Source organism: Jaculus jaculus, chromosome 1 (assembly GCF_020740685.1).
Source record: "Jaculus jaculus isolate mJacJac1 chromosome 1, mJacJac1.mat.Y.cur, whole genome shotgun sequence".
NCBI lineage: Eukaryota > Metazoa > Chordata > Mammalia > Rodentia > Dipodidae > Jaculus > Jaculus jaculus.
Window position 1 is genome coordinate 259,239,014 of NC_059102.1, and position 130,032 is coordinate 259,369,045.

The 130,032-nt window shown below is 47.2% G+C and overlaps 2 protein-coding genes and 1 non-coding gene across 8 annotated transcripts; 1 reads left to right on the forward strand and 2 right to left on the reverse strand.

Moving 5' to 3' along the window:
* The first annotated feature begins 10,103 nt into the window (after positions 1–10,103).
* On the forward strand, positions 10,104–51,802 carry Eif2d (eukaryotic translation initiation factor 2D). 4 transcript variants are annotated; one of them, XR_006636787.1, is made up of 17 exons: positions 10,104–10,286; positions 11,423–11,613; positions 13,917–14,000; positions 14,456–14,546; positions 15,741–15,848; positions 18,501–18,742; positions 19,176–19,293; positions 20,555–20,600; positions 21,264–21,367; positions 21,485–21,634; positions 21,996–22,085; positions 23,523–23,618; positions 30,773–30,893; positions 34,508–34,682; positions 36,410–36,448; positions 36,736–36,857; positions 42,186–43,955. XR_006636787.1 is itself a non-coding variant. In XM_045147400.1 (16 exons), exons 1-15 carry the CDS (start codon positions 10,231–10,233, stop codon positions 48,600–48,602), a joined length of 1,779 nt encoding a protein of 592 aa, XP_045003335.1. In that variant the 5' UTR covers positions 10,104–10,230; the 3' UTR covers position 48,603; positions 49,864–51,802. The 4 variants fall into 4 exon arrangements, 3 of the variants coding, with proteins under 3 accessions (XP_045003335.1, XP_045003329.1, XP_004663578.2); XM_045147400.1 differs by lacking the exons at positions 36,410–36,448; positions 36,736–36,857; positions 42,186–43,955 and adding exons at positions 48,496–48,603; positions 49,864–51,802; XM_045147394.1 differs by lacking the exon at positions 42,186–43,955 and having other exon boundaries at positions 36,736–36,909.
* On the reverse strand, positions 39,750–39,878 carry LOC123457883. Its single transcript, XR_006635241.1, has one exon. It is a non-coding gene; the product is annotated as a small nucleolar RNA SNORA33 (small nucleolar RNA).
* Rassf5 (Ras association domain family member 5) lies at positions 41,873–120,255 on the reverse strand. 3 transcript variants are annotated; one of them, XR_006636788.1, is made up of 7 exons: positions 119,811–120,255; positions 86,075–86,196; positions 47,610–47,720; positions 46,258–46,555; positions 45,559–45,674; positions 43,409–44,149; positions 41,873–42,931 (listed from the first exon to the last, which is right to left on the reverse strand). XR_006636788.1 is itself a non-coding variant. In XM_045147415.1 (6 exons), exons 1-6 carry the CDS (start codon positions 120,253–120,255, stop codon positions 43,997–43,999), a joined length of 1,245 nt encoding a protein of 414 aa, XP_045003350.1. In that variant the 3' UTR covers positions 41,873–43,996. The 3 variants fall into 3 exon arrangements, 2 of the variants coding, with proteins under 2 accessions (XP_045003350.1, XP_004663580.1); XM_045147415.1 differs by having other exon boundaries at positions 41,873–44,149; XM_004663523.2 differs by lacking the exons at positions 86,075–86,196; positions 119,811–120,255 and adding an exon at positions 68,430–68,591 and having other exon boundaries at positions 41,873–44,149.
* Positions 120,256–130,032: the final 9,777 nt, after the last annotated feature.

Consider the following 130,032-nt stretch of genomic DNA (forward strand, 5'->3'; position numbering starts at 1 on the left):
CCTGTTGGAGGGTGCCCTTAATCAATATAAAGTGACCTTCCTTATCTTTCTTGACTAACGTTGGACTAAAGTCTACCTTGTCTGATATTAGGATAGCAACCCCTGCTTGTTTTCTAGGCCCATTTGCTTGAAACACTGTCTTCCAAACTTTCACCCTAAAATAGTGTCCATCCTTTGTAGAAAGGTGAGTTTCTTGGAGACAACAAATTGTAGGATCCCGCTTTTTAACCCAGTCTGCAAACCTATGTCTTTTTGTTGGGGCATTGAGGCCATTGATATTAAGAGATATTATTGAAAGGTGTGTGTTTATGTTTGCCTTTTTTTTTTTTGTAGTTCTGGTTCTACCTTTGCTCTCTTGTGTTAACTAGTCTTTGAGTATTGTTTGTTTTCTCCAGGTTCCTTATATCTGTGCTTTTCCTTCTATAGAACTGGTTTTGTCTTCAAATACTTTTCTGTAGAACTGGTTTTGTCTTCAAATACTCCTTTAGCCTGCTTTTGTCATGGAATGTCCTTATTTCTCTGTCTATTTGAATGGATAGCTTTGCAGGATAAAGTAACCTTGGTTGACAGTTGTTATCTTTCAGAACTTGGAATACATCACTCTAAACCCTTCTGGCTTTTAAAGTTTGTGTTGAATAATCTGCTGTAATCCTGATGGACTTGCCTTTGTAGGTAACTTGATTTTTCTCTCTAACTGCTTTCAATATTTTTTCTTTGGTGTGTGTGTTTGGAAGTTTGCTTATAATATGGCGAGAAGAGGTTCTTTCCAGGTTTTGTCTGGCTGGGGTTCTAAAGGCTTCCTGTATCTGTGTTGGCACCTCTTTCCCAATTTGGGGGAAGTTTTCTTCTATGATTTTGTTAAAGATGCCTACTATGCCTTTGGAGTGAAATTCTTCTCCTTCTACTAGGCCCTGAATTCTTATGTTTGATCTTTTCATATTGTCCAAAATATCTTGAAATTCCCATTCATACTTTTCTATTAGTTTGTCTTTCTCTTTGTTGGACTGTATTAGATCTGCCACCAGGTCTTCTAGCTTAGATATTCTGTCCTCTCCTTCATCCATTCTACTGGTGAGATTTTCTACAGAGTTTTTTATTTCATTAACTGTGTTCTTCATTGCTAGTAATTCTGACTGGTTTTTCTTTATTATTTCTATTTCCTTATTTATGTTTTGTATTGCCTTCTTTATTTCACTAAATTGGTGTCCTGTGTCTTCTTTGATTCCTTTGATTTCTTCTTTGACTTCTTTGAACATATTTATAATCATTCTTTTGAAATCTTTCTCAGGCATTTCCTCTAACTTGTTCTCACTGGAGGTCATTTCTGATGCATTAATACTTTATGGTGAATTTATATTGTCTTGCTTTTTAGTGTTTCTTGTGTTATAATGTATATATTTTTGCATCTTGGATTAAGTTAATGCTTGGATTTTCTAGCTATCTGGGTATTCTTAGCTGTATCAATTGATCTGATATTATCTATCTTTAGGGTGGGAGCTTAAGGTGTTAAGTGTGGCTCTTAAGACTCTCAGAGTATCTACAAGGGTGTTCCTAGGGTTGGGTTTGCCTGCTATGGGAGTATTCAAATAGGCTGAGTGGAACAAAATACAGATAGAGTCTAAAATATAACTAAACAATGTACACATTCAGTGAAAAACAGTACCGAGTATTTATGCAAGAGTAGGCATCATAACAACCAGATCTTCTATTAACAAAGAGGTTAAGATTTCTGGTCTGTTGAGCGTTCCAAGTCAACTGTGACCAAGTGAGACCCTTCCCTGGTGCAATCCCAGTTACCTTTTTGGATGATTTTGGTCTTGGTTATGTGTCCCTCTTTGGTGCCCTGTGGGTTCAAGTAGGCTGGCTGGATCGCTGGGCCGCTGTTCTGTTTTCTGGAGCTGGGCACTGGCTTTTCCTGTGGGGCAAGCCAAGCCTGGCAGTTGTGGCCCCACAGACCTGGCACCGCCACTGCTGAAGCTGCTGCTGCTGGGTCCGCTGCTGCTATAGCTGCCACTGCCACTGCTGGATCCGCCGCTGCCAGAGCTGCTGCTGCTGCTGCTGCTGCTGCTGCTGGAGGCGGCACTGCCAATGCTGGAGCCGGAGCCAGAGCCAGAGCCACCGCTTCCGCTGCCACTGCCGCTGCTGGAGCAGCCACTGCTGGATCCGAAGCCAGCACTGCCAGGGTTGCTTAGGCCTGCCTGTGTGGGCTCTGGATACTTGGATCTCTCCTACTTCTCTGCTGCCATTTTAATTCCTTATACACCTCACTTTTTAGTAAAAGTGTGTATTTTGCTGGGTATTCTTTGGCTTTTTCTCCCCTGCTGCTTTGGTGTGGTTTCTAAGCCATCATCTTAACCGGAAGTCTTGATTTTCTCAATTTTTAAGGAAGTGTTATAGTTTATAATTTCTAGTTAGGTCTACAGTCGGTTTTTACTTTTTTACAAGCAGAGAGAGATAGAAGAGAGACAGACAGACAGACAGAATGGCTGCACCAAGGCCTCTAGTTGCTGAAAATGAACTCCAGATGCATGTACCATCAAGTGCATCTGACTTATATGGGTCCTGGGGAATCCATCCTGGATCCTTAGGCTTCGCAGGCAAGTGCCTTAACCACTAAGTCATCTCTCCAGCCCTACAGTCTGTTTTAAAGTTGTATTTACATACAGTTAAGGTAGCAATCAAAATTTATTTTCTTGGGCTGGAGAGATAGCTTAGCACTTAAGGTGCATGCCTATGAAACCTAAGAACTCAGGTTTGATTCTTCAGGGCCCACATAAGCCAGATGCAGATGGTAGCACATGCATCTGGAGTTTATTTGCAGTGGCTGGAGGCCCTGGAATGCCCATTCTCATTCTCTCCCTCTCTGTGACTCTGATAAATAAATAAAAATAAAATCTTAAAAAAATATTTTCTTGGGCTGGAGAGATGGCTTAGCAATTAAGGCACATGTCTGTGAAGCCTAGGGACCCTGGTTTGATTCTCCAGGTCCCACATAAGCCAGATGCACATGGTAGTGCCTGTGTCTGCAGTTAGCTTGCAGTGGCTGGAAGCCCTGGCATGCACATTCTCTCTATCTCTCTTTCCCTCTCTCTAATAAATAAATAAAAATAAATCTTAAAAAATAATTTATTAAAAATAATTTTCTTGCATATTAAAATCATTGTTCTATATTAATGTGCCATGGTCACCCAAAGTCCACAGTTTTGGGTATGCTAGGTATTGTATATTCCATGTGTTTAAACAAATATACTGTATGGTATTATGCAGAATTTCCCTCCTCTAAAGAGCCTCTGTACGGGCTGGAGAGATGGCTTAGCGGTTAAGCGCTTGCCTGTGAAGCCTAAGGACCCCGGTTCGAGGCTCGCTTCCCCAGGTCCCACATTAGCCAGATGCACAAGGGGGCGCACGCGTCTGGAGTTCGTTTGCAGAGGCTGGAAGCCCTGGCGCGCCCATTCTCTCTCTCTCTCCCTCTATCTCTTTCTCTCTCTGTCTGTCACTCTCAAATAAATAAATAAATAAATAATAAAAAAATTAAAAAAAAAAAAGAGCCTCTGTGCTCTCCCTATTCATCCTTCCTTCCTTTTTTTTTTTTTTCCCAAGGTAGGATCTCACTCTAGCTCCGGCTGACCTGGAATTCACTATGTTGTCTCAGGGTGGCCTCAAACTCATGGTGATCTTCCTACCTTTGCCTTCCAGGGCTGGGATTAAAGATGTGTACCACCATACCTGGCTGTTGCTGCTGCTGCTGCTTCTTTTTTTTAATATGCTTTTATTCATTTGAGACAGAGAGAAAGAGGCCAGTAGAGAATGGGTGCACCAGAGCATCCAGCCACTGCAAATTAACTCTTTTTTATTTTTTAATTTTTTTCTTTTTTTATTAACAACTCCCATGTTTATAAAAAATATCCCATGGTAACACCCTCCCTCCCCCCGCAAATGAACTCTTGATTCATATGTGTTCTTATGCATTTGGCTTATGTGGGTCCTGGGGAGTTGAACCTGGGTCCTTTGGTGTTGCAGGCAAACGCCTTAACTGCTAAATCATCTCTCCAGCCCCATCCTTCCTTTTTATTTTTTGACAACCACTCTTCTTTTTATGGTCGCCATTGTTTTTTTTCCAAGATGTCTTATAGTTGGAATCATTGCTTGCATTCAATAGTCATGATCCTTTCGCACAGGCCTAAAAGCAACAGGCCAGGTAACTGTGGACCAAAAGTTCTGAAACTGAGCCAAAATAAACCTTTTCTACTATAAGCTTGTTGATGTTTTTTTTTTTGGTTTTTCAAGGTAAGATCTTACTCTGTGAATTCCAGGTCAGCCTGGAATTCATTATATAGTCCCAGGCTGTCCTCAAACATATGGCGATCCTCCTATCTGTGCCTCCCACATGCTGGGATTAAAGACATGCACCACTACACCCACTTTTTCTCAGGTTTTTTTTTTTTGTTTTTTTTTTTTGCCACAGCAATGACAAGATAACTAATATATTCATTCACCTACGGAAGAGCATCTTGGTTACTTTCAAGTTTTTCAAAAAATATTTTACTTATTTATTTATTTTAGAGAGAGAAAAAAAGTGGCAGAGAGAGAAAGAAAGAGAGAGAATGGGCATGCCAGGTCCTTCAGCCACTGCAAACAAACTTCAGACCCATGTGCCACCTTATGCATCTGACTTTATATGGGTATTGGGGAATCAAACCTGGGTCCTTTAGCTTTGCCAGCAAGCACTTTAACCACTAAGCCATCTTTCCAGCCCACTTTCAAGTTTTGTCTATTCTGCATAAAGCTACTATACACAACTGTGTGCAGGCTTTTGTAGGAACACAAGCTTCAATTCATATGGGTAAATACCAAGGAGTGTGATTACTTGGTCATATGGTAAGAGCATATTTAGTTTTGTGGTATATATCTTTTTAGAAAATGTATCAGATGGCTCAATGGATGTGCTCACAGCTAAAGCTGGAATACCTATCTTTATTTTTGTAAACTGTGGGCAGCCAGGCTGCCCACTTTTTCTTTTTAATATTTTATTTATTTATTTATTTTAGTTTAGTTTTTTTGTTTTTCAAAGCAGGGTCTCACTCTGGCTCAGGCTGACCTGTAATTCACTATGTAGTCTCAGGGTGGCCTCGAACTCTCTGCGATCCTCCTACCTTTGCCTCCCGGAGTGCTGGGATTAAAGGCATGTGCCACCACACCCAGCTTTTATTTATTTATTTATTTGGCAGAGAAAGAGGAATTTAGAGAGAGAGAATGAAGCAAAGAGAGAGAGAAGGAGAGAGAGAATGGGATTGCCAGGGCCTCCAGCCATTGCAAATGAACTCTAGATGCACGTATCTGGCTAATGTAGGTCCTGGGGAATTGAACCTGAGTCCTTTGGCTTTGTAGGCAAACGCCTTAACGGCTAAGCCATCCCTCCCGCCCTGAAGTACCTATCTTTAATCCACAAACTCCATGGAAGAAGCTGGAAGCTGTGGCAGGTTTCTGTATCCCAGCATGCTGATGCTGGTGGCCATCGATATAGGAGGCGGAGGCAGGAGAATTTCCTGAAAGCTCACAGTGAGCACAGCAAAGACCAGTAGTGGAGGAGAACCTTGAGCAAGAAACCCTGCCTCAGATGAAGTAGACAGGCAAGAGATAACCCAAAAGTTGTCCTGTGACTTCCACATATGTGCCATGCCATGTGTATGTAGGCACTCAAACACACACACATGAACATGTACACACACATAATTTTTTAAAAGAATATTTAGCTGAACATGGTGGTACACACCTTTAATACCAGCACTTGGGCAGCCGAGGCAGGAAGATTGCTGTGAACTCAAGACCAACCTGAGACTACATAGTGAATTCCAGATCAGCCTGGACAAGACCTAAACCCTACCTTGAAAAACCAACCAACCAAACAAGCTATATATTTCTATCTAGGATTGCTTTTTTTGTTTTCTTTTCTTTTCTTGAACTACAGAAAATAAGTTTATCTGTGTAATTATTTATGAGAAAGAGGCAAATAGAGAATGGGCACACGAGGCCCTATAGCCACTGCAAATGAACTCCAGATGCAAGTGCCACCTCGTACATCTGGCTTACATGGGTACTGGGGAATCAAACCTGGGTCCTTAGGCTTTGCAGGCAAGCAACTTAACCACTGAGCCATCTCTCCAGCCCTGAGATTACTTTTTATGAATGTACGTGATAACTACATGCTCCCCCCCAAACGGCAAGGTATCTGTGCTGACACTTACTGCATCTATCTTTTCCCAGTGGTTAGAAAGTTAGAAAGCATTTACAGACTGAATAATGCAAGGTAATTAAGAACCTGGACAAGTTCATTAATCTATGTGTGTTCCAGATCCCTCACTTCACTGAGGGGATGACAATAACTGCCCACAGCATTGCTGTGAGGAGGTTAGGAAGCATGGGAGTGTTCAGAAAACTAAAGAACCTTGTCCCTTGACTCAGTGACAAAAGCATGGCAAGTCTTTCTCAATTTTCCTCTCTCATTGGCCGACCTCTAGCACAGGCTGACTTGAAACTCACTCTGTAGTCGAGGCTGGCCTTAAACCTCGTACCTCAGCTTTCTGAGCTTTGATATTCTAGGTGTGAGCAGTATGCCTGGCTTGATGACTATTTCCTGAAGGTTTTTTTTTTTTTTTTTTTTTTCCTCCAGTGTTGGGCATTGAATCCAGGCCTTCATGTGCTAGGCAGATACTCTACTACTACACCTCCAGCCCCATGACAACTCTTTCTGAAGCTATGAAAACCCTTGGTCATCCTAAGAACCAGCAGGGTCCACCAGAGGATTCTCACAGGATAGGCCCAACTGCACTGTAAGCATCAGTGGTGGTGTTTGCAGAGGGCTGGGGAAGGTGGGTTTCAGTAGAAGTGATGGTCAAGGCGGCTAATGAAGGAGTAAATAGCTGGGAGTGCACAGCCTGGGCACCTTGTGGTCCCATTGATTTCAAGAAGACATGCAGGCCACTGTCAGACTGAACTCATGAGGCAGAGAGGGCTTGTAACCAATTCACTGTCATAGCTCCAGAGCCTGAGCAGTAAATGTCCAGTAGGCTTCACTGAATGAAACCAGTGAACTTCCCTTCTTTGGGATTTATTGGAAAAGGGAAGGAGAGAACAGATAAAGAAAAGGGAATCTCTCTTCTGGACTATCCTTGCTTCAAAATACTTCATACTCTTATAAAGAATTTACTTTATGGGGCTGGAGAGATGGTTTAGCGGTTAAGCGCTTGCCTGTGAAGCCGAAGGACCCCAGTTCGAGGCTCAATTCCCCAGGACCCGCGTTAGCCAGATGCACAAGGGGGCTCACGCATCTGGAGTTCGTTTGCAGGGGCTGGAGGCCCTGGTGTGCCCATTCTCTCTCTCTCATCTGTCTCTTTCTCTCTCTCTGTCTGTTGCTCTCAAATAAATAAATTAAAATGAACAAAAAAAATTTTTTAAAGAATTTACCTTATAGCCATGTTCCTGCCAGGTATAATTAGTGAAAATGATTCCTCCTCACCCCCAGTAAATGACAGCTTTCAATGGACCTTGTTGTTGTAAACCTGTAATCCCAGCTACTCTAGTGGCAGAAGCAGGATCACAAATTCAAAGCCTGTGTAGGCTAGAGAATGAGTTCAAGGTCAGACTGGGCAACTTAGTGACACTCTCAAAACAAACAATAAAGAAGTCCAGATGTCACTTTAAAGCGGGAGAGTAAAACCAATCTTGAGATCACAAGAAAACAGCTTTATTAACGAGCTAAGACTCAAGCACAGTAACCTTCCAAGAATTTAAGCCCTCATTCAAGGTTTTACCCACCTTTTTTTTTTTTTTTGTTTTTTGTTTTTTCGAGGCAGGGTCCCACTCTAGCCCAGGCTGACCTGGAATTCACTATGGAGTCTCAAGGTGGCCTCGAACTCACAGCGATCCTCCTACCTCTGCCTCCCGAGGGCTGAGATTAAAGGCGTGCGCCACCACGCCCGGCTTACCCACCTTTTATAGTGAACAACGTACAGTAATGCTGGACACATAATGATTGGTCACTTCTGTCTCTAGGCTAACCAGAGGGGCATTCAGGCTTGAGGAAGCTGAAGCAGCAGCAGATGTTTGTTGTTTCCTTTCCTTCAGTTTCTGCTTGCCATCCTGGCCCTTTGGGCTCCAAGGTTGCTTACATAACACACAGGCACGCAACTGTTTTCTCTGTTCTGTGAAGGCCCTTACCACTTTCCCTCTCCCTTACCACAACCAGAGAAAGGGTCAGAGCCTATACCCTGGCAGCCCTAACATATTAGGCCATTTGTCTTCAATAAGCTGATTAACAGAGTCAAATAAGAGACTGGAGAGATGGCTCAGTGTTAAAAGACACTTGCTTGCAAAGCCTGTGACCCAGGTTCAATTCCCCAGTACCCACATAAAGCCAGATGTACAAAGTGGTGTGTGCATCTGGATTATGTTTGCAGTGGTAAGAAGCTCTGGAATGCTCATATTTTCTCTCTCTCTGCTCACAATTAAATATCTTTTTTTAAAAAGAGCCAAGTTAGTAGTAAAATGTAGGAAAAGAGATTCATTCAATATGGTCACACTGGGAAGAAAACTTTTTGTTTGGGCAAATGGACACCCAGATCTGAAGTTTTTGTTTATTTTTATTTATTATTTATTTTTAATTTTTTTGTTCATTTTTATTTATTTATTTATTTGAGAGAGAGAGAAAGAGAGAGAGAATGGGCGTGTCAGGGCCTCCAGCCACTGCAAACGAACTCCAGACACATGTGCCCCCCTTGACATCAGGCTAATGTGGGTCCTGGGGAGTCGAGCCTCAAACCCGGGTCCTTAGGCTTCACAGGCAAGTGCTTAATGGCTAAGCCATCTCTCCAGCCCTTTTTTTTTTTTTTTTTTTTTTTTTTGAGGTAAGATCTCACTGTAGTCCAAGCTGACCTGGAATTCACTATGTAGTCTCAGGGTGGCCTTGAACTCATGGTGATCCTCGTATCTCTGCCTCCCGAGTGCTGGAGTAAAGGCGTGTGCCACCATGCCCGGCCTCAGATCTGAAGTTTTTAAAAAAGTATTTTATTTGTATATTTACTTATCTGAGTAAAAGAGAGAATGAGGCAGAGATAGATAGATAGAGAGAGAGAGAGAGAGAGAGAGAGAGAGAGAGAGAGAATATGAGTGTGCCAGGGCCTCCAGCTATAGCAAATGAACTCCAGACACATGGGCCACCCTATGCCCTATGTGGGTACTAGGGAATCGAACCTGGGTCGTTAGGCTTTACAGGCAAGTGTCCCAACTGCTGAGCCATCTCTCTAGTCCCAGATCTTATATAAAAATTTATATAAAAACTTAATAGTTGCCAGGGCCTCACGTGTTTAAATCCTTGCTTCCAGAGTACACAGTTGTCTGCTATCTATGCCACTGCCAAAAGCAAGCCAGTGGGTGGAGAGTGGATTCCTTATTGCTGTTATTGTCACCAGTGTAAATTAAGTATCTGGAAGAGATCTTACCTGAAGCCTTTTACTTCCAATACAATACAAAGATATGAATAAACAAATGCCTTTACTGTCGGGTTCTAGGTTCACAAGAGAAGCACAAAGTTTTCTTGAGTTTAAATCATAGGACGAGAGAAGCAGCTTAACCAGAGAGGGCCGGAGTCAGAGCGAGGCTTTTAAGGGAAGAAAAGGAGGAAAACTGCCCTGTGAGGAAGGGGTCTTAGGTGACGTGCAGAGGGTTGGGGGCTGGGTAAAGGTGGCATTCTCTCGGCCCAGAGACTGGGTAGAGAGGGTGCCTCGATTGCTGTAACTGGGGTTGGTTCCAGGATCCCAGACCGAGTGGAGGCACGGCCAGGTGGGGGAGGAGGGAGAGAGCTCTGGGGTTTACATTCGTGAAAAGCATTCATTATATTATGAAAAGCAAGTTCAGCACAGGATGAATGCGGTTCATTCTGCGGAAGTGTGCCCATCTGGGCGCGCTGGGAGCCGGCGGTTTCCACCACGGGGGAGCAGCGCGGCGTTCACTCGGCGGGGCCCGCCGCCCGCTTCCATCCCCGCCCTGGCCGCTAGGGGCGGCCGCGGACGCTGAGTGCCTCCGCTCCGGTTTCCGGCCGGGTCGTTTTTGGCGCCGGCTCGTCAACATGGCTGCGCCCTAGACCTGCGGCCCCGGAGCCGCCGCGCCTTCGGTTTCCAGACGCTCCGTGGCTTCTGTGCTCGCTTGCCTTCGCCCCCGGGCACACCAGCAGACATGTTCGCCAGGGCCTTTCGGGTCAAGTCCAACACGGCCATCAAGGGGTCGGACAGGTGAGGGAGAAAAGGTGCCCGCTCCGCCTCACGCGGCCTTCAGATAGCTAGGGGTGCCCGGGCGAGAGGACTCCGAGGAACCAGAGGGAGGTTTCCTGCCGTTTGAGGACCTGATTGCAGAGGGGACCCCTTTTAGCTTCCAGACGATTTTTTTCCCGTTTTTTTGAGTTAGGGTCTGACTGTAGCCCAGGCTGACCTGGAATTCACTATGTAGTCTCAGGGTGGCCTCGAACTCACTGCAGCCTTCCTACCTCCGACTTCCGAATGCTGGGATTAAAGGCGTGCGCCACCATGCCCCGCCTGCAGTCGATCTTTAGACCAAAAAATATAATTCAGCTGGGCATGGTGGGCGTACGCCTTTAATCCCAGCACCCGGGAGGCAGAAATAGGAGGATCGCTGTGAGTTAGGGGCTACCCAGAAACTACATAGTAAATTTCAGGATAGCCCTGACTAGAGCAAGACCCTACCTTGAACGCCCCCCCCGCAAAAGAAATATATAATTAATTAGCATTTACTGACCACACAATATTTAGATGTGGAGGATGCAAAAAAAAAAAAAAAATGAAGGAATACAGGCACCTGTCCTCTACAGAGTTTAGAACCTCTTGTGAAAAATCAGACCAGGTATCGAGAGCCAAACGCTAGGGGGAAAGTGTTTAGTGAATATTCCTAGAGGGAGAGACAGCTGTAGTGTGAGGTGGGCAGGGATTGGTACCTGTGGAAAGATGGAATGTATCTGTTCAGTTTTGCAGATACAGCTATGCCCTCAGTCTTGGATAGGTGTCTTTCTTGGCGCCGTGGTATACTGTTTAGTCATAAATTGACAGATTTTGCTAAAGATTATGAGAAAGGCATGGACCTGAGGGCTAGGCATATAGTCACAATGGTTGGATTTACTGTGTCAGGCTAACTTTGATTGTTCACTGGGTATCTGTGTTCCTCTCTGTAAAATGGGAAGACATTCCCAGGAGTTTGTGAAAATAGATGAGACACTGGATGAGAAAGAAAAGAATTTTGGAAGATTGAAGATAGCCTTTTCTTGGCCTTCATGACCTTACAGTGAGCCACTCAGAATTTGTGTATTTGTTAAAAGTCCATCTAGGTAGTGTTCATGGTGCTGGTGTACTTTCTGCAGGCGAAAGCTTCGGGCTGATGTGACAGCTGCTTTCCCCATGCTTGGAGCAGACCAGGTCTCTGAGTTGATTCCTGGGAAGGAGGAGCTCAACATTGTGAAGTTGTATGCCCACAAAGGGGACACAGTGACTGTGTACATGAGTGGTGGTAACCCTATCCTATTTGAACTGGAGAAAAGTCTGTGTCCCACAGGTATGGCAACAGAATGGCAATCGTCAGTACCACAGTCCTGGCCTAACACCTGTTTCTTTCTCTTTTCCCCTCCCTCATTAACTTGCCTCTTATAGATAAAATAAGCACAAAGTTTCCCAATATTATCCCTAATGATCTTTGCAGATCTAGTGCTCCTAGAGTTGGGTCTTTGAAGAGCAGAAATTGCTATGGTGAGGGTGTGGAGGAAAGAACCCACACAGGGAGATGGATGGTTAAAAAGGGAAGTTCTGAGATAAAAGGGCAATGCTGAGTGGGTTAACCAGGGCTTGAGCAGAGGTAAAATGATCTGTAAAACTCTTTCCTTAAGATACTCAAGAGTGCTGGGAAAGCTAAGTTTATGAAGCTACCTACTAAGCTAGGTCAGTGATGTGCGTCATTTGGGATCCTTCACACAGATGTTTTTCTTAGGTTCTGATTTGTTGTCTTAAGTATTAGTTGCTTCTAGTTGCTGGGACAGAATACCTGCCAGTAATTTACAGGAGAAAGAGTTTTTTAGTCTATAGTTCCCTGTATTAGTCCATCATGATGGGTGATGGGAAACACCTGGGCTTGAAGCAGAGCTGGTCCCATTCAGCCCATAGTGAGGAAGCAGAGAGCAGTGAATGCCTTTTTTTTTTTTTAAGGTAAGGTGTCACTCTAGTTCATGCTGACCTGGCCTTGAATTCACAGCAGTCCTCCACGTGCTGGGATTAAAGGTTTGTGCCACCATGCACTAACCCCCAGCACACACACTCACACTCTCTCTCTCTCTCTCTCTTTTTTTTTTTTTTATTTGAGGTAGGGCCTCACTCTAGCCCAGGCTAACCTAGAATTCACTATGTAGTCTCAGGGTGGCCTCAAACTCATGGCTGTGCCTCCTGAGTGCTGGGATTAAAGGCATGTGCTACTAAGCCTGGCTTTCAGCTTTCTTTTTCTTTTTTTTTGTTTTTTTTGAGGTAAGGTCTCTTTCTAGCTCAGGCTGACCTGGAATTCACTATGCGCTATGTAGTCTCAGGGTGGCCTTGAACTCTTGGTGATCCTCCTACTTCTGCCTCCTGAGTGCTGGGATTAAAGGCGTGCACCACCACGCCCAGCTCCACCTGTCTTGATTCAGTCTAGGACCCTACCTGTGAAATGGTGCTAAATACAGTTAAAGGTGGGGTTTCTCACCTTCATTAACCTAATCAAAATAGTCCCTCCCAGGCATGCCCAGAGGCTAACCTAATTTAAGTAATCTCTGGTGTTTCTAGGTCCTTTCAAATGGACACTGTAAACCATTACATTAAGATTTTGTTTTCTTTGTCACAAATCTCAGTGACTCTTTTTTTATTCTGTAGATAAGAGATACCTACTTAATCCCTTGTAGCTTTTCTGCTGAAGCTGGCTGCAGCAGGGCAGAGGGTCTTGTTAGGCCACTCTTAACCCTCCCCCAGCACACTGCTGCACTTGAAAACCAGACCTTTTATTATTATTTTTTTGTTGTTGTTGTTGTTTTGAGGTAGGGTCTCACTTTGACCCAGACTGACCTGGAATTCACTATGTAGTCTCTCAGGATGGCCTTGAACTCACGGCGATCCTCCTTCCTCTGCCTCCCGAGTGCTGGGATTGAAGGCGTGTGCCACCACACCCGGCTGAAAACCAGACTTTTTTTGGTGTGTTTCAAGGTAGGGTCTTGGTTTAGCCCAGGCTTTATAGTCTAACAGTCTTAATGTTGATCACTAAGAAAACAGTAAAAATGATAAACATGAGAAAGTTTTAAGATTTCTGATTGGCTGGCTCCCTGTTTGTAGGTTATCTGCTTTGGAAATCACAAATGGACACATCATTGGTCCTCTGCCCCAACTTCTAATCTACTGTGGCCATTTTCTGATGGAGCAACAGCTGCCTCCAAGTCTCAAGTGACACCTGGTCTCTAATCTCTGCTTTCATAGTGCAGGAAATCTCTGGGAAGCCTCTTGTAAACTTCTCTGCAGCCTTGACCTGAGAGTTCCTTTCCCTCCCCACCTTGATTTTTTAAAAACATTGTATTTATTTATTAAAGAGAGAATGGGTGCACCAGGTCCTCTAGCCACTGCAGACAAACTCCAGACACCTGTCATCTTGTGCATCTGGCTTATGTGGGTACTGGGGAATTGAACTTGGGTCCTTAGGCTTTGCAAGCAAATACCTTAACTGCTAAGCCATCTCTCCAGCCCTCCACCTTGAGTTTTAATTAGAATGAGCATAGTGTTGGCCCTTGCCAGTTCCTTAGAAGACTGACTTTTTGGTAATAAGTGTTTTCTGGTGTCTTTCTTTTTGTCCAGTGTACACACTGTGGTCCTATCCTGACCTTCTACCCACCTTTACAACATGGCCTCTGGTGCACGAGAAACTGGTAGGGGGAGCAGGTAAGAGGTTGTTCTATACTGCCGCTATTGCCTGACGTCTTCTCAGTCGTCATGGGCTCCCTTAATACATTTACTCATTTCCTGTGTTCATATGGTGGCATAATGGGGTCCCCTTCCCTGTGTGTTACACCTCCCACTTAGCTGGTTCCACAAGGTTTCTGCACCTCTCTGACACTGTCATAAGCCTTTTATAAGTGTTGTAAAGGCACTGTGTGAACTGTCACATTTAAATCAATAAGTGAGTTAGGGAAGCAGCATAAATAGACATTTAGTAGTGTCTCTCCTGTTTTTACCCTACAAAGGATGCTCAAGTCACCATTTTAATTTTTTGTAATGAATAACTGTTGACACCTGATCACTCTTTGTTGCTGTTATCATTGACGGGTAAATGATGAATAAAACATAAAGATGAAGTGGAGGTATAAAGTAAGCTGTGGTGCTTTTGTTTGCTACAGACTTGATGCTGCCAGGACTAGTGGTGCCCCCTGCTGGTCTGCCTCAGGTACAGAAAGGTGACCTCTGTGCCATTGCCTTGGTGGGGAACAGGTACTGTCAGGCCCTGTGCCTTGTGGGGGGCAGAGCAACATAGGTAAAAGGGAGGTGGAGAAAAATGACAACTTCCAAAGCATATGGATGAAGGATTACAAGTAAAAACAGGTTCTAGAAGAAGCAGACAGTGGGCTGCTGGGAGAATGGTGGTGATCCTGTGGAGTGTCCACGAGGGAATTTGCTGTTGCTGCTGCTTTTTGTTTGCTTGTTTTTCGAGGTAGAGTCTCACTGTAGCCCAGACTAACCTGGAATTTGCTATGTAGTCTCAGGGTGGCCTCGAACTCATAGTGATCCTCTTACCTCTGCCTCCTGAGTGCTGGGATTAAATTAAAGGCATGCGATGCCACACCTGGTGGATGTAGTTTTTAAAACCTTAATTTTTTTTTTAAAAAATAGATTTACAGAAGAATGCCAAAGATAATGAGAGAGTTATGATATATTCCAAAATTACCTGGCTTTCTCTAAGGGTAACATCTTACATAGCCCAGTATAGTCATTACAGCTAAGGGCTCAAAACAGGGACAAGGATGTGAATAAAGCTAAAACCTTTATTTGTACTTCCCCAGTTTTTGCATGAGTGTCTTTTCCTTTCAAAGATCCAGTCTAGACCCATATTGCATTCAGTTGTCATTTCTTCAATTTTCCTTCTTTTTGACATTCTCTCGGCTTCTCTTTATCTTCCACCATCTTCATACTATGTCATCCTTCATATTTATTTTTAATATTTGACTAGACTTACTGAAGTATAGTTTATATACATACAGTTTGCCTGCTTTAAATGCATACTTGGGTGGCTTGTAGGTTATTTTATTTATTTATTTGAGAGAGAAAGAGGCAGAGAAAGAATAGGTGCACCAGGCCACTGCAAATGAACTCCAGATGCATACGCCCCCTTTTGGGTCCTGGAGAATCAAATAGAGATCCTTTGGCTTTGCAGGCAGATGCCTTAACCACTAAGCCATCTCTCCAGCCCAGCTTGTAAGATATTTATAGAATTACTGAACCATCATTCTGTTGCTTCTTTTTGGATCCAGGGCCTCAAGTATGCGAGGCAAGTACACTACCGCTGAGCTGCACTCCAAATCTCTGCCACTTCCTTTTTAAAAAAATAAATTAAGAGTAATTGTATGAACAGTTCTGAAAAAAAAAAAAAAGACTTTACCTGACCCTTACCTCTGGACTCTTTTCTAGAGCCCCCATAGCCATTGGAGTGGCCGCCATGTCCACGGATGAGATGTTGGCTTCAGGCCTGAGGGGAAGGGGCTTCTCTGTGCTTCACACGTACCAGGACTACTTGTGGTAGGTACAGTGTTTCTTCTGTTCGTAGGGACTGGGGATGGTTAGAGGGTACATAACATAAGGCCTAGGATTCAGAAGTTCTAGGTCCTAGGCAAGTTCTTTGCCAAAGGTGGGGAGAATATATATATATTTTTTTCTTTTGCACATAAGAAATTGGAGAGACGTTGTTATTATTTTTTTTTTTTGTTTGAGGCAGGATCTCACTCTAGCCCAGGCTGACCTGGAACCCACAGCAATCCTCCTACCTCAGCTTCCTCAGTGCTGTTATTAAAGGCGTGAGCCACTGTTTCCAGCTAACTGTGATTATTTTCTAGGTAAATGTTAGACTCCTAGATCTGGAAAACCTTGGGAATTGTGCACTCTGCCTTTTGCTATGGTGATGTTCATAGAGCTCTGGTCAGCTTAACCTTATCTGCTGTTCACATTTTAGGTACCATCTGGTTCAGGGACAAGTGCTTCTGAGTCCAGATGATTGTCAGACACCAGGACAATAAATGTTTATTTTCAAGTTGTTTCAGTATTATGTCTAGGGTGTCCTCCTCATTGTGGAAGTAACACATGTTGGCTGTAAGAGTCCATTTCCAGAGCCATGCCTCAGTTCCTTTTCTGGATATTGTCATTTTGCCAGTGTAGTTAGTGTTTGTGCTTTTTTTGAATTTTTTAAAATTTGTTGTTTTTTTCAAGGTATGGTCTTGCTCTGACCCAGGCTGACCAGAATCTCAACTATGTAGTCTCAGGGTAGCCTCAAACTCACAGTGATCCTCCTATCTCTATCTCCCAAGTGCTGGGATTAAAGGCGTGTTTCACCGTGCCCAGCTTTCTCCCCCTTTCTCCTCACTTATTTATATTTATATATATATAAAAGAGAGAGAGAGAGACTGGGTACGCCAGGACCTCTAGCCACTGCAGATGAACTCCAGATGCATGCACCACTATGTGCATCTGGCTTACGTGGGTTCTGGGGAGTTGAACCTGGGTCCTTAGGCTTTGGAGGCAAGCTCCTTAGCCGCTAAGCCATCTCTCCAGCCCTATTTTTTTTTTTTATTGTTGTTTGTTTGTTTTTTCCTGGACATGGGAGTTAAGATAGGGTCTTAATAAGCTGGCCTAGAACTCAAGATTTTCCTGCCTGAGCCTCTTGAGTGCTGGGATTGTAGAAGTGTGCTACAAAGCATGGCTCTGTGTAGCTAGTCTCTGTCAAGTGTTGGTTTGGATTCATCTTTGTGTTTTTAGTCCAGTCACAGGTTATTATTGATTTCTACAAGTGATGGCCCATGCTACCTTTACTGGAAGTACAACTTTATTAGCCTGTTTTTTCAGCAGATGTTAGAGTACAGATGACTGATGTTCTCCTTGTATTTGGTTTTATTTCAAAATTTTTATTTGTGGTGTGTGTGTGTGTGTGTGTGTGTGTGTGTGTGTGTGTGTACGTACACTGGGCTTCTTGAAGCTGCAAACACCAGACACACCACCCTTTGCATCTTGTTTCCATGGGTGTCTTGGGAATTGAACCCAGGAAGACAGGTTTTGCAAACAAGTGCCTTTAATTAAGCCATTTTCCCAGCCCTACACCTTGTTTTCCAGTTCTCAGTCTGGGCAGCAATAATCAAGGTCATGTCTTCAGTTGTTTTATCAGCAGCTGCTCTTCTCTCCTTCCACTTAAAAAATAAGTTCTTGTTCTGTACCTGATATGAATAGCCTAAACAATTAAACATAGTAGTAGCCTTACCACAGCTGTTAGTTAACTTCATCTTGATTTACATAATCTTGGCTAAGCTAAAGCTCTGACTTCTGTGCATGCTCTGCTGTGTGGCATCATGTTTTTCCTGTCTTCATAGGGTTGAGGAATAAACCATGGTAATCTTGACTCTGCACATTAGATTGCATTTGCTTTAACACAGAAGCCTCTGTTGTGCAGTCCCTGTGTAGTCCAGGTATTTGGATTTTGCTTCATAGGCTGAGCCCTTGGCTTGTATTTGACCAGACTGGTATAATAGATGGATTTATAATCTTAGTTATTTTGTTTTCTCTCCATTTCTGTTTTTGAGACAGAGTCTTATGAAACTCATGCTACCCTTAAACACACTATATGGCCAGGGATGCTTGAACCCCTGATCCTCCTGCTTTCCAAGTGCTGGGATTACAGGCATGTGCCATCATACCTGGCTCTTAATCATGTAATCTAATTCCAATTAACTGCCCTTTCCCCCGACTCCTTTAAATTTGGTATTGGTGATTGAACCAGGGCCTTGTGCCTTCTAGCAAGCATTCTGCCCCTGAAGTATACTCCCAGCTCTTTTTTTGTTTATTTGAGGCAAGGTCTTGCTGTGTAGCACAGGCTGGCCTCATATTTGCCTTTTCTTTAATTTTTCTCTTTCTCAAGTTGTCTACTAGTAAATGAGTAATCATTTCCTTGTAGCAGGAAGGGAGCAAGCATCAGTCCCCATTTTAGAGACATTGAAAAAGAGGCATGAGGCTTTTCTGGGCCCAGAAGGAATTAAAATAGAATTGAGATACATGTATAGTGCTCTGCCATCTTGGATGTTCCTGGCTGTTGGCTCTTGCAAGCTTTGAGCTTCTGAATGCCTCTTCCCTGGCCAGGGTGGGCAAGGGTGGTGGCTGCTGCTTGGTGCTTCTGACATCAGATCTTTCCAGGCAATCTGGAGACAAGTCCTCCCCGCCTGCCATTGCTCCACTGGCCGTGGATCCTACAGATCTCAGTGAAGAAAAGGTGGACCTCACCCTCCAGGGAGACCTGAGGAACCTGGCCCTAGAGGGAGAAGAGGAGAATGGGAGGGCTCATCGGGCCTGCGGGGAGCAATCCCTCCCGGAAGCTTCTGAAGATACCACCTCTAGGACCCTAAACCAGGAGTCCTCGGACAGCAAGCCCCTTCAGGGTATGCCTCTGGAAGTACACTATCTCCCCTCCCTCCCTTTCACTCTAGAGTGGCATTGATGCTCTGGGAGAGGGGCCAGAGCCCTTATATTCAGTGAAGGCTATGATCTTTCCCGTGTACATCGTATCTCCCCAGGTGCCCACCTGGCTTATACTTGGACCCTAGTCCAGCTACAGGGACCCTTAGGGCTTCTTCTGGTTTTGACTTCTCGGGGTGAATGATCCTGGCTTGCTGGGACTTGGTGGCTTTCCCCTTTTTGTGGGGTCAACCCTATGTACAGGCTCAATGCAGAAGAGTCTGGGCGCTTTGGTACTGGGTTCTGTCTGAGCTGAGGTGGTAAAATGGGGAGGGAACTGGCCAGGGTCGGCTTATTACACAGCATCAGGCACTCTGCAGGCCTGAGAAAGGATGTGTTTCTTATTTTCTCTTGTAGAACAAATGGATGAACTGTTACAGCAGTGCTTTTTGCATGCTTTGAAGAGCCGCGTCAAGAAGGCCGACCTCCCTTTGCTCACCAGCACTCTCTTTGGCAGCCACATGTTCTCCTGCTGGTATGGAAGCATTGTCCTGGGCAGGCCACAGACCAGACAGGGGTAATGGGAACCGGTTGAGTGACATTCTGTGGGAAGGGCAGAGCACAAAATTGCTCTGGCAGGTGAACTAAGTTCTGTGTTTTAAAAACTTAAACTTTAGCAAGTGAAAGGATGCTGAGGTTAATTCCCAAGCTAGTCTGAGTGCTGCCTCTGCTGCAGTGGTTCTGAGTCAGACAGCTTGTCCTGGGCTAGCAGAGTCTCTAGGAAAGCCTCTTTGTCAAACAGGTTCTTCTGGAGGGTTCCACCCCTCCCACTTGGAAGAAGGTGGTGGATCCATTTAAGTTGTATCAGGAGGAAGAGTGGGTGTGAGGCCCACCCACTGAAAGCACAGCCACTGGGAGAGGAGAACTTGCACGTGGCTGGAACTTTGGCTTTCAGCAGTCATCTGGCTCCGCTGCTAGCTCCGTAGGCTAGTTTATCAAGGCACACTCCAGCCAGTTACTGGGGGTTTTCTGAGCCCTGGTTTCCAATACTTCTAAGTTCACCTTGAAGAGGAACTTTGGAGGCTAACCAAGGTTTTTGGTATGAGAGTAACCTAAAGCTGTATTATCTAATTATAGTAGCCACATGTGACTAATTAAATATAAATTATTTGAGCATAAATAACGTGTAAAATTAGGTCCCTGGTCACAGTAGGAACATTTTTCTTTTTTATTTATTTATTTGTTTTGGTGTAGAGTGCATGCATGTTTGTATGTGTATGTGCCTACAGGTGCATGTGACCTCCAGAAGTTGACATCAAGTGTCTCCCGCCATCACTGTCCATTTTATTTACTGTGACAGGGTCTCTCACTTGAGCCAGCTCCCTGATTCAGCTGGTCTACCTAGCCAACTTGCACTGGGGTCTCCCTATCCCTGCCTCCTAAGTGCTAGGAGTAGAGGTGGGCTGTCATGCCCACTCAGCATGGTGGGAGTCAGACCGCTGGTCTTCCGGCTTGTGTGGCAAGTGCTTTATCCACTGAGCCATCACCCCAGCACTCTTACAGCCATGTGGATGGCTAGTGGCTACCATATTGGACACCATACATACTTCCCATCTTCATGAAAATGCTCTTGGGTAGTCTATCCCTTTCTGATGCCACAAGGGCAGAGAATTATAGAATAGTGGATCTCTGAATATGGAGGAGGACAACTGAGAAAAAGGCTGTATTCCCTGCTGGGCAAGTATGACCACTTCCTGCTTTGTTAGTTTAACTTGTCTTTTTCCATCTGCTATCAGCCCTGAAGGAAAACAACTGGATATAAAGAAGTCAAGCTACAAAAAGGTAAGAGCAAATTCCTTCTTTGCCTACCCACACAGAGCTGCAGAGAGGCACATGTGACATGAGCTGGATAGACATAGAATGACTTGTCTGTGGGGCTCATTCTAGAACTAAGTCTTTTTATTTTGGGTATAAGGAGAAATAATAAAACTTGGGGCTATAGAGATGGTCCAGCAGTTAAGGCACTTGCCTGCAAAGCCTAAGGACCCAGGTTTGATTCCCCAGTACCCATGTAAGCCAGATGCACAAGGTGGTGCATATATCTGAAGTTTGTTTGCAGTGGCTGGAGACTCTGGCACACCCATTCTCTCCCTCCTTCCCTCCCCCTCTCTCTCTGCCTTTAATAAATAAATAAAATTATATGCATATATAATTTTATATATATATATGTATGTTAAAGAAATAAAACTCCTTGGGCCACAGCACCCACTCCTCTCATCTCTTGGCCCCTTCCTATCTGATTAGAGTATTGACAGGCGTCACCAGCTAGTCTCTATCAACTTCTTATTCTCCCACTTGCAGATGGGGGCCTCTCAGTTTCTAGTCCGATGAGGGCAGGAACTGGGATATGGCCCCTGTTTCCACCTTACACCAGTCCTGACACTCCTGGTGCTCAGAGTGTGTGGAGTCAGTGGCGTCCCCTGTATGAGCTTCTCTTTCCCCCAGCTCTCCAAGTTCCTACAGCACATGCAAAAGGAGCAGATTATCGAAGTTAAGGAGCTGAGCAAAGGGGTGGAGAGCATTGTGGCTGTGGACTGGAGGCACCCAAAGTAAGTGTGGGGCCTGATCCCTGCAGCTCTGCTGGCCTCTGGATACCTGAGCCACAGATTGGGGACTGCTGAGGCATTAGTATACATGTGTTTTTTCTTTCCTTCTACGGGGTTTAGGATCACAACTTTCATCATCCCTGAGTCCTCGCTGACCTCCAAGACTGTCCAGGAGGATAGTAGAGAACAGCCCTATCATCCTCCAGACATAAAACCCCTCTACTGTATCCCAGCCAGCATGACCCAGCTTTTCCAGGGCTCTGGTCACAAGTGAGTTTTGGGGCAGCAGTCCTCTGCCTGCATGAGGCCCCAGCCTACATTTTCCTCTCTTTCAGCTTGATTGTGTTCTATGACTGGCAAAACCTACTCTACCTCGTCTCTCTTTCTCCAAAATTAAACTTCAAGCCTTCTTCCCTGGGGATGGTTTTCTGACCTAGGTGAATGAAAGAGGTGGCCTCTCCTTTTTTTAACCTGTAGCTATGCTTCACATAGTTCTGCTTGCCTTTGTCACGTAAAGAGAAAACAGCACTTGAAAGCAGGAATGTGTCCTGCTGAGTGGGAAGGGGCCTGATATTTGCAGTTTGTCCCCTGGCATAACTTGAAATAAGCATGGCCGCTTCTCCTCTCCTAGGAAAGGAAGCACCCTTGAGGGCAGTGAAGTCCGAAAGATCATCATTGACTACGCCAAGAGAAACAACCTGGTTGATGCCATCAACAAAAAGTGAGTAGTTGCTGAAGTCTGTCTTGTGTGCTCTGGGTTTCTAGCGGACAAACCATTCAAGGGTAGGAAGGGTCTCTGGGATGGAAAACAGACCATCACAGCAACTTAGAAACAAATACTTCTGGGCTGTGGACATCTTGGGCTATTGGAGAGAATGTTCCAATCTGTAAATGTTATCAGTGCAGACCACAGGTTCAGTAAAGTATCTCATGTATGTCCATCACTGACCCTCAAATGATGAGGGCTATTGTCAGGAATAAAATGCAAACTTGAAAAAAATTTAGCCAATGGCACTGTGGCTTCTTGGTATTATTTTCTTTAAAAGATTATTTTCTTAGTTAAGTAGATACAAATGCTATACTACCAGGTAAAGAAAGTATAATTAAACATTTTTTTTTTCTTTATTTGTAAGCAGAGAGAGAGAGAGAATATGAATGAATGAAAATGGGCATGCCCGGGCCTCTAGCCACTGTAGACAAACTCCAGAGCATGCATTTACACTGTTTATCTGGTTGTATGTGAGTACTAGGGAATTGAACCCAGGTAGTTAGGTTTTGCAGGCAAGTACCTTAACTGCTGAGCCATCTCTTCAGCCCCCCCCCCTTTTTTTACTTAAGTTAGTCTCATAATAAAAAACTGAGATCTGCAGCCTAGTCTAGTACCCTGTTTGTTTTTTAACATTTAAATTTATTTTATTTTTAAAAAAATTATTTTAGAGAGAGCAACAGAGGGGGAAGAGAGAGAGAGGGAAAGGGAGGGAGAGAGGGAGAGAATGGGTATGGGCATGCCAGGGCCTTCAGCCACTGCAAATAAAGTCCAGATGCATGCATCATCTTGTGCATCTGGCTTACATGGGTCCTGGGGAATCGAACCTGTGTCCTTTGGCTTTGCAGGAACTGCCTTAACTTGTAAGCCATCTCTCCAGCCCATATTTATTTATTTTAAATTATTTATTTGTAGTACAGGTAATAGAACCTTGGGCTTCCTGAAAGGTATTTACTCCTGATCTATGTCCCTAACCCCAAATTATTACTTTAATTATATAAGTCTGGGGTACTACATAATAACTCAATCCATATATACATGTATAATGATCAAATCAGAGTAGGCAGCATTTACAGCCCCACTTTCCACCATCCTTCCTTGCTACCCTACTGTGGAATTAATCCTAGAAAGCTATGGTCACATGGTTAGTAGCAGAGCTGAGCCAAGAATCCTGGTCTTGGGATTTATTTCATTCCACATTTTCCTCTACCCCTGCTTCTCTGTGAAAAGTACACTTGCCTCTCTCATCATTGGTGTGCACTGTCTGGTGGCCACCGGTCCCACAGCTGGTGAGCTTGGGTAACTACAAAGGATGCACAGGAGATGGAACCGGAGAAGCCTTGGGTTGGAAGGATGGTCTTGAGTTTATTTACTGCCTCTTTTTTCCCTCAGTCTGGTGAATTTGGATCCCATCTTATGTGACTGCATCTTAGAGAAACATGAACATCATGTAGTCATGAAGCTCCCATGGGACAGTCTCCTGACCAGGTAACAGGGATTGGCAGTGGTCCCTCTGCAATGTTCCTGCTTCCCTTTCCGTTAATATAAACCACAGTGAACCTCAGGATTGTCACTGTCTTAGTCTGTCACAAGTTTTCCATAAGTTATACCTTGTCAGTCTATGGGAACACGGGCTTGAATAATTTGGATATTGAGTTTTTGTGACAATTTCAGCAGTTATGACATAAGAGAGCTTGATTTTTATTTTAATTTTAAGTTGTGTGTGTGTGTGTGTGGTTGCTGGGAATTGAACCTAAGGCTTCGTGCATACCAGGCAAGTCCTCTACCATGGAGCTCTATATTCACAGCCCCTAAAATAATAACCACCAAGTTTTGTTTTTTTTTTTTTTTTTTTTTTTTTTGAGACAAGGTTTTATGAGCCCCAGCAGGTCTGCGACTCCCTATTTAGCTGAGGATGACATTAAACTCCTGATCTTCTTATCTCTACCTCCTATGTATACCTGGCTTCATGCATGCTGGGCAAATGCTCTCTCCACTGAGCTGCACCCCCAGCCCAAGAGAACTTGAAAGAAAGAAATTAGAAGTAAGAACTTTGGGGCTGGAGAGATGGTCTAGTGGTTAAGGCACTTGTCTATGAAGCTTAAGGACCCAGGTTCAGTTCCCCACCATCCATGTAAGCCAGTTGTACAAGGTGGTGCATGTGTCTGGAGTTTGTTTGCAATGCTGGAGGCCCTAGTATGCTCATTCCCTATCTGTCTCTTTCTCTCAAATAATTAAGTAAATAAAATTTCAAAAAGAAAAAAGAAATATGAACTTCACTGAGTCAATAGCTCAGTGGGTAAATGTTGGCTGTGCAAGCGTGAGGACCTGGGTGTGGATCCCTAGCCCTTGTGCAAGACGCTGGGTGGATGTAGTGACCCGCCCATAACCTCAGTGTTTGGGAGGTAGAGACAGAATCCCTGGGACAAGCTGGCCAGCTGGACTAGATGAATTGGCAAGCCCTCAGTTCAAGTGAGAGACTGCATCTGAATGACTAAGGAGAGTGACTGAGGAAAACACTTACCATCAACCTCTGGTCTCCACTCATATGCCCATTCATGTGCATGCATTCCTGCACATAGCTGCAGCCACACCCAAACACACACATACGTATTCCGTAGGAAAACATTTCGACAACAGAACCATTTAAGGCTGGTGGTCTTCAAGTCTGCAAAGGAAAGATTCTCTTTGTTGTGTTTTTGATAATTCTCTCTACATATCATTCTGATCATATGCATCCCCCTTTCCTTCCCTTACTTCAGCTCCTGCTGAACCCCTTTTTCTTCCAGCCATTTACCAGTAACTACCCCACAGTATCCCCTCATCAACTATTCACTGCCATTAGCTCCTCAGGGAGGGGTGGAACCTCATGAGCCTGCCTCTGCCCCTGATGGAATGTTGACTGGCCCTATCCCCGGGTAGGTCTTGTGCGGGGGTGGGCGGGGGGGAACCACAGTTGCTGTGAGTTCATGAGTATAGTGGCTATGTCATGTGCGGATGACAGAGTTTTACAGCACTCCTGTTTCCAGCTGTTATATTCTTTCTGTCCATGATATTTCTTCAGCCCAGGAGGCGATGATGCAAGTGTCTTATATAGGACTGAGTACTCAACAGTTCTTATTTTCAGCACTTTAACCAGTTAGGAGTATTTGCATTAACTGCTTCCCACTGCAAGGGAAAAAAAAAGTTTTTCTGACCAAGGCAGAGAGTAGCACTAATCTGTGAATGTAAGTATAAATATTCAGGAGGCAGTTTCAGAACATAACCATTTAACAAAACAACATTAGTAGTTCCCCCCTGCCCTAGGGCTTCTGGCCTCCCAGCCATGGGCTCTTGACCTGGTTTACAATACCAAGTGTAAACTCCCTCTTGTGGAGTGGGCTGCCAATCTTGTCTGAGCACATTTGGTTACCCCCATAAAGGCAGGCCACTATTAAACCAGTAGGCACATGTTGCCTAGCAGATCAGTATTGTATGCAGGATCATTTTTCTCCCCCAGAAGTCTGCATAGTACCTTCTGGCCACTATGAAAACTAGCCATCAGGATGCAAGCTGCTAGCTCGGTTATAGCTCGATTCTCCCACTATCCGTCCTGTAACCAAAGGGTATGGTATGGTCAAGTAACAGGCGTCTTGCCATTCAGTTCTGCTGAGCAACCAAGAGCAAGGGCAATATCCAGTTTTGTTTGGGGTCCTCTGGGGTTCTTTGACCAACAACAAGAAAGATACAACTTTGCATTGATATTTTCATTTAATAACTCATGACTTCTGGGAGCAGCATTATCCATCCATGTTTATGCTCAGTTGCTTTTTTCTTTCTTTCTTTCTTTTTTTTTTTTTTTTTTTTTGTTTTTCTGAGGTAAGATTTTGCTCTAGCCCATACTGTTCTGGAATTCATTATGTAGTCTCAGGGTGGCCTTGAATTTATGGTGATTCTGCCTCCTGAGTGCTGGAATTAAAAGCTTGCACCACCATTCCCAGCTTTTTTTATTGACAACTTCCATAATTGTAGACACTATTCCATGGTAATTCTATCCCTCCCCCACCTTCCCCTTTGAAACTCCACTCTCCATCATATCTCCTCTCCATCTCAATCAGTCTCTCTTTTATTTTGATATCATGATCTTTTCCTCCTTTTATGATGGTCTTGTGTAGGTAGTGTCAGGCACTGTGAAGTCATGGATATTCAGGCCATTTTTTTGTCTTGATGAGCACGTTGTAAGGAGTCCTACCCTTCCTTGGCTCTTACATTCTTCCCATCACCTCTTCTGCAATGGGCCCGAGCCTTGGAAGATGTGATAGAGATATTTCGATGCTGAGAACTCCTGTCACTTCTTTTCAGTACCATGATGCCTTCTGAGTCATCCCAAGGTCACTACCATCTGAAAAGAGAAGGTTCTCTAACCAAAAGTGAGAGTAGCATTAATATACGGATATGAACATTAAGAGAAGTGCTTACTGGGCAGTTTGGTGAGCATAGTATATACATTTAGCCATATACCAGCAGATGTTAAACCCCTAGGGCTCATGACTACCCCTGTTGTAGGTTTTCAGTATCAGAGATGTATTCCCTCCCATGGAGCAGGCCTCCAGACCAGTTAGAGAGTAGTTGGTTTCCCCCATTTACAGATGTGCTACTATTGCACCTGTAGGCTCATTTGGCCTAGCTGGCCAAATTTAAGGCTTGCATTGTCCACTGTGTCTTCACTGGTGATTTCTCTCTTTCCCATTGAGCTGCATGCAGCATAGCTTTTTCCAGCTTTCTGTCAGCTAGTCTACATGGAGGAGGTTTTCAGCTCAGCTCCAGCAGGATTTCTCAGTGACCTTGCAGTCCAAGTATGTGGAGTCTTCAGTAGTAGGGTCTTACCATCTGTTCTTGGTGGGAAACCAAGGGCCTCAGCAATGGCCTGTAATGTTTTGGGCATATCAGGGACCTCCCTGGCCAAAAACTCACTGGAAGATATCCCATCCCTGACACTGAAAATTTTCTCGTAACGATCTATGGTTTCTGAGTGTCCAGCTTATTTTTAAAATTATAATTTTATTTAGTAGAAATTTTTTTTTTGCTTATGTGTATGTGGGTGTAATGTGGTATGTATGGTGTATGCATGCATATGTATGTGCTCATGTGATAACCCGATGCAGTTACTTGCGGGGTGTACTCACGAGAGCAGAACCTCTGGTGTCCCACTCCATCACTCTTCTACCTGTTCTTTTTTTATTGTGTTAAATACTTCATTGACTTATTGATTTGCAAAGAGAAAACAAGGGAGGGGGATATAGAAAGTATGGGCACACCAAGACCTCTTGCCACTGCTCATGAATTCTAGATGCATGCACCACTTTGTACATCTGGTTTTATGTGGGCACTAGGTAATAGAACCTGGGCCGCCATGCTTTGCAAGCAAGTACCTTAACCACTAAGACATCTGCCCAGCCCCTGTCTGTTCTAATTTGAACTGGAGTTTCTTACTGATCCTGGAACTTACTGTTTTTATTGTTTTTCCCTTTAAACTTATTTGCAAGGAGAGAGAGAGAGAATGAGAATGGGCATGCCAGGGCCTCTAACCACTGCAGACAAACTCCAGACGCAAATGCCACTTTGTGTATCTGGCTTACAAGGGTACTGAAATCCAGCCTGGGTCTTTTGACTTTGCAGACAAGCACCTTAACTGCTAAGCCATTGCTCTAGCCCTGTGTGTATGTGTGTGTGTGTCTGTTTTAAATATTTATTTATTTGACAGAGAAAGAAGGAGAGAGAGAGAGTAGGTGTGCCAGGGTTTCCAGCTACTGTAAACGAACTTCAGATGCTTACGCCCCCTTGTGCATCTGGCTAACGTGTGTCCTGGGGAATTGAACCTGGGTCCTTTGGTTTTGCAGGCAAATACTTAACCATTAAGCCATCCCTCCAGCTCCCCCCCTTTTTTTGTATTTTGGTTTTTCATGGTAGGGTCTTACTCTAGCCCAGGCTGACCTAGAATTCACTATGTAGTGGCTGGGTGGCCTCGAACTCATGGCGATTCTCCTACCTCTGCCTCCTGAGTGCTGGGATCAAAGGCTTGCACCACAATGCCCCGCTGTTTTTAATTTCTTTTAATCATTTTATTTATTTGAGACAGAGGGACTGAGGGAGAGAGAGAGAGAGAGAGAATGGGTGCAACAGGGCTGCTAGCCACTGTAAACGTATTCTAGATGCATGCACCATGATGTGCATCTGGCTAATATGGGACCTGGAGAATTGAACCTGGCTCCTTAGGCTTCGCAGGCAAGCACCTTAACTGCTAAGCCATCTCTCCAGCCCTGTTTTTAATTTTTTTTTTTTTTTTCCGAGGTAGGTCTCACTGTAGCTCAGGCTGACCTGAAATTCACTATGTAGTCTCAGTATGGCCTTGAACTCACGGCTATCCTCCTACCTCTGCCTCCCAAGTTCTGGGATTAAAGGCAAGCACCACCATGCCCAGCTCCTGTTTTTAATTTTTAAATGAACTATGGGGCTAGGGTTACAGATGTGCTTGGTCATGCGCAGTTGTTTATGTGGTTCCTGGGGATCAAACTTGAGATCTTTCTCAGGCTTGTTCAGGCCTTCGTGCTTGCACAGGAAGTGCTCTTAACAGCTGAGCCATCTCTCTAGCTTAGTAAAGATTTTTGAGCCATTAGCTGCAAATAATTTATATTAAGAGTCAGCAAAACATAGTTCATGGGCCAACTCTGGTCTGCCCTCTGTTTATGTAAGTAGTTTTATTGGAACATGGCCATATCTAGTTATGGTTTGCCCCTGGGATTATTTGTGCTATGATGGCAGAGTTGAGTTTTCTTAATGCTATTTAAAAAATTATTAGCCTAAATTTTTATATATAATGGGTTTCATAAGACATTTTTGGTTTTGTTTTGTTTTTGTTTTTGGAGGTGGGGTCTCACTCTCTCTAGCTTAAGCTGATCTGGAATTCACTATGTAGTCTCAGGGTGGCCTTGACCTTGTACTCATGGTGATCCTCCTACTTCTGCCTCCTGAGTGCTGGGATTAAAGGCGTGTGCCATACCTCCAGCTCCCCCCCTTTTTTTGTATTTTGGTTTTTCAAGGTAGGGTCTTACTCTAGCCCAGGCTGACCTAGAATTCACTATGTAGTGGCAGGGTGGCCTCGAACTCCCCCCCTTGGCTCATATGACATTTTTGTACATTTATATAGTTTATTTATTTTGATCATATTCATCCCTATTACTCTCTTATCTCCCTCCCACTCATCCCTTTCCTCTTCCCAAATAGTCCTTATTGTACTTTCATGTTGTGTGTAAACCCAGGGAGCTTAATAAGAATTAGCTTACATGAGCATGGGTGAGGGATTATTTTCTAGAGCATAGGCAGCCTACCAATGACTGTACCACTGAGAACAATGCCTCCCCTCCCCCAGCAACCATTATCTGTCAGTAACTCCTCAGGAAGGGGTGGGGCCTCATGAGCCCCTCTGCCATCTGTTGGTGGGCCCAATATTGTGCAAGTCTCACACAGGTAACCCTAGCTGCTGTGAGTTTGGAGGGCAACAAGCATGTTATTCCTATAACATAGCATACAGCCAACACTTCACCCCTTCCTCTGGCTCTCATAGTCTTTCCACCCCCTCTTTTGAGGTGTTGCTTGAGCTTTGGAGGGGGTGATACAGATACTTAGAGAATTCAGTAATTGTTTCAGCACTTTGATCAGTTATGACTTTCTGCAGTAGCCCTTGTTAATTGACTAAAGCTGACAGCAAGACTCATCTACGGACATAGACACCAATATTTAGAAGGTAGTTTGATGGGCACAACATGTCAATTTAGCAGAACAACAGTAGTAGGCTCCCCACAAGGGTCTATGTCACAGGCTTTTGGCCAGGTTTGCAGTACCAGGCATGGAATCCTGCCTATGGAGTAGGCCTCAAATCCAACCAGAGAATAGTTAGTTATTCCCGTAACAGTCATGCCACCAGTGAGCACATCTTGCCTGGATGGTCAGTAGTATAGCCTTGTTTTTTTTGAGACAAGATCTCACTATGTACCCATACTTCAGGCTGGCTATGAGCTTATAGTCCTGGTGTGTCTGCCTCCTGAGCACTGGGAGTGTAGTACCTGGCAGGAATCACCATAGAGTTGAATAGTTGTTACAGACAACTACTGTTACAGTGACTGAAACCTACAGTATTTACTGAGCCTTTTTAGAAAAAGCTTTCCAATCCTAGTATACTTTTCCAGGAGGAAAAGTAGAAATTCTGTCTAGTAAAGGTGTTCTGTAAAAGAAGCATTACTGAAACATGTCAGAAATGTGAAGCAGCACTTGGAGGCAGGTAACAATGTTCACAAAACAGACAGCAGATTCATGGGAGGCTGGGCCAGTGGAAAGTTTCCAGGGGTTCGAGTAACTGCTGGTTCTGTCCTTACTCACTGGGTGTCAACCTTGGTTGTACTTTGGGGAGCTTTTGAAGATACATGTGCCTTGTCAGAGACAACGTTGATTGTTTGGGGCTCAGGTCCCTAGGTAATCTCAATGATTCTAATGTGCATCTTGGTTCCAAGCCATTGTTAGAGGAGCTTATACCAGTGCTTGAGGTGTAGAGCGCTGGGAGATGCCTCTGTTGGCTTTACCCATTTATAACTCAACTCTCACTTCAGATGTATGGAGAGCCTGCAGCCTGCCTATCAAGTGACCTTTCCTGGACAGGAGCCTATTGTAAAAAAGGGAAAAATCTGTCCCATTGACATCACCCTTGCACTGAGGACTTACAATAAAAAGGTAATTTTAAAAAGACTGGGGTTAGGGGCTGGGGATAGCTCAGTTGGTAGAGTTTGCCTTGCAAGCATCAGGGCCTGAGTTTGGTCACCAGAGCCCACATAGAAACATGTGAGTATGATGGTATGCATCTGTAATCCCGGCACTGGGCAGGTGGAGACAGGATGATCCTTGGGATCCATTGGCCAGCCAGTCTAGCTTTACTTGGCAAGTTCCAGGCTGTTGCAGTCAGGTTTGCATTGCTGGTAGAAATCACCCAAGCAAGAGCAGCTTGTGGGAAAAAGAGGTTTATTTTGGCTTATGCGCTTGAAAGGAATCTCCACAATGGCAGGAAAAATGATGGCATGAGCAGAGAGTGGACATCAACCCCTGGCCCACATAAGGTGGAGAACAGGAACAGGAGAGTGTGCCAAACACTGGGGACAAAAGGGGACAGTGGCTATAACACCCATACGCCCACCCCCAACAATACACTGCCTTCAGAATGCGTTAATTCCTAAATCTCCATCATCTGGAGCATTCAGAACACCTAGGTTTATGGGGGTCACCTGAATCAAATCACCCCACAGGCCAATGAGAGACCATTTCTCCAAAAAAGTGGACAGTGCCTAGGGGAATGATCCCCAAGGTTGTCCTCTGGCTTCCACTTGCATGTGCACACATGTGTACATGTATTCATACATATGAACACAGACAAAAGGATCAATGCTGAGGAGTGGCTTTGTAGTACAGGGCATGCCTTGCAAATGCCAAGACCCTGCCTTCTATCCCTAGCACTACCCACAAAAGAAAGAAAAGATAGTGTTGATTTAATAGCTGCTGAATTCTAGCCCCTTTAATATGTTTGAGGTTTTAGCTTCAAACACTGTGAAGACGGTTTATGGAACACCCATGCTGTATGCTGGGGCTGGCCCTGAATAAAAGAGGTAGAGCTAGAACTTTCCTCCTGCCCTCTAGGATTCTCAGAAACTTGCTGGAGCCCGTTTCCTAAAATAAACCATATTTTATTTTATTTTTTTTCTTAGGACCATATTATAGCCTTTCAGCTCTTACACATTCTATTACTTCCTGGGCTTTGCTCAGTGAAAATAGCTTGTAACAAAGTTGCTGAAGGACCTTAGTGTGTTTCGCTTGGCAACACACAGTTGTAGGAAACAAATTATATCCGTCCTTTCATATGTGGAAAGATGTCCTGTGCAAATGCAATGCTTTTATTTTGTGTGCCTGGAGGAGACAAATAGCATTATTGGGTAGAAATCCTGAGAAGACAGGCTTGGGCTCAAAATACAGAACTTTCCAGTAGTATGTGGTTCTTAGCCTGGACTTTTGGAATGAGATCTAGATTCACATGCAGCCATTTTCTCACTTCTTGACTCTTAGCAAGTTACCTTCCGTTTGCATTGATTTTCTTCCATGAAAAATGGAGATAACATGTACCGTAGGAGGCAGTGTGAGGACAAGTGAGCACAGCCACGGTGAAGCACCTGCGGTCAGCCAGGAAATGAGCCTCTGTGACCTTAACTCACGGTGATTGTACGAAGCAAGTTTGTGTGTCTTCAACATTTTTTTTTTGTTTGTTTGGTTTTTTTTTTTTTGAGGTAGGGTCTCACTCTAGCCCAGGCTGACCTGGAATTCACAATGGAGTCTCAGGGTGGCCTCGAACTCATGGCAATCCTCCTACCTCTGCCTCCCGAGGGCTGGGATTAAAGGCGTGCGCCACCACGCCCGGCCAACATTATTTTTTTAGGGGGAGTTTCAAGGTGTAGTGTCACTGTGGTCCAGGCTGACCTGGAATTCACTATGTAGTCTCAGGGTGACCTTGAACTCATGGTGATCCTCCTACCTCTGCCTCCCGAGTGCTGGGATTAAAGGTGGGCATCACCATGCCCAGCTCAGCATTAATTTGTTAAATTGTTCAAAGCTGCATAAAGTCGTGAGCTCTTTTTCTGGAGGTCTGTAAGCAGAGATTCGCTGAACACTTGCGGGAGGAAATGGAGCTAGGGCTCATGTGTCAGGGTGGGAGTTGGCTTCCTGATATGACCTCTAAAGTCTTATCAGTTTTTAAAAATATTTTACTTACTTATTTTTGACAGTGAGAGAGAGAGAGAGAGAGAGAGGCAGACAGACACACACAGAGAGAATGGGCGCGCCAGGGCCTCCAGCCTCTGCAAACGAACTCCAGACGCGTGCGCCCCCTTGTGCATCTGGCCAACGTGGGTCCTGGGGAATTGAGCCTCGAACTGGGTCCTTAGGCTTCACAGGCCAGCGCTTACCCGCTAAGCCATCTCTCCAGCCATCATTATTTCTTAAAATATTTTATTTTTTGGCCAGGCGTGGTGGCGCACACCTTTAATCCCAGCACTCGGGAGGCAGTGGTAGGAGGATCGCCGTGAGTTCGAGGCCACCCTGAGACTATGTAGTGAATTCCAGGTCAGCCTGGGCTACAGTGAGACCCTACCTTGAAAAACCAAAAAAAAAAAAAAAAAAAAAAAATTTATTTTTATTTATTTGAAAGAGAAGGAGGGAGGCAGAGAGAGAATGGGTGCGCCAGGGCCTCCAGCCACTACAAATGAATTCCAGACGCATGTGCCCCCTTGTGCATCTGGCTTACGTGGGTCCTGGGGAATTGAACTGGGGTCCTTTGGCTTTGTAGGCAAATGCCTTAACCGCTAATCCAAGTCTCATCAATTTTAAGATTTTGTGCCTGTAGTCCCTTGCAAGTGTGTTTTTTTTTTTTGGAAGTTTTGGTTATATAATTGCTTATAGCAGTCCTCTCCAACTATCTCCTGGTAGTAGCGCACTTTACCCTCTCTAGTCATGAATGAGAGGAAATTTGTTTTAAAGTGACAAGAATTGCAATTAAAAAAAAATTAATGTTTTCCCTTTTTGTCTTAAAGTCACATTATTCTCATTCATGACATTGATAATAAAAATGTATATGTTGCCAACTAGGTGCTTGATATTAAGGTGTTATCATTAGTGCACTTTTAGATGTGATGATAGTTTTGTTTTTATTTTTAAAAGCACCCTTATCTTTTAGAGATACACACTGAAATGTGTGTAGATGAAACAATCTGAAGATGGGAGGCTTTGCTTTAAAGCAATCTAGTAGCCAGGAGTAGATGGACATGTGGGTAAATGAAGATTTGCTATGAATTGATAACGATTGAAACCAGTAATGGATACATGGGAATCCATTAGACTATTACAATGGTTAAAAATAAAGAGCAAAATTTATTTCATTTATTTATTTTTTATTTTTTTTGGTTTTTTGAGGTAGGGTCTCACTCTGGTGTAGGCTGACCTCCAGGTCACTAGGTAGTCTCAGAGTGGCCTGGAACTCATGGCGATCCTCCTACTTTTGCATCCCTGAGTGCTGGGATTAAAGGTGTGTGCCACCACACCCAGCATAAAAGAGCAAAATTTAAATTACATGTTATATGTAGGATAGAGTGTCTATTTCACTAATCATTTATGACACATATAAGCTGAGATGGGAAGGATCAGGTAACAGGACTGCAGAGATGGAGAGCCATCAGAGAACACAGGTGAGGGGCTGTTGAGGCTCCAGAAAGTCTGGAGGGAAGAGCACCCACCACCAATCTACTGTCTCCCAGGTGACTGTGGTCCGGAATTTGGAAGTCTATGGTCTAGACCCATGCTCAGTGGCTGCTATCCTCCAGCAGCAATGCCAGGCCAGTACCACCGTCACTCCTGATCCTGGTACCAAGGACAGCATGCAGGTACAGATCCAGGGAAACCAGATTCACCATCTTGGCAAGCTATTGCTTGGTGAGTATTCCCTCTGCAGAGCAGAGGCATTGGGCTAGCTTAGCAAAGATCATCCCACTACTCACTTCAGTTTTGTTTTCGCAATGTATGTACAATGTACATACATACGTGTGTGTGTGTGGAGTCTTAATGACAGCCAAACTTCACAACAATGCATAAGTGACACACATTGATTAGAAACCATACTTTATCTTTTGAGTTGTGAACTTTTCCTGAACTAGCATATGGCTAGGTGTTCTCTGGAGATGTTGGAAACAGAAGTTGATGTTCTCTGGAGATGCCGGAAACAGTAGTCGATGTTCTCTGGAGATGTTGGAAGCAGTCGTTGATGTCCTCTGGAGATGCCAGAAGCAGTAGCCGATGTTCTCTGGAGATGCCGGAAGCGGTAGTCGATGTTCTCTGGAGATGCCGGAAGCAGTAGTCGATGTTCTCTGGAGATACTGGTAGCAGTAGTCAATGTTCTCTGGAGGTGCTGGAAGCAGTAGTTGATGTTCTCTGGAGATACTGGTAGCAGTAGATGATGTTCTCTGGAGATGTTGGAAGCAGTAGTCGATGTTCTCTGGAGATACTGGTAGCAGTAGTCGATGTTCTCTGGAGGTGCTGGAAGCAGTAGTCAATGTTCTCTGGAGATACCCAAAGCAGTAGTAGCTCCCAATCACCCATGTAACTGGGAAGGAAAAACCAGAGCTCCATAATGCTCTGAGCTGCCAGGCTGTGGTGTTCTGTAGCTTAGCTGAATCCTCAGCTTACCAATTTTTCAACTTATGGTAGGTTTACTGGAGGACACAGCCCTGTCAAGGAAGAACTGTATATTTGCTCATGCATACTCAAATATATGGCCCCTTACTTACAGCAAGTGGCAGGTTGCAGAACCAATAGTGGAACTGGATTTTCCATAGTCACTGCTCTCTCCTCCGAGCATACTATCCGTTTGCCTCCTGGTCCTTTCTTTTCATAAAGCACTTGCTGACATCCCAGCCATGCTAAGTACTCTGGGCTTTTAAGGGGCATCTCCTTAGTTGTAATGATGCTGCAGGCCTGTTGCTTGTCTTTTGGCTGTGTTTGGGTTGCCATCCTCCACTGTGTTCTCATTCAGACCTTTCAGCTCCCTGAAACAGATATGATCCCAGCACTCCTCTCCAAAAGCTTTTTATCAAGAATATGCTCCTAAGCTTGATAAACAAGCTGCTTCCGGCCTGGTCCATCTTCTCTGCAGGTTCTCTGTACACCTCATGCTAGCTTCTGCCAGCCAGTCTCCTGCTGTTCCCCAGACGTACCAGGCACATCACACTTACCTGTTCTCACCAGGCTGTCACCTTGCCTGGTATTCCCTTCCTCAAAATGTGCCTGTCTTGGAAGGCCCATTGGCCCAGCTCAGGGTTATGCCCATATCCCCCAATGAGCCTGTTAATTGCTCGTGTAGCACATCCTGATAATGTTTATGTTTCTGCTTGGTTTGTAGCTTGGCTAATTTTTAATTTCCCCTGCTAGACAGCTTGAGGTAGATCTTGCCTTTTTCAGGAGTGTTACATCCTTGGGGCCTGGCATATAACATATATGCTTAACAAGCAGGTTTATTTTATAGCCTATGCCAGTCTACAGCAGTTAACTTCCAGAATTGAACCTCTTTATCAAAACAACCCTGTGTGAAGGTTTTTGTGAAGAAATAGAAGTAAATAGACAGTTCGGGCACACACCTGAACATAGACACTTCCCTTCTCTCTCAGGAGGAAAATTGAAGGGCCATGTTCCAGTTCATCTAGAAGGTAGAAAGCGGGTGAAAATAGCTAAACTCTACCCTTCAGCTGCAGGATGCGTGATAAATGGCCTGCCCCAGAAGGCGTCCCCAGATGAGATTGCGCAGGGTGTGGAGGAGCAGAGCATGTGTTGGGAATTACTGGAACAGGGCGCTGCCAGCAGGGATGAGCGCCATGGGACCTGGCGGGTAGGGAGGCACAAGGGAGGACACAGGCCCACAGTGCATGGGAGGAGGCAGGGGCAGTCGGAGAGTGAGGCCATGTTCCCTGAGCATTTCCTACTTGTTGGGTTGTAGAAGAATATCGGCTTCCTCGAAAATACATCCAAGGCCTTGAAAAGGCCCCCAAACCTGGCAAGAAGAAGTGACAGTCTTCTACTTCACGAGGTGGATCACAGGGAAATCCAGGTTCTGAGCTGGTAATTTATATGCACATTTTCAACTTTTGCAAATAAAAAATATAATTCCTTATCAAAGCTTTTATTTTAATCTAAATCTGATTCTCCTCTTATTTCCTTTACTTAGTGAAAATGTTGCACAAACATTTAAAAAGTCAAGAGAAGGGGCTGCCAGGCAGGGCCTTTCTTTTCTTAAGGTTTCAATGGCTTAGTTATTTCCCTGCATTAGAGGCTTGGCAGTTCATTCAAAGTGCAGGCAGGAGGAGCCTTCCTGCTGTGTTTTGTTTTAATATTTTATCTTTTAGTTGGCATATAGATATTTAGGAATCATTCAGTCATTTTCAAATAACATTTGTTTTAGTTGGTTCTTGTTCCCTCTCCTCTCTTCAGTTCCCCTCTTCCCTTCTCCCTTTCTGTTTACATGTCAGATGTGTCCTTTTCCCTTTCCTAACCCCTCTTCCCTTCATCCCTTTATGTGCCTTCTTGTTGTTAAAGCTCCTCTACTACGTATTCGATGGTCTCCAGCTCATGTCCTGCTACCTGAGCTACCTCCTAGCTCCAGCAATCCCTGCCTGTCTCTACAGGGTTAGTCACATAGAAAATGGAACCCAACTGAGGGTGGTGGCACGTGCCTTTAATCCCAGCATTCGGGAGGCAGAGGTGGGAGGATCACCATGAGTTCAAACCCCCCCCCCCCAGACTACATAGTGAATTCCAGGTTAGTGTAGGCTAAAGTGAAACCCCTACCTCAAAAAAAAAAAAAAACAAAAAGAAAGGAACCCAGCCATCATTCTGTCATCAGTCAAAGCAACAAAAGAAAGAACAGACTCTAAGTTGTAGCAGCATTTAGGCCAGTGTTGTAGTTGCCTTCTCATTGCTGGAACAAAGCCCTTGTCCGAAAGCAGCAGCTGGGAGGAAAGGTTTTTAGTTTGGCTTACAGTCTCAAGGGAAGCGTCATGATGGCAGGGAAAGCATGGCATGAGTAAAGGCTGGACATCATTTCTGCCCAAGCAGGTGGAAACTGGTAGCAGGAGAGTGAGATGAGCTCTGGCAAGGGGGAGCTGGCTCATCACACTCCAAGGCCCGCCCCAACAACACACCTCCAGGGCTCCACCTCCCAAGTTGCCACCAGCTGGGGACCAAGCATTCAAAACACATGAGTTTATGGGGAACATCTGATTCAAATCACCACAGCCAGGTAGGCACAAGAACAATAAAAACAGTAGAACATGGGTTTCTATATGACTGTGCTTTTTCCTAAGTGTAACACACTGCATGAACAGCTAAGTTTGTGATATAATTCCAAAGTGGTGGCCTCGTTATGGTGAAGAGTCTTAAACAATACATGCCTTCTTTAGTCCCCAATTCCTTAATCTGGGGTACATGGAAGAGATCTTTGGTCAGTCCTCAGAGGATTCATGAACTCTCCCTGAAATGCTACAAAGGAGTCAACCAGTTGCTAGAAATGTTTAGAATCATTGCTTGAGTCATTTCTGTGACCAGAGGCATCCTTGTACACAGGAATAAGAGATGTGCAATTATAAACTCTATAAGAATTCTTGATTTTGCCATCAAGAAATAACTCCCATATATTTTTTCCTTTTCTCGTCTCACTTTTAAAAATCTGAGATAAAAGATGCTTGCCCATACCCACATTGTTCACAAATGACCCATTTTAGCCTTGGAAAGGAAGAAAGGGATGAGTGTGGAAATGTGTGCACAACTCCTGACTCCTGCTGTGAGGTCCAGAACCGTTTTGAACTGGAAAAGATTAATCTCACTAATCTTGCCTCTACTGGCATAAGCACAGGGAACCTGGGAATGCTTTCTGGATTCCAACAGGATGCTATTACAACAGAGCCTTTGCACAGGCAGCTTCTCATCCGGAGGGAGCAGGCGTGCATGGTACTAACAACATTGTCCTTCATGTGCGCTCGGGTAACATGCAGCCCTCTGCTGTCTGAGTCCCTTCACTGCTGTAGCCTGCTTGCACGATCTTGGCGGGATTGCAGCTGCAGAGGTTTTAACTTGGCTTGTTAGTCTCTGCTAAAGTCACAAAGCCAGTTACGAGCATCTGCTCTTCACTGAGTTCAACCCAGAACTTAGCTGTGCAAGTGTGTTGTCGAGGCCTGTGCTTGGGACGCTTTTTCCAGTAATGGTGACACGTTTGCACTGAGTCATTTCCCCTGCTCTCATCACAAGAACGGCACGAAGATGTGTAAGAGCACTGATGAGGTAGTTAGACTGTGGAATGGATTCTTTTCCTATGTGCTAAACCAGTCTTTGTCACGGTCAAGCTTTCAACTCTGAATGTATTAATCCTAGGCTCCAGTGAAATGAGTTCACTGACAAGCAGAAGCTGCTTTATTTCCATGTTTTGGCTAAATCACTGAATCATTCCTTCTTGAGATCTAGGTGGACAAATGCTACAGATGTGCATGGTGATTGGATAGTTCTTTTGTTTGTTTGTTTGTTTTTTGAGAAAGAGTCTCATTGTAGTCCAGGCTTACCTGGAATTTACTGTGTAGTCTCGGGGTGGCCTCAAACTCCCAGTGATCCTCCTACCTCTGCCTCCCAAGTGCTGGGATGAAAGGCATGCGCCACCACACCTGACTTTGATTGGTTAGTTTTTTTTCTTCGAAAAACACATGCAGTTTATTAACTCTTAGCTTTCATTAAGCTTAAAACAAGTTACATTAAAAATAAATCTTATGCTGGGCATGGTGGCGCATGCCTTTCATCCCAGCACTTGGGAGGCAGAGGTAGGAGGATTGCCGTGAATTTGAGGCCACCCTGAGGCTTCATAGTGAATTATAGGTCAGCCTGGGCTACAGTGAAACCCTACCTTGAAAAACCTAAATAAACAAATAAATAAGTAAAAATAAATCTCATGAAAATGCTTCAACATCAAGGTGTTGTAGCCATTTTCAGGTACCTTAACAACCTCAACTGCCCTTAAGTCTTGTAACATGGCATCACTATTGCCAGCTCTCTACATTTCTACAACAACACATTCAGATAAGCAGACCAATTGGCTGGCTTTGATTGGTTAATTTTAAGGATGCCTGGTTAGAGAGGGTGTTTTATCCAACTTGGAGACAGAAGCTGAACTGGGTGAACTCGGAAAAGCCCTGGCAGCCTATGAGCCTCCTGCATTGCTCGAGGCCTGTGCAACACTGGGAGACAGGCAGCAGTTAATTTCCCAAGAAGCTTTCATGTCGTTATTTCCATGGTTGGAGAGGTCTCTGCCAGAGGGGCCAAAATGAGAGACTGCTTTGGACATCGAATTTACCCTCTTTTCCCAGATGAAATTATCAGACACATTCCCACTTGCTGGGTTCTTTGTTTTAAAATTATTATTATTTAAAAAAAATTTTTTTAATTTATTTATTTGAGAGTGACAGACACAGAGAGAAAGACAGACAGAGGAAGAGAGAGAGAATGGGCGCGCCAGGGCTTCCAGCCTCTGCAAACGAACTCCAGACACGTGCGCCCCCTTGTGCATCTGGCTAACGTGGGACCTGGGGAACCGAGCCTCGAACCGGGGTCCTTAGGCTTCACAGGCAAGCGCTTAACCGCTAAGCCATCTCTCCAGCCCTAAAATTATTGTTTTTTAAGACTTATTTTTATTTATTGGAGACAGAGAAAGAGAGAGAAAGAGGAGTGAGAATGGTGTGCTAGGGCTTCCAGCCACTACAAATGAAATCCAGATGCAGGCGCCACTATGTGCATCTGGCTTACATGGGACCTGAAGAATCGAACCTGGATCCTTAGGCTTCTCAGGCATGCTCCTTAACTGTTAAGCCATCTCTCTAGCCCTCTTTTTGTTGTTGTTGTTGTTGTTGTTGGTTTTTTTGAGGTAGGGTCTCACTCTAGTCCAGGCTGGCCTGGAATACACTATGTATCCACCTACCTCTGCCTCCCAAGTGCTGGGATGAAAGGTGTGCACCACCACACCCTGCTTAAATTATTTTTGAGAGAGAGAGAAAGAAAGAGATTGGGTATACCAGGTTCTCTTGCTGCTACAAATGAACTCCAGACACATGCATCACTGTGTATCTGGCTTTACATGGGTATTGGGAAATCGAACCTGGGGAATGAGGCTTTGTAAGCAATCACCTTTAACCTGTCAGCCATCTCCCTAGCCCTTGTTGTCATTTCAAATTCTAAAAATAGAACAAACAGTACTTATCTCAGTAACAGTCCTGGTTTTTAAACACTCTTAGTGTTAGAAAGTGCCTTGGTGCGTATGTTAGGTGTGTGTGGTATGAGGTATGTTTGATGTGTGCACAGGGTGAACACGCCCTTTGAACATGTGAGTGGAGCCCAGAGGAAGATATCCAGGGTCTCTATCACTCTTCCCCTTTATTTCTGCAAGACAGGCTCTTAGTGAACCTGGAGCTTCCCCATTTCATTGTTGTTAGGCTGGCTGCCAAGGGAGCCCCAGCAATCCTATCTCTGCCCTCGCCCCCACCCCCCAGCGCAGGTGTTACAGGCACGTGCAACCTTGCTTGCCGTGTTTTTTGTTTGTTGTTGGTTTTTTGAGGTAGGGTCTCACTCTAGCTCAGGCTGACCTGGAATTCACTCTGTAGTCTCAGGGTGGCCTTGAACTCACAGCGATCCTCCTACCTCTGCCTCCCGAGTGCTGGGACTAAAGGCATGCGCCCCCACGCCCGGCTCTTGCCTGGCTTTTTATGTGGGTTCTGGGGATCCTGCTCTGGTTCTCGCACTTGCACTGCCAGCGCTCTTTCCCTGGTACTTTCCCACCACCTTGCTCTTTCCTCAGTATTTGCTTTTGCAGTAAGTCCCTGCCCCTCTCCAGCACCGGGGGGATGGAGAAGAGCCAGCCACCTAGGCAGCACCCTCCAGCCCACACATCTGGATGGTTTCTTTCAAAGGCACTGAAAGGTAGCCTTTATTCCTCTGCTCACTGGCAGAAAAAATAAATCTGCTCCGCTGAGCAACGTGCCGTTGCCTCTTGACCCCTCCCCTTATCAAAAGATGGCAAGTCTAAAGGAAGAAGTTTTCATTGGGAATCATTTTTATAGTAAGCTTTTATTAGATTTTTAAGCCCATATAACAGAGACGTTGAGAAAGACAATATCCTTAAACACACACAGAGCAATACAACCATAGAAGGCACTACCAGCAGTCCTACCCATCTCTGGGGAAGGGGTGTTCCATGTACTCTCCAGAGGCACACCCTCAGCACAGGGCCTGTGTCTAACTGTGTTTTAAAATCTGAATTTTCCCGTAACTTTGCGTTTGTAAACACCTGTTGTTTATATAAAGTTATATGCCTCTATGCGTATACATGACTTTTTTTTTTCCTTTTGCAAAATAAAATAGCCTTCCATGGAGGAGGTTTTCAGCAGCATTCACAGCGGTTACAGCAGGAGCCATGCCTTCTCCTAATGGTACAGACATGCAGGATAAAGGGACATGACTTCCCACCTGTCCCTGCAGCAGGAAGAGGGACTGAGGAAAGGGCAGCGATAAGGCCGAGCATGGTGGACAACGGGTTTTGGGCGCGCACAGTCTTTTAGAATTGCCAGCTCCTGCTGCTCTCACAGCTGCAAACGGGTCGCGGTTTGTATAACAAGGGCTCAGCATTCCTCTGATAGAGCCTCGTGGGCTCTGTGTGGGTCAGGAGTGATCGTCTGAGGCTACACAAAGAAGCTTAGGCTCCAAACAACCCAAGGGCCCTGGGAAGGCACAGGACAGCAAGGAAATGGTGTCTCACAGGCTGGATTGGAACACGGGCCTCACTTTGAAAATGACAAGTTTTTCTGCTTCCGCAATGGAATGTCTTTGCAGTCCTGGGGACTTGCCGGAGTTGTCTGGCTAATTTATTTTGTTTGAACCCAAACAAGGAGCCAGTACAAATGTTCATGGATCTGAACCTCCCTGTCAGTGTGGTCTGATATTATGCCTTGAAGCCAAAGCCTAGAAAGCTTGATGGGAAGAAGGTGTGTGACCCTCAGCCCGTATTCTGAGTGAGTGCTCCACCGGCCTTGTCTCCTAAACTGCCATTGTTCATGTTCTGCCAGAGCAAGCCTGCAATTGAGCTCCGAGCAAACATGCTCTGCTCCTCTCTGAAAACAAAAAGGCACTGAGGTCAACAGGGAGGCTAGGCCCCTGGGTTTGCTCACACTGTGCCAAGGGCAGGACACACTTCCCAACAGAAAAGATTGGCCAAGTTAGAGGATTTAATCAAGGCCCTTGGGTTTGCTGAGCATGCTCCCTGGACAGCAGTTGGCGCTCCCAAAGCCTGAGGGAGGAGAGGAGGAAGAGGACAGGAGGAAACCAGGCAGCCCAGGCCCCTGCTGCTCTGTGGTCGGGGGAAGACTGTAGACAACTTGGATGTCTTCTCTGTAACACTTTTTGGCTTCCTTTAGTACCTAATCCCCCAACTCAGCAGGAGACTTAAAGTGATAAATGGCTGGTTTCCCTTTGGCGGAAATCCATGAGGATGAGGACAATATTAAATTTATAATTTAAAGAAACAAACAGCTGTTCACAAAAAGGAGACGAAATACCAGACCAATGCAGACATACTCCTTTGGGCTTACCTGTGCACAGCCTGTGTGGTGATGAGGGCCAGGTCTGGCTGGCTGCACCTCTGTGGCCGTTGGCTCACCTTGGCTCTGAGCATCGGGTCAGTGAACACTGCACCCCCTTGGGGCAAGGGGGGAATCCTTTCATGAGCATTATCCTGCTTTTAGGGGCCTAGCTCAGACCTGCTAGCCACATACCATATTTGGTTCATAAATAAGGGGAACTGAAGAATTAAAGCCAGAGAAAGAGCACAGAGCTCTAAAACTTTCGTTTGCCGGCTAATGGGATTGGTTCCAGTTTGGTGACCAGAGAGGCAACTATTTGGTTTGTGAAAGGCTTTCAGACTGAGAGGAGACAACACTGTTCATTTCACATGCGTTCTCATCCCTGGCAGAATCTGTTGAGGGGCACGTGTGGCTGGTGGGGAAGAATCAGCCCTCGTGCAAATACTTGTCCATAGGAGATACTTCATGCCACATCTGGAATTGCTGGGCAGGCACAAGTGCACCCGCCAGAAATGTCCTGAGAAAAAGTGTCTGTTGCAAAAATAATTAACAATAAAAATAAATCTGAGGGCACGGGGAGAAGAGGAAGCAAGTCTGTTACCCAGGTTTGCCCTGGGACTCTCTCAACACCTCCTCCAGTTGCTGTCGAAATTTGTCGTACTTCTTCTGCACCTGTTGGATTTTGTCCTGCTCTTCTTTTTCCAGGATTGTCAGGAAGTTCTGGAGCTCAGGGATGGAAAAGGCATCCCACTGTGAGGCATGAGAAAGATTTGGGGTGGGTCAGGGGAGAGGGGTGACAAGAAAAATGGTTAGGAGGTTGACAGAATGCAAGGGTCTTGCTGCCTTAGTCACACACACTTTACTAAGTAGGCAGGTGTCATGAATGAAGTCTGGGTTCATACATGACTGTCACGCTAGCCCCACCGCTTCAAATCCTGGTGTCTCGTGACCCAACATTCCTAGCCCATCTGCAATCTTTACTGTAACGCTGGTGCTGCCCAACAAGCAACCCTAAACAGGCAAGTAAAGGGCAACTGGACTTGGACACAGGACACCTCTCACTGTGACAGGCACCTCACCCCTCCCCTCAGCACTTTATTCCTGGACAATTAGAGATTGGTTGTCGGATGAGGTCGACCCTGTGAAGCCCTGGATAGTTCCATGGGCTCAGGCACTCCCGGATGGTCCCTCAGGGCAGAAGGCAAATCTGACTTCTCTCAGGTGCCCAGGAGCAAAGGCCATGAGGGAGCAAGGAATGAGACTCCTCCCTGGAGCACTAGGGAGTATTACAGTATATCTGGTTTAATTCCCATACTCCATTAAGTGAGAAACCCGAGGTCCCCAGAGCGAAGGTGGCAAATTGCAGTCACAGAGCTGGCAGTAGCAGAATGCCAGCCAAAACAAGAAGCCCAGTCTCCATGAGTTTTCCAAAGGGCCAGCAGCATTCATGTGCATCCAGATCCCTGGCACTCTTTCCTAACAGCCTTGTGTAGACTCAAGCAGATGGAGGCACAGCTGTCATGGTCAGAATGGGGACACAGCCCACCTGCCCAGATCCTCCAAATCTCCAGCGACTCCAAGACTGGCCACAGCCTCAGCCATCACTGAACAGTGTGATATGTACTGAGACCCTCCTCTGTCAGTCTTTGGAAAAGACCTTCCACATCCCAAGTGTCCCAGACCTTGGGGATACCCAGCCTTATCTTACTCCAGTTATGCCAGAAGACTGATGACACTGATTAGCCTGTCCTAGGGAAAGGAAGAGAAAAATAGCTCAAAAATGTCTCTACCCAGTGGAACCCAAAGGTGGAGTTTGCTGGGCCTCAGGCCCTCCTCAAGCAAGAACTGCTTGGGCCAAACCCGGCCAGTTTCTCAGTGTCCTGTGTTTGCCCATCCACTATGGTTTGCAGACACAAAGCAGATGAAATCTTTTCCACAGGCCTTGCTACACGGGCTGGGACTTGCTCCCCCTGGGGAGGGAAGGCTCACAATCCTGGGTTAAACACTAAGCCTTGAGCTTAACCCAACTTTCCAACCAGTCCTGCTGCATAGCCCCTGCCCACACTGGGTAGTTATGACAATAATGCCCATCTACACCCACCCAGTTGGGGTTTGTCCACTCACACAACACTGGGTTTGTGCCAAGGATCCAGACCTACCTCCACCTCTCCAGTTTCATTCTCCTTTAGCACAAAGCTGAGGACATCTGTGTCGGGCCCGGCAAGCAGGCGCAGGTAGAGAGGACAGTCAGCAATGGAGAGTTTCTGGAAGAGTACTACAAACCGAAAAAGGGGACTGAGTGTGCCTTTCGAAAGCTAAGGATGGGGCCTGCGCTGGGCTTGGAAGTGAGGTAGGGCCATAGAAGTGGAAGTGGGCACATGGCCTCTTAGCTTAATGAAAAGAACCTGCCAAGAACAGAAGGCGGTAGTTAACACTTCCCTAGCACGTGTAAGGCCCTGAATTGCCTCATTTCAAGTTAAAATGAGCACACACTACAATGGACTTTCATCTTGTGTTTCTGTTCAGAGTTCAAAGCACATTTCCATTCACATCATATCCCAAAAGGTGAGGAGTGGTGGGTGGACTCCCTTCCATTACACAGATTAGGAGACGGGAGACCCAGGGTGTGCCTTTCCTGTGTGTGCATGGGGCTGGGCACAGTAGTGGACATAAGCTGCCCAGTCAGGCTCAGACTCATCTCCACCCAGATTCCATATGCATGGCTCTTTAATAGATCTGGACACCATGTGGGTGGCTGCACCCCTACCTAGCTGAAGCCCGCTCCCCACCCAGCATTGGCTGGGGATGGAGTGCATGTGGACACGGGTGGGCTCAGGGAAGGTCAGGAGCTCTCATACCTTGTCCATCCTTGTGGATCCGCTTAAAGAGAGCAAACTTCTGGGGGTTGTCCACGACCATGAACTTCTTGAGCAGCCCCTGGATGACCTCGCTGACGGTGGTGGTGCTGCTAATGTGCAGCTGCTTGATGGCATCCAGTGGCAGGTAGAAGGACGTGCGCTTGTCTGTGGTGGCTGCCGGGTTCACTTCCTTGAGGGCATCATAGATGGACTGGGGCCGGATCCCCGCGGGCACTGTCACTGGACGTCGAAGTTTCAAATGAACTTTGATGAAACCTGTGTAGGTGCCGTCTTCACTCTGCAAGTGGGAGGTCCGTCTTGAATGACCCTGACTGCCACTTTGGGCTATTTCCCCTGGGGATGGGAGGGCAGCGGACCACTGAGACCATAACAGGGCCATGCCAGCCAGCCTCCCTGAGTTCCACCTCTATGCCGACCTAGAAAGACTGGAGAGACACAGACCTCTCCTAATGGGCCTCAAGGAGCCAGAGCCCAATTTCCAGCAATGGCTGGTGGAGCTGCTGTGGTGTCCCTCGTGGGAGGGTTGAGCTGCCTGCAGGTGAGTCGCCCCCGCCTCTACAGCAGCCCGTCTACACCTGAACCTGGGAGGGCAGCAAACTGCTAGAGTAATGTGCTGAGAGACCCAGACCAAGGAACCCACTGCTTTTATTTTCTAATATTTTCTAATTAATTAGTTTTTAAATTTTATTTTTATTTGAGAGAGAAAGAGGGAGAGAGGTGCTGGGGAAGCCAATCTGGGTCCTCTGGCTTCGCAGGCAAACGTCTTGACCGCTAAGCCGTCTCTCCAGCTCCCTGCCCTCCCCGCCCCCCCACACAACTCTTAAGCTTCAAATCCGAGCCCCCTGGTAACTGGATTTTCTGGCAGCTATCTGGCTTGAAGCCCCAAAGAGCCATGGTTGCTTCCAACCACCATTAGGGGGCAGGGTTCCTCTATCTTTGCTGTTCGTGGTCGGCTGCCTTTCTGAACCTTGTAAACTAAGGGGCCCTCAAACTGACTGGGTTGAGGGGCAGGACAGCAGTTGTGAATTCTGCTGGCTTCCTGGGGACCAAGCCCCCAGCCCTTAATTACTGTCATGTCGTTCTCCCAAGATTCCAGGCACATGACATGATAGTGAAACGAGGAGAGGTTAAGACAGTGACCCAGCGTCACAAGGAATGGAGCAGAGATTGGATCTGGAGCCAATTCTAAAGCCCACTCTATTTCTCTGGGGCCCTGAGGCCCTAAGAAAGGGGAGTGAGATACAGGGAGTTACTCCTTCTGGGGAGAGCAGGAGCCAGGCCAGAAGGAGCTCGAGGGGATACTGGGTAAGGGTGGGCAGGCCCCCACTCACCAGCTTCATGCCCAGGCAGTGCTTCTCCCGGCTGTTGTAGCTGTCGATCTTCTGCTTGATCTCCCGCAGCGTGGGTGGGCTCCGCGTCTCCTCCACTGCCTTACAGACATTCTGGAGTACACACAGAAGTGGGGATGTCGACAGTGGTTCTTAGGGTGAGAAGGGAAACAAGCACACCTCCCAAAGGCTGGCCTAGGCACGAAGTTTGCACCGTTTCAGCTGCTCACGGTGCAGTCAATGACCAGCCACCCAATTGTAAGCCTCAGGCTCCCTCACCTGTGTAATGGGTACAATACCCTCCCCGCCAGGCTGGCTGAGAGACCGACATGCAATGGCCTGCACTCAGACACTGACTGTGAAGCCGGCGAGTGGGTAGTACTTACAGGTCCCCACGGACAGAGATCCTCAGAGATGGACAGAAATGAAAGCATGCTTTGCTTCCTTAAGGAACTACAGCTGGAGAGAGGCACGAATACCTGCGGCCAGCAGATACTGACAGGAGCAACGGAAGTCCTCTCAGACCCAGGGGACGAGGCTGCATGGGCACACTTTTGGCCCCACATCATTAGCCACCATGCTTTCCTCATAACAAGTGAATATATATTTGTCAAACGAACGAGTGTGCTGGTAGAGACGAGGTGGTAGTCCTCTGGGATGAGGAGATAAACCTCCCCTACTAGGGACAGCTAGTATTTACCGAGCACCTGCTCTGTGCCACTCCATACACGTGACCTCATTCCCTTTTCACAGACCCAAGCTACAGGTCAGCTTGTTCCCAAGGCGAGACTACCAAGAGAGATGCTTTTACCAATGAGCCTAAATCCCTCGTCAGATGTGCAGAACCAACCAGAAAACCTACATCTGGCCTGTTGTGTTCTCCTTCCAGCATTCATTATCCTCGCATGGTCCCCTGAGACCCTCTCCACAACTCCCAAGGAAACAGGGAAGAAAGAAGTTGAGATGGAGGCCAGTGTCCTTCACACTGTGGATTAAGGTGGGTTCTAGGGTCTCTATAGCCCTTTTCCTCTGATTTCTTTCAAGCTCATTGTCATGTCTCAGTTTCATCTTCACACTGTCCTGTGTAGATGGAGGTACAGGAGTTGGTTGGTGAAAACTCCCCCAGAATTTACCTGATCTTAGAAATCCCTTGCTGGACATGGTGGCACTTGTCTTTAATCCCAGCACTGGAGAAGCTGAGGTTGGAGGAATCTGTGAACTCACGGCTAGCCTGGGCTACAGAGTGAGTTGCAGGTCAGCCTGGGCTAGAATGAGACCCTACCTCAAAAAACTAATCCCTCTCCAAAATAAAACCAAGGAACAACAAAAAAATCCCAACAGAGGGCTGGAGAGATGACTTAGTGGTTAACACTTGCCTGTGAAGTCTAAGACCCCTGTTCGAGGCTCAATTCCCTAGGATCCACGTTAGCCAGATGCACAAGGGGGCACACACGTCTGGAGTTCGTTTGCAGTGGCTGGAGGCCCTGGCATGCCCATTCTCTCTCTCTGCCTCTTTCTCTCTCTGTTGTTCTCAAATAAGTAAATAAGTAAAAATAAACAAAAAGAAATTTTAAAAAATCCCAGCAGAACTGGGGCAGGTTAGGAGTCTCCTTTAGCGAACAAAGGAACAGGGAACTGATACCCAGAGAGGGATGACTTTGACGCCATCTGACACTGCCTCCAGGTTTGGCTGGGGAATTTCACTCCATACCCAGTGAAGCACTCATCACAGCTGGTCTTTGGCCTTCCCTCATCAGTCAGCCTGTCTATGGGCCTGACGTCACACTTCCTCCTCCTGCTTTCCAATCTCCTGGAATCAGAGCCCATGAAATGGCTTCAGGAGGAGTGACTGGGTCTATGTGGCTCCAACTCCCCTAGGCCCGGCACAGAGGTAAGGCCACCTTCTATTCCATCCTGGCCTCTTTGCCTGGTCTGCTGCTCCTGTGCACGCTTCACCCAAGGCTCTGACAGTAACAGCACTGTGTTAGGTACTTTCATGTGCTTTTTCTATTTTTTTAATAAATATTTATTTACTTATTTGGAGAGAGAAGGGGGGAGCATGCATGAGCATGCCAGGATCTCCTGCCACTGTAAATGAACTCCAGACACATGTGCCACTGTGCATCTGGCTTTACATGGGTACTGGGGAATCGAACCTAGTACGTCAGGATTTGCAAGCAAGTGCCTTTAACCACTTAGCCATCTCTCAGCCCCCATGTTTTTTCTTAATACTATCTATGTTATTCCTGTTTTATAGATCACACAACTGAGGCTCAGGGAGGTCAAGAAGTGTGTGCATGTCTTGCTGTTAGTGAGTGGCCAAGCATTGATTGGAATGAAGACCATCTAAGCCTGAAGCCCAGATTCTTCTCAATTACACCACCCTAAGGAAGCCTGTTTTGCTGCAGGCATCAGAGGCCCATCACTCTACTGAACCTCTATGCAGGGCTGGGGTGATCAGCTGCCAAATACATACATTTCTCCAAGCTGGCCTGATCCCTGGGTCAGGAACCTCAGGACTCGGGGAGTCCTGCATCACCTGCTTCACGGCAAGGACTTCTGAAGTGGGAGGAGCTGAGAGGACGCGGGGATCTACTGGATGCCGCTGAGCGGTCTGAATTAGACTCTGACTGTTGAAAACCACTCAAGGGTACAGGGCTGCTGAGGTAGCTGTTTACTCGAAGTGCTGAACAAGCCATGTGAGCCTCACAGACTGCTTTGTCTACTATTGACTCTTTAATCTGGGGACCCTCAGCATGGAACCTCTCTTTTGCCTTAGCTTTTGGGGTTCCTTACTTCCAGTCCCTGCCGGCTGGGCACATTTCTAGGGAGTACAGTGCCTGGCTGAGGCCCCACCTGCCTCCCTTCCGGAGCCTTCAGTTATAATGATCAACTCTCGGGTTGCTACTCTGCCCATCTCTGTGGTACGCGGGCTGATGGTCATTGGGAGTTCCGGGCTTGCTCATACTCACCAGTGAAAAAGTGAGGCAATGGAAAGCAACTCTAGAAGCCCCTGAAAAAAAAAATCTCTCAGTTTCCAGCAGAGCTCCAACCACTCTCCTGTTGAAAAGGCAGGTGCATTGTGGTTGTCAAAGACCCGTCTGGACCCCAGTGAGTCACAGCCTCCTTGGCCTCAGTTTTCTTCTTCCTGTTCTGCTTTTCTTGATCATCTAAACCCTTGTAGGCTCTCCCTTTCCCACCACAAGCCTGGGAAATGATGCAATTGGCAGAGGCAAAAGATAGCAGCCCTGGCCTCACTGCTGAGGCCTTAAACCTCTGGGTGGGCGGGTGAGCTCCATCCTGCGAGTGCCAAGAGCCTTTGTATGGCCAACACCAAGAATCTCACACCCATGGAATGTCAACGCCCAGTCTAAGGTGGCTGCTGCCCACACTAAACCTGCCAGACAAGATTTGACCTACAGACAGAATGAATCACACCTCCCCAAAGCAGACCAACCAGAGAGCCCCTGCCAAGGGCTCAACATCCACCACCAGCCTGGAAGCCTGCCTGCACAGCGGAGTCATCTGGGGATCTCTAGGGGCTGCCTGGGCTGCTTCCCGAGAGTCCAGAGTTAACTGGTCTGGGATATAGCCCAGGCACAAGGATTGAAAACTCTCCTAGCTGATTCCGGCATGTGCAGTGTTTGAGAACTACCGGAGGCCCTCCAACAATGCCATCCAGCTGCAGAGTTAGCACTTTGGCACCAGCAGATAGGAGCTGCTCCCAAGGTCTCCTAAGAGGCAGTACCACTGTGTGAGTGAGATTAATAATACAGAAACTTTTCAAGGGCAATGCAAAGGCTCCTGTTCACCTTCTAGATTCTCAGCTTCTCAAAGCGAAAGATTTGTCTCTGATGATGGGTACAACTATGCCAAGTAGATAACATTCGTCTCTGGGGGCAATCCAAGATGGAGGCAAGTGGAGAATTCTGTTATGACTCAAGGAATCTAGGCATTGGCCTGTCTAGCATTTCTCCCAAGAACCTCCATATCACGGTGTATCTGGGATGGCATTCATGAGCTCTGATTAAGTCCCTGGCACTGTTGGTAGATGGCTGAGCTATCCTCAGTGCACCTGGCTTATTCAGGACACTGGTAAAAAATAAGTTTGTCTCGCCTGTCTTAGCTATGGGAAGGACAATGACTTGTCTTGGCTGTCAGGGTTATTGGGGGACAGCAAGTAAAGATAGGGTGCTAGCCTTAAATAAAAGCAAAGATGCTCCTACTTGAAAGAGCGGTTCTCTAATGTTTCTATTAAAATATTTTTTATTTGGTGCTGTAGAGTTGGCTCTGTAGTTAATGTGTTTGCTTGCAAAAACTGACAGCCTGGGTTCAATTCCCCAGTACCCACATAAAAGCAGAGGCACAAGGTGGCGTGGGTGTCTAGAGTTTGTTTTCCAGCGGTAATAACTGGCATGCCCATATTCTCTTTTTCTGTCTCCCCTTGTAAATAAATAAAATAAATATAAAAAATAAGCCAGAAAAAAAAATAAGCCAGGCATAATGGTGCATGCCTTTAATCCCAGCACTTGGGAGGCAGAAGTAGGAGGATTGCCATGAGTTTGAGGCCACCCTAAGACTATATAATGAATTCCAAGTCAGCCTGGGCTAGAGACCCTACCTTGAAAAACAAACAAAAAATGATAAAATAAATAGATAAATAAGACTAAATATCTTTCTATTTATTTGTAAGCAGAGAGAGAAGACAGACAGAAGGGGTTGGTGGGGAGGGAATGAATGTGGATGCTCCAAGACCTCTAGTCATTGCAAACAAACTCCAGATGCATGTGCCACCTTGTGCATCTGGTTTACATGGGTTCTGGGGAATCCAACCTGGTTCCTTAGGTTTTGTAGGCAAGCACCTTAACCACTGAGCAATCTCTCCAACCCTAAATTTTTTGGGGGGGAGTTCGAGGTAGGGTTCCACTCTAGTCCAGGCTGACCTGAAATTCACTATGTAGTCTCAGGGTGGCCTCCAACTCATGGCAATCCTCCTCCTTCAGCCTCCCGAGTGCTAGGATTAAAGGTGCGCTCCACCATACCCGGTAAACCCTAATGTTTCTATTAAAATACCCTTAGCAGGACAGGTGAGATGATATTTATCTGTAATCCTAGTACTGAGGAGGCAGAAAGACTGCTGTAAGTTCAAGATCAGTCTGGTTTACATAGTGCATTCAGACCAGCCAAGTTTACATAGGGAGAACCTGTCTCAAAATAAATAAATAGATAAATAAATAAATAATGGGCTGGGGAGATGGCTTAATGAATAAAGCACTTGCCACACCAGCCTGAGTTCACGAGTTTGACCTTCAGCCACTACATAAAAAGCTGGAAGCTATGGTGGGATTCAGTAATCCCAGTTTACTCTGTCACTGAGATGGGAGGTGGAGAAAGGAGAATTTCCCCTCAGCAAGCTCAACAAAAAAGAAGAGCAGCAGAGCACCATCAGGAAAAATGCTGCCTTGCCAGGTGTGGTGGCGCCCGCCTTTAATCCCAGCACTTGGGAGGCAGAGGTGGGAGGATCGCCGAGAGTTCAAGGCCACCCTGAGACTCCATAGTGAGTTCCAGGTCAACCTGGGCTAGAAAGAGATCCTACCTCGAAAAACAAAATCAACAACAACAAAAACCTGCCTCAGAAGAGGTGGAAAGTTGTAAACAGACCTGAAAGTTACCATCCAACCTCCACAGATGCACTGTGGCATGTGTGTGCCTGTACTCACTCATACATGAACACATGATATACACAAATAAATTAATTTTTAAAAGAATTAAAAAAAGTAGAATAAACTACCTTTAGTCAGAAAATAAGGAAGTCCCTAGTGCAGAGCAACTAACCTGGTGTTAAATTTTGCTCTATTAAATGTTTTATTTATTTGAGAGAGAGAAGTAGATAGAGAGAGAATGGGTGTGCCAGGGCCTCTAGCCACTGCAAACAAACTCCAGGTACATGTGCCACCTGGTGCATCTGTTTTAGGGGAGTATTGAGGAATCCTAGGTCCTTAGGCCTTCAAGGAAAGTGCCTTAACTGCTAAGCCATCTTTCCAGCCCAAAATTTTGCTCTATTTTATCTCTAAGGCAGCAGCAACTACAGAGCCCTGGCCAATTCTGTGTGCTAGTCAATGACATATGTGAAGCCTAAATTTTGGTTACCATGCTCTGAGAAGGAGAGCTCTAAGGGAGTGCTATGTCCTCTAGGGCCCAGGGCAGACCTAGAAAGCTCCACCAATGAGAGGACCCTGAGGGTGACAGTGAGCAGAGGAGAAGGTGCCTACTGTCACAGCTGGAGCCACCTACATGCTCGTGCCCGCTGCGTCCCGACCTAAATCACGCAAACCTCGTTTTTACTAAATTGGTCTTTCTCCAAAAATCTGTCTGTGGCTTCTCCTTGCCCATTTCTTTCATCATGCCACTCACTCCTGTGTGCCCACCCGAAGTCCCTCACCTGGCAAGGCTTCCCTCAGCACTCCAGCCCTGACTGATGACGGTGATGATCCTTCATCACCACTACCTAGGTGCCGGCATCATCACTACTCTTCTGAGGACGGGTCAGCTCATTTTACCCTTGTCGCCAATGTGGGAGGAAAACAACCATTTGTTGTGCCCATTTTACAGTCGAGGAAACTGAGCCGCAGTCAGATGAAAGCTAACTGTCTAAAGTCACCACCTCAAAGCTTAGCTCTGCACCTGCTACATCAACCTCTCAGGAGGCCATCAGGACTGACTTCTAAATGGACTCCTTACTAAATGGAAGCTCTTAATGACCCAGGGCCATACATATTTTTTTCCCCTCTATTCCTGGCAGTATTTACGATCAAGCAGATGATGAACGCTCAAGACTTTTAATGGCCCACACTGCCTGCAGAGAATAAAAGTCTTGGTTTCTCCTAGGAACTATAGTGGGCCTTGGATTTCAATGTAGTCTGTGTTCTGTGAGAGAAGTAGCCATGCCTGTCTTGTCCACCATGGCATCCTAGACTCTCCTGGCACATAGCAGGGCTTCAGGATGAACACCAGTAGGTGTTTGGTTTTTAAGTCCCACCCCTAATTTTGTGACCTTGAGAGGTCATGTGATCTCTAAGACTTAGTTTCTTTTATAACTTTAAAATCAAAACCCCTTTTCATTCAGGATCAATGTAAAAGTGGAATTAAATGAGATGGTGGGTATGGGAGTGTTTGGTTGTCAAACCCAGCCTCTGCGTGTGATGTCACCAACAGCCCAGGAAGAGCAACCCCTTCCTTCCCTTTAAGCCAACTTCGTTCCTCACTTTCCCGGATCACTCTCTTCTGTTCTGGCCCTCATGCCTTTAGAGGTCATTCCCTTCATGGGTGGTTGGGAAACGTTTTCTGTGAAGGGACAGATAGATGGTAGACACGTTGGGCTTCACAGGCTGCAGTCTGTGGCAGCTACTCGCCTCCATCTTTGTAGCCCAGAGGCAGCCATAGAGTGAGAACAGCTGTGTCTCAGTCACCCTCCTTCTGGGTGATCTGCCCATGGGTGGCAGTTTGCTCCGTCCTGCTGTTGTGCAATTTTTCTGCTTGGAATACATACTCCTCTCTTCCCCCAGTTTTCCAGCTACACTTTAGCGGAGAGCAATCTCTCCATCTTCCATCCTCTTACTGCATCAGATTCATGGCATTTTTACTTCCCAAATGGAAGAAGATGAATACGGTTTTATTCTCTTCCTCATGACTCACAGTTCCTGTGCTTCCTGTATGCGTCCTCATGCCACCAGTTAATAGGCTTCTCAAACTTCACTTTCACTTCTTGGACACTTTCACAAGCAGACAAAGGCTAGGTCATTCCCCTGGAGTCGTTCTCCTCACTTCCCAGCGAGGAGGTAACAGAGCTGGCGGACGTAGGGATGCGGTGGGTGGTGAGGTTCGCTCCTAAACGCCAGCCTACTGTTCTAAAGCCTCAGATTTCCCTTAAGCAAACCTGTGGGTCACCACACATCACTGATCTGTGGTGTTAAACGCGTACTGCGAGGACTCATGGAGGTGTATTCAGAGCCTGTGCAGTCGCATCTGGCATTTAAGTATATTAAACTTTGCTTAAACATTATCTCAGATATGTTAACCTCAGGGCTGGAGAGATGGATCAGTGGTTAAGGCACTTGCCTGCAAAACCTATCAATCTGAGTTCGATTCCCCAGAACCCACATAAAGCCAAATGCACAAGGTGGCACATGTACCAGGAGTTCGTTGGCAATGGTTAGAAGCTGTAGTATGCCCATTCTCTCTCTCTCTCAAATAAATAAATAAAATATTAAAAAAATACGTTAATTCCATATCCCCAGGCAAATGATCTGTCCCTAGAGGAGGACAGACCTTATGTTGGGTGCCTAAGCTTCTTTGGCACCTACTGGTGGGTTCAGCTAAACATCTGGCTGGTCTGCAAGGAGACACTAAAGAAATACTTGCTGATGATGTCCGGGAGGGAGAAGAAGTCAGAACAATTCCCAGTGTAGAAACCCAGTCTCCTACCACACAGTCAGGTCTAGGAACACCTCACACTGCCCCGCACCCCCATGTCAAGAGCATGCGCGCTGCCAGAGGCTTCAGGACTGGGCCCGAAGGCTTGCTGGTGAGAAAGAGAGCAAGCCCACCCAGTGACCTGCGACCTAGGGCGCGTCACTTCCCCTCTCAAGGCCTTAGTTTCTTCACCTGACAAATGGTGAAGTGATACTACAGACACTCCAGGGCCCCATGGCCAGGCTAAGATAGGTCACTGAAGACACAGCAGGGCTTAGGCCACTGCTTCCTCTTCTCTTTCAGAGAACTGGGAGTGGAGCCGGGGGCCCTGAAGGACAGCCCGGCCACGCGCATCGCAGCAGTCACCGCGGGTCCAGGGGAGCATGAGGTCACTGCTGCTCTCCACTGCCCTGCCCTGCCCTTCCGCTTTCTCTTCTCCAGCAGGACCCAACCCTAGCCAGGCTCAAGCCTGTCTGCGTCTCCTCTCGTCACCCCCATCAGCAGTAGTTCTCAGGCCCCTCGGGCAGAAACCTTCTCTAGGCTGACGCCAGGGAGGAGAGCTGCAGGCATGTTCTGAATGAGAAAGATGGTGCAGAGACCTTGCAGGCTCCATATACTTGGGGCTTCTGCTGGGTTTGTCATTAATGGGAACTTCGAGGTGGGGGGGGCAAGGGCAGATGTTCATCTGTCTTGGCTGGGTCTGAAATGCCCTGCTCAATGTGCACACACGGTAAGGGTCACTAGTCCCTCTGTGATGGCCTCAACCAGACAGCAGAGACAAAGCGCCATGGAGGCACACTGTAGGGTCCCTAAAGGTCTGAAAGGGCCCATGTACTAGGCTGGGTTCCTCAGTCCTGGTAGTGGAGGGGCTTTATTTCCACATGTGTTCTTATTTATTTATTTATTTATTTGAGATCGACAGACAGAGAGAGAAAGAGGGGGAGAGAGAGAGAGAATGGGCGCGCCAGGGCCTCCAGCCTCTGCAAACGAACTCCAGACGCGTGCGCCCCCTTGTGCATCTGGCTAACGTGGGTCCTGGGGAATCGAGCCTCGAACCGGGTTCCTTAGGCTTCACAGGCAAGCCCTTAACCACCAAGCCATCTCTCCAGCCCTCCACATGTGTTCTTTGAACCTGTCCAATATCTCGAAAATAAAATGGTAGGAAGCTCCTAAATTATGCTTCCCAATAGGTTATAGGCAGCAGAGTAAGGAGGGGCTGTCAGTGCGCTGCCATCCTGGGAGCAAGCAGGCTATGAGCGGAGTCACCCGAGGCATGAGTGGGTGTGGATGGGGCAGTGGAGAAGCACAGTGAAGGAGGGGGTGAGAACCAAGTCCCTGGAGACAAAAGGGCAGGGCAGTTGATCAGTGTTGCCGGTCAGTCCCCAGATTTATAACTTATGATTGCATCATCATAACAATATTTTTTTTATTCATTCATTGACAACAAAATTAACAATTGGAGTAAAAACAGAGAAAAGACTTGATAAATACTTCTTCAATAGATACATAAATTTTCAATAAGCACATGAGAAGATGTTCCCCATCACTAGCTGTGATAGTTTGAATGTATGGCCCCATAGACTCAGGCATTTTTGATTAAGACTGAACTTCCTATTTAAGTTACCAGCAGGCAGGTGTCTGCCTGGGGCCATGTCACTGGGGCCAGAACTTTTAGCCCAGCCTCAAAATGTGTAAAGAGCCAGTCTGAGCTCTGGCCATTTGTGTTTACTGCTGCTGGTGGTGCCTCCCTGTATGGTCTTTGGAAGTGAGCCCGTTTCTTCCACCACTGATGGGTCTGCCCCTTGAGTCTGGAAGCCAAAATAAACCCTTTCCTCCCATAAGCTGCTTTTGGTTGGGTGCTTTGTACCAGCAACAAGACGTTAATTGCCACACTAGCTATTGGGGAAAAAACATCAAACTACAATGAAATACCACTTTACACCCAATTAGGATGACTATTCCTAACATACACTTTATTGGATGGAATCTATCCAATGTCAATGGTGAACATAAAAATGGTAAAAGCGCTGTGGAAAACAGTGAAACACAGACTCACCATATGATTCAGCCATTCCATTTCTGAGCATACATGCAAAAGAAATGACTCAAACAGATATCTGTACAGCCACATTCACAGCAGCATTATTCGTCATAGGCGATAGTCAAATGAATATGATAGTTTAATGCTACAGAACTGTATACTTAATAATGACTAAAGTGGTAAATTGTATGTGTATTTTACTATTGAACTAAAGGTATAATTTAATGGCAGAGCACAAGCATGCATGAATCCCTGGGTTTGATACCCAGCACTACAAAATAAATACAGAAAATAAGAAGGAATCCAAGAAAAAAATAAAGAGGATTCCAAGGTCAGAGAAATTTGGGGGCTGGTTTCATCTGATTCCTTTAAAGTTGTGACTTTTTTTTTTTTTCCTGTCTGGATGTTAAGCATGAGAGGAGTCAGTCCCACTCCTTAGCAAGTTGGGCCCCATCCCAAGACCTCCAGACCCAGCCTCCTTTCCTAGAGGTGACTCGGCTCTGGCTGTAATGCCCTGCATGAGAGCATCCAGCTCCATAAAGGATCAGGTGACTCTGAGATGGCACAGGGGCAGGACAGCAGAGAGACTTGAATGGCAAACTAAGTCCCCAGCACCCAGCATGGTCACATTTGCTAGGAGGAGAGGGACAGCTTAGGCCTTGTACAAATAGCCAGGATGCCAGCCTGTGCTGCCTGCTGGTAGGAACAGTCTTTCCTGGCTACCCACACCTGGAAAACCACCTCACAACTTGGGGGTCATACCAGGCCTATGATCCTAGGTTCTATTTGTTGTTTTTGCTTTTCGAGGTAGGGTCTCACTCTAGCCCAGGCTGACCTGGAATTCACTATGGAGTCTCAGGGTGGCCTTGAACTCATTGCGATCTTTCTACCTCTGCCACCTCAGTGCTAGAACTAAAGGCGTTTACCACCATGCCAGGCTTCTGGTATGTATGTAGTATGTATGGTAGGTATGTGTGTGACATATACACATGTATGTACAGATGCACATGTCTTGCATGCTTGCATGCCAAGGCCAAAGGAAGGCATTGGGAGTTCTCCTCTATCCCCTCCCATCTTCGTTCCCTGAGACAGAGTCTGTCACTAAATCCGGAGCTCCCTAGTTTTTAGTTAGGCTGGCTGGCACTGACCAGGGAGCCCCACAGTCCTCCTATCTTTGCCAGCTTCAGCAAGAGCTATAGCTGTACATCGCCTTGCCTGGATTTTGATGTAGGTGGTAGGAATTGAACTTTTGCAACAAGTGTTCTTAACCATTGAGCCATCTTCCATGCTCCCAGGTTCTTTTAAGAGTATATGAGGGCTGGAGAGATGGCTTAGTGGTTAAGATGCTTGCCTGCGAAGCCTAAGGACCCATGTTCTATTCTCCAGATCCCATGTTAGCCAGACGCACAAAGGTGAGGCAAGCGCAAGGTTGCACATGCCCACTAGGTAGCCCAAGTGTCTGGAGTTCCATTGCAGTGGCTGAGGCCCTGGCTTGCCAATTCTTTCTCTATCTGTTTCTCTATCTGTCTGTCTTTCTCACTTGCTCTAAAATGAAATTTTAAAAGAGTGTATTAAACCATGCAGAAAAAGAAGCCAAGATCCCTGAGGAGAATGGATATGGGTTCCTTACTCAAGACGCTCCCAGCACCACATGGTACACAGGCCTGGGTTACTCAAAAAGTTGAGAAACAAGAGAAGAAAATTCAGCTTCCTAGGTTGGACCAGTTAGTGCCTTGTCATTAGGATCATGGGCTGGGATGATTGATGCAAAGTCTACCCTAATGGTGTGAAATAGAATCTTGAGTTCAGGGATTTTTTTTTAAATTTTTTAAATTTATTTATTTATTTGAGAGCGACAGACACAGAGAGAAAGAGAGATAGAGGGAGAGAGAGAGAATGGGCGCGCCAGGGCTTCCAGCCTCTGCAAACGAACTCCAGACGCGTGCGCCCCCTTGTGCATCTGGTTAACGTGGGACCTGGGGAACCGAGCCTCGAACCGGTGTCCTTAGGCTTCACAGGCAAGCGCTTAACCGCTAAGCCATCTCTCCAGCCCGAGTTCAGGGATTTATACCAGCTTATAAATTCTCTTCCTCAACTATTTGGAGAGATAAATATTGTATGTTCCCAAAACTGAAAATGGAGTTGTTTTATAGAGGAAAAAGCAGCTGAATTAAGATGAACAGTATAAAATTATGAAGAAAGAGAGAAGCTGTGAAACATAGAGCCTGGCCCAAACACTGAGTATGAATAAGAATATCTTGGATAAGCTGGGTGTGGTGGTGCGCACGTTAAATCCCAGCACTCAGGAGGCAGAGGTAGGAGGATCGCCATGAGTTTAAGGCTACCCTAAGGCTACATAGTGAATTCCAGGTCAGCCTGGACTAGACCAAGACCCTACCTTGAAAAAACAAAAATCAACAAAAAAGAATATCTTGGCTAAGTCCTGGTGGCCCCAGAAGAGGAGACTCATGCCCACACTTAAGTCCTCTTCCTGACCCTGCCCTAGGGGAAAGCATTATCAATTAGAGAATCAAGATCCAGAAGAAACTGGTGAGATAGGACTGCTCCCAAACAAAGGGGTGAGGGCCAAAGAAAGACACTCATACTCTAGGTATCTGCTGAGAAGTTGAAGTTGTCTGAGAGTCGAAGTGGCTTGTCCACAGCCTTGGTCCATGGGCCGCAGGAGCAGCGGGACTTGGCTTACAGTTCTGTGCGCGGCATGTCTCCCAGTATGCCACACTGGGTGCCAGGGGAGATCTCAGAGGGCTCTTACCCCACAGCCTTGAAACCAGGGAGCAGGTAGCACACTGGGATGACAGCAGTAGGGAGAGCTGTAAGCAGATCCTGGCGATCTGGGCCTGCTATTTCATCGATGTCTATGTCTCCTGAATGTCTGTACACAATCCTTTTCCCTCACGAGGAGTTAAGTTCTAGTCTAAGAACGTCTTGGGAATCTGTGATCAGTGCTCATCCTACATTCCAATTGGAGAAATTAGCCAAATAGCAAATATTTTCTAAACAGGTGGTTCCTAGATTTCAGTATAGCTGAAAATCACCTGGGGGGAGAATTCATGCAGATTCTAGGGTCCTGCCTGCAAAGATTCAGCAGCCAGTAGGTCTGGGGTGGGTCCCCTGATTCTTCATCTCCAAAAACCAACTCAAAGAGTGATTTCCATGCAGGTGTCCAGGACCCACCTTCAAACCCCACAGAAGGTGGCAGAGGCAACAAAGGACCTGGAAAAGTGCCAAGTGCAAACACTAAAACTTCTGTCTGCAAGGGGTTCCCAAGTAAGATGGGGGAGGAGACCCAATCCCAGGAACAGCATAGCCTTCGTGACAGATGCACAGAGTCAGAAAGCAGAGGTCAGAGGTTATACCCATTCACCATGAAGGTGTCAGCAGAGCTTCCAGAGTTCAGAGAAGTATGGCAGAGACAGCTAAGGCTCCACCACAGCCTGGTTCCTTCCTACCTGGGCTTACCACTGAAATGCATTTCCCAGCCTCCTTTGTGGTAAGATCTGGCCATGTGACTGAGTTCTGGCCAATGACATACAGATGTAAGAAAGTACTTTTAAACCTGGCCCACAAGAACCATCCCTAATATACACATTACTGTGTCTTTCTAATAACTAGGCTTATTCCCTTTTATTGAAAGTGTTCTCACCTTTGGTTGGAGAATCTGTTCTCACGTACAGATGGTGGAGAATACTGGGGAGAACAAGGTACATCACTGCATCAAGCAGAGACTGCTGACTGTCTACCATGATACAGCTCACCTCCATCTCATTTGCCTGGGCACAGAAGTCATTCCAGGGGAAGAAGTGACACAAATAACTGCTCTAACAGCTAGCCTGAAACCAGGTTCCAGGGAAATGGTGACAGATGTCATGGTCACTCAAACTTTATAAACACAGAGATCCAGAGTCTACAGAGAAAGCAACACTAAATCAGATCTCTATCTTTCCCTTCAAAGCTCAGGGAACATTGCAGAAGAGGGGGCAGAAAGATTGTAAAGAGTCTCAGGGTGGGGCTGGAGAGATGGTTTAGCGGTTAAGCGCTTGCCTGTGAAGCCTAAGGACCCCAGTTCGAGGCTCAATTCTCCAGAACCCACGTTAGCCAGATGCACAAGGGGGCACATGCGTCTGGAGTTCGTTTGCAGTGGCTGGAAGCCCTGGCGCGCCCATTCTCTCTCTCTCTCACTCTCTCTCTCTCTGCCTCTTTCACTCTCGATCTCTCTCATATAAATAAAAAAAAAAAAAGAGTCTCAGGGTGGGTGGGAATAGCCTGAGACACTATGATCCCCCCACCCCTGTAAAGACTAACTTGGTCCCCACAATGAACACCAATACACCCACGAAAGACTCTCAGCAGCACTGGGGTAGGGATGAAGGGGTCTATGTGTGCAACATTTTTATTTAAAAACTCAATAAAAGGCTAGAGAGATGGGTCAGTGGTTAAGGTGCTTGTCTGCAAAGCCTAACAACCCAGGTTTAATTCCCCAGGGCCCACGTAAAGCCAGATGCACAATGTGGTGCCTATGTCTGGAGTTTGTTTGCAGCTGACAGAGGCCCTAGTGTGTCCACTCTCTCTACCTCTTCTCTCTGTCTCTCTCCACTGGCAAATAAATAAATAGATAATTTTTTTAAAAAAAATTAATAAAAAGGGCTGGAGAGATGGCTTAGTAGTTAAGACACTTTCCTGCAAAGCCTAAGAATGCATGTTCAAGTCTCCAGGTCCAACGTAGCCAGATGCAGTGCTGAAAGCATTCAATATCACACATGCACATGGGGGCACATGCATCTGGAGTTCATTCACAGTGGCTGAAAAATCCTGGAGTGCCCATCCTCTCTCTCTCTCTCTTCCTCTCTCTCTGACTCTCAAAAATAAGAAATAAGAGTTGGAGAGGTGGCTTAGCAGTTAAGCACTTGCCTGTGAAGCCTATGGACCCTGGTTCGAGGATCAATTCCCCAGTACCCACATTAGCCAGATGCACAAGGGGGCACATGCATTTGGAATTTGTCTGCAGTGGCTGGAAGCCCTGGCGCGCCCATTCTCTCCCTCCCTCTCTCTCTCTCTCCCTCTCCCTCTCTCTCTCTCTCTCTCTCTCTCTCTCTGCCTCTTTCTCTGTCTGTTGCTCTCAAATAAATAAATAAAAATAAACAAACAAAAAAAAAGAAATAAAATCCAGGAGTGGTGGCACACAATTTTAATTCCAGCACTCAGGAGGCAGAGGTAGGAGGATGCTGTAAGTTCAAGGCCACCCTGAGGCTACATAGTTAATTCCAGATCATCCTGGACCAGAGTGAGTCCCTACCTCAGAAAATAAATAAAGAAATAATAAATCATTGACAAAAGACTTATCTCTGTGTTAGCCTAGGCTACCTCCCATCCCTATAGTACCCTCAGTTGAACTTTTCATAAAGAGAAATAAACTTCCTATTGTACTCAGTCACTGAACAACAGAGGTTGCTTGTCAGAAGAATTAGCCCACCTGATTGTATGGGATGAAAGAGGAAAATGCAGAAACAAGTCATCCAGCAAGCACTTAGCATCTGTCTTTAGAATCGAGTCCTTAGTGCTGCCTTGGGGTGCAGTTCCTTGTTGCATAGGGCTGGCAACTTTTCAGGGAAATGGACAGATCAGAGAGGGCAACAGGTGCTGAAACTAAAATGGAGCAGAGACCACATTCCTAAATGGAAGATGCCAGTATCAAGAATTACCTGGGTTAATCTTGGGCAGGGTGAGCCCCTAAGATAGCACATCAAACTAGTTAAATACTCCAGCAATTCTGGAACTTTTGTTTTTTAAAGTACTTTCTTTCTTTATTTTTATTTTATTTTGAGAAAGAGAGAATGAGGCAGATACAGAGAGATCAAGAAAATGGACATACCCTAGCCACTACAAAGAAAGTCCAGACACATGTGTCAACCTGTGCATCTGGCTTATGTGGGTACTGGGGAATTGAACCTGGGTCCTTTGGCTTTGCACGCAAGTGCCTTAACCACTAAGCAATCTATCTAGCCCTAGAATTTCCATTTTCTATTTATTGCTCCAAGTTTAGAACTAGATACATCTTAGTACTCTTCCCTCTAATGTCAAAGTGGTCAGGGGCAGGTGCTGGGTCTGAGGCCTTGGGTATACATATTGCTGCTGGCAGGGAGACCGTGGTGTCCCTGACTAGTCCCATGGCTGTCAGAGTTGGCTGCTGTCCCTGTCAAGGAAGAAATGACTGGACAAGCAAGGAGAGATGGGAGAAGGAAGGGACGAGATACAAGACGTGGTACAATACCCCAAACTCTAACCTATTTCCTTATGGTGACATCCCTGAAGAACTCTAACCTGTCAGGGGAGTCCAAAGAAGGCCCGGGGGACTGGAGAGAGGAGGCAAGTTCCACTCATGCTTCAGTATAACACCTAGCCATAAGTCTAGTCAGCCTTCTGCTCTCCACAGCCACAAAGAAAAACCTACGAGGAAAAGTCTCCAGCAAGATATATATATTTGCATTTTGTTTTGTTTTGTTTTTCGAGGTAGGGTCTCACTCTAGCCCATGCTGACCTGGAATTCACTATGTAGTCTCAGGGTGGCCTCAAACTCACTGTGATCCTCCTACCTCTGCCTCCCGAGTGCTAGGATTAAAGGTGTGCACCACCACGCCCGGCTAAGACATATTTTTTAGCTAGTACAATCTTTCCTTTTTAGGATAGATACCAAGAGAAACTTTTTTTGAGAGGGTGGGGGCAGAGAGAGAGAGAAAGAAAGAGAGACGGAGAGAACCAGAGCCTTAGAACCTCTAGCCACTGCAATTGAACTCCAGACATATGCACCACCTCATGCATCTGGCTTACGTGAGTACTTGGAAATCAAACCTGGGTCCTTCAGCTGCCCAGGCAAGAGTCTTAACTGCTAAGCCATTTCTTCAGTCCAAGAGATACTTTTAAACAATTAAACTTGTAAGATTATAGTAGCTGCCTGCTACTGTTAAACAGAGAGTCAAGGTCTCCAGGGTAATAGAAAGATGGCAAGGACCTTGCAATGTCTTATCCAGCCTATGGCTGTTTGGATTTTGCAGATGGCTCTAAGGGAACAAAGCCTAACATTTATCTTGGTCACCCACGGTGCAGGAAACCTAGAAGAATAGTTCTAAAATAAGATTCTGAGGTGGGTATTAGTCCAGGTTTTACCAAATCAGTTGTGTGTCCTGGTAAAGTACTTCCACACCCCTCACCTCAGTTTCCCTATCTGTCTTCTGAGATAATTCTTTCTTGACTTTGTGAAAGAAGCAGGCTTTCTGTATCTGCAAAGGTTCCACCCTGATTCCCTGGTGGGGGGGGGTCTCCAGAGTCCTGGGGTCTGACAGCCTGTTGAACATGCTGACATTCCAACATTTTGGCTGCTGGTCGCTGTGCACATGCCTTGCTGAGAGCACTGGGGTCTGTACAGCCCACTGGCTGGCTCTCTCCCCATTTTCACACACATGACCCAGAAAACACAATCTAATTGTGCTCAGAGGAGAAGTATTCAGGGAGCACCACCTCAGCCTCCTGAAATGGCTTAGCATGACTTAAAAGGTCCCCCGCTTGATGGAGACAGAGCATACTACCCCTGGATGCTATCATCCCCCAAAAGAACAGAGCAAACTGAAACCAGGGCCCAGGGCCCCCTCTCTCTGGCCTCCTGTGTATGAAAAAGGGACAGGCTCCCTCACCTCCTCCATTCCCCACCAAAGCGGGCTGGAGAGAGGTCTTAGGGACTCTTGGAGATTGGGTAGGGATAGCTGCCTAGGGATTGCATTGAATTGAAGAGCAGCAAGACTTCCCCGAGGCCAAGGCCATTCCAGCCGGGCTGACTGAGCCGCTGACACAGGTTGCTCTGACAAGGCTATTTATAGAAGAGTCTTGGCCTTTCCCAATGGGGGCCTCAGCCTCTGAGCAACCAGGAAACACACACACTCCTCCCTTTGGAGACAGGAAAAAGAAATTCTCATAAGGGCTCAGAGGAAATCTCTCTTTCAGCAAGAGAGAAATAATACGCGGGGTCACAAGGGTATTGAGAGATGGCAGGTCTTTGGAAACCCTTTCCAGAGATCCTCCAAGAGAGAAAACAGCTGGAAAATGTTATTAAAGATGAAACAACAGAAGGATGCGAGACTGCAATGTTTGGAGGAAGTGTCCTCAGCTTGTACGTCAGGACATGCGCCTCTTCATAGCCTGTGCCCCTTCAGCCAGTGGGCACCCCAGGGCGTAGTCACCCAGTCTTGCCCTATCCCTGGAGAGCTGACTGCCAAAGGCCAGTCTGGTGCTGAGGAAAGCTGTCCCTGACCACTGAATGTCCAGGGGTAAGTGAGGACATGCCACCTCTCCTTTCTTCCATGGAGCAGTTTTCCCTTACTGTCCTGTCATTTTGTACTCCAGAAAATGAGTTTCTTTTTTTTTTTTAAGTTATTTATTTATTAGAGAGGGAAGAGAGAGAGAGAAAAATGTGAATGGGCATACCAGGGCCTCTAGCCACTGCAAATGAACTCCAGATGCATGCACCATCTTGTGCATCTGGCTTACGTGGGTCCTGAGGAATCAAACCTGGGTCCTTAGGCTTCACAGGAAAGCACCTTAATTGCTAAGCCATCTCTCCAGGCCCAGGAAATGAGTTTCTTAGAGGGAATTTCTGTTTTGAGCCATCTTAGGGACTCTGGCAAGTAGGTAAAGAAACATAGAGGACAAGACAACATAAAGACGTTTCTATGGGCAACAGACTCAAAGAAGCATCTTCTAGACAATGCTATGATACAGGTGAGGGAAAGTGGGGAGAGAAGGCTGTCAGTGTGTTGGAGAAAGCCATCCCTCTCCCTGGTCCCATCTCAGCATATTTTCTTGTGAGTATATTTCTATTTCTCCCAAGAATCTCAGAACAACCATCTTTTTTTTTTTTTCCCTAAATTGCCAAATAAAAGAAACACTTCGCAGTGACCCTTCTTTGCCCAATTATGCAAAGTTTTCACACTCTGGAAACAGCCTCGCTGGCAGTGGGAGACAAGTCAACAGCTAAACTTTGTTTTAGAAACAGGAACCATTTCCTTCTCAGGCAGCAACAAAACTCAGTAGAGCAACAGTTTAGAACCTCAGCTTCATATCTGAGTGACCCGAGGAGCTTCTCAGCCCTCCCCGAGCCCAGGTATCAGTACTCTCTACAGAAACTTCACATTGCTAGTGTGTAAGCTACAATTGGGAACCATTACTACAGACAGCAGAGGGGGTATCACAATGGGACAAGGACCCCAAGAAAGGTGGGACACTGCCTGTAAGGCAAGGGCTTGGCTTTAGGGGTCTGTTTTGGTTGCATCCTTCAGATGTAAAATCACAAGGACTCTTTGTTCCTCTCCTGATGCCAGAACCCAATAAATGCAAGATGAATTATTCACACAGAAGGCTCCAAAGTCAGGCCTGGGGAAGTTTTTGGATAATTCTCATTGGTGCAGGATGGCTGAATTAATGATGAACCTGCCACATGCAGGACATTTCTGCCTACAAGCGGCCCTTTCTGTAGGTAACCTCTCTAAGGTCCTGGCTTGGAGGTGGCTTGCCTGAACAGCACAGCAAATAATCACACCTTTAACCCTATTCCCACCAAGACACATGGCAGAAAGTGTGGCTCTGTAGACATCGGGGACAGTATGGCCAGAGGGCCAGGCTTGCTGGCACCTTGAAGGAACACACATGTCTAACACAGAACACAGGAGCCCCTTTAAGGTACCTGAGTCCACCCAGGAAGCTAAAAGGGTTAGTATGACAGCAGCTGGTGGGAGAAATCTGACTGCTTCTCAAAACACCCCGGACTTCTGCAAAGTTCCTGGACTAGGTTTTAAAATGGTTTCTAGCCGCTTACAACACGGAAGTCTCAACCTAGGAGTGTTTAGCTGCCAAGGGTCTGGGTGCCATCCCTTTCCCATCTAGAAGTTATTATCTCAGATTTGGGGAGGGGATGAGGCAGGGCAGTTACTCAGCCCCCCTCTCAAGCACAGGGGGCATGCGGGCAGCCATGGGTCCTCCAGCCAGCATGACCCCCTATTCCTACACAGCCATGTTGAGAAAGTCTCGGGCTGGAACTGCCGACAGGAGATCTGACCAGAACAGCCAGGGATCCTGAAGGACTCCAGGTCCACCCCTTGGTCCCCTCACCTGACACGTTCAGAGGATACCCTGGCAGGCGCCCAGCCGCTCTTTTGGACACATGGTCCTTCCCTGACCAGGTTCCTTTTCTAGACCTCACAGCTGTATTTCCTCCAGTAAAGGTTCTTGTAGCCCATCGTGTTTACCTTTGGAGCTTGTTGGCTGCGCAAATTCCTGAAAAGGGTGGTCTTGGCGGTGAAGAAGCAGTCCTCGAGTTCCTCCTCCAGGCTGCAGTACCCACTGCTCATGCTGCTGTCCACGGTCATCGAGCCCCGAGGAGCCCCGACCGAGGCTCCCGGTGCATAGGAGCGGCGCTGGGGCTGCGGCGTTGGCGGCGGCTGGAGGGAGCTAGCGGCTCACCTGCGGGTGGAGCGTGTCCCTGCCCAGCCCCGGGTCGCCCGCTGGCATCACCCTCCCGCACCTGAGGTCCCGTCTCCCGCGCACGCACGCACGCAGCTCTGCCCGCCGCCCCCGCCCGCCGCGCCCAGCACGCTGGCCATCGACCGAGCGCCACCCCCGCACCTCCCCCTCCCTGACAGTGCCTTTCCTGTCCCACCAGCTCCGAGCAGCTCCGAAGCCACTTCCTCTTGCAAGGTTCCCCAAAGCCCTGCTGGGTGTCACCGCCCTCCCCCACCTAGGTGCCGCCAGACTCCCGTGACGGTGACAAGTAGACCCCGGCAGCAGCAGTGAGATCAGGGAGGTGTGACAGGAACCCACCGGGATGAACTTGAGGGAGGCAATTTCCTCGGTCTTCCACCCGCCCCCTTCGGAAGAGAAGCCCTTCTCACTGACCACGGTGACCTGGGTTCCGAGTTGTAGCAGGTGACCAAGGTCCTTCCCCATCACCCCTTCGCTCCACCCGACTCTGGCTCCCCTCGAGGGGGCACAAGGGAGGCAGGTCAGAGAGAAGTCAGAGAAAAACCTGGGCAAGGTTTGAAACCATTACCTGGCCTGTCTAGGGAAGCAGTATTCTCAGTAAAACGCATGCAGAAATGGAAGGGTCTAACATGCGGATCAGATGCAAAGGGTTACCGAGTTGGGCAAGCCCACCCTTCCACTTAAAGAACTTGGACTTCGACGCCTCAGGACACTCAAGGCGCCTGCAGGTAGCTTTGTACATTTTATACATTTTCTTGACAGTCCCACAAAGAGCTTATTTCTCCAGTGACTAGATGAGTGAGATGAAGGAACATTTTTCTCATTTAGGGTTGAGCCCTTCAAAGCAATCAGGGGATCCCCCTCACCACCGCAACTCCCGCTCAACAACCCTTCCAAACACATGCAATTTCCAGATCACACTGGTACAACAGCAGTTATGGTACCATTCCCACTACCCCCCCCCCCATTTATTTATTTATTTGAGAGAGAGAGAGGCAGATAGAGAAAATGAGTGCACCAGGGCCTCCAACCAAACTGCAAAAGAATTCCAGACATGTGTGCCACCTTGTGCATCTGACTTATGTGGGTCCTGGGGAATTGGACCTGGCTCCTTGAGCTCATAGACAAGTGCCTTAACCACTAAGCCATCTCTTCAGCCCTCTTTTTTTGTTGCTGTTGTTTAGTTTGTTTATTTATTTATTTATTTATTTATTTATTTATTTATTTATTTGAGAGCAACAGAGAGAAAGAGGCGGGGGGGGGGGGAGAGGGAGAGGAAGGGAGAGAATGGGCAAGCCAGGGCCTCTAGCGACTGCAAACGAACTCCAGATGCATGCGCCCCCTTGTGCATCTGGGTAACGTGGGTCCTGGGGAATTGAGCCTCGAACCGGGGTCCTTAGGCTTCACAGGCAAGCACTTAACGGCTAAGCCATCTCTCCAGCCCCCGCTTTTTTTTTTTTTTTGAAAGCTTGTACCACCATGACCCAACTTAAAAAAAATATTTTATTTATTTATTTGCAAGGAGAGAGACAGAGAGAGGGAGCGAGAATGGCCACATCAGGGCCTCTTGTGGCTGCAAAGAACTTCAGACATTATGTGTGACTTTGTGCATCTGCCTTTACATTGGTATTGAGCAATTGAACCCAGGCCATCAGGCTATATAAACAAGCACCTTTAACCACTGAGACATCTCTCCAGCCTGGCTACCATTCTTTTATTTATTTATTTGAGAGAGTGGGAATGCCAGGGCCTCCAGCCACTGCAAATGAACTCCAAATGCTTGTGGCCCCTTGGGCATCTGGCTCACATGGGTCCTGGAGAATCAAACCGGGATCCTTTGGCTTTGCAGGCAAACACTTTAACTGCTAAGTCATCTCTTCAGCCCCTGGCTACCATTCTTTTTTTTTCAAGGTAGGGTCTCACTCTAGCCCAGGCTGACCTGGAATTCACTATGTAGTCTCAGGGTGGCCTCAAACTTACAGTGATCCTCCTACCTCTGCTTCCCAAGTGCTGGGATTAAAGGCATACACCACCATGCCTGGCAAGGCTACCATTCTTTGAACAACTATATGTGCTGGATGAATGCATGCAGTCTGCCATTTAATTTTCTCCAATAACCATTAAGTAGAGACTATTATTCCCATTCCTAGAGGCCCACAGCCATACAAGTTGGCCATCTATGGTGGGGGTCAGACCGTATCTGTGCGACCCTAGGGTCTATCTGCTGTGAACCACTGTGCTGTGCCAGCCACCAGCTGAGATGAGACTTTGCTGGTGGGCTCTCAGCCATCTCTAATGACAAGGAAATCTGGATCCCAGATTTCACACAAGGCTGAAAGCACAGCCATTGTGTTCATGAAGACCAATGGCCTCTGGACTCCAGGAGTGGCCTGGAAATGGGTCAAGAAGGCAATCAGGACCTTCTGCGAGTCTGTGGCTTTTCTTACAGTCCCGAAACAATCCAGTGCCAAGGAAGCTCAAGCTGGCAGAGGGTTACACTCATTCCCAGTTGCCATCCTGTCGAGTCCATTTGAAGCTCCGGTTGCTTTTATGAGGCACCCTTGCCCTCTTTCACCTTAGCTGAAACTATCTGTGTTCGGGGTTTCAAGCCACAGCCCAGTGTGGCTCCATCCTTCCAACAGAAGTCTCCCAGAAGCCCCTAAGTGCCAACACCCTGGCCTCAAAGAACCCTCAATAGCAGTAGCTGCTTCTTCCTGGCAAGAAGATAAGCAGAGGAAGACAGCGGGCTGGGGTGAAGAGAAGGAGCTTTGGAGAACTTTGGGGGAGGATGTAGATCTCACTTGAATGGGGCTAAAGGTAGGGTCTGGTTCTGCCTGCATCCATCTTTTTTTCAAATGGGTATGTGTGGTGGTTTGGTTCAGGTGTCCCCCATAAATTTAGGTGTTCTGAATGCTAGGCCCCCAGCTGATGGAGATTTGGGAATTAATGCCTCCTGGAGGGAGTGTATTGTTGGGGGTGGGCTTATGGGCACTATAGCCAGTGTCCCCATGACAGTGTTTGGCACACCCTCCTGTTGCTGTGGTCTACCTCATGTTGGTCAGGGGGTGATGTCCACCCTCTGCTCATGCCATCGTTTTCCCCTGCCATCCTGGAGCTTCCCCTCGAGCCTGTAAGCCAAAATAAATCTCTTTTTCCCAGAAACTGCTCTTGGTTGGGTGATTTCTACCAGCAATGAGAACCGGGTTGCAACAGTATGTTAGAGGCTATATGAGCTTTGTTTTGTTTTGGTTTTTCGAGATAGAGTTTCACTCTGGCTTAGGCTGACCTGGAATTCACTATGTAGTCTCAGGATGGCCTCGAACTCACGGTGATCCTCTTACCTCTGCCTCCCGAGTGCTGGGATTAAAGGCGTGCACCACCATGCCCCAAGTGTATGAGGTTATTTTTTCCCCCAGAGACAGCAGAGAATGCCAGGGAAGCTAGTATCAAATCAGCCTTCAAGCCCAGTGTTGGTAAGATGAATGCTCAGAGCGCTCTGTGATGCACAGGCCATGCACAGAAGCCTGCCTACTTTGTCCTGTTCCTTATAAAGAGAACCTCCTGGAGCCATGGGAAGCCTGTACCTAAGGGGAGCAGTAAAGAGGCTTCAGCTTCCCTGTGACCAGTGTCCTCAGAGTCACACAGAGAGCCCAGTAATGCAACTGCAGTGCTATAGCATTTGAAATGTGCAATCTTAAAGCATGGCTAACAGCAGCTTTTCCAAACACCAAGCTCAAACCCTGTCTTGTACACAGCACACTGGATACCAGAGCTGCTGAAAGCTCTCAAGGACACGGTATTCTTGTAGGGTGTTGCTCCATTCTGTTGCAGACATTGAAAAGCCGATGTCTGCACAGTGCTTTTCAAAGTCCTTTTTTTTTTTTTTAAAAAAAAAAGATCTTATTTTTATTTATTTGTTTATTAGAGACAGAGAGAGGGAGGGAGGGAGAGAGAGAGTGAGAATGGGCACGCCAGGGCCTCTGGCCACCGCAAACAAACTCCAGAGGCATGTGCCCCCTTGTGCATCTGGGTAACGTGGGACCTGGAGAGTCGGACCGGGGTCCTTAGGCTTCACAAGCATGTGCCTTAACCACTAAGCCATCTCTCCAGCCCTCAAAGTCCTTTTGACACCAAACTTCACTTAGGTTATTTTATAACCTTGAGAGCAGGGACTGTGCCCACTTTACAGGTGGAAGCAATTTATTTTATTAGAGGGCATTACTTTCAAAGCCTCTTGAGTCCTAGTTGATGCATCTTTCTCTGTGCTGCCCCACCTGCTCACGAAGCTGGGCTTGGGAAGAGGCTATGTGAAGTCAGCAGGCAGCATCCCTAGGACTAAACAAAACAAAAATAAAACTGCAGGTTGGGGGGCTGGAGAGATGGCTTAGCAGTTAAGTGCTTGCCTGTGAAGCCTAAGGACCCCAGTTCGAGGCTCGGTTCCCCAGGTCCCACGTAAGCCAGATGCACAAGGGGGCGCATGCGTCTGGAGTTCGTTTGCAGAGGCTGGAAGCCCTGGCGCGCCCATTCTCTCTCTCTCCCTCTATCTGTCTTTCTCTCTGTGTCTGTCGCTCCCAAATAAATAAATTAAAAAAAATTAAAAAAAAAAACTGCAGGTTGGGGATGTAGCTCCGTGGTGGATTGTTTACTTAGCATATTTAAGGCCCTTGATTCAAACCTCAGGACTGGAAATTCACTCTGACCTGAAATTCACTCTGTAGCCCCAGGAGGGCCCCAAACTCACAGCGATCCTCCTACCTCTGCTTCCTGAGTGCTGGGATTAAAGGCGTGCACCACCGCACCCAGCTAGGATTTGTACTTATAATAGGTAAGCCACAAAACATGGATAGGAACTGTCTTGGCTTGCCCTCAGACACAGCAACAGGGCTTGGACCCAAAGTGCAGAACCTTAAATCCACGGCACTGTGCAGGCTGTAAAAGCCCTGGTGAGATGACGAATGGGCCACTCTCCCTGACTCGGTGTCCGATGATGGAAGCCATTTTCTCAAATACAATCCTAACACGAGGCCAGGTCCTTTGTCACATCCATAATGGTTCCACTTGTTGGAGACAAGCAGTGATATCGGAAGGTAGGAGTTCATATTTTTCTTCTAGACCCAGCTTGGCTTGGCAGGACACCTTGAACAAGGGTGGACCTCAGGTTTCCTCACCTGGCCAGCTGAGGAGTTTGGGGACTGAAGATCAGATGTGAAGCCTTATGATCCATTACCACATGCAGAAGCTGAAAACTGGGGTGAGGTGTACCCTGCTCCCAAAAGCAGTTTTAAAAATTATTTATTATTTGAGAAAGATAGAGGGAGACAGCCAGATAGAGAGAGAGAATGGGTGTGCCAAGGCCTTTAGGCTCTGAAAATGAACTCCAGATGCATGCACCATCTTGTGCATCTGACTTACATGGGTCCTGGGGAATTGAACCTGGGTCTATTGGCTTTGCAGGCAAGTGCCTTAACTGCTAAGCAATCTCTCCAGCCCAAAGGATATATTTTAATATAGTTTTTCAAAGTAGGGTCTCACTCTAGCCCAGGCTGACCTGGAATTCACTATGGAGTCTCAAAGTGGCCTTGAAACAGCAATCCTCTTACATCTGCCTCCTGAGCGTTGGAATTAAAGGCGTGCACCACCACACCCGGATTCCAAAAGCATGTTTTGGAATTAATATTTACTAATGTGCACCATTAATTTGGTGTCTGTATTTCATTTAATCCCTCCCATCAAGCCTGTGAAGCGGCCTTAGTGATCACTGTGTCACGGCAAGGATAAGACAGGGTGAGTCACCTGCCTATATAGGCACCCATGCTACTTCAAGGTGGAGCTGAACCAACCCAGCTGTGGAAAAATTTGTGTCCAAATCCTTGAACTCTACCCTCTGTGGATTGGCACCATGATTCCTTTAATAACCACACTGGGGCTGGAGAGATGGCTTAGCGGTTAAGCGCTTGCCTATGAAGCCTAAGGACCCAGTTTGAGGCTTGATTCCCCAGGACCCACGTTAGCCAGATGCACAAGGGGGCGCACACGTCTGGAGTTCATTTATAGTGGCTGGAGGCCCTGGCCACGCCCATTTTCTCTCTCTCTCTCTCTCTCTCTCTCTCTCTCTCTCTGTTGCTGTCAACTAAATAAATAAATAAATAAATAACAAAATAAAATAAAATAACCACACTGCCTGAAGTTGTAGTTCCTCTCAGATGAGGTGGGAGCTACATTCCCAGTCTGCCTGGTCTCCTATCTTCTCTTCTCCTCTCTTCTGCCTTTTGTCCTCCTCTCTCGAGGGGGAAGGAGTTAGCACTCACCTATGCCAATGGTTTCAACCACACTTGGGAGACCCATTGCTCACACTTCTCTCTCTCTCTCCCAGGTAGCTCTTGATGGAATTATGCTTACAGGCTCAAGGGGGAAGCTCAATGATGGCAGGGGAAATGACAACATGAGCAGAGGGTGGACATCACCCCCTGGCCAACATTAGGTGGACCATAGCAACAGGAGAGTGTGCCAAACACTGGCATGGGGAAACTGGCTATAATACCCATAAGCCCGCCCCCAACAATACACTCCCTCCAGGAGACGTTAATTTCCAAATCTCCATCAGCTGGGGTGGCTAGCATTCAGAACATCTAAGTTTATGGGGGACACCTGAATCAAACCACCCCACCATTGCTTCCCTTTCTTCATGGATGACACAATATCCAAATTCCAGGGCAGGTCCTTCAAGCCCCCACCCCAGTACATGCCCAGCCATCAAGTCATCTCCAGGCACAAACAAGTGCCCCTCATTACAGTTAGGCAACTTTTAAATTTGCAGTCCCAGAAGCCACCCTGCCCTCTTGTGGTTTTGCTCTTGTCATTTTCTGTGCCTGTCAAAATCTTCCTCTTCTGTCCTCATTTTCTGACACAAATTCCCCAATGACGATCACACCTCCCGCACTTTACATGTCACCCTCAGAAGCATGTTTTCCCCCAGATGTCTTATCTGGTTTGAATCTTAAGAGCTTCATCATCCTTGAGGTGGGCCTTTTTTTTAAAAAAAATTTATTTATTTATTTATTTGAGAGCGACAGACACAGAGAGAAAGACAGATAGAGGGAGAGAGAGAGAATGGGCGCGCCAGGGCTTCCAGCCTCTGCAAACGAACTCCAGACGCGTGCGCTCCCTTGTGCATCTGGCTAACGTGGGACCTGGGGAACCGAGCCTCGAACCAGGGTCCTTAGGCTTCACAGGCAAGCGCTTAACCGCTAAGCCATCTCTCCAGCCCGAGGTGGGCCTTTTTTTAAAAAAAATGTTTTGTTTATTTTTATTTATTTATTTGAGAGTGAGAGACAGAGGGAGGAAGAGGCAGAGAGAGAGAGAGAGAGAAGAGAGAGTGGGTGCGCCAGGGCCTCCAGACACTGCAAACAAACTCCAGACGCGTGCACCCCCTTGTGCATCTGGCTAACGTGGGTACTGGGGAATCAAGCCTCGAACCGGGGTCCTTAGGCTTCACAGGCAAGCGCTTAACCACTAAGCCATCTCTCCAGCCTGAGGTGGGCTTTTTTTTAATTAATTAATTAATTAATTAATTTGAGAGCGACAGACACAGAGAGAAAGACAGATAGAGGGAGAGAGAGAGAATGGGCGCGCCAGGGCTTCCAGCCTCTGCAAACGAACTCCAGACGCGTGCGCCCCCTTGTGCATCTGGCTAACGTGGGACCTGGGGAACCGAGCCTCGAACCGGGGTCCTTAGGCTTCACAGGCAAGCACTTAACCACTAAGCCATCTCTCCAGCCTGAGGTGGGCCTTTTTTGAGGACATGCTGGCTGTGTGCAGCAGAGAGCTCAATTTTTCTGTGGATGACTTCCTGCTGTACAAGCGTCTGCACAGCATTCAGATTAGACTCCATGACAGTCACGACTTCAGGAGAGCTGGCCCACACCACCTTTCTCTTGCTTGGCTACCAGGCCAACAACTCCAACACAGCATTACTGACTGGGGTTGAACAACACTGATCATCCATACCAAGAGGCAAAGGCCCTAGACAGTGCATGTTCAGGCCACAGTCAAGCCCAGGGATTCTGCTTCCCACTGTCCTTTAGTGAGACTAGAGAATGATAGGAAGTGTTTCTAACCAGCAGCCTTCTCCCTCAGATGCAAGGCCAGTCTTCCATGTGGGGCAGTATGGTGTTCCCTGTGAGATGACGACTCTTGCACCCCATAGAAAGGTGATGTCATCCGCCTCGGAACTGCAGGACTGACGTGACCATCCCAGCAGCCGCAGCTGACAGGTGCTATGAGGAACATAAAGAAATGTCTCCAGGGCTTCAGGGTGTTTAGAAAAACTAGGTTCTGGAGTTCTATCCCTCTTTGGAGCCAGGATCTCAGGCACTTCCTTGTTGGGAAGGCACTGGTCTCTAATCCAGTCACAAATGAGCTCAGAAATGAGTCAGAAATGGGCAGAGTGGCCTTGGGGAGGCTCCCGTGAAGGAATGCTCTAGAGGTGCAGGGCATTCCACAGGTAGCCAGAGTGGGGTAAAGGGAATGGGCAATTGGCTTTCCTTTGGCACATGTGGGTGGACTGGCACTTTTGTGGCTACTCCCAAACTCTCCTGTGAGATGCAATTGATTCCTTACTAGGGAGGGAGCAAATAGGAACCAAGGTCAAGTTATGAACTTAAGTACTAAGGAGACAGTGGTAAGGGAACAGATGAGGTCCTGCTCACTCATTTTCCAAAGTGCAGAGTGTTAGATCGGGGACCCTGTTCTGTCTTTTCTAACATTTATGCCAATGCCTACCAATCCCAAGTAGTTTAGTCTCCTCCATTTTATGGTGGCTAGACACAACAGAAGATGTCATCATTTTTCAACTGATTGCTAGGTCACAAAGCTGTCAAAAGTCAGGTTATAGAACTAGAAACACTAAGCTCCAACATCAGAATCCAAAGGGGGAAAAGAAAGATTTCCAGAAACAGTAATCACACGGAACTGTATGTGCAACGGTGGGTCCCATCAGACTACATATAATGAAAAAAGAAATCCCCAACCTTACAGTTTTTACTGTACTTTTTCTACGCTTAGGCATATTTAGACACACAACTACTTCAACCATTATGCAACAATTGCTTCCAGCACAGCACAACACTATGCAGTATAGCACTGTAACTCACAAGTGAGAGGGTGTATCACATAGCCCAAGGGTGTAACAGGCCATTAAAGCTTGTGTGACCACAGTCCATGATGTTAACCCACGCCTGACAAAAGCCTTTCGTTTTAAAAATATTTTATTTGTTTATTTTTTAAAGAGTGTGTGTGTGTGAGAGAGATATAAAGAGGCATATAAAGAGAGAACGGGCACACCAGGGTCTCCAGCCAGTACAAACAAACTCCGATGCATGTACCACCGCCTTCATCTGGTTTACGCGGGTACTGGGGAATTGAACCTGGGTCTTTAGGCTTCGCAGGCAGCTGCCTTAACCACTAAGCAATCTCTCCAGCCCAGCCTTTTTTTTTTGTACATGTGTGTAATGTAGTGTGATGTATGTGTGGGGGGTATCCCTGTGTCTACCCATGCACAACCCTGTGTGCTTGCCTGCAGTGGCTGGAGGAGAATATCTGGTAACTGTCTTCATTGCTCTTCTAACTTGAACCAGAGTCTTTTACTGATCCCAGAGGTTGCTGGGTTTTTTTTCCCCCCATAAGCCCCAGATTGTCCAGTCTCTGCTCCCCTGCAGGAATGGAGTTACAGACTTCATGGCCACACCCAGCTGTTTATGTGTGTTCTGAGGGATGAAACTAGAATGGTCTCTCAGGCCTCCTCAGGCCCTTATGCTTGCACAGGAAGCGCTCTGGGCAGCTGAGCCATCTCTCCAGGCCCTGACAAAAACCTGTTCATGATGCATTTCTCAGAACACATCCCTATTGTTAAGGGACACCTGACTGCATTAAGACACAAATAGCCTGAAAACAAAATAAGTATTAAGCTAATGGTAATTAAAAGATAGCTATTACTAATATAGACAAAGTAGATTTCAGATCAAAGAATGTTACCAGGGGCTGGAGAGATGGCTTAGCGGTTAGGCGCTTGCCTGTGAAGCCTAAGGACACTGGTTTGAGGCTCGACTCCCCAGGACCCACGTTAGCCAGATGTACAATGGGGTGTATGTGTCTGGAGTTTGTTTGAAGTGGCTGGAGGACCTGGCGCGCCCATTCTCTCTCTCTATCTGCCTCTTTCTCTCTCTGTTGCTCTCAAATAAATAAATAAAAATAACAAAAAAAAATTTTAAAAAAGAATGTTACCAGGGATAAAGTTACTTTAATCAAGTAAAAGGACATAATAATCCTAAAACTTTATGCACCTAACAGTGGAGCTTAGAAATACAAAAATATAGCCAGGTGAGGTATTACGGCCTGTAATCCCAATATACACAAGGATGAGGCAGGAGGATCATGAGTTCAGGTGCCAGTTTGGGCTACAGAGTAAGACCCTGTATCACAAAACAAGACATCAAGTTCCAGGCTATAGCTAGTAATAGAGCACTTGCCTAGTATGCACAAGACCCAGGATTCCTCAATAGCATTGTAATACACAAACAAAACACCCAACCAATCAACTAATACCAGGAATATAGAACTGTAATTTGAAATAAGCAAATCTACAATTATGGTTGTGACTTCAGCCATCTTCTCTTACTAAGTAGATAAGAACGCAGTTATGTCTCAACAAATACCAGCTACCATTGCTACTAATTACAATTCCATTTTGTAGACATTTGTGAAACCTTTCAGAAGAGATGCTGGATTCTGCATCCCCACCCTGAGGTGTGCAGGTGGCCACCAGGAGTGTTTATAAGGGACCAAGAGTTGTTGTTGTTTGTTGTTTAACTATATATATGTTATAACAGGTTATACTCTTTCATCCCCTCACCCCTGCTCCCGCTTCCCTGGGGCCCTCCTCAGTAGGGTTAGGGTATTCACTGTGGGGTCATGAAGGCCTCAGTCATTTCTTGTGTGGTGGTGGGGAACCGTGCCTCAGGGGAGTCCAGCCAACTCTGCGGGTCTTACAATTTTTCCGCCCCTTCTTCCACAATGTTCCCTGAGCTGTGGCAGGCCTGTTGGCAGTCATGAAGATGTGGAACATATACACAATGGAATTCTACTCGGCAGGAAGAAAAAATGAAATAAGGAAATTTGCACGAAAATGGATGGAGTTTCAAATCCATCATTCTAAGCGAAGTCATGCAGGTACAAAAAGACAAACGCTGCATGTGCTCTCTTGTCTGTGGTTCTGAGCTGGGGTCAGTTTGGAGGAGAGCGCACTTGGTAGTAAGTATCAAAAACCATGAGCATACTTATTCTTCAGACATTACACAAGGATGCCATGTAAAACTTCTGCCTCAGTGGTTGCTTTTGGTCAGCCACAATTAATTTCATATCAGACGTACTCTGTTCATAGCTAGAATACTGAGAGCTGTGGGTTTATTGTAAACTCCATTTCTCTCTGATCCAATAGTCTGGGACTGATCACATTTCTTCGGTTTATTATTAAACTTGGCTAATGGTTAAAAAAATAAAACAAAAAAAAACCATGAGCATAACACTGCACTGAGACCAGGAGAGAGAAGAAATAGGGAGAGAAGAGAGGAAAGGAGGAGTTACTCGACAGGTTGGGGGAAAGACAGAACCTAAAGGGTGGGAAGGGCTTGGAGGGTTAGGAAATAGGGAGAGTGGGGAGGGAATTACTCAAAAGTTAAGACAACTGAATCGTTCCATAGAAACTTTCCTTCTGGCTAGCGTTCTACAAGCTATAACCACCAGTGAAGGAGTGGGCACTGGCTGGACAAACGTGCTCTGCAGAAAGGCTTAACCTTAAAACCGTGAACCCTGGCCAATAAATCCTAGGCCCAGACTTTGGTTACTCCCCACAGTGAACTGTTGGCCAGGGAGATTCATGAGGTCCCTAAAACAATGCAGGGAGCAAGAGTTTTTAAGCAGGGCATGTACCTGGCCTTTCAGAATCTTCCCTGGCTCCTCTCTGGCTCCCCCATGTGGAGTGTTGGGCTCAACATGATATTTTGGCAATTAATTCTCTTCTGCAGGGTCTGGAAAGGCAGAGCCTGGAATGGAGATACTGGTGTGTCTGTGGAATGGCGCTCCAGGCCAGGAGCCAGGAAACTCAGAATTCCTCACCAGCTGAGTCAGCTTTCAGGCAGGGGTGACTCCAGCAGGGGCCCTGCTAGGGAATGACAGTGGCCAGGAGTATATTTGTGAGTTTGTGGGGTATGGTATAGGGCAGAGCTGTGGAAGCCATCTGTCCACTGGGTGAATGAAAGTCATCTACAGAGTGACAAAATGATTTAAGCCTCAATGCTTAGTAAAATGAGTGGGTGTAAAGAGAAGTGTGATTGACGGCAGCAGGAGCCTAACTGTGTGCTTTGATTCAGGTGTCCCCCATCAACTTAGGTGTTTTGAATGCTAGGTTCCCAGCTGATGGAGATTTAGGAACTAAGCCTCTTGGAGGTGATGTATTGTTGGTGTGGGCTTATGGGTGTTATACCAGTGTCCCCTTGCCAGTGTTTGGCACACTCTCCTGTTGCTATGGTCCACCTTATGTTGGCCAGGGGGCGATGTCCACCCTCTGCTCATGCCATCATTTTCCCCTGCCATTGTGGAGCTTCCTCTCGAGCCTATAAGCCAAAATAAACATCTTTTTCCCACAAGCTGCTCCTGGTTGGGTGACTTCTACCAGCAATGAGAACCTGACTGCAACAGTAAAGTGGTACCAAGGCATGGGTGGCTGCTAGATACCTGACTGTGTGTCTTTGGCCTTTTGGAGGTGATTTTCAAGAGGAATGTGTGAGGATTTTAAAACTTGGTCTAAGAGACACCTTCCAGTGCTGTAAGTACAGCTTGATGGACTATTCTGGTCAGAGTTGAAAGACCTGAATGCAGTAAGAACTAGGGACTGTGAGGTTTGACTTATGAGGGTGAGAAAGAGCTGTGCCTGGACTGGGCTAGCAGTTTGTGTGTGAAGCTTGCTGTTATGCCCGCGTCCTGAGAAGTTGTGCAGGATTGCTTTGTGTAGAAATGAACTTGTGTGAGCAGAGGGATATGGCATAGAAAAAAAAAAAATTCATTGGGTGAACTGCTGCCTGTTCATCTGCAATTAAGAGATTACAACCTTTGAGACTGGGCCCCCTGACCTGCACTGAGGCAACAGGAAGAATGTAGACTCTTTTGAAGGGGCCTGAGTGCTCAAGGAATGTCCTGTTCTTTAAAGTCTGCTTTATCCCCCCTGGATTAACAAAATTGGCACCCTACCTGGTATTGTGGAATATAAGAAATGCAGGAAAGAGAAGGTCATTGAGTTTGCAACACAGTCTTGTGTTTTGGAAATGGCCATGGGCAGTGTGAAGCAGGTTTGCTGGATGCCTGCATGGAGACCTGCATGGGGCCATGAGGATGAACCGTGGGAAACCCAGTGGAGATGCCGGGACCATGAGATGGCTGCTAAGGAAAGCTTCCAGCCCCGATGCAGTGTAAATGTTTATTCTGTGCCATTGTGGGGTTTTTTTTTTGGGGGGGGGATATTTTGGTATTATGGCTCAGTTAGAAGATCTTGAACTATGGGGATGGATGAACATCATTGGAACTGGTAAAAATTATGGGAACTTTTAAAGTTGGATGAATGCATTGCATTTTACATCATGGATGGTTAACAGTTTATGGGGGCCGGGGGCAGAATATGGTGGTTTGATTCAGGTGTCCCCCATAAACTTAGGTGTTCTGAATGCTAGGTCCCCAGCTGATGGAAATTTAGGAATTAATGCCTCCTGGAAGGAGTGTATTGCTGGGGGCGGGCTTATGAGTACGGATAAAGCCACATAAGCAAAAGTTTGCATTCCCAGAACCCACATCATCAAGCCCAAAGCTATATATAGTATTTGTGTCTGTCATCCCAGATCGCACCTAAGGCCAGCAGGGCAGTGGAGACAGAATCGCCAGGAAGCCCCAGCTGGCCAATGTGGAGCGGTGCACAAGAGACCCTGCCCCGAAGAAGGCACAAGCAAGAACTGACCCTGACCTCTGCTTGTGGTCATCCTCTGACCTCCCCACAGGCTCTGTGGGACACACAGCTGCCACCTCTCCCACACATACCTAAAATATGTGCTCCTTGGGCTGGAGAAATGGCTCAGTGGTTAAGGCGCTTGCCAGCAGAGCCAAAGGACCCAGGTTTGATTCCCCAGTGCCCATGTAAAGCCAGATGCATGAGGTGGTGCATGAGTCTGGAGTTTGCTTTCAGTGGCTTAGAGACCCTGGCATGCCCTTTTTCTCTCTATATATCTGCCTCTTTCTCTCTCTGTCTTAAATAAATAATTTCTTTTTTTATTATTTTTTTGTTCATTTTTTATTCATTTATTTGAGAGCGACAGACAGAGCGAGAAAGGCAGATAGCTAGAGAGAGAGAGAGAATGGGTGCGCCAGGGCCTCCAGCCACTGCAAACGAACTCCAGACGCGTGCGCCCCCTTGTGCATCTGGCTAACGTGGGTCCTGGGGAATCGAGCCTCAAACTGGGGTCCTTAGGCTTCACAGGCAAGCGCTTAACCACTAAGCCATCTCTCCAGCCCAATAATTTCTTTTTTAAAAATGTACTTCTCTCCAGTTATTGGAAAATCAATGACTTCTTTTTTTCCTTAAAGCAAAGACGAGAAACGCGCCATTATATAGTCTTCGGGTGGCCACATGTCCCCACGCAGCCAAGCCCAGGCCAGGGCTCTGCCTTGCTAAATGCCCAGGAAGATGGTGGCTCAGCACACGATGATACCCAGAAGAGGGAAAATGCCATGCTACTCTTGGTTTGTTTAACAGAAACCAAGCCAAGGAGGAAATTGGCACAAACAAGCTTTGTAGAAAGGGCAAGGGACCTGGAGGAGGGCCTGGCTTTATTGACAGAGGCTGGGGGCCCACTTTGCCAAGGCCTGCAGCCAGGCTTGTCCAAGGCAAAAATCAGAGTTCAGCCACCTTAGGCCCCAAGGTTGATGCTTGCCAGCTGGGGACAATTGGCACTTTGCATTTACTTCTGCCTCTATGACATTTCAGTCACGTTTCTAAGCCAGATAACCCTCATTTAGCTTGCCGGAGGGCTCCGAGGTAACCTTCTCTCCAATGAAGGCAAGGGGCACAGACAGAGGCTTTGATGCCCAGTTCTCCTCTGGAAAGTGCCACTCCATGCCAGCATCCTGAGGGAGAGGTGCTGTGTACAGTGAACCCAGACCTGGGCACTGTTCAGGCTGCTCTGCCAAGGGGCTTCACGGCCTCAGCATTAATGACATTTGGGGACAGAGGACACCGTGCTGTGCTGTGCATTTCAAGATGCTTAGCAGAACTCCTGGCCTCTACTCCCTAGATGCCAGGAGCACCCATCCAGCTATGATAACCAGGAATATCTCTAAGTATGGCCAAATGTCACAGGGAAGGGAAAACACACTGCCTTCTAGGACCTGCTGCTCTAGAGAAAGGGATGGAGAGACTGAAGAAATGGATCCAAGTGGCCGTGGAGAGGGCGGCTGGACTCCAGGAGAGGGGAATGGACAGGGCTGGAGGGTAGGAAGTGAGACTTAGAAGTCCACAGAGAGAAAGGCAAAATGGGAAAATAAAGAGCTTTTAAGAACATTACTGTACATGCCGTCCTTTACTTCTTCTTCTAAGGAAAGCCTTCATTAAATGTCTGCGATGGGGCTTGGTGGCAGAGCACCTTCCCAGCAAGCTCTGGGCCCTGGGTTCCATTCCCAGCACTGGGAAGACAAGTACCCCCACCATAGTAAAACTCCCGTTGCCGCTTGGTCTTCTGGAGTCTGACGTGTACTGCCCCACCCAGACAGGTGCTGGCCTACGGCCAGGTCCTCCCCAGAGGCCTGGCTACATTCAGTCTGTGCTAGAAACTCTGGGGAGGTTGTGGCGATTTTTATAGGAACAATTTAGGGCCAATTTGATATCATCCTTATAGAAACATATGTCACACTTGTTTTCTAATTATGCTTTTCTAGAGGGAGAAGGCATGAAGACAGTAGGAATGCCAGAAACACCCACAGGTGGCCCAGGCATTGGGTCACCATTGAGCATAAACACAACTGCTTTGGGGACTTGGGACTGCTTATAATGTCTATGATCCCCGTTCCGGTCTCACAGCACCCTGAGATTTTCCCTCCGAAACACAGAGTGTATCTCACTTCTTCATCCTTTGTAAGCACAGGATGGGCAAGGGCCATCTCTCCTTTCAGCACAAAGCCCCCAGTCAGTGGTCCCTGGCCTGGCAACTGGTAAACACTTGTCAAGTGAATAAATGGTTAATATCCCGGGACATGCCACACTTCCCAGACCAGCAATACCAGCCCACAGGAAGAGGCTCACATCAACTATCATCCCCTTGGGGAGGCCTTCCTTGATTTCTTCCAGCAGAAATGACTGCACTGTGAACCCAGAACACTTGACTGCTACTTTTATTGCGCATGTGTCCTGGCAGTACCATTTTGCTCTGTTCTGCCTTCTCCACCAGCATGCAAATTCTCTGTAGATAATCCTTCTTTCTTTCTTTCTTTCTTTCTTTCTTTCTTTCTTTCTTTCTTTCTTTTTTTTTTCAAGGTAGGATTTTGCTGTAGCTCAGGCTAACCTGGAATTCACTATGTAGTCCCAGGATGGCTTCGAACTCACGATGATCCTCCTACCTCTGCCTCCAGAGTGCTGGGATTAAAGGCGTGCGCCACCACGTCCAGCTCTGTAGACAACTTGATGCATCATTTATTACCACTGCTCTGAACAGCACCGGAACAGGAACAATAAGTGTTCAACACTGTTCTCTGGCTGCATCCTAAACCCTAGACCTCAAAGCTCGCTTGCACTGGAACGCAAGTGCCTTAGAAAATTCAGCACCATAAGAGTTTTAAGACTCCAACCTCCTGGTCTCACTCTGGCCCAGGCTGACCTGGAATTCACTATGGAGTCTCAGGGTGGCCTCGAACTCATGGCGATCCTCCTGCCTCTGCCTCCCGAGTGCTGGGATTAAACGCGTGCGCTACCACACTCGGCTCCTGGTCTTGTAATACAGAGAAAGGACACCTGCTCTTACTGAAAGCAGGACAATGTGTGGCGCTCTAGTCTCATCAACCCCATTTCCTTAGAGCCCTTCCAGAGGCTTCTCTAGGACTCACCCTGCTCCCATGGCACCCACACCTGAGTCAGAGCCCCAGGCTCAAACAGCCTGTCTGAAGAGGACTATAGTTCTATGGGATATGACTGTCTGTGGGCTTCTCCCATCACTGCCCCTCCCTCCGTCCCCCCCACTTGGGAAGGGTGTGTTTGTGACTCCATCTGGCCGGAAGGATGTCCTGTAGGTACGCTTGGAATACTGAGGCCACAGGCTCCACTGCCTACCTGGCTGAAGGTGGGGGTGAGGGTGCTTTCTGGAGAGGGTCTGTCCCTGGCTGGGCCCTCCTGCTGTCTGCAGTCCAGCTGGATCAGGTGGCGGCACTCCAGGTGGCAGGTGAATTTACAGTCTGCAAGAAGAGAACCAAAGAGGGTCAGAGGCCATGCTGAATTCTACCACCTTTCACCCGGAGAAAGAACTTGGGGGACTGTGATTCGCTCTGATGGGGTGACCAGTGCATGCAGGAAGTAGAAGGGGGGATGATGTCCCACAGGGCAGGCAAGGGCTTTGCACCTGTGAAGACTGCTGTCACCTGCACCATCTGGTGTGAGCCTGAATTCATTATTACCGTGACTCAGGGTCTTCACGGTCAGACCATCTGGCCCCAGACTGGTGCCTGTTCTAATTAACATTGGTCACCATGGGCCGCAGACCCTAGGGAGGGTCTACTTTTTCTGGACCTCATTTTGTCAATCAATCTACAAAATCTAAGAGTTGCCCGCCTGGGGCATAGGGATGTTTATAGGCACAAAGGAGGGTGTGTCTAGAAGAATGAAAGGCACTCCTAGAGACAAAGCCACTCTCATAAGCAAGAGAAACTGTTACCTCTCTTTGACCCTGCCCAGGCAGAAATGTTGGAGTGGCTCCTCTAATCCCGCTGGAACAGCCTGACAATATCACAAAGTGGGGGGAAAGCTCCCATTCCAGAGGCAGTATTCCTTTCCATGTAAGTGGACTTAATGACCAGACTTGAAAAGAGCATTCGGGACTCCTTCAGAGAGGGAGGCTTAGGCCCAGTGATGAAAAGTGAGGCACCCAATGACGCACAGCTGACTGGTGGCAAAGCCCAGGCAGCTGGTATCTTCCTCAAAAGCTTTCTCTGGAGCCTCCTTGGTAGAGGAAAAGTCAAAGGGTTAGGAGACAGGGAGAGTCAGCTAGGGGAGGGAGGATGTGGTAGCTTGCATAGATGGCCCCCAATATATTCACTGTTTTATTATGAGCAGTTTGCATCTGCAGCCACCTGGCTGGAGGCGGTGTCACTGGGCTGATCTTAAGCTGTGGTGGTGGGTTCAGGTTTCAATCTAAAGATATGCGAAGCGTGCCTAGCTGGAGTTCCTGAAGTGTGCTGTGCTGTGTGGCTTTTAGCTTGTGCCTCTCTCTCTGTGTTTGATCCTGTGAAAGCAGGCCAGTTTCTTCTGCCATTATGGAACTTCTGCTGCATCTGTAAGCTTCAATAAATCCCTTCCTCCACAGCTGTGCCTGGCCTGTATGTTCATCTCAGCGAACCTGAAGCTGTCTGCTACAGAGGAGAAGAGCAATGGAGGGAAGAATGCAAGCAGATGAAAACACCAGTCCAGCAGCAGGTGGTATAGTTTGTACAGATGGCCATGGTGACCCGGCTTCCTGCACTAGATGAGTGACAGCTCAATTATAACCCAGCCTTACATGTGCTGGTTTCCCTGGGGCCAGGTGTCAGTGGCGGACTGGCGTAGGTGGGTTTGGTGGAGCGGGGTGGGGGGAATATCAAATATGGGCTTGCTTAGTTACCCCAAGTGTTAAGGGACCATTTTGGGTTGACAAAAGCTCAGGCAGCCTGTGACCCTTCCATGTGACAAGCTCAAAAATTTTGGTACCTTTTGGCCTATTTTCTTCAAAGTGGCCATAGCACACTCCACCTTGGGGTGCAGCATCAGCTATCAGCTGGCCTTCCACCCGTTTGAGGAGTTCTAGAAGACTCCCACTCTCTCCAGTTGCTCACTTCCTTAACATGAGCCTCTGGGCTACATTCTTTGTACAAGGAATGCCCTGACAAATATGGGGACACAGAGATTCCAGAACCCTGAACACTCCTTCCTCCACGGTCCGAGTTCCCAGCCGCCTTGCCGGGGTGGCAGAAGCTCTAGCTCATCTCCCTCGAGCCCAAAGGTGAAGGCACCAGCATTCCCCCTTCAGACCCAAGTCCTCACCACAGTCACGACGGATGAGGTCAGCTCTCTGGTGGCTGCACCCTCCACCTGCGGGGACTCACAGGTGTGTCTGGGCCCCCAGGGTTAATCTATATATTGCTGAGCACAGAGACAGCTTCACCCTCAGCAGGAGGGCGCCCATAGTGCCCAGAAAATTGCCAGGGCTTTCTGACAATGTGGCACCAAGGACAGAGCCCACAAAGGGCAGCATTGTTCTAAGCTCAGCCCTGGGACGCACCTGTATGGTTCCTGGTCACGCTCCTAGCACTGAGGAATGCTCAAAGGATGCCAAGAAGTGAGAACAGGAAGAGGAGGGAAGACTGAAGCTCTCACAGCTCCAAGGCAAGGGAGGCTTTTTGACTGTCAGTTCACAGTGGGCAAGCCTCGAGGGAGTAGAAAGTTCTCTTGTCTCATGCAGTGCCCTACATGGTTGGCACACACTGTATCCATCTAGGCATCTGGGCCACTCCCTACACTTTCATTGCTCTCCTTCACTCTCTCTCTTACACACACATATCCTGGAAACCTCAGAAAAAATCTTTTTATAGACCCGATGCTGAGCTGGCCAGAGTTGGGAAGACTCCAAGGGGAGGGCTTGGAGATCATAGAAAATGTGGACACTAACAACTTTCTCCAACTAGACCGTTTAATCACAGGCTGTGGCAAAGCCACCAGCGCATGTATCCATACTTCCCGGTCCCTGGAAATGCCAAGCCCATAGCTTTGAAGCCAACGGGAATGAAGTCAGTGCCTTGGGCCACCATGCCATGTTCACACACAGAAGCAGTGGCCTGAGGGCCTGGGTGGGCCTTGAGTACAGAAGCCTTCTGCCTCCCAAGCCAGGGCCAGGTCCCAAAGGATCTAGGCAGCTGGTTCGGAGGGGACATGCCTGGCCCCCAGGAGTACTCAGGGCCCAGGAGCCTGTCAGGAATAGAAACAAGGGCACAACTTAAAGGTAGCTAGGTGCCTGCATCATAGTGGCTCAGCCATCACTGGCTAGCTAGGACACGGTTGCCACCAAGAGACAGAAGATTAGGAGCCACATTCCCAGGCATTAAGTGCTATTCTTTGAGGCAGACTGGCTTTTTTTTTTTTTTTTTTTTTTTTTTTTTTGAGGTAGGGTCTTACTCTGGCCCAGGCTGACCTGGAATTCACTATGTAGTCTCAGAGTGGCCTCAACTCACAGTGATCCTCCTTCCCCTGCCTCCTGAGTGCTGGGATTAAAGGCATGTGCCACTACATCCAGCTTTTTAATTTAATTTATTTTTTTGATGTAGAGTCTTGTTCTAACCCAGGCTGACCTGGAATTCACTCTGTAGTCCCAATCTGACCTTGGATTTAAGTGTTGGGATTAAAGGCATGTGCTCCCACAGCTGGCCTATATAAGTGCATTTTTGTTTTTTTTTTGTTTTGTTTTGTTTTTTTGTTTTTTCGAGGTAGGGTCTCACTCTGGTCCAGGCTGGCCTGGAATTAACTATGTAGTCTCAGGGTGGCCTTGAACTCATGGTGATCCTCCTACCTCTGCCTCCTGAGTGCTGGGATTAAAGGCGTGCGCCACCATGCCTGGCTATAAGTGCATTTTTAAAATCTAACTTCCACATGAGAGAAAACATAACCATTGTCTTATTTCACTTAACATTATGATTTCCAGTTCAATCTATTTGCTTGCATATGATATAGTTTTGTTCTTCTTTATCAATGAATAAAACTTTATTGTGTATAGATACCACATTTTCTTTGCCAATTTATCTGTTAATGTGCCCCGAGGCTGATTCCATAGCCTGGCTATTGTGAATCATGTAGTAATAAATACAGATGCATAGATATTTCCAGAAAAAGGAAATTTTTTTTTCATCTGCATCAGATTGATATTTTATTATAAGAAATGTTTTACATCTTAAAAGTTTCTCTGGGACTGGGGAGTTGGCTCAGCAGTTAAAGTTTCTTTTTAAAAAAATATATATATATACTTACTTATTTATTTATTTATTTATTTATTTGAGAGCGACAGACACAGAGAGAAAGACAGATAGAGGGTGAGAGAGAGAATGGGCGCACCAGGGCTTCCAGCCTCTGCAAACGAACTCCAGACGCGTGCGCCCCCTTGTGCATCTGGCTAACATGGGGCCTGGGGAACCGAGCCTCGAACCGGGGTCCTGAGGCTTCACAGGCAAGCGCTTAACCGCTACGCCATCTCTCCAGCCCTAAAAATATATATATACTTTTTATTGACAACTTCTATACTTACAGACAACAAACTGTGGTATTTCCCTCCCCTCCCCCACTTTCCCCTTTATAACTCCGTTCTCCATCATATCCCCTCCCTCTCTCCATTAGTTTCTCTTTTAATTTGATGTCATCATCTTTTTCTCCTATTATGAGGGTCTTATGTAGGTATTGCTAGGCACTGCAAGGTCTTGGATAGAGAGGCCAATTTCTGTCCGGACAGTTATATGTAAGGGGTGTCACCCTTCCTTTGGCTCATTCTTTCCGCCACCTCTTCTGCAATGGACCCTGAGCCTTGGAGGGTGTGAGATGTTTCAAATGAAACTTTTTTCTTGAGGTAGGGTTTCGCTCTAGCCCAGACTGGCATATGTAGTCACTATGTAGTTAACTATGTAGTCTCAGGCTGGCCTCAAACTTGCAGCGATCCTCCTACCTTGGCCAAGTGCTGAGATTAAAGCTGTGTGCCACAGCACTTGGCAAAATGACATTTTTTTTGACATTAGTATTGACATCTATAAAACAGAGTTATCTTTTCCCTCTCCATTTCTTTCTTTCAACTATAATGACCATTCCCATTTCCAGGAGACGTTTTAAGGAACATAAATGTGCTTCTAGGCTTGGGAAGAAGGGCCAATAGAAATTACATGGGTCACCACCAAGGGGAAATAATGGAGGCAAGCAACAATAGGGACTCCTCTCCCAAAAATGAGCCAGAACGCAAGCCCTCCCGCAGCACTCAGGCTGTAGCAGTCCCTTAGGACTATCAGAGCAAAGGACTGGGAACCTAGGTGGCGTCTAGCAGAAATTGTTTCCCAGCTCTGCGGGCTAGAAGCCTGAAGTGGAGTTGCTGGCAGCACCTTACTCCTGCCTGCCCGCGTGCCTCCTCTGCGCTTCTGCCGCGCTTCTTGTCTTGTAGCCACATTCCTCCACACTCCGAAGGCGTCTTCCCTTCTCCCTGTCTCCTATCTCTGCATGCTTGTATTTTAAAATAATACTAGCCAGATTGGATTAGAGACACCCTTTTCGCACAGGACCTTATCTTACCTCATTACATCTGCAGCAGGGCAGCAATCCTCTTTCCAAACGACGGCACATGCTGTGGTTTTGGGGGTTAGGGCTTAAGTGTATCTTTTGGTAGGGAGCACAGATCAACCTCAGGCCATACTGGGAAAACAGAACCCTTAGGCCCAAGCACATGGTAATTTTCAGGGAACCTGTTCTAGAGATCAATCTGCAGTGGGCTGGCAGGCTAGGGCCAGGGGTTGCTGAGCTGAGGCCAGGACCACCTCCTTCTACCCAGGAGTTGTGCACAAGATACCAAAGCTCTCTCCTCAACCCTCCTGCCCAGACTAAAATATGGGAAGAGGCATGGTCAGGCCCCATAGATGCAAGGTCTGGCGTCAAACCTGGGGGGCACGACTAGCTCTTTGCAGTCATTTTCAGAGCGGCAGGGAGCAGCTTCTCATCTTGTGTGGACAAAGCAGCTGCTGAGGCCAAGGGGAAGCAGACAGCGTCTGGCATGCCATTCTCTGGGCACTCAGAGCTTTCCGAGAGATCAACCACAACTTTCCCCACTCCTTTCCCTACGTTCTCAGGACCAGCTGCCTGGCCTAAACTACAGTGTGATAGAGACAGAATAGACTGTGGCCTGGCCTTCAGTCCCGACTCAAGCAGCTCTGTGACATTAGCTAAACTGCTGAACTGCTCTGAGCACTAATCTCAGCTATAAAATGGGAATCAAATTGTAATAGCCAATTCATATGGCTGCCCTGTGAGTTAAGCAGAGTTCTGATGTCTAGAGCTCCACAGGAGGCCTGGATTGAGGAGGCCCTTAGTTAATAACATTCCCTCCCCTGTTTCTCTTTTCACTACTCTGACATGCAGACTTCACTCTCTTCCCACCAAGCTGCTAATGGTAAAATTACAGTCTTACCAACCTTTCCCCAGCTACTTTCAAGTCAGACAAATAACTTTCAGTTTTTTTAAAAAATTTATTTTTGTTTATTTTTATTTATTTATTTGAGAGCGACAGAGAAAGAGGCAAAGAGAGAGAGGAGAGTGGGCACGCCAGGGCCTCCAGCCACTGCAAATGAACTCCAGATGCGTGTGTCCCCTTGTGCATCTGGCTAACGTGGGTCCTGGGGAATGGAGCCTTGAACCGGGGTCCTTAGGCTTCACAGGCAAGCGCTTAACTGCTAAGCCATCTCTCCAGCCCTAACTTTCAGTTTTAAAAACGATATATTAGGTACCACAGGGACATCTGGAAAAATACTGAGCATTGGAAAAAGCACAATTAACAAGATTTGTTTGCAAGTGTATATGAATGAGCATGCATGTGTAGCATGGTATGTGTAGTATTGTGGTGTGTGCACATGTACGTTCCCATGTGGTAACCCATGTGCTTGCCTGCATTGGCCAGAGTGAACCATTGGGTGTCTGCTGGAATTGCTTACTGTTCCTGGAGCTTAATGGTTTGTTGTTGTTGTTTCTTTGTTTGCCTGTTCATTTGTTATTTTCTGTGAGCTCCAGTGATTATCGATTCTTGGGTCGCTCTGCTTCCCTACGTACAGATGCTTATGATCACACCAGCTGTTTACGTGGGTCCAGGGATTTGAACTTGAGAAGGCTCTCAGGCCTACTTCAGCTCCCATGCTTGCACAGGAAGTGTTTTCAACCACTGAGCAGTCTCTTTGGCCCTACAAAGATTTTTAGCAGCAGAAACAGGGGTTGTCCTGAACCCTGAACCTCAGACCCAGTCTTTAGTCAGCAATTTCGGCCTTCTCAGATGTTCATTTTTTCAGCCTTGCACTGGGGCTTCTGAGCCAACACAACTATAGCAGGTCAAAGCCCACTCAGAGAGACCCTCATTGTCTTCTGGACCCCACAGGGCCCAGGCTGGCCCAGGCCGGTGTCACCCCTGCAGACTGCATCCCTGGCTGAGAAAACCCCTCTTCACCTACCCCGCCAGTTCCCTCTCAGACCTGCAATAGGCTGGGCAGCTCCCTCTGTGGCCGCAGCTCAGCCTCCCAAATTCCCCTGCTGGCCACTGGAGAAGCCCATTCACTAGGAAGCATACAAAAGGTTCTCATACGAAATGAGAACTAAGAGAGAAATCCAACAGAGCAAAACACAGTACTGCACCGTTGGCTGAATGGAGACACCCGAGGGCCTTGCTGACGAGACTCTAGAGCATCCTACCCTCTGCACGCTTCAGTTAGTGGAGGTGACGGCCATACCTACCTCAACGGGTTGCCGAATTAGGTAAATATGTACATCACAATACACAGAGATACACAGAGGGCTCAATAAATAGTAGCTATTCTCATTACCCAGCTCAGATCCAAATCTAGTCTGGCCAGCAGCCACAGCAGACTTCTGAGAGCCTGTCTATACACATCCCATCAATGTCGCCAACCTCCAGAACTCCACAGCGGCCTGAAGCTACAGGTCCTGACACCTCCTCGGAGCTCCCACTGTTCCACCATCTCCAGTCTAGGCAAGATGCCCAGGTCTCAGCTCCCTGCAGTGGAGTGGGTGGAGCGTGCCGGGAATACCTTGAGCCAGGTGAGGTAACCTTCCTTACACTGCAGAGGCATCTCTGCCATTCCCTGGGACTCCTTCTCACCCTAGCATTCGAATTGCAAAAATCCTGCCTTAGTTTTGGAAAAGAAAGTTGTTCATGGTGGGGGAATGTGAGGTAGTACCCTACTGGTGGCATCAGCTCTCCACAGGATTTATCCTAAGAATATCTTTATTTCTATCTAAACATATCTCAGTAAGATGTTCAATGCGTGACGTATCATTACATGATGACACATGGCATGACATTTTACCATGACAAAATGCTAGAAATACCCTACACATTCATCTTCTGGGACTCGTTACAGTCATGACATAGTTTTCAATGGCATGCCCTGTAGTCATCATATGAGACAATGCAGCTTGACAGTAGTCAACCTGTTTCAGGATAGCACTAAAACAGGAAAAGGCTGGGCTTTATGACCCTAATGCTTTTTGTCAACCTTTTTTTTTCTTTTCGAAGTAGGGTCTCACTCTAGTCCAGGCTGACCTAGAATTCACTCTGTATTCTCAGGGTGGCCTCAAACTCACGGCGATCCTCATACCTCTGCCTCCCAGGTGCTGGGGTTAAAGGTGTGCACCACCACACCCTTTATTTATTTATTTATTTATTTGTTTGTTTGTTTGTTTTATTGGGGGGGGGAAGAGGGACAGAATGAGTGTGCCAGGGCTTCTAGCTGCTGCAAACCAACTCCAGATGCATGTGCCACCTTGTGCATTTGCCTTATGTGGGTCCTGGGGAATTGAATCTGAGTCCTTTGGCTTTGCAGGCAAGTGCCTTAAACCACTAAGCCATCTCTCCAGCCCCCTAATACTTTTATATATACGTTATATATGTGTCTAGAAGGAAGGCCACATGCTTGCTCTGACAAATGAGATTTCAAACGATATATAAATCATATTTTTACAATAAGCACATATTTTTTACTAATGGGATTATATCATGAAAATGAACAAAGAAAAATCAAGTGCCCACCCTGTAGTGACAGCTGGCATCTTTATTTACTGTGTACCTTATAGCATCTTTGTATTACCTCACATAATCCACACTCTGCCTGCACAATGTATCTTTCTATGCATTCGTTTTTATCTTCTTTATTTGTGTATATGTGTGTGAGCATGCATGCCAGTTTGAGGTGTCTATGCTCCACCTGATTTTAGACAGTGTCTTTTGCTGCTGCAAACAAGCTGCCAGCCTGGAGAGAAAGGGCAGAATAGCTGGTCCATGAGTTCTGGGCTCTCCCGGCGCCACCTCCCATGATAGGCTCACCGGAAGCACAGATAGACGGGTCACTTTGCATCTGCCTTTATGTGGGGAGCTGCACCCTGGCTGTCAGGCTTTGCCAGCAAGTGCCCCAAACACACTCCCTCTGCTATTCTAATGCCATTTTTTTTTCCCCTCCCCATCGTCCATGGCAACATGTTGATGGGCCCAGTATTGTGAAGGTAAGGTGTAGTAGCCATAAGCACTCCTTGGCTTTTGCAGTCTTTCTGCTGCCTCTTTTGAAAGGCTTCCCGAGCCTTGGAGGCTGTATATTGATGTCTCGTTTAGTGCTGAACACTCAACTGTCACTTCTCAGCATTTTGATGGTGTGCACTCAAACACTGCTTCACAGGCATGCTAGAGGCTCCTGATGGAGCACTCAGTCTGGGGCTGGGGAACAGAAAGAATCAGAATCAGCCCCCAGGGTCATGCAAGTCCGCATATGAACTTGAACTCTGCCTGTAACTGGGTCTGAGATGCCTGAACAGTTCATCTCAGTAAAATGTAGAGTTCATTTAGCTCCAATTTCCAATTTCCTATTTTAAAAAAACATGGAGGAAAGATGATCTTTGTCAGCAAATTTGCTGCCAAAATTAGAAAAATATAAGTAAACCCCCCAATGGCAAGTAGCACTTAGTAAGAACTTAATACATGACAGTTATTGTTTTCAACTCTATGGGAGTCTGATTACCAGGCTTTCTGTTGACTCAGTATGGAATGCCAGCCAAAAGTTCTTTCTTCCTTTTCTGTTTCTTCTTTCTTTTTAAAAAATATTTTTATTTATGGGCTGGAGAGATGGCTTAGTGGTTAAGCACTTGCCTGTGAAGCCTAAAGACCCCGGTTCGAGGCTCGGTTCCCCAGGACCCACGTTAGCCAGATGCACAAGGGGGCACTCGTGTCTGGAGTTCGTTTGCAGTGGCTGGAGGCCCTGGCGTGCCCATTCTCTCTCTCTCTCTCTCTCTCTCTCTCTCTCTCTCTCTCTCTCTCTCTGCCTCTTTCTCTCTCTGTCACTCTCAAATAAATAAATAAAAATAAACAAAAAATTCAAATAAACAAACAAAAATATTTTTATTTATTTATTTTAGAGAGAGAGAGAATGGGCACGCCAGTGTCTTCAGCTGCTGCAACCAAACTGCAGATGCATGTGCCCCCTTGTGCATCTGGCTTATGTGGGTCCTGGGGAATCGAACCTAGGTCCTTTGGCTTTGCAGGCAAGTGCCTTAACCACTAAGAAATCTCTCCAACCCGTCGTTCTTCTTTCTTACTCTTTTGCTCTCTCTTTCATCCTTCTCTCTTTCTTTCTTTCATCTTCTTTCCCCTTCCCTCCTTCCCTCCCTCCCTCTCTTCCTCCCTCCCTCCCTTCCTTCCTTCTACTATATCAGCATGTAGTCCATACTGCCCTTGAGCACACATTATCCTCTTGTCTCAGCCTCCTGGGTGCTGAGGTCACAGGCCTATATCACTATGCCCAGCTCCCACTGAGACTCTGGATTTTCCCGTCCTCTTCTGCTCTATTAATGTGTACAGAAGAGCACAATTCTCCCATTCAGCCTTACTGCCTACACCTCTGTCTGTGGCAGGCCCAGAGAAGAGAGGCAGGCAGATGAAAGCGTAGGTCTTGCTTGCTGGTGAGTGAGAGGGTGGGCAGGCTGCGGTGGCCAAGCATGGAGGTCTGCAGCCACTGCCAAAATCAACATGACCTATACATGTTTCATACTCCTGGCTCAACTCCTGCTGAAGCTGGCAGCAAGGGAATGGAAACTCCCCACTCTAGGGTCAGGCAGCCGGCTCAGGTAGGACACCTGCCTCTCAGCATTTCCAGGATACTGAGCCCCAGCCTTCTTTTTTTTTTTTTTTTAATTTTTATTTATTTATTTGAGAGCAACAGACACAGAGAGAAAGACAGATAGAGGGAGAGAGAATGGGCGCGCCAGGGCTTCCAGCCTCTGCAAACGAACTCCAGACGCGTGCGCCCCCTTGTGCATCTGGCTAACGTGGGACCTGGGGAACCGAGCCTCGAACCGGGGTCCTTAGGCTTCACAGGCAAGCGCTTAACCGCTAAGCCGTCTCTCCAGCCCGTCCCAGCCTTCTTGACAGCATAAACTGGAGCTCCTTGTTTCAGAAGGCAAGACCACCACTGAGGGTACCTGGTATCCTTGCCCTAACCCACTACGCACTCCTAACTCCAACTCCAATACAGGAGAGAGAGACAGTGACAGAATGTGCTAGAAAGCCAGGAAACGAACTGGGAAAGTCAGCACAATGGTAAGATAAGGGACATAGAACTCCGACACTAGAGGTTGCTGGTTCCTCCTGGACAGACAAGGTGGGCAGTGGACAGTGCTGCGGGGGGCAGAGTTACACCCAAACCTGAGCAAGTCTGGACTGACACTCAGTTCCCATATAAAACAGAGAGTTGTGACAAGCAGTCTTCATGGAAGCAGGCCTTCCAGTCAGGCTGTGGGAAAGAAAGTGCTAGAGGACTAGGGTGGTATTGGGGAGCCTGGGTGAACCAAGGCGTAAGGAAATATCTAGGACCACTCCATTATCTCTCTCTTTTTTTTTTTTTTTCGAGGTAGGGTCTCACTCTGGCTCAGGCTGACCTGGAATTCACTATGTAGTCTCAGGGTGGCCTCGAACTCTCGGCAATCCTCCTACCTCTGCCTCCCAAGTGCTGGGATTAAAGGCGTGCGCCACCACGCCCGGCTTCCATTATCTCTTAATCATCTACCTGTTTCACCGGGGGAAGGAAGGCCTGGATGGGGATGACAATGTGTGCTCTTCCTTGAGGAACTTTTAAAAATATTTTATTTTTATTTATTTATTTATTTGACAGAGAAAGAGGGAGGGAGGAGAGAGAGAGAGAGAGAGAGAGGAGAGAGAGAGAATAGGCACACCAGGGCCTCCAGCCACTGCAAACGAACTCCAGACACATGCGCCCCTTATGCATTTGGCTACCGTGGGTCCTGGGGAATCAAACCTGGGTCATTTGCTTTGCAGGCAAGTGCCTTAACCACTAACCCATCCCTCCAGTCCCCCCTTTTTTCATGAAAGGGAAAAGCAAAAGATCTACTGGGTTGTTGCTCCACAGGTACTGAAGCAGTTATCACGGCTGGCAGTGGTGGGGCATGCCTGTGATCCTGGCACTCGGGGAAGAGCACTGAGCGAGGCCAGCCTGGGATACACAGCAAGACTTAGTCTCAAAAATAAAGAGAGGGACTTCCGGCCAAGATGGCGACCGCCTAGCTGCGCTGCAGATACCGGGGAAAGAAAGATAGATGCAGATCCTAAGGAGAGAGCTGTCCCATCATACCTCAAAAGGGGCCCAACTGAAACTAAGGACAATTGGTGAAACAAGCAAGGGTGATGCTTTCCTGATGAACTGGATACCAGCACAAGGGGGAAGGAGACCAACGCAGAGAAAAATCAATGCCTACCAAACCAGAGAGCCAGAGCCTCAGAGGCCCCCAACACCTCAGCACTGAAGCAGACCAAAGATGAACCCAACATGGCTCAGAGAAATTTTGCGGAAGAGGGGGCAGAAAGAATGTCAGAGCCACATGTTGGGTCACGATATGCAGAGACATTTATCGTACCAATAACTGTGGGCTAACTCCACAATGCACGACCCATTTACATCAACAAGGAGGGTCCATTGGGAGGCGGTAGATCATGGATGAGCCTAAACAATGGTACCAAACTGCCTGGATTTGCTGAAAAGAAAACTAATAAATTAAATTAAAAAAAAAATAAAGAGCTACCAAATTCCCTCCCAGCATTACATTTAATGTCTCAGTTAGTAACTCCATGCTGGGCCTCTTGCCACATTCCCAGATAGGCGGGATGTGTCTCCCTGTGCCCTCCTCCCAGGCCCATGCAGGCAGCCTGGCAGAAGCTGGCTGTCTGGGCAGGCCTGCAGAAGCACAGTCTTGCCCCGTGCATGGGGGTGAGTGGGTATAGGTGGGTGTGACGCACAGAGAGCACATTTACCGTCCATCACCAACCCAACTACATGTTCCCAGATGGATGCCACCAACAGAAGGTGGGCACAGTAGCCAGGCCAAGCTGATAATGGGGTTGGAAAGGGAGCCCAGGAAGGGGGACGGACCAGCCACGCTAAGATCAGACAGGGAACAGGAGGAGGTAAGCAGTGTCTACCATGTGCCAGCCACTCGGGGCTGGAGAAGGGGCCACAGGGCAGCTGGTCCCCATCCTAGTTCCAGGTCGCTTTGCTATCTGAGGGTATTGTATGCCCTGTGACATGACCCCACACCCAGTGTGTAAATGGACATATGTGTACAATTATAAACAAATTTGGTGAAGTAGAATCATTTTTTAATGATTCATGCTTCCACTCCCTACTTGGACAATGCCAGAAGTCTCCTTCTCATCTTTCATGTTCCACCCACTGGTTCCTTTTTCTGTTTGTTTTGGTTTTTTGTTTTTTCGAGGTAGGGTCTCACACTAGTCCAGGCTGGCCTGGAATTCACTACGGAGTCTCAGGGTGGCCTTGAACTCACAGTGATCCTCCTACCTCTGCCTCCTGAATGCTGGGATTAGAGGCGTGCACCGCCACGCCTGGCTTTTATCTGTATTTTTTAACACTTCCAATATTTATAATATTTACTACACAGCCCACACATTGTCTAAATTAACTCCACTTTTATCCCAGTGGCAGAGTATGCTAGATTCAATCCCCAACACAAATTCAACAAAGTAAAATAATCTTTATTCATAAATCAATTCAATCCTCTTATAACAGCTAAACAGTTTTTAATTTTGGGTTGTGGAGGGGGAGGTTTCAAGATAGGGTCTCACTGTAGTAATTTTTTAATCCGAATTCGTCTCTGTACTGTATTTTGTAGAGTATTTATCTTTTCTCGTGCAATCTGCTTCCTAATGGTATAGCCAGCACCTTAAAGAGACAGAGTCCTGTTTTATTGACCCTTCTATTCGGGGGCGGGGAGGGCACAGTGTCCTCAAGCATTATAGACTGCTGCTGACAGTGGTGGTTGTGAGCGTGGACAGAGTGCAGAGGGGGTGGGGGCAGGAGTATGCGTGGGTCCCTGATGTGTGCCCCAGCACAGTGCCCCTAAGACTGTCTCTTTGGTTGAGAATGATAAGCAGCAGTAGATACGGAGGTGGTAAAAGTTCACGGTTTGAGGGGATGACATGGCAGCAAACCAATGGACCATATTCTTCATGTGCAAAAGAATGTGGGATGGACTGGAGAGATGGCTTAGTGGTTAAGCACTTGCCTGTGAAGCCTGAGGACTCCAGTTCAAGGCTCAATTCCCCAGGACCCACATTAGTCAGATGCACAAGGGGGCGCATGCATCTGAAATTCGTTTGCAGTGGCTGGAGGCCCTGGTGTGCCCATTCTCTATCTCTCTCTCTCTATCTGCCTCTTTCTCTGTGTCTGTCACCTTCAAATAAATAAGTAAAAATAAAAAATAAATTAAAAAAAGAATGTGGGAGACAGGTCATCAGACCCTCAGACACCAAATCTGAAAGGTCCAAGTGATATGCAGGGTGTGGTCACATAGAGAGGTACAATGACGCAGCACACTTGTTTTCTGCATGTGTGTAGCATGCATCCATGGGTATGTGTATTTGAATGTATGTGTGTGGGTGGGGTGTGCATGCACATGTGCACATACATGTAGAGACCAGAGGTTGACGTTGGAGTCTCTCCCTGAATCTGGAGCTCACCAATTCAGCTACACTAACTAGCCAGCAAGCCCCTGAGATCTCTGATTGTCTACAAAAAAAAGAAGAGCTCAAAGAATATATTTTCAGGGCTGGGGAGATGGCTCAGTGGTTAAAGGTGTTTGCTTGCAAAACCTGTCAGCCCAGGTTCAATTCCTCAGTACCCACCTAAAACCAGTTGCACAAAGTGGCACCTGTGTCTGGAGTTCATTTGCAGTGGTAAGAGGCCCTGGTGTGCTCATTTTCCCTCTTTCTTTCTTGCCAGTAAGCAAATTATCTTTAAAACATAAAATATTTAAACTATAGCAGACAGTTAGGTTTTAGGGGGAATGAGCAGAGTGACCAGCCCAAGATCTTCCAAGCCAGTGCAGAACTTCCAGATTCCTCTCAGTCAGCCTTGGCCCCCCAAGAAGGGCCTCCCCTGCTCACGGCATGTGTCACTCTGCCCCAGGTGTGAGTGAGATGAAGCAGCAAGGTACCCCCACCATCTGGATTCTCTTTACCATCCTACCCCCTCCCCCAGAAGATAGAAGGAGTTACCCAAGTAACTGATAGCAAAAGACATGGGCTCAGGCGTGAGGACAAGTATGGAAAGAGGGAGAGGAAGGGTCAGTTGGGTTGGGTTTGCTGTGTGTGCGTATGTGTGTTACACATGTAACATAGGGAAGTGAATGTGCCGATGTGCATGGCCTGTGCACGCGAGTGTGGAGGCCATAGGAGACCACAAATGTCTTCCTCTATCACGCATCTGCATATTTTCCCTCAGATGGAGCCTTCTACTGATGCCAGAGCCTATCACTTTACACAAGCCCCTGAGATCTTCCAGTCTCCACTCTCCATAGGATGGGGGTTACAAGTATACATGGGTATCCCCAACTGCTTATGTGGGTGCTAGGGAATTGAACTCAGGCAGTCTCGGGCCCTCTTAGGCCTCATGCTTATACAACAAGTGCTCTTCCCTGCTGAGCCATCTCCCCAGCCCCTCTTTGCTTTAGATAAACTAAAACATACGCCACCGCCGAGAAGGGCAAAAGGCAGTGTAGCCTCTTGGTAACCTGCAGTTTGTTTGTAGTAGTGTCCTACAGACTCTGCAGTGCTGAACAGCCAAGCAGCCTGGGAAGGAAGCCTGTCCAGCGCATGCAGACTGCAGCAGGTCAGAGGAAGCTGGTACAGATGTGTAGATACAAGGTACATGCAGGGGCACACATGCAGGTATTCCTGGTCCTGGTGCCAAGAGGTTACAATGTTGCCAGGAGCAGACAGGCTATGTCTTTATGAGACAAGCAGGCTACTGCATCCAACTGGTCTTTCACACCTGCTTTGATGTCACGTGTAGACATTCAGAGTGCACTTTGCCCGAGGACACAGAGGCCTGTGCCGTGAGAAGAAAAGTCAGCAGAGAACACTGCAGCCAGCCCGCGGTGCCCCAGACAGACAAGGCTTCGGGCAGCTGCGTGGCTGGAGCCAGGACCACTGAGGGTTCTGCTCACTCACTGGCAGTTTTTCCAATGGCGTGCCCCTTGATGACGTGCTTGTTTAGCTCCAAACATTGACCCGTGGGCTGGTCTAGCTCTGCCTGTTGATTGTGTGGTGTGATAAATTCACAGACAGGAGGTTTTTGTTTTTTTGTCATTGAAGGTGTTTAAAGGGTTCACATCCCTCCTCCACTTCTGCCTAGGCAACCTTCAAATCCTATGCCCTCCCTTGAGATACAGATGACCCACATGCAAAGTGCAGATAGCCAGGTTGCAGGCTTATCCGGAGGGCCTAACTGGGGGCACTCTATACCAGAAGAGTCCAAGAAGAAACCTGCAAGGCGCCAGACACCACAGCAGCTGTTCACGTCCAACGTCATGCTTAATTTGACCAACACCAGGCTGAGGCCAGGACGCTTTGCTTAATTTTGTGTGTGTTGGGGGGAGGGGGGCTAGGGTCTTACTCTAGCCTAGGCTGATCTGGAATTCACTATGTAGTCTCAAGCTGGTCTTGAACTCACATCAATACCTCCTACCTCTGCCTCCCGAGTGCTGGGATTAAAGGCATGTACTACCACACCCAGAACTTTGCTCCTTTTTATGCTTGGAAAAAAAACAAAGCTCACACAGATTATTCTCTCCATGGAAGACCTGACAGCCAGGAAGTGCTTAACTCCAGCATCCACATGCGAGTCACCCAGTTTTCAGCTGCTCGTGGTGTTCTGGGAGAAGGCACAGGTATTCCAGAATCCACTAATCCCACCCTCTCTGAGTTCTTTCTTCTCCTCTGCTCTTGTATAAGTCAAGGCACACTGCAGGCACCGGACAGTGTTTGAAGGAACTTAATGCTGCTTCAGGCCTGAGTGATTGTATTAAATCTATTACTCATTGGGTTGAATAGTAAAGGAGCAAGGAAGCATGTGTGTGTGTGTGTGTGTGTGTGTGTGTGTGTGCATGAGAGAGAGAGAGAGGGAAGGAGGGAGAAAGAAACATGAATACTGGTGAGCATTTAAGTCAAGAAGCTCAGGAGCTGCTGGGTGCGGCGGCACACGCCTTTAATCTCAGCACTCGGGAGGCAGAGGTAGGAGAGAGTTGTCATGAGTTTGAGACTACTCTGAGACTCCATAGTGAATTCTGTGTGAGCCTGCGCTAGAATGAAACCCTACCTTGAAAAAACAAAAGTAAAAGAAACTCAGGGCTGGAGAGATTGCTCAGTGGTTAAGGTACTTCCCTGAAAAGCCTAACAACCCAGGCTCAATTCCCTAGTACCCATGTGAAAGCCAGATGTCCAAAGTGGCACATGTGTCTGCAGTTCGTTTGCAGCAGCCTGCAGCCCTGGTGTACCCGTTCTCTCTCTTTCTAAATAAATAAATAAAATACTAAACATAAGTTCAGTAACCAATTCTCTTCTTAGTAAAGGTAAGTAAATATATATTGATGAGGATAAGTTGTTTCAGGCTTGCTAAAGAGCATTTGTATCAAAATAAGGAATGAGGGCTGGGGAGATGGCTTAGTGGGAAAAGGTACTTGCTTATAAAGCCTGCCAACCAAGGTTCAATTCCCCAGCCACCCATGCAAAGTCAGATGACAGGCATGCATTTGCAATGGCAAGACACTCTGGCATGCCCATACATACACACATACAAATAAATATTTTTTAAATGAGGATTATATTTGGTTGAATTTAAATTCTTATTTTTCAGACACTATTAGGTGTGTTCAGGGTGGTATGACTGTAGACTAAATTCGTACTTTTCAAAAGGTAAACCTTTAATCAGAAGTTTTCTAATCTTTTTCTTTTCTATTTTTTTTTTGTCAGAGAGAGAGAGAGAGAGAGAGAGAGAGAGAGAGGGAGTGTTAGTTGGCATGCTGGGGTCTCCCGCCACTGAAATTGAACTCCAGATGCATGTACCATCTTGTGAACATGTGCAACCTTGCACACTTGTGTCACCTTGTGTGTCTGGCTTACATGGGACCTGGAGAGTTGAACATGAGTCCTTAGGCTTCACAGACAAGTGTCTTAACTGCTAAGCCATCTCTCCAGCCCTAGAAAAGTTTTATCTTTCATGGTCAGTGTCCTATTTTTTAATAATTTATTTACTGACTTTTTTTTTTTTTTTTTTTTTTGGTTTTTCGAGGCAGGGTCTCACTCTGGCCCAGGCTGACCTGGGATTTACTATGTGGTCTCAGGATGGCCTTGAACTCATGGCAATCCTCCTACCTCTGCCTCCCGACTGCTGGGATTAAAGGCGTGCGCCACCATGCCCGGCTATTTACTGACAATTTTTATCTATGTATATAATATAGTCTGATCATATTCCTCTCCCATTGCCTTCTTGGTCCCCTCTTCCTCCATCCCACTGAACTCTTTCTTCTTCCCTATTAGCCCCGCTTCTACTTTGAAATTATATATATATATATATATATATATATATATATATATATATATAGTACATGTATATAATTTTGTTTGGTTGGTTGGTTTTGTTTTTGAGGTGGGGTCTCATTCTAGCCCAGGCTGACCTGACATTCACTCTGTACTTCTAGGCTGGCCTCAAACTCATAGCAATACTCCTTCCTCTGCTGCCTAGTGCTGGGATTCAAGGCATGTGCCACCACGCCCAGCCTGATATATTTTTTGTGTGTATGTGATCCATTGAGTTTAGTCAGGGTTGCTTGCATAAGCACGGGTGGTGGGTGTTTATTGGAACACAGGCAATCTTGGCCCAAGCATGGGATTTCATTCTCACTCTACCTCTAAGACATGCTGTGGTCACCTAGATCCATAACCTACTCCTGAATGTATTGGCATATGTGGAGGAAAGTGGGGCACGGTGCACTGAGAGAGGTCACACACTCCAGTGATCTCCAGTCATCAAAGGGAAGCAGCTATTGGTTCATACAGTGAACAGAACCGGTGGCAAAAGGGCTCCAGCCCTGGCCATGTGACAAGAGACCTTAGTTCTCTGCACTGCCTCAGCTGTGAACCACAGTAATTCCTTGCCCCTCCCACCACACAGGGATTAGAGCAAGGAATGATATTAGGAACAAATATAAATGCTTTGAGTCTCACAGACAGTGCCACAGCAGTGTAAGATGCTGGAGATAACATGACACAGCAGAAAATGCTAGAAGGTGGTGTCTGGGATCCCAGTCCCAGTGCTTCCACAGAACCTCAGGAACTAAAAGAGCAGGATAGAGGAAGGGACCGTGACAAAGCCGCTTGCCTGTTGTCTCTTTTGCTTTTATATTTCACCCACCTCTATGCTGTCCCGCTATTCTTCCCCAAGTAAGGGCCATTCTCACACTAATTAGTGCTCAGCAAAGAAAACCAGAAGCCAGTCACTGCCTGAGGCTAGGCTCCTTCCAGCAGGTTCTGCTCAGTAACTTCCATCCTTGCACAGCCACTCATATTCCCACTAGCCTTATAGGTGGGAAAGCTCTGCCCAGAAATGTGGTACAGCAGTTTGGCAAGATCCCAAATCTCTCCCCCTCCATGACCACCAAGAGTTATGGGACAGACAGGATAGAAAATAGTGGCCATCCAAGACACCAGATTCCACAGGCTCAGGAACCCGGATAACAATGACTACTTGATTTCAGCCCAGGGGAGGTTGTTAAAACCCATGCCAAAATCAGGTGTCTGAACCAGGCTGGCCATGCCCATCTGACCTGGCTACTCAACTTCACTGAGGTAAGGCCACCATACCTGTTCCTTGCTGGCTGCCGAATCAAAAGGACCGTGTGCTGGCGCTGAGCTTAGCATTAAGCATGAGGCTACCGGAAGGGTCCCACGTTCATTCCTCTTCTATGAGAAAAGCTGCTAGGTAGAGGCCTGAGAACCCAAGCACCCTGGGCCTCACCAGATGCAGCAATATGAACCTACCGCGTGCCCGGGCCTTGCTGCCGAACCTCAGCGGAATCAGGGGCTTCTCCGACAACCCTCGGTTCTTCGGGAGTCTCCGGAAAAGCTGGTGAAGACGCCCAGTGACTGTGCGGAAGCAGGCGCCCATCACCTCTTGATCCCGGCCCTCCCTCATCCTGTCTGCAGATGATCAATAGCTCTTCTCTCTGCCTGGCGTCGGAGGATGGTGCCAAATGGAGGAGTTACCATTCCAGGAGGGGGCCCAGACCTCCTGTGACCCAGACAGGCAGCCGGGCCTCACCCCCAGCACCGGCTCGGAATGACAGATGCCTCTTCTTTCCCAGTCGAGAGGTCCTGTCCACTCCACCTCCTCCAGTGGAAAACTTTCTATTTCTGGGCTTTTAGCTTGATAAGATAAAAACGCCCCCACCGAACAGGCTAGAAGAGAGCTTGCCCCAGCCTTGCCTCTCACTCAGCCTGTGAGCCTGCAAATCAATGTCTCCAACGTTCCAACAGAAGACCAAAGTGATCCGGTCCCTCACACCGCATGCCGGGCCCAGGAGCTTGTGAATGGATTGCTTTGGGTTTGGTGGGTTAATAATGCTTTACCAGCTACACAGGCTCCTGGGGGACAGCGCAGAGCTAATTCACGGCCTCCCCTGCTCTGCTGAGCGGGGGAGGGCCCATGAGGAGGCCATGCGGCTTGGAGAGAGTCAGACCATTCATCGTAGACCAGACACCTGGGCCGAGAAGAGGTAGTGGGAAGAAAGATGTGACCCTATGGATTGGGGCCGGGGGAGGAGAGAATAGTCTCCCACATAAGAGCATCATCATCCCTAAAATGGGGTTCACTGGATGCCCCTGCACTGAGCCAGAAGCAGCCAAACTTTGTGGAAGAGCTGGAGGCTCTGATGCCCAGGCCAAGTCAGGGCACTGACACCAGGCAGGCAGCACCTTCCAAAAGGCCATCAAACAGAGGGGTCCCCTCCCGGGTTATCCAGAACCCCTATGCTACCCTGCCTACATCCAGGGAAGAAGAGGCACTTGTCCTTTAGCCAGGCGAAGTGAACTTCAGAGCACCATGCAAGTGTGGCAGCACTCTGGTCATCAAACACCTGACACCGGAATTCAGATACACTCTGCAGGAGTCCCCAGAGACCTGTGGAGCTACCAACTTCTGGCTCTATCTCTTTGTGTCCTCATTTTCTCCCAAGGTCACACTGAGCACAGATGGGAATACTGTCCCAAGGCCATCTCCTCTGGCCTGTGTAGGGAAGAACTTGTTGACTGATCTCGAAGAGGCTCCCCATCAACTGCCTTTCTCACAGAAAGCTAGTCAGGTCTTGTCCAGGTCACCCGCCTTGTAGACAGCCTCGGTGCTCCATGAAGCAGCCATAACAGCATGCTGTTTGCAAATTCTTTATTTAATGCCCAAGCACAATGCCATGTAACTATAATTTCTATTCCTGCAGAGGCTGATGGAAGAGGATGTGAGTTCAAGGTCAGCCTGGATAACCTAGCAAAGCCCTATCTTGCTAGGGTTGGGGATGTAGCTCAGAGGTAGAGTATTTGACTAACGTGCATGGGGCTCTGAGTTCAATCCTAAGGACCACCGAAAAATGAGCAGCATTTGAATTTGTTGATTAAAAAATAGTTTTATATGTTTCCTCATGGGTTTGTTAGTTTTTCATTTCAGTCTATTATTCTATGGAAGTTTGTATTCTTCCCTTCTAAAGTCTGCTGCAGTCAAACTTTTGTCATTTTGTATGGCTTAAAGAAAAACACATTGAATTTAATATTTTTCTTTATTTTGAGAAACAAAATCTTTCCTCCCTCCCTTTTAAGGTAGAAACTACACTGAGTTAGTAACTAATCTCTCTACCAAGTTTCCTGAGGTCAGTGCAACATGCACAGGTCGACAAGTTACAGGGAGATGCTAATCCTTTCTCTTACACACAGATATGTGTAACAGTGTAAATATACTTATACCTGGAAAATTCACTCTGTACAACTACAGGTCAAGGTTGGTCTTTTGTGATATATGGCATCTTTTTTTTATTAACAACTTCCATGATTATAAACAATATCCCATGGTAATACCCTCCCTCCCCCCACTTTCCCCTTTGAAACTCCATTCTCCATCATATCCCCTCCCCCTCTCAATCAGTCTCTCTTTTATTCTGATGTCATGATCTTTTCCTCCTATTATGATGGTCTTGTGTAGGTAGTGTCAGGCACTGTGAGGTCGTGGATATCCAGGCCATTTTGTGTCTGGAGGAGCACGTTGTAAAGAGTCCTACACTTCCTTTGGCTCTTACATTCTTTCTGCCACCTCTTCTGCAGTGGACCCTGAGCCTTGGAAGGTGTGATAGAGATATTGCAGTGCTGAGCACTCCTCTGTCACTTCTTCCCAGCACTGTGATGCCTTCTGGACATATGGCATCTTTTAAAGAGTATTTATATTTAAGAGAGAGAACTAAAAAAATTGGCACATCAGGGCCTCTTGCCACTGCAAGTGAACTCCAGATGTATGTGCCACTCTGTGTGCCTGGCTTACATGGCTACTAGGAAATGGAACCCAGGCTGAAGACTTTGCAAGTAAGTGCTTATAACCACTGAGCAATCTCTCCATCCCTAAAAAAAACAGAGATTGAGTAAAGGAAAGGTGGAGGGAGGGCTAATCAAAATATAAAAGAATTCAAATAAGTCATATGGAAACCTCCTTTTTTGGACAATGGAACACCCTAAAAACCATCTTGGAGTACAACTAAAGAGCTTAGTATTTTGATGTACTAAGACCTATTTTAAATGTAATATTTTACTTTCGCAAAAACTTAAAGATGTGTATGTATGCGCACGCGCATGCGTGCGTGCGTGTTTGCAAATGCCACTCTTACTCAGGAACACTTGCCAATTAGCCTGTCCAGCAGAAAAGGGTCATAAATGGGTCCAGGTCCTAAGATAACACTTGGGATCATCAACCAAGGCTGGTGGGAAGGTCCCCTGTTCTTTTGTACCTCTTCTGCCACTTTAGGTTTCTGAGAGAATCAAGGACTCACCCTGGCCCGGTTCTGGCAATGGCAGTGTTCCCAGGTCAGCCCTGGGAAAGGGGCACACATAACTGGGCGAGTTTGAAATATGAGTGAAAGAGGGAAATCCCTCCCATTTGGGCTTTAGAATGGGATGATAGTTGTCTGTTTTTCCCTCCCCAATGCGTGGGATGGAACCGAGGGCCTCACCTACACTCCCGAAGTGTTCTACCTCTAAACTCCACCCTCAGCTCTTCTGAGCTGTTCTTTAACAAGCTCAGCCACTGGGGAAATGAGCAGGAAAGAACTGGCAGAGATTAGAGACAGAGTTTTGGTAGGCTCTAGAATCTTCATTCCTGAGCCACTGGAAATGATGTGGACATTCTATTACAGGTAGTCTGGGAGGAGCATCACCTATAGGGCAGGAGAATGTCTGTGATGGCCTCTTATTGCCCCTGATGTTGATGTCTAACTATTGACCTAATGACCTTCATACTGAAGAAACAGTCCGGCCAAGGACCAAGAGTCCCTGAAGTGACAGTGGACACTGTCTTGTGGGCTGGGATGTAATATTCTCACCTTGAAACACCCTACTGTATAAAAACAGATTGCTTTCGGCCAGGCGTGGTGGCGCACGCCTTTAATCGCAGCACTTGGGAGGCAGAGGTAGGAGGATCGCTGTGAGTTCAAGGCCACCCTGAGACTACACAGTGAATTCCAGGTCAGCCTGGGCTAGAGTGAGACCCTACCTTGAAAAAGAAAAGAAAAAAGAAAAATCACAGATTGCTCTCAAAAACACTCATCACAAGAACCAAAAGTCACCGAGAGCACTCTCAGCTCTCACGTCACAGCTGGAATCCGGGCTCCGTTTAAGCACTTAGGCAGCACTGAGGTTTTCTGGAGTTTTAATACTTTCCACTGTTGCTGAAAGGACATAATTATTGCAACAGAAACCACCAACCCTCCATCTTCCACTAGCTTGGATGGAAAGCACAGCCTCCTCCAAGTGAATGAGGCAAGCGGGCAGTGCTGTTTGGGGTTAAAGCCACTGACGTTCCAGCCCCTTCTTCACTCCAGCCGCGCCCCCTAGGATCCAGCTTGCCCCCTTACTTTGGTTCATGACTAGTCTTGTGTTGTGTATGCTTTCAGCTGCTAGGTCGTGGTGAAGAGAGGCGTGGGACACAAAAACGCCTGTCTGCATGTCCATAGCCACCCTCTGCATACTCCTGACACCATGGGTATCCTGGGAGCAGGGGAACACACACTTGTTTCTTTCTCCTACCCTGAGAATTAGGAAAGCTTCATCTCTTGTTTAAAGATCTCGTGATGTGCCATGCTGAAGGTCAACTCAGGAGGCAAATACTGAAAACAGGTCGAGCACAGCCAATTCTCAGCGACCCAGACACTGACTCTCCAGCTCGCACGTGCCCCCCCCCAATTCCCTGGCTTACCCTCCTTAGTGCAGTAGTTATTATTAGCAGTAGTATTTGGAATATTTCAGCGTTCATTGACACAGGGGAGCACGTGAGTACATCATTCAGCTTGTGTGACTAATGATACAAGCTCATACGGCAAAATGCTATGTTGGGTGCTGGTTAGATTCTGGGTCATCCATAGAAGTCGCTCAACTTTCCTTGATGCTATGTTTTCTCATCTGTGAGACAGTTGTGGTGAAGCCAGCTCTTCACAAGAGACAGGGCTCAACGCAGACAGAAAGCATGAAAATTCTTTAGATACAGCCAAGTGCCACAGAAGCTCTCCACACCCACCATTTCCTGGCCCCTCCCAAGCCTATTTATTGGTGGGTTGGTAGGTGTGCGCATGCGCACATGCGCTTATCTGTATGCACCAGACTCTCCTGCTACTGAATGCATGTCCAGCTGTGGTGAGTGGGGGGAGCTGGGGAATTGAACCCAGGCAGCAGGCTTTGTAAGCAAGTGCCTTTAACCATTGAACCATCTCCCCGTCTGCTTGCCTGCTTGCTTGCTTCCTTCCTTCCTTCCTTCCTTCCTTCCTTCCTTCCTTCCTTCCTTCCTTCCTTCCTTCCTTCCTTCCTCTTTCTTTCTTTCTTTCTTTCTTTCTTTCTTTCTTTCTTTCTTTCTTTCTTTCTTTCCTTTCTTTCTTTTTGTTTCTTTTTCTTTTTGAGGTAGGGTCTCACTCTAGCCCAGGCTGACCTGGAATTCACTATGTAGTCTCAGGGTGGCCTTGAACTCACAGCGATTCTCCTACCTCTGACTCCTGAGTGCTGGGTTAAAGGCGTGAGCCACCATGCCCAGATTTTTTTTTCTTCTTCTTCTTTTCTTTGGGTTTTCAAGGTAAGGTCTTGCTCTAGCCCAGGCTCACCTGGAATTCCCTGTGTAGTCTCAGGGTGGCCTCACTCTCAGCAATCCTCCTACCTCTGCCTCCTGAGTGCTGGGATTAAAGGCGTGCACCACCACCACCCGGCCCAAGTGTTTTTATGAAATGTGAATATTTTCATTTTAGCAGGTTAACAGAACAACTTATATCACAATTCAGCAAACTTAATCATGATCTTTTCCCAGATCTAACACAGAGTGAAACAAAACATAAAATGGTTTAAGAGGGTTTTATTTTGTTTCCTATGGCGCCCAGGCTAGCCTTGAACTTGCAATCCTCTTTCCTAAGCTTCCTTGGTAACAGAATTACAGATGTGCATTGCTATTCCCAGTTCTAATAACAATAACCATTACTGTTATTTTAAAAAATCTTTTTATTGAGGATTTTATTATATGGATTTACTGAATTCATTTATTTATTTTTGAAAGAGAGAGAGTGGGGAAGAATGTGCATGCCAGGGCCTCTTACCACTGCAAATGAACTCCAGATACATTTGATACATTTGCCTCTTTGTGCTTCTGGCTTTAATCATGTGGGTGCTGGTGAATTGAATCGGGGTAGTAGGGCTTTGTAAGCAAGTGACTTTAACCACTGAGCGATCTCTCCAGCCCAAGTTCAAATTCTAGTAATGCAATATCAGCACAGCAAAGACACATGAGTGGAGAAAGATTCATTACTTGTAGCAGGAGGTCCTGGGAGTCAATTTTTTTGTTGTTATTTGTTTTTTAAATTTTTTTAGGTAGGGTCTCATTCTAGCCCAGACTGACCTGAAATCCCCTATGTAGTCTCAGGTGGCCTTGAACTCATGGTGATCCTCCTACCTCTGCCTCCCGAGTGTTGTGATTAAAGGCGTGCACCACCACGCCTGGTTGTTATTATAATTAAAGTGCTGGGGGTCCTCCAACCAAAGGCTTTATACATGTTAAGCAAGTGTTTTCCCCATCCTTTCTAAAAGATTCTAAACAGAAAAACACAAACAGTATTGCTCTACTTTTTGGCCTGATATTCATGAACCTGTCTGATCTGATTTCATCCACATAAGCCAAGTTCTCATCTTCTAGAAACTTCAGCAATGCCTACAGAAGACCTGGCAGAAGGTGACACAGAAGTCTTCTCTAACAAGTAGGCATGACCCAGCCTGCTATGGTCACAGGTGAGTCTCATACTTGGCTGCCACCTGCCTATTCAATGACACATGCAGGAATGAACAGACAAGATGCTGAACATCACCACCCTCTTATAACCCCTCAGAGTGATGCCACCTTGTTCCTTCCCTCCTAATGTCTTCTACTGTGGCCAGGGCAGTAGGCATAGATAGGAAAATCATAAAGAAAACATGGGGCTCACTTCAGTTTCAAGTGCTCAGCAGTCCATCAGACAGGATGGATCATATTCCACTGGGTATATGTCATGGTGCCAATGGGTACCTCAGTGCACTTCCTCTTTCTTCCACTAAGGCACAAAAACATGTAAACCTCATCTCTCATGAATTTCCTCTACTCCAGGAATCACAAGCGGGCTAGAACAGGCCCAGGACAGACATGTTGACCACTTCTGCCAACCACGACTGCGCCATGAACAGTTGTCTTGATGTCCACCAGGCTCTGCCCAGGTCCCCTGAGCATCGTGCTGTGTGCACTTTGGAGAAGACCCAAACATAACTGGTTCGGGTCTGAGGCAAGGTATTCATGACCATTTCCAGCACTGATTTAATTCCACTAAACTAGTGTACCCAGTGAAACAAGCCTTGTGCCCGATCTGACATCATCCCCTCAGCCTCCTTATTCCTTCCCCTAAACCCAAATTCTGGCTCTGCTCCCTTCCCAACCTTGAGCTCCAGCCCAGAACATGGAGAGAAAAGTTTGCCAGAATGCCTCGAGAAAAAAAAAAAAAAAAAGAAAAAAAAAACCAGGAATGTGACTAAATGCAAAAACATCTCTTTAGTTAGGGCTGGCCTTTGCAGAGTCAGCTGCCGCCAGCATTTTGTGACCTAGCAGGGGAGAGGCTGAGCAGAGTCTTGTAGGAGGGGTTGGTGGCCAGAGGCAGAGAGACCAAGAGTAAGAGAGTCATGCGGAGCAACAGGCAGCCTGCAGCCGCACAGGCCAGGATGGCAGAGGGGCCGCGGGAGCGGATGCTGACTGAGGCAGAGCACCCACATGCCTTGTCCACGGACTGCTACCCACCCTTCCCAGAGCGCTCACCTTGCCATCCCAGGAATGAGAAAAGGAAGGGGCAGGGATGTGTTCATGGGTGCCTCATCTGCCTTAGTAATACCCCAGGCAGGGCAAGAGTGGCAAGGAGCCGCCTTCCATGGGGAAACTGAGGAATGAGGGGTGGGTGCAGGGAGCCAGAGGGAGCCCTGGGGGGAGACCACTTGGAGTGTAGGAGCAGGACCCATGCATGGCTATGCCATGCCTGCTGGCTGCTTCTACCAGAGGTGCCAGGCACAGGGCTGAAAGTTAGAAAGAGCTTAAGGGTCTGACGTGGTCCCGAAGCTTTACAGACCTGCCAGGACAAGCTCTGCCCGAGAGGCCTGGGCTTTAGTGCTGCCCCCTAGGAAGGTGGCCAACCTCTCCCTGCACGGGTGAGAGCCTGGCAAGAGCGTCCTCACGTTCCAAACTCATGAGGGTGAGCATGGCATGGAGACAGGGTTCTTCGGAGCAAAGGGGCCCTGCTGACATGTGAAGAGCCCTACAAAGCACATTCTCAGACCTGGGCTGGGCCTGGCCCGAGCCTGACCCCACACACTTCCCAGGCAGACACTCTACCAGTCAAGCAGGACCCAGGGCTCTCTTCCTTGTTGCTGGGGGCCTGCCTTGCAGGCTTGGCACTAGTTGATTCAGTAGCAAACTTGGAGAAAGACAGAATCCCAGGCCCAGCCTCAGGGCTGAGGGGCGACATCAATTCACTGCCGTTTCATAACTCGCAGCATCGGCAGGCGAATGCACGCGGTCATTACCAAGTCTAATTAGGCTGCAGACAAGTGGCATTAATCATTTTTGACTGTACCTGGGATTCAAAGCCTCCATACTCAGTAATCAGAAAATCCCATGCTCTGATGAATGGGGGAGGGCGGAATTAAGCCCACATTTAATCTTTCACTTTCATTTGTAGAAATGGTAGGAAGTAGGAGGAGAAGAAAACCAGAGGAGCAGATTGGGGGTCTCAGAAAGCTCCCTTTTTCCTCTCTCTGTCTCTTAATACACACTCTCCAAACGGACCTTTCCCAAGAAAAAAGACCCCTGTTAGAGGAGAGGCAAGGATGGGAGTTCCCGCACACACCGTTTTTAACAAGAAAAACATCAATTTCAGTGCCTAATTTTTCCAGCCTCCAAAGCCTAATATGATTCTAAACCAAGAATAACGAACACACGGCTCACACTCGAGCAGCACCGATTGTGCTGGGCAAACGCCGTCCAGGCCCAGGGTAATCACGGAAGCCAGCAGAGCGGCCCAGGCGCTTCCCAACATGCTTGCGGTGAAGGCCTTCTCGGCTGCAGAGCTGGTCGATATCAGGGTCCCAAGAGACTTCTTTTTTTTTTTTTTTGGCAAAGGACATATGGGTGGGGGAGGGGGTTCTGCAGGATCCACCTGGGTGGCCCCAGTACCCAGAGTATCTACCTAACCCAGCCACTGACATACTAATATGGCAATAAGAAGTCAAGCGGTGGACAAGTAACCCTGGGAGACACCAGCCACTCTCAATTAGAAAGGCTGCCGCGCCCCTCCCCAGGCACTCCACAGCAAACACCCAGTTCTCACACTGTAATTAAAGTATAGAGGGGCAAATTAGGGTGATGAGCCCCACAGCACCCCTTTCAACCTTATTATTCCAATCACTTCACACTCATGGCTCTGAATAACTACCCCTCCAGAAGGATTGGCTTCTGGAGCCGACCTGGGATGCTCACAAACAGTGTGCAAGGGTTGCCGAAGCTTCTTCCGTCCTGTTTGTGAGCTGGACTGGGTTTACCCAGCTGCGAGGGCATTACCTGGGCCGGGACGGTTCACACACCCACTCAAACACAACGACTGGCAGAAGGCCATCTCTGTGCTTTCTACAGAAGAAAGGGGGGGGGGGAAAGCGAGAGGATTCTCAGGTTATTTGCTATTGACTTTTCTTTTCTGGAATGCTGCCAGTGGCATCTCCCCATGACTACTCTCACCCCAAAATATGCACATGTAGTTCAAAATCTTTGCCTTCTACAGTGCGCCCTATATGTGTCTGCCCAACCCCACTGGATTTCCTTCTCAATCCAAAAAGCTTGGTTTCTTTAATCCTGAGAATTAGCACTAGCTCTGAACTTTCTTGTTGGCAAATCCGGCACAAACCAGAGCTCAATTACACACTTTGAGGTGAGCTAAACATAAAAGAAAAGCTGCTCTCCAAAGCTAGCCTTATTGAAACCTCATTTGCAAATAGGGCTCCCACCCAGTGTTGGCCTCCTGCACAGTCAGATATCATTCTCCGTCCCACTGTCCTTCCACTTGCTTCCAAAAGCAGGGAGAATTAATCGCATAAACAGGCTACCATATCCAACTACCACTTACTGAAACCACCACTGGAACTTGCTGGCTACAAGGGTTACACAAATAGCCAATATTTCTGTGACCCCCAGGCCAGGCACAGAAGGCTCAGCCACTGGCTTTCAATGAAGATGTTCCTTAGCCCCAGCAGACTTCTACTTGAGACACCAGGCAAGGGTGCCATTTCTATCTTTTTTTTTTTTTTTTTTTTTTTTTTAATGAGAAAGAGACAGAGAGAGAATTGGCATGCCAGGGCTTCCAACCACTGCAATCAAACTCCAGATACATGCACCACTTGTGTGCATGTATGACCTTGCACGCTTGCATCACCTCATGCATCTGGCTTATGTGGGACCTGGAGAGTCAAACATGGGCACCTTTACTGCTAAGCCATATCTCCAGTCCAAGAGTGCCATTTCTAAAGGACACTTACTATTGCAAGTTCTAGGATATATCACTCACTTCCTAGTCAACTAAGCAACCAGACAAAGCATGAAAACTGCCTCAGGTACCCAGGAGTCCCAGTTAGCTACTAAAACTCTTAGATAGGAGGAGGTAATAGCAACATTCATATGGAATTAAATGCTTATATAATACTTTCTGCTGCCACAGTTGTAAGCACTTCATAGGCATGGTATCAATCCACTGAACCCTCACATTAACATGCTGTGGCAAATGTGATTATTATCCCATTTTTTTGTGTGCTTATTTATTTATTTGAGAGTGACAGACAGAGAAAGAGAGAGAGAGAATGGGTGTGCCAGGGCCTCCAGCCACTGCAAACGAACTCCAGATGCGTGTGTCCCCTTGTGCATCTGGCTAAGGTGGGTCCTGGGGAATCAAGCCTCATACTGGGGTCCTTAGGCTTCACAGGCAAGCACTTAACCGCTAAGCCATCTCTCCAGCCCGTATTATCCCATTTTTTAAAAAACAAGGAAAGGGAATACAGAAGTACACAGGGTCACATGGAGACTAAAGGGCAGCCTGGGCTCAAATCTAGGACTCTGGTTCTAGTCTGAAATCTTCCTCACTGCACAGTATAGCTTTTAAAAACCCTTTCCTGGGGAGGCAGAGGTAGGAGGATCACCATGAATTCAAGGCCATCTTGAGACTACATAGTGAATTCCAGATCAGCCTGAGCTAGAGTGAGACTGTGCCACAAAACAAACAAACAACAAAACCCCTTTCCTGACCCTTGCTTTTCTTCAATTGTTTTTTTAACTTTTTGTTTATTTTTATTTATTTGAGAGTGACAGACAGAGAAAGAAGCAGATAGAGAGAGAGTGAGAGAGAGAATGGGAGCACCAGGGCTTCCACTGCAAATGAACTCCAGATGCATGTGCCACCTTGTGCATCTGGCTTACGTGGGTCCTGGGGAATCGAGCCTCATACTGAGGTCCTTAGGATTCACAGGCAAAAGCTTAACCACTAAGCCATCTCTCTGGCCCCTGACCCCTACTTTTGAAGATGAACATGAAACAAATAAATGTTCTCATGGAATTAGACCTTCATCCTAACAAAAGATGCTTGGTGAGTTTGGCCAGAGGGTAGAACTTGCATATCAAAATTTTCTCAACTTTTTTTCCACCACAGGCTCACAAAAAACTATTAATAACAGCACAGACTCCTCTCTGGCTTCTTTTTTAAAAAATTTTTTGGTTTATTTTTATTTATTTATTTGAGAGCGACAGACAGAGAAAGAGGCAGAGAGAGAGAGAGAATGGGCACGCCAGTGCTTCCAGCCACTGCAGACGAACTCCAGATGCGTGCGCCCCCTGTGCATCTGGCTAATGTGGGTCCTGGGGAATCGAGCCTTGAACTGAGGTCCTTAAGCTTCACAGGCAAGCACTTAACGGCTAAGCCATCTCTCCAGCCCCTCTCTGTGGCTTCTTGACTCCAGTTCTGATTCCTTCCTAGTGTTCAGACATCCTAGGTGGTATGAACACAGCTCTATAGGGGGACATGGGAGCCCAAGAAATGAAGGGCCTTCAGCAGCACATACCACATAGAATGCATACTACAATATCAGGAGACCTGCCTATGGCCTTCAGTTCTCCTGCCACTGGAAACTGTTTATGGACTAAGCAAGAGAAATAGACATTCTGATGTGATGTAAAGGTGCTTAAATTTAATCAGGAAGTATCACCAGCTGTCCATACAGATATTCCCAAGTGCGCCGCAATTGCTCCGCCCCCAATCACAAAACTATAGTATGTCTAATAACTGACACAGTCCCTAAAGTCTAGATACAAGCAACAATGCCAAAATGCCAGATTTTTTTTTTCTGTAATTTGAGAATAATCCCATCATAGCGATGACACTGCCTCTCAATAAACTAGTGGAGGACCATGGAGCGCAAACGCTGGCAACAAACCCGAAGGCACACTGCTCCAGGCACAGGTACTTAGGAGACGCAGGAAGCCCCTACAACAGCTCAGAGCCCTGCACCCTCTGACCTCACCCGAATGATGACACCTGACCCAGGGCAAGAACAGCACCTGCTTTCCCTCTCCACAGGACTTCAGACTTGGATGTGAGCTCTCCTTCCCCGGAGGTAGACTAACCTCCTTGGCCATGGACTGCAGAGAGAGGAGAGCTAGGGCTTCCTGACAAGGGTATCTGCTGCTGTCCAGCGCTGCAGCCGCAGGGAGACGCTGGCGGCTGGGGGTGGGGGAGGGCCTGCTGATGGACCCACCACGATCCATTTCGATCCATTTCCATCCATTTCCAGACATGCTCGCCAGAGGCCTTGCCACTGTCTGTGCAGGGCCATTCACGTGTTAATGAGCCTACATACACACACATGCCTATGGGTATCTTCTGCTAAACCGGCAGCAGCAAACAGATACTCAGGTGTGTGTGTGGGGGCACATATTAAAGAAATACCTACCCCAACATTGTAGGAGGGAGAGATAATGTTAACTGCACCCCCAAATCGCAGACATAGAGTCTCTGCACCGGTGCCCAGTGTTTCATAGTAAGCATTCTGAACAACACGGCCAGCGGGCAACGGAGGGTGAGGAGGCCCAGGAGGAAGAGCCCAGCAGGGATTTGAGTAACCCAGGAGTCCAGGAGAAGGAAGGAGACAGGACACAAACACTGGAGTGCAGTCTAAAGGGTCAAAGGACCAGAAGAGGAAGACAGAAAGGGGCACAAGTCCGGGGTGACCTCAGATCATTCAACCTCACAACCCGTTTTCCATCCAAAGCCTGTAGGTCTCTTTCTGCCCCAAGAGGTCCGCCTACAGGAAGGGCCTGAGCTTGGAGCACCAGGCGAAAAAGGAACCATTTTCCCACTAACCGTAGTAAAGCAAGGGTCAAAGAGTCACCCCATTATCAGGATTACTGCCCGCTTCCAAAAACTTAGAACTAAAGCCAGAGGGTGTGTGAAAGATACCCGGTGACCTTGTGGCGAGCCATCAAGCCCAGGCTGCAAGGAAGCGTGCGTGTGTGTGGGTGTGTGTGTGGGGGGGTGGTTACCTGTCAGGAGGGTGTGGGGGTACCTGTCAGGAGGGTGTGTATTGGGGGACACCTGCCAGGAGGGTGTGTGTGCGGGGGGGGGGGATACCTGTCAGAAGGTGAGGAATCACAGCATAGCCACACCTGGACAGAGGGCAGTCATTGCCAGGCAGAGGGTAGGAGCTGTCTCCAGGGGACCCTTGCGTTAAGTTCGGGTACGCAGGGAGCCCCCGAGGGCCCACCACGGTCTTAGCCCCCCCCCCCCGCCGCTCCCGGCCCGCACTCACGAGCGCAGCGCAGCGCCTGCCGCAGCACCTCGCGTCCGCACAGGTCGCACCAGCCGGGACCGCCCCGGAGCGCCCATTCCGCAAAGCGGTGGCCGTCGCCCCGCTCGCCCGGGATGCGGGGATCCTGCGGCTGCTCGAAGATGCTCCGCACGTCGCGGGGCCGGGGCGCCCCTGGCCGCCGCCGCAATCTCGGCTGCAGACCCGGCCTGAGAGGTCGAGCTGGTCTCGTGGCCCGGGGCTGGGGTCGGGGCTCGGGGTTCCCCTGGGCCGTCCTCCGGCCACCGCGCCCCTCGTACGTCCCGGACGCCGGGCATAGGGACGCGGGGACGCAGCGACCCGGAGGCGGCGGCTCCGGGCCGCTCAGGCTCTGCAGATAACGCGGCGGCTCGGGGTCCAAGAGGAGCGGGTAGGGACGCTGCCCGATGGCCGGGGACGCCATGGCCATGCCCGGGCACTGGCAGCGGCGGCGGCGGCTCCGATTCAACCCCGGGAGAAGGGGCGGCTCCGCGCGGACGCGCCTTTAAAGGGACCGCAGCCTGCGGGGCGGGGCGAGGGCGGGGACACTCCAGAAAGGCCGGAAGGGCGACCCCCGGGGGAAGACCCGAGGACCCGGGGCGGGGGCCGGGGGCCGGGGGTTAGGGTCCGTAGCAGGAGGGTCTGAATTTAGGGGCGTCTCGGTCGAGCGGGCCACGAAAAGGCTGCGCCCCGGGGAGGTCTGTAAGGCACGGGGCGCGTACTTCGGGGTCCCTACCTCTTCTCCTCTCCCACACCCAACACGCCCAGGTGAACGAGCAGGTGGGAGCCAAGGATGCGGCCTAGGCTGGGCCACCGCCCGCCGGCCCAGCGCTGCCCGATGACCCCGGGCGGGTCGGGCTTCGAGCTCCCCGCGGCGCGATGCTTCCTCGCGGCCCGCGGATTCAGATTCGCCCTCCTGCGGGGTAGGCTATCATTCCTCTTTCTGCGAAGACTGGGGTTACGGCGATCGCGGGCCCCCGGTCACCACAAAGCCTTCTCTAATCCCGTACCCCGTGGGTCGAGAAGCTCTTCCCAAATCAAATTCTTCTCTCCCCTTGGCTGTTGGAATAATTACCGCGTGGATGCCAGCCTTTACATGCCCGGCTTTATCCCTGGCAGGGAGGGCTCTCCCTTGACACTTGAAGAGAGGTCCCCTAACTACCAGCGCAAGGACTTGTGGCATGGCTTAAGGCTCCATTTTGGAATTCCCAACTCTTGTCCAAAGGACCAGGCGTTTTCTTTTTGCTCTGGGTCTCGAACACTATGTAGCGGGTCCTGGGTCCTCGATTGGCGCCTTTGGTCAGGCAGACAGTCCCATTCGAAGGGAAAGCCGGGCCTCCTGCACCTTTGAACCTGCGTCCTGTCACAGGCCAGCAGCGGTCCTGGGCCCTCTCTGTCCCGTTCTCTTATCTGTAAGCGCTTCCCTCTCCAGTTTTGACTCAGGGATCACACCTTTTCTTTTCAAATACAGACTTGATTTGGCGATTTAGCAAAAGCCCCTGGCAATGACCTGTGGGGACGGTTCTCCCTATACAAGAGTTGTGTTTCAACTAGTCCCTGATGGAAAATATTCAGAAAAAAAAAAAAACCCACCCCATGTCTTTATTGAACATGTGCAGGATTTTCTTGTTATTCACCAAACAATGCAGCGTGACAATTCATGTAGCATTGACGTTTCATTGGGTGTTATAAGTACTCTGCAGATGATTTTAAGTGCACACTTTACAGGCAAATGCTCTGCTATTTTACAAAAGGGACTTGAGCGTTCTCAGGTTTGAGTATTGAGGGTGGCAGCGGTCCTAGGAAACCAGAGTAATAGTTCTTCTAAACCTGAATCTTTCCTGTTCTTCCCAAGCCAGAGGTGGATCTCCCCCTAGTGTCTAGTAGGGGGATCCTCGCTTTTGCCTTTTGGTTTGCCCTTGGAGGTGATTTTTAGGTGAATCCTAACATTTTAGAGTCCAGTGGCCAGGGAATTCCCATTGTGCAGTGCTCCATGGCTTCTCCCCCATGACAGCAATAACCAGACTCCTCTCCCTCCCAAATTCACAGCAAGGGCACAGGTTCCTGGTCTCTGGGTCTTACCTCAGGAGCTGGTTCCAGGGTAGATGTTGCCCCCACAGGGCCAATAACACCAAGCTGCAAGGCAGGCAAAGCTGAGAGGGCGAGTGTGGGCCACAGCATTACCCCACTTCTCCACTCTTCCTCCTGCCTTCCCTACTCAGTGCTTCCAGCCTGCGTGGGCAACAATATTGTTTGGAGGGCTCATTAAAACCCAGCTTGCTGAGCTGCACCCCAGTTTCTGTTGTCAGTAGGTCTGAGGCTAGGATATGTGTGTTTGTGTGTGTGTGTGTGTGTGTATGTAGGTATATATATATATATATGTGTATATATACATGTATATATATCCACATATTATATTTATATTATATATAATTTATTATACATATTATTAATAATATATTAATCAATAATATAATAATATATTATATAATAATATATAATATACAATAATATATAATATGAATTATTATATAAATATAATAATATCAATTATATATATATATATATATATATATATATAAAATTTTCAACAAGTTCCCAGGCAGTTTTGCTGCTGGTGGTCCAACTTGTCTAGGGATAAGGTGGTAATAAGAGAATAGACTTCTCAGTCCTGTTCCTCCAGGACGGGCAAACCTGAGAGGGACAGCACAGGGAAGAGCCCAGGAGCGGCTATTTTTCTGTGTTGTCTGCTGAGTGTGTGAAAGGGAAAGTACGTTTGCCCTGATGATCCTAATCTCCACCTCTGTACTGTTCTTCCCCGGAGTTCATACCTAAACCTGTGCTGTGTATAAATGTTTGCTCGCATCTACCCTTTGTTATCCATCCATGTCCATAGGTTCAAGAAATCACCCAGAGATCACTTCCTGTCAGGAGTGCCATGTGCTTGGTGAGGTGCAGGGCACAGACCTCGTTTGAGCTCTGGGTGACTTTTGTTTGTCAAGAGACAGCAGGATTCTAGTAACGTCACTAGAAGGCTAGTTTTGAAATGTCATTTATGAGCTAACCACCAACAATCACCAACTCTGTTTTCCCAAAATCCCAGGCTCCCAAGTCCCATTCAGGCCTGGTTCTGATTGCCTGGATGGAGGCACTCACATGGCTGGGTGTTGGTGCTGGGTGTTCGAGACTGAGATTGGCTGGCGCATTCAAACATGCAGCCTTCCCGGCTGTTGGGGCTGAGCAGAGGATTCACTGAATGGGGAGGAGAGGGCGTGGGGCCAGAGATTCAGAGATGGGAACAGAGATAAATAATTCACATGACCAACCCAAGAAGTTTATCAAGTTAATCTTAAGATTCAACTCTTTGAGCCAAGAAATTGAGATAAGGGGTGGGGTAATGGCCTCCCCTAATCTCAACAGCCATGGGAGCCACCTCCCCAGAGACTGTCATTCCCAGTGCAGTCCCCTCCTGTCCTGAACCAGCACATCTACCAGCATCCATTTCCACAACACACACACACACACACACACACACACACACACACACACACACACATGCACTCACGCACGCACACACACACAGAGAGAGAGAGAGAGAGGAAGAGAGAGAGAGAGAGAGCAGTCATTTTTCTTTAAGGAAAAAAATTCCTGTAGAATTTTTTTTTTTATGAGAGACAGAGAGAATTGGCATGTCAGAAGGCATGCAGCCACTGTAATCGAATTCCAGATGCTTGTGTCACCTTGTATGTCTGGCTTACATGGGGTCTGGGGAGTTAAACATGGGTCCTTAGGCTTCACAAGCAAGCACCTTAACCATTAAGCTGTCTCTCCAACCCCAATCCCTGTGGCTTTAATGTAGAAGATAGAACATCACTTGGGATGGTGTCAAGTGCCCAGGTGGTAACTTTTATCTTTAACTTTGTGCGGCACCCCGTGTACTCACTTGTGGTGGCTGAAGAGCATCGGGTGTCCCCCATCACTCACCCCCTTGCTCTTCCTCATGACGGACCCTCATACTGATTCTGGAGCTTTTCACTCATTACCCTAGAACTTCTCCAGCCTCCACTTCCATGGGACTAGGGTTATAGGCATGCTTGCCTATGCCCAGCTGCTTACATGGGTTCTGCAGATCCAAACTCCGGCGGTCTCAGCCCCCCTCAGACCCTCATGCTTGCAGGGGAAGTGCACATAATCACTGAGTGATCTCTCCAGCCCTGTTGCTATTCACACACACCACACACACACACACACACACACAGTCTCGTGTAGCCCAGGCTGGACTCTCAGTATGACTTTAAACTTCTGATTTTCCTGTCGTCTCTATCTCCATGATGCTAGAACTACAGGAGTGCACTACCATACCCAGTTTATACAGTGCTGGGGGATGGAGGAAGGGCTCCATGAATGCTGAGCAAACTCTCCGCTGAGGTTTATCTCCAGCATTTAAAAAAATTTTCTTTTGTTTATTGTTATTTATTTATTTGAGAGTGACAGAGAGAGAAAGGGAATGGGTGCGCCGGGGCCTCCAGCCACTGCAAACAAACTCCAGATGCATGCACTCCCTTGTGCCTTGTGCATCTGGCTAACGTGGGTCCTGGGGAATCGAGCCTCGAACCGGGGTCCTTAGGCTTCACAGGCAAGCGCTTAACCGCTAAGCCATCTCTCCAGCCCTATCTCCAGCATTTTTGACTCTGTCCTTGCTCACCCACGTTACTGCACCCACTGGAACACCTATTGGGGGTTTCCTCCTCATTCTCAGATTCTCTCAGCCCAGAGCTGGTGACTTCTGATTGTGACTCAGACTAAGTGCACTGCTTTTACTTTTGACCAAAGGAAAAGATTCTAACAGTGAATTTGAATGAGGTCACTTCTGAGGTGGTCCCCAAGAATACTGGTTCCCCTATTGGGTGAGTTGTTTCCAGGCTCTCCTTAGCCAACCCCTCTAACAGGAAAGAAAAGGAAAGGGCAGATCTGTGTATGACTTTCGGACTTTGTTTGGTTTTGAGACATTTGAAGTTGTCTGACATCCCTGAGGGTTTCAGGGCACCCTGGGGACACTGACAGTGGTACACAGGATTCCGGTCAGTCATGGCAAGTCAGGTTAGGTTCCAGTAATAAGCTTCACATTACTGTGATTGTCAACAGCAGAGACTTCAGGCTGACAGGGCCGCTCTGCTCAACAGTCAGTCAGGGACTCGTGCATGTAGCCTGCTCAGAGGAGAATGAAGAGAACCTTACAGGACCCACAATGCCACTGAGAGCTTCAGTTACTTCCCACCTGCATAAGAGGGAGGTAGAAATGCAAGCTCACCGTGAGCTCGAGAGTGGGAAACGGGCTGGAAATAGTTGGCAATCAGTACTGATGACCACTGCAATCCCAAAGAGCATTAATTGCTCTAGGATCAGAAGCTTTTCCAAGCATGAATGGTCCAACAGTGTGACGAAACTGAGGCAATTAGGGCCCTCCCCAAGCAAGAGGAATCTACACATCTGTCAGGCCAGTGGTTGGACAGCCCTATGAGTGATTTTTATCTTCCTTCTCTGGCTTGACTTCGTGTGGCTTCTTTAAATATCTCATTACCCACAGGGTAAAACCTTCACTTGCCAAATAACTACTTTCATAACAGCAGAAAAAAAAATCTGTTAAGAATTGTTCCTGCCAGGCGTGGTGGCATACACCTTTAATCCCAGCACTCAGGAGGCAGAGGTAGGAGGATTGCCGTGAGTTCGAGGCCACCCTGAGACCACATAGTGAATTCCAGGTCAGTCTGAACTAAAGCAAGACCCTACCTTGAAAAACCAAAAAACAAAGACTTGTTCCCGGACTGTGGAGATTGCTCAGTGATTAAAGGCACTGGCATGCAAAGCCTGTCAACCTGAGTTCAATTCCCCAGTGCCCACGTAAATCCAGATGCACAAGGTGCACGTGTGTCTGGAGTTTATTTGCAGTGGCAGGAGGTCCTGCTGTCCCCACTGTCTCACTCTTTCTCTTTCTGCTTGCAAAAGAAGAAGTGTTCCTACATGGGGGCATTCCTGCTAAATTACAAATATTTGAACTTATTTGTAAAATTTGGTCTATGTACAAAACTTTCTTTATGCTTATGATTGTTAATCTTCTAGAGGATTAAATAAACAAATAACATCAATTGACAAAATGAACTAAAGTTTTCAGCTTCCTTAGGCAAAGACATTCTTTAATTATTTGAAATCTAAGGTCTACCCCTATGGAAAGCATCCATTATTGTCTTGTAAGGTACGTACCAAACATCCTACAAATTAACTGAAAAACTATGTGAGCCATTTCTATTAACAATTATTATAAAGGACTTTTAAACACAACTAAATTTCAGAATTGGTTACAGGGCTGCCAAGAAAGGAAAATCTAGAGGAAGAAAAGCTAGAATAAAGTGATTTTTATCAACTGGAAAGTGGCATCACATCATAGACACCCATCAGCCTGGAGGGAAAGGATGGTGTCAGGTATTTCTAACTGCTCCTGTGCCATAACACTTCTGGAGAGAAATTCTTGGATTATATTTCTGTCCTCAGACTTGTACCAGCTTCTTCTGAGAAAACACCCTTGTGGATTTCAGAAAGGTTAGGTAATTATTATCTCCCACTGTAATGACAATCAGGGTCTCTGTGGCAGACAGCTTCAGGTTCTCTGAGATGAACTTCCAGACCAGGCACAGTTATGGAGGAAGGGATTTATTGAAGCTTACAGATCCAGGGGAAGTTCCATAATGGCAGAAGAAGCTGGCCTGCTTTCACAGGACCAAACAAACAGAGAGAGGTGCAAGCCTAAAAGCCAAAAGCCACATAGCACAGCACACTTCAGGAACTCCAGCTAGGCACACTTTGCATATCTTTAGATTGAAATCCCAAACCCACCATCAATCACACATTAAGATCCGCCCAGTGACACCGCCTCCAGCCAGGAGGTTGCAGATGCAAACTACAAACTAATAAAACACTGAATATATTGGAGCCATCTATGCAAACTACCACATACTCCAAGTAACTAAACTCAAAAGTTCCTTTAACAGCATTCCTGACTTTCACTTTCATATATTCCTCAACTCTGTTTATGACTGTTTACTCAATCAGACTTCCTCAGTCCAGTTCTAAATTGTGATTTGGGGTGGGTTAGGATGCCTTCCTACTTTCTTCATCTGCTACCTTTACTTCTTCTTTTGTTGTTGTTTTGTTTTTGGAGGTAGGGGTAGGGTCTCACTCTAGCCCAGGCTGACCTGGAATTCACTACGTAGTCTCAGGGTGGCCTCGAACTCACAGTGATCCTCTTCCCTTTGCCTCTGAATGCTGGGATAAAGGCATGCACTACCATGCCTGGCTCGACTACTTTAACTTTAGGGATAACACTCCTAATATGTGTCATATGTAAATGTCATGTCAAATACAGAGGAGAGAAACAGAAAAAAAAATCAGATGTGGATTACAGTGGCTATTGGGGGGAATTATTTATTTATTTATTAGAGACAGAGGGAGGGAAAGAGAGAGAAAGAGAGAAAGACAATGAGCATGCCAGGGCATCTAGCCACTGTAAATAAACTCCAGACACATGTGTCACCTTGTGCATCTGGCTTACATGGGGCCTGGAGAATCGAACCTAGGTCCTTAGGCTTCACAGGCAAGTGCCTTAACCACTAAGCAATTTTTCCAGGCCCATGGTAGCTATTGGATTTGATATGATCCAGGGATTTCTTTCTAAATAGCTTTACCAATTATTTCTGTTTGTTGCAGACTGTCTTCCTTATTACTCAGCCTCTACTATACCCGAGCCTTCTGAGCACTGAGGGACAAATGACAATATTTGGCCTTCCCGTGTGCAAAATGTAATATTGGCCAACATGACCTGTAAACTGAAATTCCCAGAGAAGAAGAGTATTAAATATTCTACAAGGCTAATTAACCAGTTAAATCTTCAATGATTTTGGAGAGCTAGAATAGTACACGTTGGGAGCCAAAGTTATCTTGGGCTATATTTGTCCCTCTAAGTACATGTGATCTTAACTAAAAGTCTGAGAATGTCATTCTGAAAAACCACTTATTACTGACCGTTGTATGTGTCCTCACATCCTTCTGACCATTAAGTAAATCTCTTTATGTTAACAAATTTGGAAAAGTTCGACAAATTATCAAACACATCTCCCAGAGAACAAACTCAATCCAAAACTGAGTAACAACCTTTCAATCCCAGGCTTGAACAATATGAATACTGTTGGCTCCTCTCCCCATGGGTACCCACCTTCTCCTTGATTCTCTTGCTTATTCTTGGCCTGCTTCTCAATAAGCTTATACTGTTTCTCTTCAGGAATCCAACGAGGCCACTTAAAATGGCCCTATACAAACAGCTGCCACCAGACTAGCAAACAGGGAAAAGGAGACAGCTGTTTGGCACAGCAGGCTAGGCAGTTTTGTGGATGCTCTCCAACAGGGTCCTGGGAGACATGGAAACTTTAGGGACATAAGACAAGGGCCTCACTGTTGCCCTTCCACCACTCAGACCACTTTCTGAGGATACAGAAATGTGATGAGAGATGCAATATGGAAAGAGAGCATGTTCTCTCCAGACCACACACTGCTGGCCCCTTGATCTTGAGCTTCCCAGCCTCCAGAGTGTCAAGATCTGTAGGGAATTTATCAAACCAGGTGAGACCCCACAGAGAAGCGGGAGTGGGGGAAGCCAGTGGTAATCAGTGAGGATCCAGCTCCAGCCAGCTGCCGCCAGCAAGCACTGCTCTTTTGCCCTGCCCTGCAGGAGCCAGCAAGAGCCTTAGAGACTATAGGGAAGGGATTCAACCCCTCACTCGGCCCTGCCAAGTCAAGAGAACCCGCAGGAGGGATAACGGTGACCAGCTGAGCAGCGCTGGGACCTCCAGGCACTGTTCCATGGTCTCCCTTCCCTTGGGCAGGAGCACCAGGAGTGCCACCCAAGGGTGTAGAAAGCTGAGGGCTCTTACTGTCCCTCCTCCAGCAGTGTCCAGACCAGTTTATCCAAACTCCTGACCAATGTAGCCAGCTGAATCAAGCCCATACTACACCAACGAGGGACCTGTCTTCACCTCTCAACATAGGTGAGACAGAAATTCAACGAAAAGCTTGATTGTTTACCCATCAGCCATTATCGAAGTCAGGACCACTGTTAACAAATTCACTAATGGGACACTTCCATCGCAGCGTATCCCCCGAGGTAGGTCTCTCCTGATGCTAGCATTCTACTCTGTGAGTGATGTAGAGGCCACAGCGGGTGCCTTGAGCTTATGCTCTGAAGCTATAACTTCAAACCTACACATCCAAAACCACAGCCAATAAAACAGACAGAAATAACCGAGATGCAAGGAAAGACCTAAGATACAAATGCACTTATATAAGAAACACACAAAAAAAATCAAGGCAACATAATCCCTCCAATGAGACTAAACTAGACAAAATGCCAGAGAATTCCAAAGAATGATTATAAGTCTGTTAAAATGAATCAAAGAAGAAAACAAATTTCTGAAGAAATTCCAAAAGAGAGCACAAGAAATCAGCTAAATAAGTTGATACAAGATATGAGTAAAAACAGGAGTTGTAGATCATTGCCAGAAAATTTTCAGTGCCAGGAATGGGATACCTTCCAGTGAGCTGTTGGCCAGGGAGGTCCCTGATGCCCCCAAAACATTATAGGCCATTGCCAAGGCCCTTGGTTTCCCATCAGGAATGATGGTAAGACCCTATTGCTGAAGACTCCACACACGTGGGCTGCAAGGCCACTGAGAAATCCTGCTGGAACTGAGCTGATAACCTCCTCCAAGTAGACCGGCTGACAGAAAGCTAGAAGAAGCCATTCTACATGTAGTTCAATGGGATAAAGAGATACCACCAGTGAAGATACTCATCAGTGGACACTGCAAGCCTTATAATTGGCCAGCCATGCCAAATGAGCCAACAGGTGCAATAGTGGCACATCTGTCATGGTGGAAACCAACTGCCCTCCAATTGGACTGGAGGCCCACTCCATGAGGGGGGAATACATCCTGATACTGAAAACTTAAAACAGGAGTACTCATGAGCCCTAGGGGTGTAACATCTGCTGATGTCTGGATAAGTGTATACACTATGCTTATCAAGCTGCCCAGTAAGCACTTCTCTTAATATTCATACCCTTATATTAATGCTACTCTCACTTTTGGCAGAGAATCTTCTC

What these genes read in the sequence shown, in the direction of transcription:
- Eif2d (XM_045147394.1), top strand. Translation starts at nt 10,231, where the DNA reads ATGTTCGCCAGGGCCTTTCGGGTCAAGTCCAACACGGCCATCAAGGGG. An exon ending in GAAAAGTCTGTGTCCCACAG is followed by an intron (nt 11,614 to 13,916) that starts GTATGGCAACAG and finishes CTTTTTGTCCAG; the next exon opens with TGTACACACTGTGGTCCTAT. An exon ending in TCTTGGCAAGCTATTGCTTG is followed by an intron (nt 34,683 to 36,409) that starts GTGAGTATTCCC and finishes CTTCTCTCTCAG; the next exon opens with GAGGAAAATTGAAGGGCCAT.
- Rassf5 (XM_045147415.1), bottom strand. Translation starts at nt 120,255, where the DNA reads ATGGCCATGGCGTCCCCGGCCATCGGGCAGCGTCCCTACCCGCTCCTC. An exon ending in TCACCCCCACCTTCAGCCAG is followed by an intron (nt 47,721 to 86,074) that starts GTAGGCAGTGGA and finishes TGTGTACTCCAG; the next exon opens with AATGTCTGTAAGGCAGTGGA. An exon ending in ATGAAACTGGAGAGGTGGAG is followed by an intron (nt 44,150 to 45,558) that starts GTAGGTCTGGAT and finishes CATGCCTCACAG; the next exon opens with TGGGATGCCTTTTCCATCCC.